Source organism: Diceros bicornis, chromosome 14 (assembly GCF_020826845.1).
Source record: "Diceros bicornis minor isolate mBicDic1 chromosome 14, mDicBic1.mat.cur, whole genome shotgun sequence".
In the NCBI taxonomy this organism is placed as follows: domain Eukaryota; kingdom Metazoa; phylum Chordata; class Mammalia; order Perissodactyla; family Rhinocerotidae; genus Diceros; species Diceros bicornis.
This window is the reverse complement of record NC_080753.1, coordinates 40,064,588-40,208,321: the sequence shown is the minus strand read 5'-3', so window position 1 is coordinate 40,208,321 and position 143,734 is coordinate 40,064,588. Positions and strand designations below refer to the sequence as shown.

General features: G+C 42.8%; 2 protein-coding genes and 15 non-coding genes across 17 annotated transcripts; 8 read left to right on the top strand and 9 right to left on the bottom strand.

Annotated features, from left to right (window-relative positions):
- The first annotated feature begins 1,561 nt into the window (after nt 1-1,561).
- Nucleotides 1,562-1,634, top strand: TRNAV-AAC (transfer RNA valine (anticodon AAC)). The gene has a single exon. It is a non-coding gene; the product is annotated as a tRNA-Val (tRNA).
- Nucleotides 1,635-23,099: 21,465 nt separating this feature from the next.
- Nucleotides 23,100-23,173, bottom strand: TRNAI-AAU (transfer RNA isoleucine (anticodon AAU)). The gene has a single exon. It is a non-coding gene; the product is annotated as a tRNA-Ile (tRNA).
- A 5,237-nt stretch (nt 23,174-28,410) lies between these two features.
- On the bottom strand, nt 28,411-28,483 carry TRNAV-CAC (transfer RNA valine (anticodon CAC)). The gene has a single exon. It is a non-coding gene; the product is annotated as a tRNA-Val (tRNA).
- Nucleotides 28,484-36,019: 7,536 nt separating this feature from the next.
- Nucleotides 36,020-36,092, top strand: TRNAV-AAC (transfer RNA valine (anticodon AAC)). The gene has a single exon. It is a non-coding gene; the product is annotated as a tRNA-Val (tRNA).
- Nucleotides 36,093-43,036: 6,944 nt separating this feature from the next.
- On the bottom strand, nt 43,037-43,110 carry TRNAI-AAU (transfer RNA isoleucine (anticodon AAU)). The gene has a single exon. It is a non-coding gene; the product is annotated as a tRNA-Ile (tRNA).
- A 9,459-nt stretch (nt 43,111-52,569) lies between these two features.
- Nucleotides 52,570-59,530, top strand: PRSS16 (serine protease 16). Its single transcript, XM_058555019.1, has 12 exons — nt 52,570-52,639; nt 52,715-52,875; nt 53,716-53,815; nt 53,942-54,071; nt 54,680-54,803; nt 55,051-55,128; nt 55,211-55,258; nt 55,619-55,909; nt 56,703-56,844; nt 58,718-58,897; nt 58,976-59,121; nt 59,237-59,530. The coding sequence occupies exons 1-12, from the start codon at nt 52,570-52,572 to the stop codon at nt 59,303-59,305; spliced, it is 1,539 nt and encodes a 512-aa protein (XP_058411002.1). The 3' UTR covers nt 59,306-59,530.
- Nucleotides 59,531-63,952: 4,422 nt separating this feature from the next.
- TRNAI-AAU (transfer RNA isoleucine (anticodon AAU)) lies at nt 63,953-64,026 on the top strand. The gene has a single exon. It is a non-coding gene; the product is annotated as a tRNA-Ile (tRNA).
- Nucleotides 64,027-73,375: 9,349 nt separating this feature from the next.
- TRNAV-UAC (transfer RNA valine (anticodon UAC)) lies at nt 73,376-73,448 on the bottom strand. The gene has a single exon. It is a non-coding gene; the product is annotated as a tRNA-Val (tRNA).
- A 10,306-nt stretch (nt 73,449-83,754) lies between these two features.
- On the top strand, nt 83,755-83,828 carry TRNAT-AGU (transfer RNA threonine (anticodon AGU)). The gene has a single exon. It is a non-coding gene; the product is annotated as a tRNA-Thr (tRNA).
- A 3,526-nt stretch (nt 83,829-87,354) lies between these two features.
- On the top strand, nt 87,355-87,427 carry TRNAV-AAC (transfer RNA valine (anticodon AAC)). The gene has a single exon. It is a non-coding gene; the product is annotated as a tRNA-Val (tRNA).
- Nucleotides 87,428-91,404: 3,977 nt separating this feature from the next.
- TRNAR-ACG (transfer RNA arginine (anticodon ACG)) lies at nt 91,405-91,477 on the top strand. Its single transcript has one exon. It is a non-coding gene; the product is annotated as a tRNA-Arg (tRNA).
- A 7,871-nt stretch (nt 91,478-99,348) lies between these two features.
- TRNAR-ACG (transfer RNA arginine (anticodon ACG)) lies at nt 99,349-99,421 on the bottom strand. Its single transcript has one exon. It is a non-coding gene; the product is annotated as a tRNA-Arg (tRNA).
- A 3,977-nt stretch (nt 99,422-103,398) lies between these two features.
- Nucleotides 103,399-103,471, bottom strand: TRNAV-AAC (transfer RNA valine (anticodon AAC)). The gene has a single exon. It is a non-coding gene; the product is annotated as a tRNA-Val (tRNA).
- Nucleotides 103,472-106,997: 3,526 nt separating this feature from the next.
- Nucleotides 106,998-107,071, bottom strand: TRNAT-AGU (transfer RNA threonine (anticodon AGU)). The gene has a single exon. It is a non-coding gene; the product is annotated as a tRNA-Thr (tRNA).
- A 10,306-nt stretch (nt 107,072-117,377) lies between these two features.
- On the top strand, nt 117,378-117,450 carry TRNAV-UAC (transfer RNA valine (anticodon UAC)). Its single transcript has one exon. It is a non-coding gene; the product is annotated as a tRNA-Val (tRNA).
- A 9,350-nt stretch (nt 117,451-126,800) lies between these two features.
- On the bottom strand, nt 126,801-126,874 carry TRNAI-AAU (transfer RNA isoleucine (anticodon AAU)). The gene has a single exon. It is a non-coding gene; the product is annotated as a tRNA-Ile (tRNA).
- A 4,423-nt stretch (nt 126,875-131,297) lies between these two features.
- Nucleotides 131,298-142,405, bottom strand: LOC131413347 (thymus-specific serine protease-like). Its single transcript, XM_058553899.1, has 13 exons — nt 142,374-142,405; nt 138,200-138,279; nt 137,964-138,124; nt 137,024-137,123; nt 136,768-136,897; nt 136,025-136,148; nt 135,700-135,777; nt 135,570-135,617; nt 134,919-135,209; nt 133,984-134,125; nt 131,931-132,110; nt 131,707-131,852; nt 131,298-131,591 (listed from the first exon to the last, which is right to left on the bottom strand). The coding sequence occupies exons 1-13, from the start codon at nt 142,403-142,405 to the stop codon at nt 131,523-131,525; spliced, it is 1,581 nt and encodes a 526-aa protein (XP_058409882.1). The 3' UTR covers nt 131,298-131,522.
- Between the last annotated feature and the right edge of the window lie 1,329 nt (nt 142,406-143,734).

The window sequence follows — 143,734 nt, the reverse complement described above, 5'->3', positions numbered from 1 at the left end:
GTCAGTTCTTTCCCACTCATCAAATTTAGATTAAATCTAAATTCCATGCTATGGAGGGTCTTCCTTTATCTCCTTGATCCAGCATATGTTACTTTAGTTACTATCAGTGGAATAAATTTCCCTGAGGAAAAGGAATAAATAAAGGCACACTCTGATTCAAACCTACAATTGGAGCTCCTCACACTGCATTCACAATCTGTTCCATGTTCACCCCATGCAGGAATCCCCCTCCGTTCAAGGCTGTTCAACCACCTCACATTTTTTTTCCATTAACTAAGTCACATCAATTCCCGTAGAAAGTATGTCTTGACCATTAAGACTGGAGGGGATGCCCCTTTTCTGAGCTCATGGCAGATATCCCTGTGACTTTTATAGCTGTAACTCCATATAGCACTCTTGTTGTAACTAAATTACTGTGTGCAAATTTACCATTATGATCATCATAGGTGCCCTTTCCCTCCTTCTAGTTTGTGAGTTCCTTTAGGACATCAGATACCTCCAGTGAGCAGAATGGGACTGGGCTATTCAATAGTTTCTTAAAAATAAATGTCAAAACAAATTGCTGAGAAAGCTAAACAAACACTCACATGCGTTAATTGTAATAGCTATTTATCTTGCTGATCTGATCTCAAAGCAAAAAAAGGTGAGACTAAAGATTGTGTTAATAAGAAATGTATCTCTCTCCTCCACTACCCACATTTCCATCCTGTCATGTTTTAGCTGCCCCAAGAGGGAGTCAGGTTGCGACCTTTCCCAAAGGCCATGAAGCCTCTGTCCTGTCCCTAGTTTCTCAGGACTACTTTGGGGATAAACACTTTTTTGCTACTGAGCACCTTCGCAGGGGCTCAGACTTAGAACCTAGTAGAGGGCAGATCGCTTCCAGTGCCCGGGGTAGGGACAGTGGCCTAGGATAGTTGAAATGGGGTGAATAACAAAGAAGAGTCAGGCAAATTACAAAGGTCACCCTCCGGCTATAAGACGTTAACGGCCATCACACACCGAGCTGACATGGTCCAGAGCAGTAAACGTGAGTGACACAGAACAGAAGAGAGAAGCTCGTTTGACGTCGGCTAGACTTCCTCGCCAGCTTCCACTGTCACAAACTTCCCAGCCACCCCCACCGCCCTCGCCTGACAGACAGCTGGGCACAGTCCGCCGCCCTCCCTCTGCCCCTCAGTCTCTCCCGCCATTGCCCAAGGAAGTCCCCTGAGCTCCGCCAGTCGGTTCTAGTTCCTAAAGGGTAATTTTCAGTCATTGAGAGATGAAGATCAGAGCGTCTTACAAGGTCAGAGAAACCTGCGTAGAACGTATCAAGCAATTTCTTGAAATAAAATTTCCCAGGAGCCTGCCTAAGATTTCCCTGCCTGGTGCTTGTAGTGTAATTGGGGCTCCGGGAGTAGCATTGGCCTGGCGATGAGTTACGGAGTTTAGATGTTGTTGATGCTAAGAATCTGAAAGAGTAAAGGTAAAAATAGCACCTCATCTGAGAAAATCTGAAGGAAAGAATAAATTTAATGCTCATTGTAACTAATTGATAAATGCGAAGACAATAAACGTGTGAGTTTCCGTAGTGTAGTGGTTATCACGTTCGCCTAACACGCGAAAGGTCCCCGGTTCGAAACCGGGCGGAAACAAGTAACACTTTTTCCTGCAAATCTGACTTTTCTTCCAGAAGTGTTCTACCTGAATCTCTTTACCTTTCCACCAACTCTCAAATCTCTGAGCTCCCTTTGCAGCCTTGGACTTTAGATTAAAAGGATTATATAACAAGTTCAGAGCTCAGACTTGCGTTTCCGCGCCGCTCGAGAAATAATCATGTCGTATCCGTTCCGTTGGATTAGAGAAGATACTGCACACGGCTGAGGTGGCTGTCCATCCTAGGACGCGCGGTCTCCATCCCTAAGGGGCAGGAACAGGGAGTGAATAGCCCTGAGAAAGGAGCGTGGTTGATGTATGCAAGGAGGATCAAGAAGCCAACCGTAATCGCAGCAGAAAGAGCCCAGTGGAAAGTAATTCGTGTAGGCAGAGAGGTCACCGAACGGAGGGCACAGATAAAGTGGAGCGTTATTATTTCTTTAATGACTTTGACCTTTACTCTGATAAAATGAGGAGACGTTGGATTTTAAGCAGGCAAGTAACTTTACATGATTTAAGTGTTTTAATTCGGCCCCTCTGCCAGCACTGTGGAGAATATCTTGCATGGAGAAAAGAATAGAAACAAGGAGATCTATTAAGTCCCTTTGATCATGCTGCGTATTAGAAACAACTGAGGCGTGGACAAGATGGTGGCAGTCGAGTTGGTGAGAAGTAGTCACAGTCTAGATATATTTTACAGATAGAGTCAAGAGAAATTAGTGAGAACATGGATGTGAGGAGGGAGAGAAAGTAGAATCAATGATAACTTTGAGGTTTTGTGCTGAAAACCTGGGAGGATGGAGTTGCCATTAACTGAAATGGGGAAGACTGATCGTAGCAGCATTATTAGGGAAACATTGGGAGTTCTGTTTTAGACATGCTAACTTTTAGATTCCTAGTATAAAACACTCAGGTGTAATGCTAAGGAATGAGTCGAATCTACAAGTCTGGAGTTTAATGGAGTGGTGTAGACTGCAGATAGAAATTTGTGAGTTCTAGTCACATAGACATTATTTCAGCCATGAGAACAGATGAAATCACCAGAGAGTGAGTGTATTTAAAGAAGAGAAAAAACTTAATCACTCATTCATTCAATACGTATTTATTGAATGTATACTATGTATTAGATACTGCATTAGTCACTGGGATAACAGCTGTGAACAAAATAGACAGAAATCTCTTTCCACTCTAGTGACAGGGTTACAGAAATTTTTTAAAAGTGAAGTTGCAAAGAAAATGCTAGATGATGTGATAATAAATGCTAAGGAGAACAATCAGGGAAGGACATTAGGGGTGAGTTTTCATCTTCAATTTCTAAATGGACTATTGGTGACATTTGAGCAAAAATCTGAAGGAAGAAAATGAATGAGCCATGGGGATATCTGGATAAAGTCATTCAAGACTATGAAATATAGTGCCCACAAAGACCCTGATGTGGAGTTTTCCTTGTGCGTTTGAGGAATAGCAAGGAGGCTAAATTTGCTGGAGTACATTGAATGATATTTAATGTACATGTCAGTTATCTATTGCCACAAATATACTGCTCAACAAACCATCCAAGTTCAGTAGCTTAAAACAATTAGAATCTAGTTAGCTCACTAGTCTGTGGATCACTAATACAGGTCGGGATTGACCAGACTGTTTATTTATGTCCAAGCTAGGCTGACTCACATGTCTTGTGAACAACAGACAACCAGTAACTTCCATTCATATCCTCTTCCCCAGCACGCTAAACTCAGACAAGTTCTCATGACAACAGCTCACGGCAAAAGCCACCAGGAAAAAAAGAAAAAAAAAACCTCCTGGAAATAAGTGATTATAGCAAGATTGTAGGATGGAAATTTAATATACATAAGTCAATCACTTTCCTATACACCAGCAATGTACAATATGGAATTTGAAATTAAAAACATAATGTGAGCTACATTAGCAACCCCTAAAGTGAAATACTTAGGTATAAATCTAACATTTGTATGAGATCTATGTGAGGGAAATTACAAAACTCTGATCAAAGATCTCGAAGAACTAAACAAATAGAAAGATATTCCACGTTCATGGATAAAAAGACTCAATATTAACAATATGTCAGTTCTTTCCCACTTTCTCTATAAATTTGACACAATCCCAGTCAAAACCTCAGCAAGTCATTTTGTGGGTATTGACAAACTGATTCTAAAGTTCATATGGAGAGGCAAAAGACCCAGAGTAGCCAAGACAATATTGAAAGAGAAGAACAAAGTTGGAGGTCTGATCCTATCTGACTTCAGTAATTATTATAAAAATACTATAATCAAAACACTGTGGTACTGGAAAAAGAAGATAAATAGATCAATGAAACAGAATAGGAGCCGATAAATAGATCCACACAAATACAACCAGTTGTTCTATGATCAAGGAGCAAAAGCAATACAATGGATAAAGGGCAATCTTTTCAACAAATGGTGCTGGAAAATTGCACATCCATGTGAAAAAAAAATCTAGACACAGACCTGAGATCCTTCACAAAAATTAACTCAAAATGGATCATAGACCTAAATGTAAAACACAAGACTATAAAACTCCTAGAAGATGACATAGGAGACAATATAGATGACCACTGAATCTGGTGATGACTTTTTAGATACAACACCAATGGCTCAAATTATGAAAGAAACAATCAATAAGCTGGACTTCATTAAAATTAAAGACCTCTGCTCTGCCAAAGACTCTGTCAAAGACTCCATCAAGAGAATTAGAAGGCAAGCCACAGACTGAGAGAAAATATTTGCATAAGACATAGCTGATAGAGGACTCTTATCCAAAATATACAAGCAACTCTTAAAACTCAATATCAAGAATATGAACAACATGATTAAAATGGGCAAAAGATCCAAGCAGACACCTTATCAAATAAGATATACAGATGGCAGATAAGCACATGAAAAGATGGTCAACATTATATGTCATTATGGAAATGCAAGTTAAAACAACAATGAGATACAACAGCACACCTATTAGAATGGCCAAAATCCAAAACACTGACCACACCAAATGCTGGGAAGGATGTGGAACAATAGAAACTCTCATACACTGCTGGTGGGAATGCTAAATGGTACAGTCACTTTGGAAGGCAGTTTGACTTTCTCACAAAACTAAACATTCTTACCAACCACACCATCAAGCAATCGCATTTCTTGGTATTTACCCCAATGAGCTGAAAACTTATGTCCACACAATATTCTGCACACAGACGTTCATAGTCCTTTATTCATAATTGCCAATATTTGTAAGCAACCAAGATGTCCTTCAGTAGGTCAGTAGATAAATAAACTGTAGTAGACAATGGACAATTGAGTAGACAATGGAAGACTATTCAGCACTGAAAAGAAATGAGCTATCAAGCCATGAAAAGATATGGAGGAAACTTAAATGCATATTACTAAGTGAAAGGAGCCAATCTGAAAAGGCTATATACTATACAATTCAACTATATGACATCTGGAAAAGGCAAAACTATGAAGACAGTAAAAAGATCAGTGGTTGCCAGGGGTTAGAAGGGAGGGAGGGATAAATAGGCAGAGTGCAGAGGATTTTTAGGGCAGTGAAACTATTCTGTATGATACTACAATGGTAGACATATGCCATTATATATTCGTCAAAACCTACAGAATGTGCAACACCAAGAGTGAACCCTAATGTAAACTATGGACTTTGGTTGATAATGATGTGTCAAAGCAGGTTCATCAGTGGTAACAAATGTACCATTCTGATTTAGGATGTTGATAGTGGAAGAGAATTTGTGCGGCGGGGGAGCAGGTATGTGAGAATGTTCCATTCAATTTTGCTGTATACCTAAAACTGATCTAAAAAATAAAGCCTATTTTAAAATACAAACAAAAAACTAAACAACTATCAGAAAAAGCAAGCACAAAGAGCAAAGGGCTTTTTCAAGAATCTACTTAGTCAGGTTTGCTAATATCCCATTGGCCAAAACAAGTATCAGTGCTCAGCCAAGACAGAGTGAGAAGGCACTACAAAGTCAGATGAAAAACAGCATGGATGAAAGGATCGGAGAAGAATTGAGATCATTAAGGCAATAAACATACCACAAGTAGCTAATTATTTCTTACTGATCTGATGAAGAAAGGACAAAATAAAAATCATGTTTTTGAAACTATTTAAATATTGAAGAAGTTAGAACATTCCACCCCAAAACATGCTGCTTCAGCATATGGATTATTTTTAGCTAAAGACAATGGAGAACCAGCAGAGACAGAACAAGCTCTTTATCTCCCTTTTAGTTGCCTACATATAGTAGAAATTTCCTCTTTTGTAAAGGAAATTTCCTTTGATTGGAATTCGATTGGAATGGATAAAGGAAACTTCCCTTAAGAAAGGTATGTATATCAAGAAGAGAACTATTCTCAGAGACAACTCTTATCACCTGAGAGACTCTTATCTGCACAACAAGGCAATCTTTATTTACCATATATTTTTTCCCCCACCTTGCCAAAATCTGCCTACCCCTACTCAGAAGCCCCAAATCCCTATTCCTTTGTGTATCCCAGGATGGTATATGTCTCAATCATCTATGAAACTCCTATGCATATATAAGTAATTAAAATTGTTTTTTTTCTCCTGTTAAAAAAGTCATTTTTTTATTTTTTCGTTATACTCCACATATTCTGGTTTCTTACCCTAACTCTATCATTATCCAAGCCATGATCCTGACCCATCCTGCCAGTTACAATGTCCCTAAGCCTCACCCGACCCTCACCCTGTCCTTAACTCTGTCTCCGCTGTTCATCCCATTACTGAACTGAAAGTTAAACGTGTCTAAGATGGATTGAGAGGCTCAGAGGTAAAATTGGTGTTTTTATTATACATTACTTGAACATTTAAATAAATAGATAAATAATGTGATTTTGCTTTTAGGTCAAAATAAAATGTTGAAAACAAAAACTAATCACAAACTTAGAAAAAGACTGTTCTGTAGCCATGTTAACAAGTAGCCACCAGGACCAATTTTAAACCAGTTCAGTCTCTCAACGATAAAACCATTCTGTGAAGATACTTCTGCAGGATAACCAATCACTCCCAACCCTTTCCTTCTGAAAGTCAGCCAGTCAGGGATGGACTCACTTCAATAAACACCTTTGAGTGCCAACCAAACAACAGCACTCTCTCCCAAATAACCAGGCTTCCACAGATTGTGTCAATCCACTTAGCATCTGAAAGTCCTCCGTTCCCTAAGCCCCTTCCCCGCCAAAACATCATCCATTGGCTCTCTCAGAGGGTCTGAACTTTACCAACACAGCTCTCTCCTTAAATGAGCTTTGACTGTGTATCTCAAGTATTGACCAGTGGTTTCCTCATCCTTTGAAAATGCCCCTTTGTCAAATCTAAAATGTCTAAATTTCATTTTTTGCTGGGATTATGTTTGTCATTAGTTTTTTGTTTCTGAAATTCTCGAGTATTCTATACAGCAATGTGGCCTCTACAATCACGATGTTTTGTCATAAACGGTGACTTTGGTTCCTTTATATAAGTCTATCAATCAGACTCGGCAAACAAAATCCCAGCGTTTGAAAACACACTGATGGTGAGGCTTCGTACATTCACTCTACAAATATTTCCCGAATGCCTACTTTGTGTTGAGAACTGTTCTTGGCCCTGGAGTTGCAGAAGAAAGAAAAAAAATCTGTCCCCATGGACAGAAATTCTGGTAAAAGTAGACCGATAATTAAAAAAAAAAAAGAAAAGAAAAGAAAAGAAAGAGAAAGGAAAATACTCCATGTGGCCGATTCTGATTATTTTAACAGTAAGCAACAGCGACTTGAACACTTTTGAAAAACCAGCGCAAAGGACGAGGAGACAACCAGGTAGATGAAGCTCTTAACGGCCACACAGAGACTCGGTGGACTGGTCTCTGCGAAAGGGACAAGGAAATCCGGGCTCTCAGAGGGTCAGCAGCCATCAGACAGACACACGTCTCACCTCCAATGCCACCGCTACTCTCCTACCCTCATTTTCTATACTAAAATTTCTGTCTGTAGGTTTTATGCCACTTTTTCAACAAGTTCTTTTTTTTTTTTTCTCCCTTCCTCCCTTTGAAGAGGGAGACGAAGAAGGTAGGTGTCACTGCTGAGAATTACGAAATGAACATTATTGCCAATTTTATGTCGCAGAGGCTGTTTCCAATATACGAGGTGACTACAGCAAAATTAATTTTTATTAAGAAACAAGAAGCAACTCCCCTTGGCCCGTACGAGGATCGAAGCCGCGACCTTGACGTTATTAGCGCCACGCTCTAACCAGCTGAGATAACCGGCCACCCGTGAGCTGCTTCTTTTTATCTAAAGAATTAAGAAGTTTTCTTAACATCCTTGTGTTTGTTTAAAATTAAAGGAAATCTTTCTTCCCCCTTTCCAAAAGAGACTTTTTCGTTTAACTTGTTTTAACCAAGAGCAAGTAACGTGGTTTCTTCAAGTCTCTCTTCATTTCCTCCATTCCCCTTTCTGCACTCCCCCGAAAAGAAAAAGACAAGACGAAAACTCGGCGTCAGGTAGAAACGATCTTGGTCTCTCTGGTGGAAAACCAGACTCTCAAATTCGTCGATTTCGCCCCAAGTAAACACAGAGAAACGTTCACAACAGAGGCTTCCTTCTTCCCACCCCGGGAAGGATCTGGAAGGAGAAGCTGGGCATCCCGAGCTTCACTTTCGAATGGGCGGATTCTGAAATTGACCCTCCAGCCGGAATGGCTGGTGGATTTGGTCCCGGTTCCCGGCAGGGGGATTCCTCTCCATCCAGGAAGGAGGGAAATCTCGGGCTGATCTGGGTTCCTAAGGATTGGGGATATGCTCCCTCTCTGTGCTCCCCTGACAACGCCCGGCAGTGTGAATGTCTGCTGCTTCCCTTTGTCATTTTACTGTCATTACCCGCTCGTGTTTTCTCTTTCTTCTCCTTCAGGGCGAGGACTGCGCTGTCTTCATTCCTCTGGTACCCGGGTGGCCGCGGATGTGTTCAGTAAAGTAATTCAGCGAATGGGGGAAAGGCCATTTCTGCTAGTGATCTGGTCTTCAAAATCGAACGCGAAGATACTCCGGGTGTCAGTCAAATGTCATCAGGAGTTTCCATCTTTTCTTCTTTCCAGAAAGCTATTTTCAACAGAAATCAATTCACCTCCTCAGAAGTGGACTGTGGTGGTGGGGTGCGAGATAGTAGAGAAATAACGGCTTCAATAACAGCTCGGAGATCTCCGTGGCCCAAAAACGTCTTTCCGTCCCAGATCCCGTCGCTCTGGCTCCGGGAAGAATTGCAAGGTCTTCCTTCTCAGCCAGGCTTCTTCCGCGTGTCTTCAAATCCGGCCGCGCCTGGGGATCCTGGCGCTCCCTCCAGGAGCCTCCCGCAGCCCAAGGTTCTCAAGTTCAACAAGCTTGGTGGGCAATTCTTTTTACACACGAAACACACAAGGATGGCGATTCAACCCAGGTTTAGCAGATGCAGGGGTGTGTGTGTGTGTGTGTGTGTGTGTGTGTGTGTGTGTGTGTGTGTGTTGCAGGAGACAAGTCTGAGCTCCAGAGCCCTCGCAGAGATCCTGGACAGGCAGCTCTTCCTCCTGGACGATTTCCCAGCAACTCAGCGTCCCGCTCAGAGTTTGGTGGCCACGCAGGCCAATGCCATTTCGAGCGGAAAGAGGGATCCCAACCGTTTCTGGAGTGACAATGGCACTCGCGGGCGCTCTAGATTTTCGGGCCGCTTTCAAGTTTCTCGGATTTCGATTCTGAAGGCTAAAAGAGTGATGCTCAGCTGGCCCCCAGGCCCCTGCTGTGAGAAGTCCCAGAAGCTATGCAGACGTCCACGCTCTGGAGGGAAGGACGTGCTGGAATATTTGGTCTAAGCGGCGCCTCTTAACATTGGGTTTGGAGGCTGTTTCCAGTAAAAACAAGATATAAATAAACGCTGAGGAATTAAACAGAGCTTAGACGTTTTATCCTTTTCGAAGTTGAGCCTTTAGCCTTCAAAATTTTGTTACCTATACCCCTCCCCAAAATTTTAGAACTTTGTACCCCTGGAACATTTTTTGACAACTAATTGATTTTTATCATAAGATTAAGCTGTTGCTTTTCTTTATGTTATAATTATTAACAATTTAAAAATGAAACTGTTGCATCACTCGAATATATTGAAGATAAATTCTGCATCATGTGATAAATCATTATTTATGAAAAAATAAATGCATGAATAAGTCACTTCTTTTACAGTCTTTAATCTTATGTCATTGTTTTCTACTTGAACTTCACTTTCTCACAAATATATATCAAAATATAAAATAATTTTATGCTTGAAGTTATTTTAAGCTTCCTAAATCCTACTTTCCTGAAACAAAAGATATATATGCACATCACAATTCTTTTAGGGGAGGACATAAGGCTCTAATTTTTATGATTCTTCCCTATGGGAATTATCAAAAATTGCTACCCATACACAATTAATCATAACAGAAATACTATGAATTTGAAAACCAATCAGTAAAATTAAAGGTAAAAATAGCTAAACCATTATCTAAATCATGCAACTGTGCTTTTAAAAATAATTCATACAGTCATGAAAAAATGTACGCATTGCCATGATGAATCATGTTTAAGCATTAATTTTATGCCTAGTTTATAACTACAGAGATGTATTTTAATATACAAATAAAATGAAAGTAGATCAGGTTTTATTATGCAAATGTATCACAAAGTATTTAACATTCTCTGAGTTATTTTCACAAAAAAATCATATAGGTATCCACCATCAATAATTATTTTTCACATTTTATTACATATGATAACGACTAGATTCTCCCTTAATGTATTAAAAGTCAATAAATGGAAACTTCCTCACTTGCCAAAGGATAGTTACTGGAGCTTGTTGCCCTTTGAGGCAATGAACCTTGGTCAGATTTGAGAAGAATAGGAGGAATATGTTTCTTTTGCAATGTAAGAAACAGCCATTGAGAAATGCACACCTTGACTTCAGGAGTGTTCTCAGATTAGTTTTAGGTAAAATCCACATGGCGATTGATGATTATAAAATTGATAGCCTGAGGCAACCTGGGCTCTTGCACTTCTTGCAAGGCCTTCCTGTGCCCCAAGAGTGAGACTACCCTGGTCTAATTACTGAAGCCATTAGACCACTGGAACTCACTCCTGGAAAAGTGAAAAGAGTAGACATCTACCAGCTATCATGTTCCCTACTTTGTAGTACTCACATTCCTGAGGGGTAGGTATTACTTAATGTTTAAGTAAGCTCATCATGGTCGCATGGCTAATAAGTAGCCAGGGTATATGAAAGCCATCCCCATCTATGCCTTTGGAAATCAGAATTGAAACACTTTTGAGTTTGGACCTATGTAGTCAGTGGAGAGATACAACCAAAATCTCAGTAACACTAGGAAATAAATTAATTGAATTATCCACATTAACAGCAAAAGAAACTTACTACATGAACTACAAGTTTATCCTCACTGGTGTGAAAAGGATTTTGATGACCTAACAAAAAGTTTCTGATTTGTGGTGGAAAGTCTTACTGTTGAGTACCTTTGTGGGGATCTGCCCTGGCATGGAAAATTTTCAATTGAAAACATGAAAATGTAGCTTACTTCTAGCTACTCTGGGCAAACATTGTAGAGGAGAAAGAACAGTGATGCACATCACTTGAAATGGGGCCAAAATAAAAGTCTATTATCACATAAGAAATTAGTTGACAAGGGAATTAGTGTATATAAGGTACAGAGCTATAAATATGAATGACACAGAGTAGAAGGGCATTTGACCTCTCCTAGCCTCACTGGGCACTTGCTGCAGTCTTCCATTTCAGCACGTGTAAAGGCATAGAGCAAACTAAGAAGATTTCTTCGTGAAAACAACTGAACTTGAGGAAAGAACAGTGCAAATCTATGGTAGGCTCTTGCCCAGGGATGCTCCCTTATAGCAACTTTGCTGTTGCTACTAGAGAGTGCTCGCTTGATCAGAAACATTGTTCGTTAAAGTAGCAATCTCGGTGGCAAAAAAAAAAAGGAGGGCCAGTGATTCCCCCAGCATTCAGTTTTGAACAAGTTTGGAGCAAACAGCAGATCAGAGGACTAAGCGGCTATGAATAGGGGCCTTGCTAAGATCTCCACAAATCTCACATTGACCTGAAGATGTGTGCATGTGCCACAGAGATGGACGTGAATTCAAGCCACCCACATATCCCTGGCTGACTGAGTCTGTGCACAGACACAGAGCAGACACAATACATTGTCTAAAATATCTAATATTCGACCAAAAATTATGAGACATGCAATGAAACAGGAAAGTGTAACCCACACACACAGGAAAAAGAAGATAATAGAAACTCCTCTTGAGGAGACTTAGATGTTGAACCTAGAAGACAAAGACTTCAAAGCAACTATTACAAATATTTTGAAAAAATTAAAGGAAATCATATTAAAGAATTAGAGGAAGTATGATGACAGTGAGTCATCAAATGGAGAGTTTCAATAAAGGAATAGAAATTATTTTTTGAAAACACAAGCAAAAATCTGGAGTGGAAAAGTACAATGCTGGAAAGAAAAACATTCAATGCCAGAAAGAAAAACTTCACTAGAGGGATGCAACAGTAGGTGTGAGCTGTCAAAAGAAGGAACCAATATACTTGAAGACGCATCAATAGTGATTATCAACGTGGAGAACAGAAAGAAAACAGAATGAAGAAAAAAGAACAGAGCCTCAGAGATCTGTGAGACAACATTAACTATACTACCACAAAGAGAAAAAGAAAAAAGCAGAAAAAAATATTGTAAATAATGACCAAAAACTTCCCACATTTGATTAAACACATCAAGCTACACATCCAAGAAGCTCAACAAACTCCAGGAAGGATAAACACAAAGATAGACACATAGATACTTCATACTCTAAGTGTGGTAATCTAAAGACAAAATCATGAAAAAAGGAACAAAAAAAAATGATCATCATAGACCAGGGAAATACAATAAGAAAAAATAGCTCACTTATTATCTGAAACAACAGAGATCAGCAGACAGAGGAATGACATATTCAAAATGCTGAAAGAAAAAAAGAAAACTATCAACAAAGAATCCTATATCCAGCAAAACAATCTTTCAAAAATGAAGGTCTCTCAGATGAGCAAAGACTAGGATAATTTGTTGGTAGCAGGCATGTCTTATGAGAAATAAAGGAAGTGCTTCAGGCTGAAAGGAAGTGACATCAGATGGTAATTCAAATCCACATGAAGAAACATCAATAAAGGTCATTAAGTAGATGATTATACAAAGACAGTAAAAATATCTACTTTTCTCATCTCTTTTATTACTGAATTAAGAAATGATAGCCTAAAGCATTGATTTTGTAATTGCATCATTGAACTTATAATATTACTGGTCGCAATTTTTCTCAGAGTACTTCTTGAACTGCTCTATGCTTCTTTAATGGGTAAAATGATATGATTGCTGCCTTTGTGGACAATTTCAAAGAACAGTTGTTTGCCACAAGACTGATTTTAAAGGGCTATTTGAATTCATATGCCACAGTGGAAACTACAATAGTGTGTGGTGTTATCTACTGCCTCGGGATAGATGAGTGTGAAATGGAGAAATACCTATGCAAGGTGTGGACATGCTAAACTGTCTCCCTGTGCCTGAAATACGTTTTTCTTACAACAGATATTTTCTCAACTAGTTCCTAGGATGCCATAAATTATCACTTTGTCAGTGATCTGGCATCATGTTAATTACAGCTTTTATTGTGTGCTTTCATAATCTTGATTTATACTTTTTCTAATCAGCATTATTGAGGTATATACCAGGTATAAACATAAAATTCACCCATTTTTAAGTGTACAATTCAATGATCTTTAGTATATTTATAGAGTTGTACAATTATCATCACAATCCAGTTTTAGAACATTTCCAGTCACCTCCCAAAAGATTCTCATGCCCAGTTGCAGTCAATCCAGATTCCCATTTCAGCCCCAGGCAACACTAATTTACTTTTTTTAAAAAAAAGAAGTGTGGTATTAATTTTTCTTAAGTTATTCCTGATAATACCTGTGTGCCCACACTTCACAAAAATATGAGTAACAAATACTGCAAGAAATATAACATGTAACACACCACAGTTTCTATGAGATCTCCCTTTCTCCAAAAATTATGCCTGTTCTCTGTTTGTTTGTTTTCTAATTTTATAACCACTTTAAAGCTAAAATTTAGTGGCATTTAATACATTTACAATACTGTGAAACCACGACTTGTATCTAGTTTCACGACATTCCCATCACTCCAAAGTAAATCTCTTTACCCATTAAATGGTTTCTCCCTCTCTCCCCTTCCCCTATGCCCTTGGGAAACACCAATTTGCATTCTGTCTCTATGAATTTATCTATTCTGGATATTTCATATAAATGGAATAATGCAATATGTGACCTTTTGTGTCTGGCTTCTTTCACTTAGCATAATGTTTTGAAGGTTCCTCCATATTGTAGTATGTGCTAGTAACTCATTCCTTTCTATAGCTGAATAATATTCCATTACAGGTATACCAGAATTTGTTTATCCATCCATCCATCCATGGGCACTTAGGCTTATTTCACCATTTGACTACTGTGAATAACACTGCTGTAAATGTGTGTACATGTATTTGTTTAAATACCGGTTTTCACTTCTTTTGCTTATATACCTAAGGGTAGAATTGCAGGGTCACATGGTAATTCAACGTTTGAATTTTTGAGGGACTGCTAAACTATTTTCCACAGCAGCTGCGCCATTTTACACCCCCAGGAGCAATGTTTGAGAGTGCAAGTTTCTCCATAGCCTCTCCAACACTTGTTATTTTCTATTTCTTAAAAATTATTACTATAGCTATTCTAGTGGGTGTGAAGTGACAGCACAGTAGTTTGATTTGCATTTCCCTAGTTACTAATGATTTTGAGCATCTTTTCACGTATTAGTTGGCCATTTGTATATCTTGTTTGGAGAAACGTCTATTGAAGTCTTTACCCATTTTTTAATGGTTGTTCCTTTTGTTATTGAGTTGTAAAACTTCTTTATATATTCTGGATATTAGACTTATCAGATGTATGATTTCAGATTTTTTTCCCATTCTGTAGGCTGTTTTTTCACTTTATTTGAGCACTTTGGTGCTCAAAAGGTTTTAATTTTGATGGAGTCCAGTTTATCTACTCTTTCTCTTGTCAATTATGCTTTGCTTTGGTATCATATCTAAGAATCCGTTGCCAAATCCAAGGTCATGAACATTTACTCCTTTGTTTTCTTCAAGAATTTTTGGCTTTAGCTCTTATTTTTAGATTGTTGGCACATTTTGAGTTAATTTTTGTATATGGTGTGAAGGAGGGGTCCAATTTGATTCTTTTGTTGAGCAGAACACCATGCACCTGTTACCAATACCCAGGGAAGACTCTAACTACATGGAGGATAGCAAAGATCATCACAATGCCAGCCACCAAGAGTAGAAGTCCAAACACTTCTGCCCACTGCATCTTGATATTGTTGTCACCAAGGAAAACACAACATAGTCAAGCACTGGATGGAATAATGCTTATACTCTCAGAGAAAAGACAGAGCAAGATCAGATCTAATAGTGTGCATCAGTCTCCCATGGCTAGCAGGTGCCCCCAGCAGCCAACACAGGGCAATTGGCCTATGTACACCCCTCTCATTCTGCAGTAGAAGGACTCTGAAATACTGAAAGCTAGGGCCATGCCTGAGAGCCACTGATGTACATGCTTAAGCAGAACAAAGGAATACTCATTGCATCTGAAACAGGAAAAGATATTCCAACACAAGGTGATAACCCCAGCACAGGCTGTGTGGGCTCTTTCTCTCTTGGTACGGAACTGTTCCAGACCCAAGCCCCATTCTTATGTGGCTAAGTGTCAAAAGACTATGCACATAGATTGCCTTTCCCAACACTTTTGCCTGCAGATATCCAGCTGTCTCAGCACCATTTGTTGAAGAGACTATTCTTTCCCCATTGAATGGTCTTGGCACCATTGTTGAAAATCATTTGGCCATAGACATATGAATCCATTTTTGAACTCTCAGTTCTATTCCGTTGGTCTATATATCTGCCCTTATGTCATACAACATTGTTTTGATTACTGTAGCTTTATAGTAAGTTTGGAAATTGAGAAGTGTAAGTCTTTCCACTTCATTCTTTTTGAAGATGTTTTTGGCTATTTGAAATCTCTTGCAATTCCATATGAATTTCAGGATCAGCTTTTCCATTTCTGCAAAAAAAAATCATTGTAATTTCAATAGGGATTGCATTGAATCTGTCCATACTTTGGAGAGTATTGACATCTTCACAATATTAAGTCTCCCAATCCATGAAGTAATCTACTTTCTGTCTCTATAGATTTGCCCTTTGTGGACATTTCATAAAAATAAAATCATACAAAGACAGTCTCTTCAATAAATTGTGCTAGGAAAATTGGATATTCACATGTAAAAAAATGAAACTAGGTCCCTGTCCTACACCACTCACAAAAAATTAGCTCAAAGTGGATTAAAGATGTAAATGTAAGGCCTGAAACCATTAACCTCCTAAAAGGAAACAGAAAAAAGCTCCTTGACATGGGCCTTGGTTACGATTTTTTGGATATGAGACCAGCAAAAAATAAAGTGGGACTACATCAAACTAAAAATATGCTGCACAGTAAAAGAAATGATCAACAAAATGAAATGGCAACATACAGAATGGGAGAAAATATTTGCAAATCATATATCTGATAAGAGGTTAATATCTAAAATATATAAAAACTCATACAACTCAGTAGCAGAAAAACAAATAATCTAATTTTTTAAAAAGGGCAAAGGACCTCAATAGACATTTTTCCAAAGAAGATATTCAAGTGGCCAACAGGTATACGTAAAGGGTCTTAACATCACTAACCATTAGGGAAATGCAAATCACCTCATGCCTCTTTGAATGGCTATCATGAAAAAGACAATAGAGAAATGCTGGCGAGGATGTGGAGAAAAGGGAACCCTTGTGCACTGTTGGTGGGATTGTAAATTGGTACAACCATTATGGAAAACAGTATAGAGGTCCTCAAAAAATTAAAAAAGGAACTACCATATGAACCAGCTATTTCACTTTTAGGTATTTGGCCAAAAAATCACTATGTTGCAGAGTGATCTGCACCATTCTGCTTTTCCTCCTCTAGGATGAAGTCCTGGACCATTATCTCCCACATGCTGCACTCAACACGTTTTACACCAGAGTCTTAATGGAGAACATTGACTTCCAAATGTCAGGAATCCCCCCTCCACCCCCTCATTACCCCCCAAGTGGTTCTGGAAACTTGTTCCCCCGGGGTCCCTAGTTCTACACTAGAAAACAAGTGAAGTCCTTGAAGGAGACTGCATCCTTATGGTGTTTCAGGTTTTATTGTGACAAGTGTTCTGTATTGTCACCTCATCTAAGTCTCAGAACCACCCTGTGAGATGGGGACCATTACGCTGTTTTACAGGTGAGGAACCTGAGGCAGAGGCCTGAGCTCCTTCACTCTGCTTCGTTATCAGGTCTTATTATCTTTCTCGAAACTCATCTTTAACTAGAGTGATATCTGGCACTTTTGCGGACGCGTTACGGAAAGATGTTACCGAAGTCAGAGGAGAGACGCTGGCATTAGAGAAAACTGAAATAAACGTGCTTGGAAGAGAGGCTGGAGGAGGATCCCAGAAGCCCTGGGAGCGCAACTCCGGGATCGCAGAGGAAGCGAGGACAGAGCGCCACCCACCGTCCTCCTACTCAGCTCTCACCAGCCGGAAAGAGGAGCCGGGGAGACTCCCAAACGGACTCACAGAAGATTCCCGCTCCGCCTCGCACATTCCTTTCTCGCACACACACAGGAGACCACGCTGGGAAAATCCACGAACAAATTTCTGTTCTGCGACGAGCGTCGGTGAGCGTCCTGTTGCAGCATCTTCTTAAACTCCTCCTGCTGGCCTTTAACTGGCTCGGAGCGCGAGGATTCTCAGCACAAGCTGAATGAGGAATTTTGAGCAATTTCTTTGGTGGTACAAGAGTACAGAGCTGTCCTCCAAGCAGTGTACTGGGTTCCATTCTCGCTCAAGGAGAACGGACCAGTGGAATTTGAAGTCTTCTGATTTTCAGCACCTGAGGCCAGAATTGGAGGACTGCGTCGCCCCCTTTGGGCGCCGACGGTAAAGCGCAGACATAGCCAGGTACCCTTTAGAAGCTTTCAGCTTAATTCTCATTGAATTCTCCAAAATCCCATGTGGTAAACATCACCCTCACCATCATCATCATCATCTTATACATTTTACAGATGAAGAAACGTTGCCTGGAGCTAGGAAATGTCAGAGCTGGGGATCCAAACCAGGTAGTGTGGCTCCAGATCGAATTAAGAAGCCTAAGAGCTAACCATCGTTTTTTGACGTGGTCTCCCTCGCTTGGCTTTAAGAAGTATTGTCGGAAATAAGTACTTCTACGTCTAGACTCCGAGAATTACTTTTGTCTTCATTTCTGTTAAAAGTGTCAACAATATTAATAATATTTCTTAAACGGAAGGAAAAGCATGAAGATTTAAGAACCGCCTCTTTACACATTTAGCCGCACATGTCCAGAATGGGATGTCTTTACACTGCAAACCCAATGACTTGGCTGACAACGTGTTGAGAGGAACAAGGTGGTGACCTCCAGCTCGATTCCCCTCACGACCGCCTTAGAACGTCTTTGTCCCTTAGCTCCGGGGCAGCGGGTCCTCCTCCCCAGAGACAGAGGCCAGGACACTCAGGAGTCAGTATGACCAACCTCAGAAACGAGGCCACTTTCTCAGAGCCAACATGAGCCCAGGTCTAGGATCTGAACTGACAGACACTGATGGAGGCCAGGTTTTGTGGAAGGGTGGAGAGGAGAGTTAAGCTGCCTCAGATTGCCTCCTGTCAGTCTTTTGGGGGAAAAAAGAACATTAATAATTGCCAGAATTTCTTGAGTGCTTTGTTCACTTAGGTAATAAATAATTACACACCAGAGACCTGTGATATACATATATTTTAAAAATGATAAAACTGTGACTTACAGTTTTTAGACTTGCTCAGGGGCTCACAGCAAGTGATAGGTCACATTACCAGCAGCCTCTCAAACTGAGGTGTTTGACACTCCCTGACTAACCCCCAAGGTGGCCTCTATATCGACACCACCATGATCATTCCAGTTATGCATACAAAAAGGCTGGAAGTCGCCATCTACACATACTTTCATGCCCTGCCCTCTCTTCCTACCTGACATCTGAACTGTGGCCTGAGTTTGAGGTCCGTACCCCTGTTCAGGACTCCCCCATGGACACTCTGAGCTCTTCCAGCCGCCTCCTCCCACATCTCAGCCTCCACCTCCAAACGCAAATCCTTCATTCACTGATATTTTTTAAATTCATTTTATTTAAATTAGTAAATATCTTAATGGATTCTTATAGTCTATAATCTTTGTAGAAGATACGAAACCATAAAGGAAAATTGAATGAACTGCCTCCAAACCCACTCCAGTACCACACAGAGATAACCATTTTATTAACAGGTTGGGTTATATTCTTTTAACCTTGCTCTAAGCCTATGGAACAAAACTTTATTTACACACCTATAGCTATATTCATACATAAATAAAGTCCAATAAACATAATGTTACATAATTTTTAAACTTGTTTGTCCTGAACACACTGCAAATATCGATACATAAAAGTCTGCCTTCTCTAAGTTATTTGATTCTATACTGCAGCATAATTTATTTAACTAGATTTTATTTGTTGGACATTCGGGAGGTTCCTACTTTGTCTCCCTCGTAAAGAAGTTTCACATGAACATACCCAAGCCCTGTGCCCTTAGAACGTCCACCTGCTGTCTGCCCTCCCCAAGGCCGACCCCTAATTCCTCATACAGGTGCCCAGCTCCTAGGTCTCCCTACTGGACCTCTGGCTCGACCTCTCTGACCCTGACAGCCTTATGCCAGGTCCTCCTACCCTTACCTTTGCCCCCTGGGTCCCATCCTTATTACCTTTGGCAGGGGTTCCTTTGTACTCACAGGCTGGGGAGGCCTGGGGCCAACATTTTACTTCCTTGGGTTGTGGGAAATTGTACCAGGCACCCCTGTATAGGGTGTAGAGTGGGTTGAAGTCTGGAGAGGCTGCAGGCGCAAAACCTTCCCTGGAGGCCTTTTCAGAGTCATATTTAGAATCCCCCAGGCCTCTGGGGAAGGCAGCAGAAGGGAGGACAGCAGCCTCCACTTGACTCTTGGGAGGAGGGAAGAGGGGAGAATAAGACCACAATTCTCTCATTTGTCTAAAGAATCATCTCTCTCATGCCTTATAAACGCAGGTGTGGCCTTTGCACGTGTGAAACATAAAGAACTCCCCCTCCTCAGCCCCAGTCCCTCCCTGGGGAACAACATGAATTCATGGGATATGAGAAGAAATTCATCCACAGAATATCGTTGATGAGAGGTGTGGGGAGAAAAATCTATAAACCTGAGCTCAGACAAGTTGTGAGAGGGATTTTCTTTCTCTCTGTGTCCTTCCGTTCCTTACAATTTTCGCCTGACAGTCTCCTCTCCAGAGACTGAAATTCCTACTATCACCTCTCAGTCGTCATCCTCCTGGCCTACCTCCTGGAGCTCGCCTCTTAGATATCCCTCTGGCTTCAACCACTAGGAGGCCTCTCCTGGGGGTCCTTCTCCTCCTCTGCAATGGAGACCCCCTATTCTGCCCCTGCCTGCAGGACCTGGAGAGTTTCCAGCCTGAATGTAATGGCCTGGGTGGGTCAGGGAGAGGATTCCCCTTCTGTTCCAGGTTGGAAGAGGGCAGGGTGGCTGGAGGCTTGAGTTGATAGAGGCACCAGGTGAGGTGAAGGAACAGGGAAAAGAGGCCCGCGTGACCAGGCCTGAGGATGCCATTTCTGTAAACACATGATGCGGATCCTTCTTGATTCCAGGTTTCAAATCCCCTGGGGAAAATAGTTGGAACCCAACCATTGTGATTTAGTGAATGTGGTTTCTTTATTTCCACTCACATATATCTTATACAGATTTATTTCTAAAAAGAATCTTCACATTACTTCCTTTAAATGAAATATAATTAGTGACATAGAGAAAGTAAATAAAAAGGTAAATAAAATGAAAAAAATCATTATTATGATTTTGAAAAAGGTGCATAACTGATGTACAATATTGGATACCAAAATTGTTCTCAATAAAGATAAGGAAGTGCTCTGAGCATGTACTAAAAATGGTAGATTAAATTTTCTCCAAATACTTTAAAGTTAGAAAATCAACTACTTGAAATGGTGAACATAAGTCTTCTTATCTGGATACAATTAAAGGGCAACCAAGATCAACAATTTTCATAGCAAATACCATAAGGCCTAATGTAATTAGCTAAATATTTATGACCAAATAGAGTCAACTAGGATGTACTTATTCTCCTGAGAATTTGAAAATCTAATAGTACACAAAACCCTCTTTCTAACAACAACACCAGCACAGATGGAATGTGACTTTTACAGGGAAGGTAATTTAAAGATCATTGGTGAACATCTCGTTCCCTTCAGGATCCATCAGGTCTACAAGTAAGTCCAGCCACATCCCATCTCTCCGTACCCTCTGATGTGGGCAGGGAAAGGGGTGGCCTAGGCCAGGGACTGAGCGGGGTCACTCCAGTGGACTCAGGTGCGGGTGGGTCCCATGTATTTATCCACTCACAGCCTCTGAGGCAGTGTCAGGTGGCAATCACTGCCAGACCTCCTAGGAGGACGACCAGCATTCCCCGCAGGTGAAGGGCAAGGTGATGACAAAGAAAAAGTGCACAGATCCCATATACCCCAAGTGTCAGATCCCCTTATCAGAAAATTCCTACCTTCAGCCTGCCAGCCCAACAGAGATCTGAATGCCCATTTTGGTTGCTTTGTCCTCTCAGGACCCCTGGTCCTAGGCCCTGCCCTCCCTCAAGCACCCTTCTCCTCCATAACCAGTCCTGGCACACAGGAAACCAGGGAGAAGACCATCTGATCCATGCTGAGGCTTACAGCCTGGACCCTCCGGACAGGTTGACCCAGTTGGAGCCTGGAGACCCAGTCCAGTGTCTGTGCAGACTGCATGCCACAAGCAACCTGGGGCCCCCGGATTCCCAGAAAGGCAATGGGAACCGCTCAAAGGCCCCTGCACTTACCAACGGGCCCCTCTCCACTCCCAAATTCCTGCAACCTGCAGTAGAAACAGCAGAGGACTTAATAATCCCCTCTTCATCCTCCCAATAGTAGGGAGACTTGTTTCCAGCCAAGATGGAATAACAGGGATCAGATTTACCCTCCTGCCTGAAAGAACCAAAACCTTACAAAACATGTGAAACATCAATTTTTAAGACACCAAACATCAGACAAAGTAGGACAGTAATCCCTGAAAGAAAGAAACAAATGAAGTCATCATGGGGGAAAATGAGGTGAGAACTAGGTGAGCCTTAACTTACTGCCTTGAGAGAGTTTCTAGGCCTCCATGCAGGGAAGGGGAACTCAGGCAGAGGCTGATGAACTCCCTGAGTTGATGAGAGGGAGCTGATGGTCCAGAAGACCAAGAGAGCTGGAGTTGTCAGGACAGAGTAGCAAAAAGGAGAGAGCTGTGAGAAGAGAAAACTCCAGAAAGAGCTCCCCATTGAGCTGAACACTGATCATGGCATGCAGGCAGGGAAAATAGACCAGGCGGGGGAAAGACTACCCACAAAGGTCAGAGGTACCAGTGATATTTAACTGTCCTTTCAAGTGAGAAGCAATGATGTAAGATGAATGGCTATATATTGATCACAAGAATCCAGTTTGGACTCCTGTCCTAAAAAAAAAAAAAAAGTCTGTGTTCTGTGCTTCTTGTTCAAAGTGATACAGACACGTAGGGAGAAGACGTTTCCTGGACCAGTCCTTCCCCTTCCATGGTGCTTCCTCACAGGGTCATCTCAGCTCTCAGTGAAATCTCAAAGAATCTTCAGAGATGTGGAAAGAACAACTTTTAAGAACTTCTCTTTACTTTGTATCTCTTGATGATTTGAGAAAGGTTGGTTGCAAAACTGCTTTGGAAAGACAATTTAAAATCAAATATGTTTTTCACAAAAAGTTGCTAGAAATATTTTCCACTTTTTTTCTCCATTAGTCAAAGCTCCCATTCTTGGGATCTCTGCCCCTGCATCCCTCTCTGCATTGGTCTTGGAAGAACTGTGACTGAGGAATTGTTCAACTTCTGGGAAGCCAGGAACTGAGTTTGTTAAGGGAAAATGAGGGCGATGGATTGGGAACCTAGTACAGCACTGTAAGTTACTCCCTTCTTTTAACAGGTTAGGAAGCAAGTTTCTCTGAAGATGATGAACAGCGTCCTCTGAGGACGATGAGCAGCGTCCTTTTCAAGGTGGGAAAAAAGTCACTGGCCAGTACGGGGATCGAACCCGCGACCTTGGCGTTATTAGCACCACGCTCTAACCAACTGAGCTAACCGGCCTCTGACTTTGGGGCACTGCCTTTTTTTTTTTTCCTTTTTTTTTAAAGTGTTACCTTCAAAATAATTGTTAGTGTTGTTTGCCTTAGGAGAATTTCTTCGCTGCTTTCCACCCTTAGTAAAAGGAATCAGACTCTTTCTCTTAAAACAAAAGAAAGAGCGGACATTGGTTTTAAGTCGCATTCATACACTTGAAAGAGGAAACAAACTTTTCAAACTGCGACTAATGGCCCGGGAATCCCTGGAGGTATTTGCTGCTCTCTACACGGCTGGTGATCAGCACGTGCAGATAACGAATCTGACCCCCTGAACTACGAGCGAGACCAGGCTTCGGAAAAGCCGCTAACAGATAAAAAAACTCTGTGCCTGAAGAGTGTTCCCAAGGGTCTGAATCTTGATTGTTCCGGAATCTCCCAGGCACCTCCAGAGTCAGACTTGGCCGATATTTGGGAGCCTTCCCATTTACCTGCTGCCTCAGATTTCCGCAGTGACCACAAATGGAAGTCACTTCGGAGATCTCCGTCCTTCCCAGTTCTAGAAACATGGCTCTGGTCATCATTCCAGAGGCCATTAAACCAAAATTTTTCTGTGTGCCCAACGTTTCTATGTCCCCTCAAAATGGTACCATTGTTTTCAGTATCTCATTTATTCTTCCTGAGATTTTAAATCCATAAAGTTATACAAATATATTTTCTTTTTTCTCTTTACAGTTAGTGGTATTTTATTCACATTTTTTCTCTGTATTGTTTTTTTAATCTTTTACTTAGAATGTATTTTTGTGTTCTTTACAGAGCAAAACAGAAAAGAGTTTTTCATCTTCATTTAAATCTGTATAGTATTCAATTATACAGAATGTGTCACAGTTTAATAGAGACTTAGTTTAACTTTCCCACCCTGCTGTTGCAAACACTGTTCATATCTATGAACATACACTGTATCTCATGTGTGTCATGATACCTTGCACAGGTGGGAAAACAGCATCAAAGAATATGTGCATTGGCAATTTTGATGGACATTGTCTGATTCTGCTTCAGACGGCTGAGCCCAGTATTCTTTTTGTTTGCCTGTTTGTTTTCACTATACTGAGCACAAATGAATAGGATCCTGGACACATTTCCTGCTGCTCCTTCTTTCTGAATTCCCTGCTACGTGCTACAGGTCTGAAGAGAAACTAGACAGTCAGTGAAGATGTAGAGGAATCCACATTGAGGGCTTTTATGTTGTGGAAATACGACCTTATCTCAGGTAGGTGAGACTTGGGGGCACAGTTAATGGTGTTTGACAAAGGGAATGTAACAGAATCAGACAGCAGAAGAAAGGGGCTAAGTGGAGAGCTGGGAGAAGCGCCGGGCAGTGGCTTCCTTTTTCACACCTCAGAGAACAGCATGGGCAAAAACACCTGAGGAGAGAGGAGCTAAGACGTGCCAGTGTGTTGGGAGAGTAAGACTGAACTGCACGGTGGTGGGGGAGAGTAGTAGGAGATGAGGCCGAAAGAGGAGAGACCATGTAGATGATGCCCAACTCTCCGGTGGAACACAATCTCTAAATCAGGGGACTTTTGTTGGTAAAGGGGATGCTGAAAATAATTAACAGACATTACTTGATCTACATCAGGTGTAAACTAAGTATGATCATTATTTATGGGCTAAGTTAAGGATTTTTGATTGATTCTAACAGCAACGGTGATACCGAGCAGTGGGCTGGCTCTACTCACCGTGATCTGAGCGAATTAATCACAACAAGTTAGAGATCGAGAAACAAAGTTTAATTAGATTAGCTGGCAAATCAGAAGACAGGTGAGTAATGTCTCAAACACCCATCTTCAAAGACTGCGAAATCTTGAGGCACTTATATAGGGAAAACGGGCAGTGAGGAGGGGGTCCAGGGATGTGGGTCTCCAGGCATGACGGGCTCCAGACGTCACATTGTTCCATTCTTCTGTCAGCTGAGATGGATACCTTGTAGGTGTGTTTCCCACCTGTGGTCAGCCTGTTCCTGGAGAGAAATTCATGGAACAAAATTTTTAATTTATCAGGCTATTGGGGAGTACATACGTTAAGTGGAGGCCATAAAACAAGTGAGCATGTGAAACTTTTAGAGTATGTGCAAAGCAGTGAGCAGTCACACAGAGAAGGGGCTGGGGCCATTTAGTGTAACAAAATGGCCTCAGTTATGCTCACTTACAGTGGGAATCTATGGAAGGATTTTAGGCAGAGAAGTCACATGAACAGATTTGTAGCTTAAAAAGATCCCCCAGGTTCAGGCACTTGCGAGGCATTAGGGAATTATAGCAACAACACGTTACTACTAGCACCACCACCAACAAAATGTCTGCCCTCGTAGAGGGTGGAAACAGATACAACTAAAATACATAATAAAAAAGAGGAATCATATAATAAATAAGGGGCTGTTAAATGTGATTTAAAAAATAGAGTTAGCTAGGGGGAATTGTAGTGTTGGAAGCAGGTTGGAATTCTAAATAGACTTGTCAGTGTAGGCTTATTAAGATTGTGGGAACACGTTTGGCTGAAAGAAGGTGGTGAGGGTTTACAGGCAGAGAGCACAGCCAGTGCAAAAGTCCAAAGGTGGGTACTTGCATGGAATGTTTGAGGAATAGCAAGAGGACCCATGTGGCCAGAGCACAAGTGAGGGAGAGAATAATAGAGATGAGACAGAGAGAAGTGGAAGGTTAGAATGGGTAGGACCTTGTAGGAGATCTTGGGAATTTGGCATTACTCAAGTCCAATGGGAAGCTGTTGGATAATTCTGATCTTAGGAGAGGCAAATATGACTTATGCTTTAAAATAACGCCTTTAGTAACATCTTTTGCACGTAAACTCTAGAGGAATGTATTAGATTGAGGTCTCTAGGAAATAGTCTCTGAGGTGTAGTTTTTATGAAGGAAGCTTACTGGGAAGTTCTTCTAGGAGCAATATACAGGAGGAATTCAGAGGATAAAGAGAAAGTGTGAACTGTGATGTTGTTGCAACAGAGGCCTCAGCCAAGCCCACAGGGAGCTCTGGAGCTGCAATGACCCTTCAGAGTTGTCCTGAATTGAGACACAGGAACTGAGTTGTTGAATCCACTCAGAGATGTGTCTTTAGATGTAGGCTGCTCCCAGAGAGAGGGTGTAACCTCAGACAAAGTAGCTTCTTTTAGTTGAGAGCAATTCCTGCGAGGAGCTCACCTCTGATCGATCAGCAAACAACACTTCAGGCTGCGGGAGAAAGGAGTGTCTTGCACTAGAAAGGGGTGGTTCTGGGTGGAACACCCATCACATCCATCCCAATCCCCCATTTGTGCTGCTTAGAGGCACTTCCTTCACATAATGAGTTCGTCCCATCTGGGAATATCTTCTTTAGGACTCTGGTTGGTCTGGTTTCTCACTTTCCTGAGTAAACTAATAAGAGGCAAATAGCTGCTTGGTCTCCTCCGGAGAGGGGCTGCATGAAGGACTCAGCATTTGTCTGTACTGTTGGAGGTTCAATGTTTGGCAGTGGCAGTAGCTTGATCAGCCTTGATGAGTGGCACTTCTTGTTATTGGGCCCATCTCTGCCACCAGGCTACTCCACTCATGTGACCAATTTGCCAGCACTGGAGTTGCTAATTAGTAAGGCTGGGTGACAGCCACAGGCAGAATCATTCTGGTTCCTTAGTTGTTTAGTACTCTTTCTGTGGTGCGTGCACTCTGGTGGAAGGTAACGTATGATAGAAAGATCTTCACACTTTGTGCCCTCTCTGACCAACCAGCCAAAATATTAGTCACTCTGCATGAGTTCATGTCTATTCTGACATCCGAAAGAAGGAGATGACTAGGTCCACTGTGCAAAGCTCTGCCCATTAGGAGGATTCCTCCTTCACTGCTATCTTTCAGAGATGTTACAGGATGGGAAGTAGTGCATTAGCGCTTCTCCAGTGCTGGTAGCCTGATAGAACTGTGTTAGAGAGATTCATTTGAGAACCTATTTAACACTCCCAACTGAGGCACTTTAGTTTTAGGCTTGAAGACAAAAGACAGTGGCCTAAGAAGCAAAACAATAAATAAATAGCCTGAATATATTTCCTAATGATGTAAATCGATTTACATTCTTACCAAGTCCAGGCTCCTGCACCAGCAAAAGGGACTTTCTTGTTGAGTTGAACATGAGCCAAAGCTGAGCTACTTATGTGGGCTGTGAGCCCACACCAGGATGCCCCTGGACTACTCAGCCAGTTGAAAAGAAAGACTGCCATGCATGGTTTGGGTTCTTGAGTAAAATATGAGACTAACACACACAACCAAGTCAGTAGTAAACCTTTCCTCATCTTCTGTCTCACCTCCAAAAAACCCAGCAACTGGCCCCACTTATCTAGAGCGTGTGGGCTCCCTCCTCCCACGGGGAATGGTCTTGGTCAGAGCTCAACGATCTCCTGAGCTGGGTGCTGAGTCCCCGGGGAAATGTCCAGCAAGAGCATCTGCACGTCCAGGTTCCTTGCGAGGACCACAGCGCACAGACATGCAGGGAAACACACCCTCATCCTGTCTAAATCCACCTGGAGCGTCCTGGATCGAAGTGGAACTTCGCGTTGATCCCATTGAAGCTGAGCTCCTGGCACTCCTGGCAACGAGTAAGCGTTCTGAACCAAGTCTTGACTTGGAGGGGCGGGTCCAACTCAGGGCTCCGCCAGACCCCAGCTTTCCACAAAAGCGCGCCCCTGGGTGGAAACACGCCCTAGCGCAAGGGCCGGCGACCAAGCTGGCTGTGAACCGAGCTCCTGAGGTCTTCGTGGGGACCAGGCGGTGGGAGCATCCAGGGAAGGAGTCGTCAGGAGAGGCAGAGTCAGCAGTGGGCTCTGCTCCCCTGAGATCTCCCTGCAGAATCTTATCCATCTCCCTCCCCACGAGACCCCCATACTTCTCTTCTCCATCGTCTCCAAAAGTCAGGTGATACCTGAAAATACTTGTCTAGCGATAAATAAAATGCTGGAAACTGGTAATGTCCATCCGAGTGGCCGTGGACTTTCGGTTACGCTGGGTTTCGTATCTTTTCCTTTTAGAAATCCTGACAGCCCTCAGGGGGGCACTTCGGATTCCTAACAAGATGGAGACAAGGTCCCTTCACATCCCCTCAGGCGGCGCAATCAATTGACACCCCACTCCGAGAGCAAAGATCACAAGGATCCTGCTGTGGTGCAATTTTAAACACTTCCACTAGAAAGTTTAGCAGAATCCACAAAAGTTTAGCTTTCCGAAGAAAGCGTGTTTCCGCCCGGTTTCGAACCGGGGACCTTTCTCGTGTGAGGCGAACGTGATAACCACTACACTACGGAAACCTCCATGTCATGGATCTTTTTTTCTATAATAGAGAAGACACTTTTTTTGGCTAGCCCAGGTTTGGTAACATTGAATTAATCTTTTCTTTCAAGAAATTATCAAGATTACTGCGCTTTTCTATTTATTCAAATCAATAATATGCGAGTCAATGAGTCACAATAAGGAAATACTATGCCTCAGAGAAGAATCACGTTCTAAAGGCAGGACAGAAATTTTACACAGCCTCGGAGTACAATAGATTTCAGAAAAATTCCTGGATTTTGTCCTATTTAGTGATTTATCTGACATGAGGAGGTTTTGTGATATCCATCTTTTGGGTGCCAGAAAACGATCTCACAAAATAACCAGGATCCGGTGGACTTGAACTCTGGAAACTGCCCATTCTGTGCCGGGCAGTGTTTGACCGATAGAACTGAGGGGCGGGGAGGGGGATGTGCCCACCTGCCTGCCAGGCGGTGTGAGGACTGGGAATGGGGAGGGAGGGTCGTACTTCCTGTGACTGGACTCAGAGCCCGGCGCTGATATGGAACGTGCATGCTCAGTTTCCACGTCTGTCACTGCGTTATAACATGAGGAGGACCCTGTGATGACTGAAAGGCGGACCACGGTCCCCAAGATCTTGCCCGCGGCCTTTGGAATGTTGACTGGAAACACATTTCTAAACCTGAGCAGTGCTGGGGGCTCGGAAGGAGACCTTGTCTGTTGCCCGTGAAGGCGGCGATTCGCTCAGGCGGGATTTGAGGTCACCCGGGAAATCTGAGGCGAAAAGTCAGGGCGACTGAATGGCGTCCAAACCCGGCCCTGAACGCGCGCGCAAGGGAGATCGGAAGACTCAAAGAACCATCGCAAGGAAAATGAGACCCTTCAGAAATTCTTTCAGGACGACATTGGATTTCCAATTTGTGGGGTGCCTGTGTATCCAAGACTTAAAAGAGAAACAGAAGGAAATCGCACCCAGCGGATTGTGTAGATCCCGGAAAACAGCCCAGCATGACTTGTGATCATTTTGTATAATTCATATTCGCTTACAGTGTTTTAGTTAAACGACAACAAGAAAGAGCAAACGTTATCTTTCTAATATTTTCTATATTATTCAAAGATTGTGCTTCCCTTAACAGTTTCATATTTGTGTGGGATTGTTTTTTTTGTTTTTTGTTTTTTTTACAAACGCTCGTGTTTTTGAATTAATGTTTGTAGTCAGCTCAGCTAATCACGTTTCCACCTAAATTCTCACATTTCTTTACATACTTATTCGAGACCAATGGTATGGGTGGATCAGTAATTAACATCTCCTGTATTTTTAAATTTATGTAAGAAAAATAACCAGAGTGCGCTGGAACACACTTTTAAATAGATCATAAAACATTTTCAAACTGTCAAAAAAGAATAACTCATTAAGGGATAAAATCTTTGTTAATATGTGGGAATAAAATGATGCATCAGATAAAGGCACAAAAACCAAAAAAGTAAAAATCGTAGCAGTAATTTAACAAATTTAGTTATTTTAATAATTAGATTTGACCAAGAAACTATAGAAAACTATATATTAAAAAATTATAGGGGCCTGCCCCGTGGCCTAGTGGTTAAATTTCCGTGTGCTCTGCTTTGGAGGCCCAGGTTTGTGGGTTCAGATCCTGGGTGGGGACATACACCACTTGTCAGCCATGCTGTGGTGGCAACCCACATACAAAGTAGAGGAAGATTGGCACAGGTGTTAGCTCAGGGCGAATCTTCCTCAGCAAAAAAATTAAAAATAATGTATATTATATACATAAAATTAAAATAGGTAAGTGAGACTTAAAATACCTGACTTGAGAATTTATGGAAAGTTCAAAGAAGGCAAAAATCCTTACAAGAGGGTGGTCTTGGAGGATGAGAGGCAGTATGGAAGTCGCCAGCGGCACTAACTCGGAAGCCGGCCTTATACTATATGTCAATTCTGTGATTTATTTGCTTTGTTGCTTAGAGCAAATTGTTTAGCCTCTTTGTGCCTTGGATGCTCCAATGTAAGAAGCCCTTTGAAAAGTGCTTGCCACATGGTATGAATGATTATTTTTATCCCAGGTAGGACTGGCTACATAATTTGCTGGGCCTAGTCCAAAATAAAAATAGGGGTGCTCTATTTGGGGCTGGGGAAGTCAATCTCCCCTTCCCCCAGGCTGAAGCCCCAATCCATGGCAAGTACTGCAACCTCAGCGCAAAGACTCACTCACTACACAGATAAGGGTGGGCAGGTGAGACTTACCTGGCTGCCCACCTAAGGAGAGGTGGTGTTGTCTTGCTCCAGTCTTGGTGGGAGTGTTGGACCCAGAGCCTACCTGAGGTGGAGGGTGGCAGTAGTCATGCGGCTAGGCAGGGGAGGGGAGGCCAGGTGTGTCCCAGGACTAGGGAGCAGGAGCAGGTGGGTAAGAACATGTCCCAGGGAGGCAGGGAGCCAGCAGAAGGCAGACCACATGCAAAGTCCAAGCCCCAAGTGCATGCTCCACTGTCTCATTAGACTTCACTTACAAAATACGAACTCAAAGACAAAATTACTAAGAATTTCAAGACAGTGCCCTCAGAGCATTAACTCCCAAGCACAGGGTCCTTCTGAAAGTGAAGTTCTGTGTAGTTGCACTGGTCTCACCCATGAAGCTGACCCTGATCCCAGATCTGAACGTCCATGACCCCAAATCTGAATGGGTTCCTCCATCATGGGAGTTGGGACAAACAGTAAAGCTTTTATTTGCTGCCATTGATTGCTTTAAGAAAGCTGCTTGCATCATCTGTTTTGTTAGAGAGAGAAATTTTATTTCCAGGTATTTCCATAATCAGAGTTTCTGGAGCACTCATCTGGAAAGATTCACACTCTTCCTCCGTATCTAACTTGGGGTTTTTGAAAACACTTAGGAGAAAACGTGGATCCCTAGGAGCCACTCATCAGGCCTAAAACTGTAGGATTCATTCCCAAACATTCATTGAACTCCACTTATATTCCAAGTATGTGAAGGTTCTGAAATGCAGAAACAATTAAGAGAAGTTTTGTAATTCTCTGCAGCTCCTAACCCTTGCTTGTCTTTTCTTCTCAAGCAGTAAAGCCATAGTAAGATCAAAAAAACTTTGATGCCTGCAGAGCAACTTCCTCAAAGCTGCTGGTTCCTGAGGTCACCAAGAAAGCATACACAAAAAGTAGGCCAGCCTGGAATTTCCTCCAGGAGTGGAAAAGAATCTGCACACTGATTGGGAAGCTGAGTCTTCCACTCCCTGTTGATGGACGCTTGGACTAGATTCACTCCAATTTTATGGGTTTGAACAGCTTCTCCTTTGCTCTGAGACTTCGTGGGAAAGGAGGAAGAAATCATGCCATTGAAAGATTTCATTTTCTCTCAGGTCATGACCAGAGAATTTCAGTAAATTTCTCCTTAGAGTTGAGGTTCACGACTGTGGAAGTTGAGATTTTTCTTTTTCCTTTTCCTCTCACCAGAGGAAGGTAAGGATTAAAAAAAGGAGAGTGTGATTTTTGTTGTTGCCGTTGTCGAAAAAAAATCTAAAGAGACAATATTGTAGACACCACTGTATAGATGGTAAAAAGGAAGAGTGTTCTCCAGAGCATTGCTGGCAAACTGGGTTGTTAGAATGGAGAGTGGTTTGATAACCTGAAGTCAAGGGTCAAAGTGAGTCCCATTTTAGTAAAAATCCCTAATATTTCATATAGCGTAGTTTGAGATAGAGAGAAAGCAAATGCTGTGCTTAATTTGCCATATGTATAATTAGGTCTATCTCTAACTTACTGTGATTTTTAATCACTGAAACCTCAAAGATTAATAAAATAAGGTGGTGAATGGGAACCACAATTTACATTCGGATTAAAATACTGAAGAGGATACAAAAATAATTTTTTATGTCTAATTTTCCTGTCTCTCATTTCACCACTGACCATGTCAATCTACTGAGGTTAAGCTGAAGAAACAAATGTCACATCCAGGACATGACCAGAACTTCAGTGGCAAGCTGTTGCTATTTCTGATCACTCTTCCTAAGTTCTGACAAATGCTGCCTCACTTACCACTATCCTCCCTCCTCTACTGCTCCAGCTTCTCAGAATATGGAGCTAAGGGACAGGACCCACATGAGCTCCACTTTTGGGAGACACAGATGAAGGTATCTTCTACTCCTGAGCATTCCATGGTGCTGGACTCAGGGCCTGCGCAGGCCCTCTGAATCCCTGGCCTCCTCTTTGTTGGCTGAAGCTGGCACATTCCATATTTCCAGAGCTTCCACAATAGTCCCCCAAATCAGCCATTAATTTTGTGTTCTGAGAATATTTGGCAATTATAGGCACTCAGGCTTTGTTGAAAATGCTTTCAGGTGGCTCCTTATGGTAGCCAGAAAGAAATGAGGGAATGTAGATGTCAGGAAGACCCCAGAACCCTACAATCCATTGCCGCAGGCATCATCCAGGTGGCAAAGACTGTAAAACAACTTCTTAGTCTCCCTGTTCTGAAATAAAAACCCAGGACAAAGGGATCAGTGCTTGGTTTATGTTGGATCTAGTGGGAAGAAAACTAGGGCCTTCTGCATGTAACATGCAGTGATAACCACTACACTAAGGCACAGTGTCCTTGCTGAGGAGGACAGGGGCAAATGCTAGAAACAGCAGGACGCCAACAACACATTGTCTACAGTTTCCAGGTTCAAGGACAGTCTCATCACAAGCTCAGGAAAGGAGGATATTTTAAGTGCTAAGTAACTTTACAGGCAACCCACTTGGCACAAGTTTGAAAGGTCCATCAGTTAGAATATACTGGGAAAAAGTAAGTTAAGTTGTCCAAAACTGAATTCTTGATTTACACCTGGTCCTTGTTTATTCATTCATTAATTCATCCATCCATCCATTCATCTGTTCCAGGAATGTTAATTGAATTCTTATTATAAGTCAGAGATTATTAAGTAGCTGGGAATAAAGTAGTGAACACGACAGACAAAATATCCTTTTCATCCTGGAACTTATGTTTTCGTTCTGAGCAAATAGTACTTGCTGATTAAATATGCATTTCTTTGATGAAAATTGTTACAATACCTATCAGAAATTTTTTATCAACTTCCTTTCTTCAGGATGGGGAATATTTTGTCCCCTGGACATTGTTCACAAAGCTAAGTTGAGATATTTATGCATGAGGAACTTGCCACTATAGGCATGAAACTATAATAAATACATAGTGTGGGAATTGTTATATATACATATATAAGCTATGCTATATATTTGCTCCCTTTTAATTGGTCCTAATGAACAATTTATTTATGCCTTTATTTTAAACTTTTCAAAACCCATCCAGGTTTTGAGAAGGTATGCCTTGTTGCACACTTTGGCCTGTACAGTGCACCTGTGTTTTGTTTTCAAACCACAAGAAACTGTCTCATTTAGGAGTGTTCAAAGTGGGTGTCTGCATGAATCTCCCTACCAAGGTCCTGGCAGGCTACTAGCATGATGAAAAGACGACTCAACTTGATGGCCTGTCTGACAAGATTTTAATTCTTCAGGCCATTCAGCTTCAAAAAGAAAACAGCCTATGAAGCCATTTGTCCCTTAGACAACAGAGAAGAACATTCGGTACCTGCATCCCCTAGATACTCAAGAGAAAGTGAGCCCAACCTGCCCTGGAAAGATGGCTTTTCAGTGATGCCCTACTCCTCACAGAGGCTAAGGCCCTGGGAGATTGCTCTGGAAGCAGTGTCAAGTAATAGATTCATCCCAGGGGGAAAAGAGACTGTCGAGAAAAGATTGTCTTGCATGTAGAAGTGCTCAGCAAAGGAAACTAAGGCACAATCTCCAACAAGTAAAAATACATGTGATGTTCACTGCACAGTTCTTTCAAATGTTATGAACGCTTCTAGATTTTACCATAAAATATTGGCCCTTTTCATTCATTGTTTACACAAAAGCCAAGAGATCTTTGAACGGAAATGGAAAATGCCATGTTCTTCTTCAAAAAGTCAATTCTTTGCAACACATCACGTTCAGATTAAATCTAAATTCCATACTACGGAAGATCTTCCTGTATCTCCCTGATCCAGCATCAGTTATATTACTTACTCTCAGTAGAATAAATTTCCATGAGGAAAAGGAATAAACAAATGCACACTCTGATTCAAACCTACAATTGGAGCTCCTCACACTGCATTAACAGTTACCCAGTGCAGGAATCCCCTCTCCATTCAAAGCTCTTCAACCATTTCACATTTGTTTTTCCATTAACTAAGTCATATCAATTCCTCTAGCCAGTATTTCCTGACCATTAGGACTGGAAGGGATGCCCCCTTTCTCTGCTCCTGGGAGATAACCCTGCAATTTTATAGCTGTCATTCCACGCAGCTCTCTTATTATAACTAAATTACTATGTGCAACTTTATCATTTTGATCACCTTAGGTCCCCCTTCCCTCCTTCTAGTTTGTCCGGTCTAATTTGTCACTTCTAGTTTTTCAGATACCTCCAGTGACCCTAATGTAACCGGGTTATTCAACAGTTGCTTTAAAATAAACGACAAACCAACTTACTGAGAAAGCTTAACAAAGCTATGCCTTAAATATAATAGCTGTTTACCCCGTTGATCTGATCTGAAAGCAAAAAAAAAGGTGAGACTAGAGATTGTGTCAATGAGAAACATGTCTCTCTCCTCCACTACCCACAATATTTCCATCAGGTCACGTTCTAGCCGCCACAAGAGGGAACCCGGCTGTGACCTTCCCAAAAGGCCCTGAAGCCTCTGTCTTGTCACTGGTTTCTCAGGACTACTTTGCGGAAAGGCACTTTTTCACTGCTGAGCATCTTCCGCAGGGGCTCAGACTTAGAACCTAGTAGAGGGCAGATCGCTTCCAGTGCCCGGGGTAGGGACAGTGACGTGGGAGAATTGAAATGGGGTGAATAACAAAAAGTCAGGAAAATCACAAAGGACATTCTCCCGGTATGAGACGTTAACGGCCATCACACACCGAGCTGACACAGTCAGAGCAGTAAACATGAGTGACACAGCACAGAAGAGAGAAGCTCGTTTGACGTGGGCTAGACTTCCTCGGCAGCTTCCACTGTCACAAACTTCCCAGCCACCCCCACCGCCCTCGCCTGACAGACAGCTGGGCACAGTCCGCCGCCCTCCCTCTGCCCCGCAGTCTCTCCCGTCGTTGCCCAAGGAAGTCCCCTGAGCTCCGCCAGTCGGTTCTAGTTCCCGAAGGATGATTTTCAGTCATCGAGAGATGAAGATCAGGGCGTTTTACAAGCTCAGAGAAACGTGCGTAGAAGATATCAAGAAATTTCTTGAAATAAAATGTCCCAGGAGCCTGCCTAAGATTGCCCTGCCTGGCGCTTGTAACGTAATTGGGGCTCTGGGAGTAGCATTGGCCTGACTATGAGTTATGGAGTTTAGATATTTTTCATACTAGAATCTGAAAGTGCAGAGGGAAAAATAGCGCCTCAACTGAGAAAATCTCCTAAAGGAAAGATTAAATTTAATGTTCTTTGTAATTACTTTAGAAAAGTAAAGGGTTGTTAAGAAGGCGGGTTTCCGTAGTGTAGTGGTTATCACGTTCGCCTAACACGCGAAAGGTCCCCGGTTCGAAACCGGGCGGAAACACCTTCCACGTCTTCCTGAAAATTCTCAGTTTTGGTCCAGAGATGTTCTATCTGAATCTCTCTACATTTCCACCAACTCTCAAGCCTTGGTGCTCACTTTACAGCACGGGCCTTTAAATCACAAGAATTATACAACAAGACCAGAGCTCAGACTTGCTCCAACGCCCCTATCCGTACCGTTGTATTAGAGAAGATAACGGAGCTTGGTTGTGGTGGCTGTCCATCCCAGGCGGCGTGGTCCTCATCTGTTATGGGCAGGAACAGAGAAAGAACCTCCCTGACACAGAAGTGTGGTTGATGAATGCAAGGAGGATCAAGAAGCCAACAGTAACTGCAGGAGAAAGAGCCGAGTGTAGAGTTGTTTCTGGAGGCAAAGAGGAAACAGATGGAGGGGAGAGATCAAGTGGAGCCTTGTTATTTCTTTAAGGACTTTGGCCTTTACTCTGACAAAATGAGGAAACATTCGATTTTAAGCAGTGGAGTAACTTTACATGACTTAACTCTTTCAAAAAGGCCCCTCTGGCAGGTCTGTGGAGCATATTTTGCACGGAGAAAACAACAGAAGCAAGGAGATCTCTTCAGTTCCTTTCATTATGTTACTTAGAAATAACTGTGGCTTGGACAGGATGGTGGCACTCGAGTTGGTGAGAAGTAGTCATAGTCTAGATTTATTTTAAAGATAGAGTCAAGAGACGTTGCTGAGAAAATGGATGTGAGGAGGGAGAGAAAGTAGAATGAGTGATGGCTTTGAGGTGTTTTGCTGAAAACCTGGGAGGATGGAGCTGCCATTAACTGAAATGGGAAGACTGGATGTAGCAGGAAAACACTGATTAGGAAATGATTAGGAAAACAGGATGATTAGGAAAACATTGGGAGTTCTGTTTTAGACATGCTAACTTTTAGATTCCTAATATAAAACACTCAAGTGTATTCCTGTGTATTGCTAAGGAATGAGTTGAATTTACAAGCCTGGAGTTTAACGAAGTGGTCTAGTCTGCAGATACAAATTTGCGGGTTGTAGTCACACAGACGTTCTTTAGGCCATGAGAATAGATAAAAGCACCAAAGAGTGAGTGCATATAAAGAAGAAGTCCAAGGATCAAACCCTGAGACATTCCATTATAAACAAGGGTGGGTGAGAAGAGGGGAAACAAAGGATATTGAGAAGGAGAAGCGAGTGAGGTAGAAAGAGAATTAGGACAGCAATGTCTTGGAAGTCAAAAGAAGAAAATGTTTTAAGAAGGATAATGGGCCTATGGCTCCTGAGAAGTCAAGGACTTGGAAGTGATCATTCATTTCAGACAGTTAGAAGTCATTGGTGATCTTAACAAAAACTTTCCCTGAGGTAGTGATGCCAGAAAAACTGAACGTAGTGGGTTAGAAGAAGAATGGAAGGAGAGTAATTGCAGATAGTAAATCTTTATTGTTCCATAGAGATTTTGTACGAAGTCATCTGAGAAATGGAGCAGTAGCCCGAGGAAAATATTAGGGCAAGAGAAACCTTTTTAAGATAGGAGTCAAATAGTATATTCGAAAGTTCATGAGAATAACCCAATAGTCAGAAGAAGATTGTTCCAGTCAAGGCAGATAAAATTCTCTTTAAGTCATTAGTAACTCACTGATAGGAATATAAGAAAATTCTTTTCCCTGAGGAGACTAAAGAATTTTCAAAGGTTTATGATAGCACATAGGTTATGATGTCACAAATAGATTTTAATTCCATGTTTCTCTTCCTGGTTATTTTTCCTTTTCAGGACAAAGTCACATGAAAACTGGTTCTAGAACGATGCTGAAATTGAAAATGGTGGAAGGAATCATGAGATATCTGCTATGGAGTAACAAACTTGGCAATCCACTAGCTTGCCATGTCATTAGTCTCATTTAATAGACACCGTCAGCCTGCAACCACAAAAGTGATATGTGCTTTTGGAGGGTTGTCCTGTGTTCTAACATGTAATGCTGACAGCCAATCTGGCCATATATGATTGGGCCAGAGCTCTCAAAAGCAGTCAACCTATGGGCTGGCAAGTGACCTGTAAGGAGACCTATAACCTGATCCTCAATAAAAATCTCTGCCCCAAAAGTGGTTCAAGTATTTAGATAGGTGGTCCACATGGATTCTTTAGGGGGGCAATTGGAACTTGAAAAAGCACAGAGAGTCAGACAGTAGGCGGAAGAGACATAATAGATTCAAAGAGAAAATGACGCTGAGAGATTTAGTGATTCGCATTAATCCCTAATTGCCAGCATATAGATCGGTGAACTGCTGCTCTTGAGTGGGGTCAAGATAATCTAGACCCTCTATACATCTTAATAATTAAGAGACTCTTCTAGCTAAAGTATAGGTGATCTTATTCCTGAAATCCTAATTGGATAACTCCCACTCCACCCAGCTTCTAGATATGGGAAGAAGAGAATGGAGGTGGAGAAATGTAATACCCAAGGAGTCCTCCTATGAACTTTTGGAAAAGGGAAATGTGCCTTTCCAGCTCTATCAACCTAACATCTCTGGACGGCCACATCTAAGGTGATGTTTGCTCCTCTCTCCCTGACCCTCTCTTCAAGCATGTGTCTTCTTTGCTTTAGACAAAGAACTTAATCACTCATTCATTCAATAAATATTTATGGAATGTAGACTACGTGTTAGATACTGCATCAGTCACTGGGATAAAAGCTGTGAGCAAAATAGGCAAAAATCTCTTTCCTGTCTAGTGGCAGAGTTACAAAATTTTTTTAAAAATAAAGTTGCAAATAAGATGCTAGGTGATGTGACAATAAGTGCTAAGGAGAACAATTAATCAGGGAAGGACATTAGGGGTGAGTCTTCATTTTCAATTTCTAAATGGAGTATTGGTGACATTTGGGCACAAATCTGAAGTAAGGAAATGAATGAGCCATGGGGATATCTAGGTAAAGTAACACCAGACATAGGTTAACGTGTCCACGAAGACCCTGATGTGGAGTTTACCTTGTGTATTTGAGGAAGAGCAATGAGGCTAATTTTGCTGGTATAAAATGAATGATATTTCAATGTACATATCAGTTATCTATTACCACTAATATACTGCTTAACACACCATCCAAGTTCAGTAGCTTAAATTATTAGAATCTAGTTAGCTCACTAGTCTGTGGTTTGCTAATCTAGGTTGGGATTGACCAGACTGTTTATGTCCCACCTGGGCTGACTCACATCTGGTGAACAACCGACAATCAGCTAATCTCCATATGTCTCTTTTTCCCCAGCATGCTAAACCCGGTCAAGTTCTCATGACAATCACTCAGGGCAAAAGCAATCAGGAAAAAAAAAAAAAAAAAAAAAAACCCTCCTGGAACTAATAAGCAAGTACAGCAAAGTTGTAAGACACAAGGTTCATACATAAAAGTCAATCACGTTCCTACATACCAGCGATGAACTATTGGAATTTGAAATGAAAAACACAATATAATTAACATTAGCATCCCCTAAAATGAAATACTTAGGTATAAATCTAACAACATTTATGTAAGATCTATATGAGGAAAATTACAAAACTCTGATGAAAGATATCAAAAGAGAACTAAATAAATAGAAAGATATTCCACGTTCATGGATAGAAAGACTTAATATTGACAAGATGTCAATATTAAGTTCTTCCCAACTTGATCTATAGATTCAACACAATCCCAATCAAAACCCCAGCAAATTATTTTGTGGATATTGACAAACTGAATCTAAAATTTATATGGAGAGGCAAAAGACCCAGAATAATCAACACAATATTAAAAGAAAATAACAGTGTTGGAGGGCTGACACTACCTGACTTCAATCATTATTATAAAGCTACAATAATCAAGACATCATGGTACTGAAAAAGAATAGATAAATAGATCAGTGGAGGGCCGACCCCGTGGCTTAGCGGTTAAGTGTGCGTGCTCCACTACTGGTGGCTCGGGTTCGGATCCCGGGCACGCACCGACACACTGCTTCTCGGGCCATGCTGAGTCCGCATCCCACATACAGCAACTACAGGGATGTGCAACTATGACATACAACTATCTACTGGGGCTTTGGGGGGGAAAAAAAGGAGGAGGATTGGCAATAGATGTTAGCTGAGAGCCAGTCTTCCTCAGCAAAAAGAGGAGGATTGGCATGGATGCTGGCTCAGGGCTGATCTTCCTCAGAAAAAAAAAAAAATAGATCAGTGGAACAGAATAGGGAGCCCAGAAAGCGATCCACACAAAAAGAATCAGTTGATCTATGATCATGAAGCAAAAGCAATACAATGGATAAAGGACAGTCTTTTCAACACATGGTGTTGAACCACTGAACATCCACATGCAAAAAAAATAAATCTAGACACAGACCTGATACCCATAACCAAAATTAACTCAAAATGAATCATAGACCTAAGTGTAAAGCATAAAACTATCAAACTCCTAGAAGATGACATAGGAGAAAATCTGGATGACCACTGAGTCTGGTGACGATTTTTTAGATACAACACTAACGGCACAAGGCCTGAAAGAAACAATCGATAAGCTGGCCCTCACTAAAAACAGAAACTTCTGCTCTGCAAAAGACACGCTTAAGCGAATGAGAAGACAAGCCACAGACTAGGACAAAATATTTGCCTAAGACATAACTAACAGAGGACTGTTATTCAAAATATACAAAGAGGTCTTAAAACTCAATAACAAGAATATGAACAACTCAGTTAAAAAATGGGCAAAAGATCTCAACTGATACCTTACCAAGTCAGATATACAGATGCCAAATAAGCATACGAAAAGATGGTCAACATTATATGTCATTGCGGAAATGCAAATTAAAACAACAATGAGATGCCACCACACACCTATTAGAATGGGCAAAATCCGAAACACTGACAAGACCAAATGCTGAGGAGGATGTGGAGCGACAGGAACTCTCATGTATGTTGGTGGGAATGCAAAATGGCACAGCAACTTTGGAAGACAGTTTCTTAGTTTCTTACAAAACTAAAAATACTCTTACCAACCATACGATCCAGCAGTCACATTCCCCAGAATGTACGCAAATGATTTGAAAACTTATCTCCACACAAAAACCTGCATATAGATGTTTACAGCTACTTAATTCATACTCGCCAAAATTTGGGAGCAACGAAGATGTCCTTTAGTAGGTGAGTAGATAAATAAACTGTGGTACATCCAGACAATGGAAGATTATTCAGCACTAAAAAGAAATGAGCTATCAAGCCATGAAAAGATATGGAGGAATCATCAATGCATATTACGAAGTGAAAAAAGCCAATTAGAAAAGGGTACATACTGTACGATTCAACTATATGACATCTGGAAAAGGCAAAATTAGGGAAGAAAAATAAAAGATCAGTGGTTACCAAGGATTAGGAAGAAGAGAGGGGTAAATAGGCAGAGTGCAGAGGATTTAGGGTAGTGAAACTCTTCTGTATGATACCATAACGGTGGACATATGTCATTATATATTTGTCAAAACCTGTAGAATGTACAACACCAAGAGTGAACCCTAATGTAAACTATGGACGTTGGGTGATAATGACGTGCCAAAGTAGGTTCATGAGTTGTAACAAATGTATCATTCTGATTTAGGATGTTGACAGTGGGAGAGGATGTGTGTGGCAGGGGAGGGGGTATGTGAGAACATGCCCCTCTGTTTTGCTGTGAACCTAAAACTGCTCTAAAAAATAAAGTTTATTTTAAAAAACGAACAAAAAAACTAAACAAACACCCCCCCCCAAAAAAAACAAACAAGCATAAAAAGCAAAGGGCTTATTCAAGAATCTTCTTTGTCAAGTTTGTTACTAGCTCATTGGCAAAAGCAAGTTGCAGTGCTCAGCCTAGAGAGAGTGAGAGCACTACAAAGTCACATGAAAAACAGCATGGATAACGGGAAAGGGGAAGAATTGGGATCATTAAGGCAATAAACTCACCACAGGTAGCTAATTATTTCTGGTTGATTTGATGTAGGAAGGTCAAGAAAAAATCAACTTTTTTGTTACCTGGTTATGTGTTCCACACATTCCAGATTCTTACCCCAACTCTATCATCACCCAAGCCATAAGCATGACCCACCCTGCCAGTTACAACATCCCTCAAACCCACCCATCCTTCGCCCTATGCTTAACAACATCTCTGCTATTCATCCCATCACTGAACTTAGAGAGTCCCAGAGACAAAAACGTGTTTATATTAAACCTAATGTTTAATATCAACATTGGATCAATAAATAAATAAATAATGAGATTTTGCTTTTATGCCAAAGTAAAATGTTCAAAAGATAAACTAATAACGTTTGAAAACTAACTCGGATGGTGAGGCTTCATACAGTCACTCTGTAAATAGTTACCGAATGCCTACATTGTGTTGAGAACTGTCTTTGGTCCTGGAGATCCAAAAAGAAAAAGAGAATCTGTCCTCGAGGAGAGAAATTCTGGTAAAAGCCGACGGATATTTGAAAAAGAAAAGAAAAGAAAGGAAAATATGCATTGTGTCCGATTGTGATCATTTTAGCAATAAGCAATAGCGACTTCAACGGTGTTGAAAAGGCAGCGCAAAGGACGAGAAGACAATCAGGTAGATGAAGGAGGTAAGGGCCACACAGAGACTCGGTAGACTGCACTCTAGGAAAGGGACAAGGAAGCCCGGGCACTCACAAGGTCAGAGACCGTCAGACACACATCTCCCCTCCAATGCCATCTCTACTCTCCTATCCTTATTTTCTTTCCTAAAATTTCTATGTAAAGCCTTATGTCACTTTCTCCACAAGTAGTTTTTTTCTTTTTCCCCCTTGAAGAGGGGACAAAGAAGGTAGGTTGTCATTGACGAGGATTATGAAATGAAGTCAACATTTAATCCCAATTTTATGTCGGAGAGGCTATTTCCAATACGTGAGATGAAGACAACAAAATTAATTTTAATTTAAAGGAGAAAGAAGGGGACTCTTCGTGGCCCGTACGGGGATCGAACCCGCGACCTTGGCGTTATTAGCACCACGCTCTAACCAACTGAGCTAACCGGCCAGCCTAAAAACCTCACCTTTCCTTTAAAACATAAAAAGTGTGTTCACATTCTTTTGCTTAAAATTAAAGGAGATCTTTCTTCCCCATTTGCAAAAGAAATTTTTTCGTTTAACATCTCTAAACCAAGATCAAGCGACACTATTTCTCCCTCCTCTCTTCAAGTTTTCCATTTCCCCTTTCTGCCCTCCCACGAGAAGAAAAAGACAAGACGAAAACGCTGACTCCGGCAGAAAAGAATTTCGCCTCTCCCGTGGAAACAGACTTTCTCAAACTTGTCGATTCCGTCCCGAGAAAACACAGAGAAATATTCACAACGCAGACTTCCTTCTTCCCACGCCGGGAAGGATCTGGAGGTGAAGCTGTTCGCCCCGAGCTTCACCTCCGAATGAGCAGATTCTGAAACTGACCCTCCAGCCGGAATGTCAGGTGGATTTGGTCCCGGGTCCCAGTAGGGGGATTCCTTTCCATCCGGGAAGGAGGGAAATCTCTGGCACATCTGGGTTCCTAAGGACTGGGGAGATGCTCCTTCGCTGTGCTCCCCTGACAACGTCCGGCGCTGTGAACGTCTGGTGCTTCCCTTTGCGATTTTATTATCATTACCTGCTTGTGTTTCTCTTTCTTCTCCTTGAGGGCGAGACTGTGCGGTCTTCATTCCTCTGGTACCCGGGTGCCCGCACAGCGGGTCGGTCCTCAGTCGTTTAATGTTATGAATGGGGGAAAGGTGTCCGGAAGGTCATTTCTGCTAATGATCTGGTCTTCGAAATCGAGCGCGAGGATACTATGGGTCAGTCAAATGTCATCAGGTGTTTCCATTTTTTCTTCTTTCCGGAAACTTATTTTCAACAGAAACCAATTCACCTCCTCCCTGGTGGAGTGCGGTGTTGGGATGGGAGATAATGGAGAAAGATGCCCTTCAATAACAGCTCGGAGATCGTCGGCCGAAAAGGACCTTCTATCCCAGTTCCGGCCACTCTAGTTCCAGGAAGAATTCCAAGGTCTTCCTTCTCCGCCAGGCTTCTTCCGCGTCGCTTCGCATCCGGCCGCGCCTGGGGCTCCTGGCGCTCCCTCCGGGAGCCTCCCGCAGCCCAAGGTTCTCAAGTTCAGATTGCAAACCGGGTTTAGCAGGTGTGTGTGTGTGTGTGTGTGTGTGTGTGTGTGTTGGAGGAGACAAGTCTGACCTCCAGAGCCCTCGCAAAGATCCTGGACAGGCAGCTCTTGGTCCTGGACGATTTCCCAGAAACTCAGCGCCCCCCTCGGAGTTCTTTGCCCACGCGGGCCACGGCCATTTCGAGCGGAAAGAGGGATCCCAACCGTTTCTGGAGAGACAACTGCACCCGCAAGCGCTCTAGATTTTCGGGCCGCTTTCAAGTTTCTCGGATTTCTATTCTGAAGGCTAAAAGAGTGACGCTCAGCTGGCCACCAGGCCCCTGCTGTGAGAAGCCCCAGCAGCTACAGACCTCCAAGCACCGGAGGGAAGGACGGGCTAGAATAGCCGAACTGAGTGGGGCCTTTTAACGTTGGGTTTGGACGCTGTTTCCAATAAAAACAAGATACACACAAATGCTGAAGAGTTAACAGAGCTTAGACGTTTTATCCTCGGCCGAGTTGAGCCGTTAGCCTTCAAAATTTTGTTACCTATACCCCTCCCCCAAACCTCTGTCCCCCAGCACATTTTCTGACGACTACTGATTATCAGAAGATTAAGCAGTTGCTTTTCTTTGTGTTACAATCACTAACAATTCAAAAATGAAACTGTTGCATCACTCGAATATATTGAACATAAATTCTGAATAATTTGATACAATGGTTATTTATGAAAAAATGTATGAACAAATACTTCTTTTACAGGCTTTAATCTTACAGCATTATTTTCTTCTTGAACTTCACTTTCCCACAACTACGTATCAAAATAAAAAATAATTTTATGCTTGAAATTATTTCAGACTTCCTATATTCTACTTTCCTGCAACAGAAAATATATATACACACCACCGTGAATTTGGGGGAGGGCATAAGGCTCTAATTTTCATGAGTTTCTCTGTACTGAATTATCATTAAAATTAGTATTTATACAAAATTAATCATAACAACAGAAATACTATGAATTTGAAAGCTAATTGGTAAAATTAAAGGTAAAAATAATTGAATGTTTATCTAAATAATACAGCTAGGCTTTTAAAATTGGTTCATACAATCATGGATAAATTCAACATTGCCATGATAAGTCATGGTTCAGCATTAATGTTATGCCTAGTTTATAACTACTGAGGAGATGTATTTAATATACAAATAACATAAAAGTAAATCAGGTTTTGTTATACAAATGTCTTACAATTATTTAACACTTTCTCAAAAACACTCTGCAAAAAAATCACATGGTAATCCACCACCAATAATTATTTCTCACATTCTATTACATTTGATAACTTGACTAGATTCTCCTTTAATTTATCTAAAGCAAATAATTGGAAATTTCTTGACCTGCTAAAGAATAGTTACCTATGTATTAGAACAATTCAATTATCTTACCCTTTCCCCAGCCTTTCTAATTGTCCCTGTGTTGGAACCTGAAGCTTGTTACACTTTGAGTTGATGAACCTTAGTCAGATTTGAGAAGAGTGAGAGGGACATGTTTCTTGTGCAATGTGAGAAAAGGCCATTGAGAAATGCACACCTTGATATCAAGACTGTTCTCAGATAGGTCAGTTTTAGATAAAATCCATATGGTGATTGATGATTAGGAAATTGATAGCCTGATGCTTCTTGGGCAGTTGCACTTCTTGCAAGGTCTTCCTGTGCCCCAAGATTGAGATTACCCTGGTTTGATCACTGTTGCATTGGACCACTGGAACTCACTCCCTGAGAAGTCAAAAAAGTAGACATCTACCACCTAGCATGTCCCCTACTTTGTGGTAGCCACACTCCTGAGGGGTAGGTATTACTGAATATTTAAGTAAGTTCATCACAATCACACGGTTAACAAGTAACCAGGGCACGTGAAAGCCATCCTCATCTATGCCCTGGCAATCTGAATTGAAACACTTTTGAATTTGGACCGGCATATTCAGTGAAGAGATATAAGTAAAATCTTCTCGGTAGCTCTAGGAAACATATTAATTTAATCAATTTAATTCAAGGGCAAAGGAAACTCACTACACGAACTACAAGCTTATCCTCATCGGTGTGAAAAGGCTTTTGATGACATCACAACTTGCTTCTGATTCATGAGGAAAAAACTGACTGTTGAGCACCTTTTTGGAGAGTCTGCCCTGCCGTGGAAAAATTTTCAATTGAAAACAAGGAAATGTAGCATACTTCTAGCTACTCTGGGTAAACATTGTAGAGGAAAATGAAGAGTGATGTACATCAGTTCAAATGGGGCAAAAAAAGGACATATATCACCTAAAAAGATTAGTCAACAATGGAATTTGTGCAGATAGGGTATAGAGCTATAAATATGAGTGACCCAGCACGGAAGGGCATTAGACCTCTCCTAGCCTCACTGGGCACATCTTCCAGGCTCTGTACACCCTATACCTCATCACCACCAGGACACACCTCATCTAGCCTTGGCCTTATGGTCTCTCCCTGAGCAGGGTTGCCCTTCAGAGACTGCTGATGGCTTCCAGGGATCTTTCTTTAGATTCTGATAACTTTTCAGGTCACTTCAGGCATTAGAATGATGCAGGAGACAAGGCATTTCTTGAATTCAAATTCCTTCCTCTAGTGCCTGAGGTTCTGGAGGAAATGAAGGCAGTAACTTCACTACAGAAGGCAGAGTCTAAGGAACAAAAGGCAAACTCCTAAGGAAGAGATAGGGATGGAAGCAGGAGATGGGAAGTTGTATCTTTCTGTCAGTGGCCCTTTAAACAGAAGAATCTCCTTTCTCTGTGAACTACCAGGGACTCCAGACCTTTGGGGCAGAGTGTGGAGCGGAAATCACACTCTTTTCTCTGGAAGGACAAGGAAATCAATGTCCTATGGAGACTCACACACACAAATCAAATTGTACCCTCAATTTGTGGGTGTATGTCGTGAATAGGCAATCACGGTTGATTGAAGTTCACCAAGGGTGCTGTATGGGGCGCTGGGAATTTTACATGAATGAACACACTGTAAGCCTTGCCCTCAGTTGCATCAGCCTGTTGGATTGTGAATGGGTAAAAATGGGAAAAACATTTTTTTTGAGAATGAATTTACAGCTTCCTAGAGCATCCTAATTTATTCCCTGCTTTTATAGCTAAGACTGAGAGACAACTTCTGCTGAGAACAGTTCAGGGGAACGAAAACCAGAGAAAAGGCGCTGGTATGGAAGCAAACCTGCAGCCTGCGGTTAGGACCACACTCTAGCCCAACAGACATACCCAGCCACTCCACTGGCTTGTGTTTTATTTGAAAGTGTTCACTCCATCAGCATTCTTCCTGTGGATGATGAAGGCCAAAGAAGCCCCTTTCTGCCTCCCACTCCTGTCTTAATAAAATGAATGAGAAAATTTCAATTCAAACAAACAAATAAACCTTTGGTTTGTAGCCGTACTCATGGACTTGACAGAGAAAACCTAGGCTTGTTCAAACTTGTGGCTTCTGACTGGGGAGTCGACAGAAATTTCTCCTTCTCCTAAACAGCACGGTGATGAGCACATGGTGAGTCAGAACCACTGAACCTAGAGCGGCATGCATCCCCACAGAGGGAAGAAACAATTTTGTACCTAAAGGACAATCCTACCATGTGACTCTCCTTTGGATGATTTTCCATGGCGTCTCTCAGTTCTCACTTATCTGGCCTGTCCATGGCCAGGCTTGGGGTTGGAGCCTTCCTACCTGTTTGTTTCAGGTTTCCAGAGTGACCTCAAATCGCATTTCTGCGAATAGCTGTCATCTGGGAAACCTCAGTACTGCCCAGCGACCATTTCAGGGGAGGTGAACACATGGGAGCCCAGCATTTCTTTCCTAGCTCCTCCTTTACTCTGTTTTTATAGTGTTTCCTTAAATTCTCTATTTTTGAACAGGAAAGGAAGTCACATTATATGCAAAGGCATGCAGTGAGGATCTCCCTCTTGCTGCTGAACTCTTAACGCCCAGTCCCTACCCTCCCAATAGATTTCCCTTGTTTTTACTTTCTGTGCATACATGAATTGGTGATTTGATAGATGTTGCCCATGTGACCTCCACAGAGGCTGAGCCCTGTGTTTTTCTTTGTTTGCTTGCTTGTTTTAACTATGTTGAACAAAAATGAATTGAGTCCTGGTTCTGGATTCCCTGCTACAGGTCTGAAGCAAAGCCAGGGAGAAAGTGAAGATGTAGTGGCATTCACATTGGAGACATGCTTGATTCTGGAGTGTCACCTTCTCCCGGGTAAGGGAGGCTTTGGGGTGCAGCACATGTTGTTTGGCAGAGGGAATGATATAGAATCAGGTGGGAGAAGGAAGAGGCTGTGTGGAGAACAGGAACAAGGGGCCAGTTTGCCGAGTGGGCTCCTTTTGTGCACCTCAGGGAGAACGTGGGAAATAAAAACTTGACAGAGAAGAGCTAAAAAGATGCCAGTGTGTCTGGAGAGTTGGGCAGGGATGGAGGAGGGACGAGTGATAGGAGATTAGGCCAGAGAAGTAACATTTAGACCAATGCAGGGCCTTCTAGGTAGAGTTATCTATAATTAAAAACTAAACCTTGAAGCCATTGATAGTGAAAGGTGCACTAAAAATAATTAGCAGGCATTGATTGTCTTGAAATAAAATAAAATGGAGACCACTTGAAAATCCCCCAATCAGACAAAACCGGTTAAACCACATAAATAAAACTTAACCTAGCTTGTTTCAGGGATATAAGCAAAACTTACTTCAGGTTATTTCCTGTAAATGCTTCTCATAATTATGAACAAAATTTAAGTCACCTTCCTAAAATGATATAAGATAACCACTTTTAACCAATCCCCCTGCCATATGGAAACACCCATCGTAATAGCCAATCATTGGAAAGGTTGAATAACTTCCTCGTTTTCACTTTATAAACCATCCTGTAACATCATCTCTCTGAGCTTCATACCGGTTCCAGGTTTGAATTCTCCCTGCTCACAGTTTGTTTCTTACTCAATAAAATATTCATATTAAGAAAAGCTCTATGAGTTTTCTTTTGACAATTGAATCAAGTAAAACTAGGCAGTATGGTCACCCTATTTATAGTCCACATTAAGAATTTTTGTATTGATCTTAATAACAGTGGGAATCCATTGAATGATTTTAGTCTGAGAAGTTACATGAACAAATGGTACAGCCACTTTGGAAAACAGTTCACCAGTTTCTTAAAAAGTTAAATATAATTTTAACATATGATCCAGCAATTCCATATCTAGGTATCTACTCAAGAGAAATGAAAACATATCTCTACACAAATATTTGTACACAGATGTGCATGGCAACATTATTCATAACAGCCCAAAAATGTAAACAACCGAAATGTCCATCAACTGATTAATAGATAAGTAAGGGTGGTCTAGCCATACAATGGAATAGTATTGAGCTATAAAAATGAATGAAATACTGATCAACACTACAACATGGATGAACTTCAAAAACCCTATGCCAAGCAAAAGAAGCAGACATAGAAGATCATCTATCATAGGAATCTCTTTATATAAAACGTCCAAATAAGGAAAATCCATAGAGACAGAAATTAGTTTAGTGTTTGTCTGGCACTGGGAGTGGGAACAGAAATTGACTGCAAATAGGCATGAAGGGTCCTTTTTGAGGTGATTGGAAGTGTTCTAAAACTGGATTGTGGTGATAGTTGCACAAGTCTGTAAATTTGCTGAAAAACACTGAGTTGTACACTTAACAACAGGAGAATCTTAAGGTATTTAAATTATACTTAAATAAAACTATTTAAAAATAACAAGTTCAAGAGTTTTCCAAAGTGACTGTTCCATTATATGTTCCCAGTTCCTGCCATAGTCTGTCCTTTTTATTACATCCAGTCTAGTGAGAGTGAAGAGGTATTTCATAGTATTGATTTCCATTTCAGTAATGACTGATGATGTTGAGCCTCTTTTCATTGACCACTGGTACATCTTCTCTGGAGAAATGTCTGTTCAAACCCTTCACCCATTTTTAATTGGGCTATTTGTCTTCCTAGTGTTGAGTTTGAGTGAAGATCTCTATCTTTCCAGTCTAGCAATTAAAACAATTGAGTAACTTGATATTTACAAAAAAAGAAATTAACAAATTTACTAATATACTAATTTTTTTAAGTCCCTTCATTGACAACATATCAGCTTTAAATAAAATCCCAAGCCCTTTCCATGGCCTGCCAGCAGGGTTGAGTCTCTGCTGACTTCCCTCTTCTCACCTAATTCAAGTGCCTTCATTCACTCTCCTGCAGCCTCCCTGAGTCGTTGATATTCCTTGAAGGTACCGAAAGCTTCATGACTCAGAGTCTTTGCAGCTGCTGTTACTTGGGCCAGGAACCCTCTTACCCCAGATCACCTCGTGCTCCCCGCCAGCTCCTCATTCTTGCCTCAATTCTTATGTTACATTCTTAGGGAATTCTTTCCAGACCACAAAATTAATTGATGAATTAACAAATTAATCATATAACATTTTACTCATTACATATTTGTTGAGCACCTACCGAGTGCCTTAAAGTTTGGTTTGGGTATTACGGATGAAGCACTGCACAAAAGAAAAGATTGATGCCCACAATAAACTGATATCCTGGGGAACAGTTTGGGAGAGAAATGCAATAACATATAATCATAACCAGAGACCGACAACAGCAGGGTCAGGGGACAGAGAGTGTCAGAGATTGTGCTATTTTATAGTATGAATGACCAGGTAAAAGCTATCTAGTAAGGCAAACATGAACAGGGAATTATAGGAAGTGAGAAAAGATTTGAAGATATGTGGAGGAAAAGCATCCCGATAAGAGCAAAGATTCTGAGGAAGGAGTGTCGTTGATATTCTTGTGAAATACGATGTAACCCAATGTGGCTGGAGCAGTGAGCCCAGGGGTGAGGAGTAGGAGATGAAATCATGAAGGTAACAGGTGGCCAGATCATATGGGGCTTCAAAGACCATTTAAGAAACTGTAGATGTTACTTTGAGTAAGATGGGGAGCCAGGAAAATACTCTGAACCAAGGAGTGAAATGATCAGACTTATGTTTAACGAGATCTATCTGCTGAGTGGAGAATAGATCACATGGCAGAAACAGGGAGACCAGCTAAGAGGCTTCTGTGATATTCCAAGTCAGAGGTGATGGTGGCTCAGAAGGAGGTGGTGGCACTGGAGGTGGTGAGAAGCTGTGGGATTCTGGATATATTTCTAAAGTAGAACCAGCAGCATTAGTTGATGGATTACTCAATCACTCAACAAATATTTATTGATTGCCCACTGTGTACACTGTTGTAGTGACCAGGCATTTAGCAATGGACCAGAGCGATGAAAATCCTACACCCCATGGAGCTTACTTTCTAGTCTGGGAGACAGATGATGAACCATCTAAATAAATAAAATATGGCTAATATTTATAATAGTGGTAAGTTGCTATAAAAGTTATATATCCATACAATGGACTATTACTGAGCCATAAAAAGAAATGGAATACTGATACATGCTACAACATGGAGGAACTATAGGTCTGGCAATTTTTAAAAAGATGACCATGGAAGACCTTCCATTTAAATAGAGATCTGTTTGAGGTGAGGGAGCAAGCCAGGAGGATTTATGAAGAAATATTCATCCACAGAATGGCAACAGCAAGGGGAAGCATTCTGAGGCAAGAGCAAGCCTGAAATGTTCAAAGAACCATAAAGAGTCTAAGGAAAGTGGTGAGATTGTGGGTCCGAGGAGGTGAGGCAGGGATGGTGATGAAGAGGAGAAAGAGAGGGGACTGGAAAATAGACAGGGCAAGACTGAGGGACACAGAGAGAAACTGAAGTGGAGAGAAGATTGCAAGAGAGATGAGGGGACTGAGGAGCAAAGAGAGGGAGAGACTGAGCATTGGGCCAACTGAGGGGGACTGAAGATATGCTGAGGGGCAGAGAAAGGAAGACTGGGAGTAAGTGAGCAGAGGAGGTGCTGAGGTAGAGAGAGGCGGAGGCTGAAGTCTGAGGTAAAGAGGGGAAGACTGAAGGACAGAGAGAGGGAGACTGAGGCACAGAGACAGAAACTGAGGGACAGAGGGAAGCGAGATCAAGGGGCCAAGAGAGGAGAAACTCAGGAGCAGAGAGAGAAGAAATTGGATACTCAGGTGCCACATCAGCAGGCCTCTAGACACAGACTCTGGCGTCCCTGCCCCGCATTAGTGGTTCCAACAGACGCTTGCCTTGTCCTGTGAGAAGCGTCTGAAAAGAAACCTGAGCTCCTGAGGAAAGACCATAAATTTAAAGCCCAGCCCTGGGGACCACGAGAAAGGTCCCCAGTGTAGGGGGAGAACAGAGCCCCTCGAGCTCTGAAGACTGGACAGCATGGCTGGTGGGCCTGCCCTGTGGCTGCGCCCTCTGCTCCTGGTTTCCTTCTGGGCCTCCTCAGCTCCAGGTAGGAGGAGCCTGAGGGTCAGGCAGGGGCTCCTAAGGGGCCCTGGCCTGACTCCTTCCCCTCCATGTCCCACAGCCTCCCTTCTTAGGCGCCTAGGTGAGCACATTCAGCAGTTTCAGGAGAGCTCTGGACGGGGCCTGAGCCTGGGCTCAGGTGCTGTGGCCCTCCCAAAAGAACGGTGGCTGGAGCAGCCACTGGACCCCTTCAACGCTTCTGACAGACGATCCTTCCTGCAGGTGAGGCCAGGAGAGGGGAGTCCACTGTCTGCTCTGCCCCCTACCCCAACCCTACTCTGCCCCTCAGTCTCTGCTTTCTCTCACCACCTATGTCTACACCTCAGTCTCGCCGTCTCTTTGCCTGTCACTCTCATTCTATGCCTGTTGTCAGGATCTCTTATGGGGATCCCTTTAGTCTAGCCCCTCTGGTTCTTAGATTTACTCTCCACCCCCTAGTCTCCCTCCTTTCCTCAGTGTCTCACTCTTTTTGTCCCTCAGGTACTGTCTTTCAGTCTTTCCTCCTCTCTGCCATTCCCTCTCCCTCTCTCACTGCCCCTCAGTCCCCTTCTCCCTGTCCTTCAGATTAAACACTAAACCCACCACCAGGTCTCAAGATGCAGCAGAAATGTGTACTGGCTTTAAACCAGATCTGGCTCAAAAAAGGCACTCAAAGACGTCTATTGAACGAATGCAGATTCACCATTTTTCACACCTGCCCTATACACAGCCTCCACAGGTCATCTCACCGAGGCCCTGCTCCTAAATCCATCTGCATTCATTACTCATTCCACAATGATTATTTCAATAGACAGTGAGTGCCTATCATGTGCTCGCCACTATCCTTGACCCTGGGATGCAAGAGTGGAAAAGTCGACAAAAATATCTGCTCTTGTAGATCTTACGTTCTAGATGAGAAGACAAACGGGAGAGAAAGGAACACATAAATAAACAAGCCTATTTCAGACACTGCTAAGCACACAAAGAAAGATCCATCAGGGAGGGAGACTGGAAAAAACAGGGAATAAAGAAGAGGTCAGAACTCTCACAACCCCATTTCTTCTTGCCCATCCCACCCCTTAGCGGTACTGGGTAAATGACCAACACTGGGCCAGCCCGGATGGACCTGTATTCCTGCATCTGGGGGGAGAGGGCAGCCTCGGGCCTGGCTCAGTGATGAGAGGTAAGAAGCAAGGGTGGGAAAGACACAGCTGGGAGTTGGGCAGGGGAGCTGCATATTGCACTGCTGTGAGACCTGAGGGGTGCAAGGGCTTACACCCACCTCACCTCCCCCCCACACTCTTCACAGGGCACCCTGCCGCCCTGGCTCCAGCCTGGGGGGCCCTGGTGCTAGGCCTGGAACACAGATTTTATGGCCTGAGTATACCTGCCGGGGGCCTGGACATGGCCCAGCTCCGCTTCTTGTCCAGTCGCCATGCGTGAGTGGGGGTAGGGAAAGTGTTTGGGGTCCCGGGACTGAGGATGTCTGTGTCTTCACATCTCTGTCTCTCTCCTGCAACGCCCGAAGTTGACCCCTGCGTCTCTGGTTCCATGTGTTCTTCTTCATCTTCTTCAGTGTCTTATTCTTTCTCTCTCCATGTCTGGGTCTCTGTCCCTCTCTCTTTCTTTCTTTCTCTTACACAGTATTCTTTTCTCTGTCTGTCTCACCATGGCCTCCTGGTCCAGAGCACCAGCATATCTTACCTGGATTATACAGCCTCCTCACTGGTCTCCCTATTTCTGCCCTGGACCCCTCGGTCTATTCTCCAGGTGTAGCCAGGGTGGACATTAGAGCATAACCAAGACCAGAGCTCTCACGGGCTCAAATCCCTCTCCTGTCGCTCGTCTCACTCACACTAAAGTCAAAATCTTTCCAGTGGCCACAATATGTGGGAATAGGGGGTCCTCAGAAATACCTCATGAGAAAAGAGCCCTGGCTTCCGGCCAGACTCTACCCATGCATGTCTCCGGATCCCGACCTGTTCAGTGGGGGAATCTTCAGGGATTCCCCGAGATGAGGACCGACTGAGGCCCCCTCTGACCCCAGGCTGGCTGACGTGGCTTCTGCCCGCCTCGCACTCTCCCGCTCCTTCAACGTCTCCTCCTCCAGCCCCTGGATCTGCTTCGGAGGCTCCTATGCCGGCTCCCTGGCCGCCTGGGCCCGCCTCAAGGTCCCTGGGTCTCCTCTGGGTGGGCTGGGGGGAGGGAACTGGACTCCGGGGTCCCCATCTAAGATCAGAGGAAGACCCTCCCCCACACTCTCTCTCCCCACAAGAGCTTTCCACAAGCTGTCTTCACAAGAGTCCGTGTATAGAGGGTAAGGACTTGCCTAAGACCACGCGACGACTGAGTGACCCAGGGGCGGGAAGCTACGGGATCCCCGCCCCTCAGCCCCCAGGCTGACTTCTTCTCCCTCAGTTCCCCCATCTCGTTTTCGCCTCTGTCGCCTCTTCCGCCCCGGTGCGGGCCGTGCTGGACTTCTCCGAGTATAACGACGTAAGGAGGGGGCGCGGGTCGGGGGGAGGAGGGCCTCGGGAGTCGGGAGCCCCTGACCCCTCCTCCCGCGGTCGGACTACAGGTGGTGGCCAGAAGCCTGATGAGCCCGGCGATTGGCGGGTCCCCGGAGGTAGGAGGTGTCCCTCGTCCGAGGGGGAGGGGGACAGGAGGAGGCCTGGGAGTTGGGTGCCAGAGAAAAGGGTGAAGTCTGCAGGGTGGCGGGTCTGCGGGCGCTGGGAGCCCCGAGAGGGGGGCAGGGATTTGGGAAGAAGGCGGGAGCTGACGATGGGTCCGGGCATGGACGAGGGAGGAGCCCCAACAGGGCTGGGGTGAGAGGAGCGGAGCCGGGGCACGACCCCCAGGAGATGGAGGGGCCGATCCGGGGGCGTTGTCGGGCTCGGGGTCGTGGGAGCCCCAGGGGGTCGGGGGCCCTGAAGAGGCGAGGCCAGGGCCGGCCGAGTGGCGCCGACGGGCCTCCCGCTCCCCGCAGTGCCGGGCGGCGGCGGCCGCAGCCTTCGCGGAGGTGGAGCGGCGGCTGCGCGCGGGCGGGGCGGCGCGGGCGGCGCTGCGGGCGGAGCTGGGCGCCTGCGGGGCCCTGGGCCGGGCCGAGGACCGGGCGGAGCTGCTGGCGGCGCTGCAGGCGCTGGTGGGCGGCGCGGTGCAGTACGACGGGCAGGCGGGGGCGCCGCTGGGCGTGCGGCGGCTCTGCGGGCTCCTCCTCGGGGGCCGCGCCAACGGCAGCCGCCCGGCGCCCTACCGCGGGCTGCGGCGGGCGGTGCAGGTGAGCCCCCGAGCCGGGCCGCGGGTCGGCAGACGAGGGCCCCGCTCGCCTCCGCTGTGTGACCTTGGGCAAGCGTCGGCCCTTTCTGAGCCTTCGTTTCCTCATCTGTAACATGGGGACGACACCTCGCAGGGCCCTCGGGAAGGTGAAATGAAGTGGGCGCGTAAAGCTCTCAGCAGAGCCCGGAGCACAGTTTGCAAATGTTAACGCCCACGTTCATTATGGCTTTTGCCATAATGTTCTGTCCTCTACCGGGGCCTGCAGCAGTGTCTGGCACACAGCAAGTGCTCAGTTGGTATTTATAGGATGAGTGAAAAAATGTAGCCCTGGGCACAGAGTTCTACTAGGGACCGGGCCCCCCAGCCTCGCAATCTACAGTTAGAATCCAGCTGTCACTTTTCCAGCGCTGTCTGCACCAAGTGCTGTGCGAAGCGCTTCACAGATATTATTTCACTGAATTCTCACAATAGTTCTAGGCACTGTTATTATCCCCACTTACAGAAGAGGAAACTGAGGTTCAAGATATTATCATTTGCCCAAAGTGTCCAGGGAAATAAGGTCTGAGTCAAACAGTGCCTTAACCTCTAACCTACAGGGACCCAGGTACCCACCCCCCCTGGCCCTCCCCCTCCTACCTCTGACTCCCAGCAGAGCTCAGGAACTCACCCTTCTGACTTCTGACCTTTGACTTGTAGGGACCTATGCCTCTAGACCCCGGCTTGCTGGAGGGAGGGGAAGAATTTATGTATGTATGTATGAATGTATGTATGTGTGTATGTATATTGTCCCCTAGGTTGTCATACGCAGCCTGGGCCAGAGGTGTTTAAGCTCTTCCCGAGCAGAGACAGTGGCACAGCTGCAGGTCACAGAGCCCCAGGTGTCCGGCGTGGGTGACCGGCAGTGGGTGTACCAGACATGTACTGAGTTCGGCTTCTGTGAGTGACTGGCCCAACCCTCTTCCCCAAAAGGTGCATTCTGTGCTATGCCCAGACAGGCCATCTCACAGGTGGTCTGGACTCATTTTCATTTCCACAGGACACCTGGCCTGGCTGCTGGGCCTTGTTTAGCCTGCAGGTGTGGGGCTGGAGGGTCGACAGCCGTCCTCGAGTGTGTGTGTGCTTGGCCCTCACATACCTTGTCACACACACAGTAAGTCCTCAACATGAGTGATCAGCCCTTCAGTCTGCTCCTCCTCTGTGTCCTACCCTCTCCCCAGTCACTAGACTGGAAACCCTAGCAGTGTTCTGCAGGTCTCCTTCGCGTTATCCCCACAGCCTGTCAGTCACTGAGTCCTGCCCCCTCTTCATCCTGGACGAGTCTCCAGCTCACCCCAACCCCCACTCAATTTTCCCCTCTGCTGTCCTGGTAGAGGCCCCCATCCTCTCCTGCCTGCATCCCTGACCCAGGCTCCTCTCTGCTCTCCAGGCCTTCACTTCACCCATACAATCCAACTACCTCACAGTGTCCAGAGAGATCTTTCTAAATCTGACCTTGTTCTTCCTCTGCTCAAAACCCTTCCATGGCTCCTCCGTGATCCCAGGGTAGAGGTGCCAAATAAAATACAGATGCCCAGTTAAATGTGAATTTCAGTTAAACAATTTTTTTTTTAGTGTAAGCGTGTCCCAAATATTGCACCGGACATACTTACACTAAACAAGTACTTTTTTGTTTGTCTGAAATTCAGATTTAACTGGGCATCCTGTATTTTTATTTCCTAAATTTGGCTACGCAACCCTAGAGTTCAATTCGAAATCCTTTCCACATCCCCTGAAGGCAGTGAAGATGTGGTTTAAAGCAAAAGGTTCAAGTTCCAGCTCCGCCATTTCATAGCTGTGCCATCTTGGACAAACCTGGGCAAGTGACTTAAGCTCTCTATGCCTCAGTTTCCACATCTGTAAAATGGGAATGATCACAGTGCTTCTCTCACAAAGATGTTTTAAGAATTAAAGGAGGTAATATATGTAACAAGCTAAGAATGATGCTGGTATACAGTAAGTACTCCATAAATGCTTGCTCTTATTATTATAATAAGACTTTATGTGTTTTGACCCCTAATACATCAGTCTTCCTAACAGCTCAGGGACTTTGCACATGCCATTCGCTTTGCTTGGATTACTTATCTTCATCTCTTCACACAGTTTACTCATCTTCAGGTCTCAAGACAAGATGCCCCCTCCTTGGGAGGCCTTACATGATCCCTCAAGATAAGTCTGCCTCCCCTCTCATTAGCGCCATGTTCTCCTTACCACTTTCCACAGTCTCATCATGCATTCTTTATTGTCTCCTGCTCTGGACTGGGAGTATATGACAGCAGAGCCTGGGGATGTCTTGGTTGCCACTGTGTTTCTAATATTGCTCAATATGTGCCTGAGCACATAGTAGGTGCTCAAATAAATGGTGAAGGAAGGAATGGTCCAATTTCTGCTTTAAGCACTGCAGGCTCCCTCAAACCTCAGGACATTTGCACATGCTATTTCCTCTATTTCTTATGCTTTCTCTTTTCTCTCTTTGCTTGGCTCACTCCCACTAATTCCATAAGGTCTTATCCCTTGCGGGATGCTGCCCCAGAGCCCATCATGCTCCCTCTGGGATCCCCACCCCCACCCAGGCCCTTTTCCCATCACAGCCCTGATGATCCTGGGCCATCACTGTCTGGGGGTGTGTGTGCCTCTGACAGGACTGTGAACTCACTGAAGGGACGATCCGGAGCTGTCTTGGTCATCACCAGGGAGAACTCTGTAAATGATTATGAAAGGGGACGGGGCTCGCTGTATTCCCCACACTTAGAGCCCATATCTCCCTCCACAGATGTTACCTGTGAGGACCCCGGATGCCCTTTCTCCCAGCTCCCAGCACTGCCCTCCCAGCTGGAGCTATGTGAGCAGGTGTTCGGGCTCTCAACCTCATCCGTAGCCCAGGCTGTGGCCCGGACGAACTCCTACTATGGTGGCCAGACCCCAGGGGCCACCCGAGTGCTGTTCGTTAATGGTGAGCACACCATCAGAACCTGACTCCTATGTCTCCCCCTAGCCCCAGCTCAACACACCATTCTCTCTTCCTTTCCAGGGGACGCAGACCCCTGGCACGTGCTAAGTGTAACACAGGCTTTGGGACCCTCAGAGTCAGCCCTTCTCATCCCTGGTGCCTCCCATTGCTTGGACATGGCACCTGAGAGGCCCTCAGACTCCCCGAGCCTCCACCTAGGGCGCCAGGTAAGAGAGAAAAAGCTCTGGCTGATTTGCCTTCTCATTTGCATACTAATATGCATGGCCCTGGCCCCTACTGGTGATGAGGTCTGACTTGCAGAATTCCTCCACCTCTCCACAGAACATCTTCCAGCAGCTGCAGACCTGGCTCAGGCTGGCAAAGGAGAGCCAGGTGAGGGGTGTGGTCTGAGGCCCACATCCTCGCCTCTCCCTGCGTGGCCTCCTCAGTCCTGGACTTATTCATTCACTGGACAGGAGAAAGCAGCTTATTTTGAAAGAGGAAATTCCCAGGAATTGGGATTCAGCACCTGTTCTGCTTATATGGACTCCTGTCTGCAAACATCCTCACTCCCAAATCAAAGGCTTTGTTACGGACAAAGAGTATGTAAATATAAGTGTAAAAAATAAACTTAAATATAAGATTATTCTCATTGTGAGTACTGGTATATTAAATGTCAAATGTCAGAGAAATGTGGCTCTTCATGCCGGTGCCCTCCCCCTGCTAATCAGATTTCCCCTCAAATTCTGCTCGGCTCCCAGCTATCAAGTCAGGACAGGGGGTTGGTAAGAGAAGCCCTGAAGCCCATTCTCCTGTGACGAAGTCGCCCCCTGCCTGTCTTGACTCCACACCCTGAGAACTAACTTTTTTTTTTCTTCTGAGGGCTAACCTCAGCGCTGCTCCCCTGGTGCTGCCCTGTACCTCTTACTGCTCGTGAATCATGCGGAGCTCTAGCTTGAGAGCCTCCCTCTATATGTTTAGCATGTGGACGAGGGTCAGACACATCGTGGGTGCTCAGTACATGTCGAGAAATGAAAGAATGATGTCTAACCGCAGCTCTTCACGTGTTCTTGGTTTTCCTCCTACTTTGCTGGATGCACCTTCTCTGAATCTCTTTGGCAAACTTCTTTTCCACTCACTATCTGAATGGGTTTGGGTTTGGGTTTGGTGCTGGGCTACCTTCTCTTCTCAGAGCATCAGTGCCAATGTGTCTGCGGTGCCAGGCCTAGCTCTCAGGTGTGCCAGGATATTTATTATCTCAGTCTTTGGGGTACACCGTGGTCTAGGGTACTCTGAGTGCCCAAGCTGGCTGCCCTTGACTGAGAAGCCTCATTTTTTTCCACCCAACATTGCTATACAAATAGTATCACTGTCTGTCTGTGTCACTCTATATAGAAAAGGATGGGAAATTCTGAGACTCGCTGCCTTCCTCATCTCCTTGCCTCACCCTTGGCCTCTACCATCCATTCTCCACCTGGCAGCCATAGTGATTCTTTCAAAAGGTAAATCAGATTATGACATTCCTCCGCTTAAATGCCTCTAATCACTTTCCACTACAACTAGAATAAAGTCCAGACCCTTACCATGGCTAGGAGGCCATGCATACTTTAGTTCTTGAACTCTTCTCTGAACTCATCTCCTGTCAGTCTCTACACTGCGTGCTAACCACATGGCCTCATTGGTTACTTAAAATCGAAAGCCAATTCCTACCTCAGGTCCTTGAATTAGCTGTTCCCTCTGCCAGAGGCTATTCCTTTTATGACCTTTAACTGACTTCTTCCTTCTTAACATTCAGGCTCAGTTCAGATGTCACCTCCTCCAAGAGGCCTTTCCTGATTGTCTCCATGTCCCAGTCACTCCCTGTCACATTACCTGTTTTAGGTGCTTCCTAGCCCTAGGCACCATCTGAAATTACTTTGTTTTGTTTTCATTTTTGTTCACCCCATCAGTACAAGAGAGCCCAGTCCCTGAGAGAGGGAACTGTGCTTTCCTAGTAAACACACCTGTACAAACTCCATGTTTCATAACCTCTGAAATTTTCATAAGAAGCTTCTTTTCCAGAAGCTCATCAGTATACTGGATCAGATTGCAAAACATTTCTCACGACCAGGAGGGTTAATAAATTTGTGGTTTACCTGACTGTTATTTTCATTTACCAGTTATGCTCAATGTCATAGAAAAGATCTGAATTTAATGAAGATAAACAGCGCTTAAAAATGTAGAAGCATTGGGTTCTGAAGATCCCTGGTTTGTCTCACACAATTTCTACCCCTAAACATGATCAAGCGGGGCTTCTTCCCTGGGGACTGTGCTTTGGAGGTGTCCGCCCTGGCTCGGATCCAGGCATAACCTTCTCTCAGAGTGAGAACTCACGGGGCCTTGTGAATATGCCTGCTCTCTGCTCCCTCACTAGACCGTCGTCTCCACATCACACGTTAGAAATCTCTCAAATTGACTCTAGAGAGGAGTGAAGATGGAGGACTCACACTGCCTCACCAAAAAGACTTTTTTCCTATAAACCTCCAGCAATTGAGACAATGTGGTTTTGGCATTATATATAGACAAACAGGTCAACAAGGCAGGACAGATTCCAGGAGTAGACTCACACACATACGATCAATTAATTTTCTATAAAGGTGCCAATGCAAGTCAATGTGGAAGAAAAGTCTTTTAAACAAATGATCCTGAAACAGTTGAATAAAACTATGCACCCTCTCTCAAACTCTTTTGCAAACTTCTTTTCAACTTGATATCTGAATGGGTTTGTGTTTGGTGCTAGGCTACTTGCTCTTCTCAAGCATTCTCAGAGCTTCTCAGAAGTTGGGGAAAAAATTAACCTCACACTCATCTCACACCATATTCAGACATTAATACAAGATGGATCATAAATCCAAACGTAAAGCTAAAACTATAAAGTATCTAGAAAAAATAAGAAACGTCTTTAGAACCTTGCAGTAGGCAAATAATTCTTAGAGAGGAAAAAGTAACATAAAATACATAAAAAGAGATAAACAGGAACATTATCAAAATTAAAATCTCATTAATAACGTCATTAGGAAATGGAAAGATAAGCAAGAGACAGGGGAAACATGCACAATACATATATCTGACAAAGGGCTCAGGTCCAGATTATTTAAAGAACTTCTAGAAACCAATAATAAAAAGACAAGCCACTAATGAATGGGCAAAGCACTTGGAATAAACACCTCAATTTAAAAAATACACAAATGGCCAAACTGTTTAGTCATTAGAGAAATGTAAATTAAGCCATGTTGAAACATTTCTTCACACCAAATTGAGTTACAAGCAAATAAACAAAACAAACAGAAACCCCTAAGGAGTTGAAATGGTGAGTATGTAGAACATCCCATCATTGCTGGTGAGAAAGTAAAATTATAAAACCACCTTAGACACACAGACACACACACACACACATACAGACACGCACAAAAACTTGCCTAGCCCGTAGCTCAGCTTCCTTCTCCCAGGCATTTTCACAAGAAAAATGAACTCTATCTCAATGAAAAGATGTGTACAAAAATGTTTATAACAGCTTTCTTCACAATAGCCCAAACTGGAAACAATGAAAAGGTCCATTAACAGATTAATGGAATAACAAATTGTGGTATATAGATGAAAAGTAAATATGACTTGGCAATAAGAAAGAATGAACCACTGGTAAATTCAAAGTCAGATTAATCTCAAAATCATTATGTTGAATGAAAGAAACCAGACACAAAGGAGTACATACTGTATGTTTCCATTTATATAAAGGTCAAGAACAGGTAGACAATCTTAACATCACTAATCATTAGGGAAATGTAAATCACCTCATGCCTGTTAGAATGGCTATCATCAAAGAGACAAGGGAAATGTGGGCAAGGATGTGGAGAAAAGGGAACTCTTGTGCACTGCTGGTGGGAGTGTAAATGGTACAGCCACTGCGGAAAACAGTATGGAGGTTCCTCAAAAGATTAAAAATAGAACTATCATATGATCTAGCAATCCCACTTCTGGGTATATATCCAAAGGAAACAAAACCACTATGTTGAAGAGTTATCTGCACCCCGATGTGCATTGCAGCATTGTTTTATAATAGCCAAGACATGGAAACCACCTAAGCGTCCATCAACAGATGAGTGGATACAGAAAATGCCACAAAAAAAGAAGGAAATCCTGCCATTTGGGACAACAGGGATGAACCTTGAAGGCATTATGTGAAGGGAAATAGACAGAGAAAGATAAATACTGTATAATCTCACTTATATATGGATTCTTTAAAAAATGAAATTCTTAATATGTAGATTCTCAATAAACCTGAGAGAAACAAATGAAATCATACAACACACGATCTTTAGCATCTGGCTCTTTTCATTAAGTATAATGTTATGGAGGTTTCTAGCATATGCATTTTCCCCTGGGGATTGGTTACATATTCTTGTTTCTTTGCATGTTTGCTAATGTTTTTTTTTTGCTCAAAAACCAGACATTTTACGCACGCGCGCGTACACACACACACACACACACACACACACGCCACCCCTGCTACGCGGTGCAAGGGCTGCAGGCATTTCAGGTCGTGGTCACCACCGGATCTCTCCGAGGCCAGGCAGCGAGAAGGAGCAGGTTTCGGTCCCGAGGCCTCAGATCTGTCGGAAGTTCTTCAGGAGAGAGAAACCCGCCCCCGAGCGCGGGAGCCGCGTCCTCCCAGCCCCGCGCCGTGGCGGTTCCGCTGTCAGTTGACCACACCCCCTGTGAAGGCAGTTTCCGTACCTCAACTACAAACCGACAACGCCACTGCTGAAGCGAAACTGTTCATCAAGACAGTTCCATTTGCTAGAGCCATTGGACCTAACCTCTTGTGATTTTTTTAAACAAGTAACATGTGAGTGCTGGGACGGATTCTTTTTCTTTTAAGGAACTTGAGTGAGGCAGGGTGGGTGCATTTAATGAAGGCAGGAATAGGAAGAGTTGGAGAATTTTCTGTTTCGTTTTAGAAAAAGACTTTGAAACAATAGTTTTGGCTTATGTTAAACTTTGCGAGAGACTAAGTGGCATGGCCGGTTAGCTCAGTTGGTTAGAGCGTGGTGCTAATAACGCCAAGGTCGCGGGTTCGATCCCCGTACGGGCCAGGCGGGAGAGGGTTTTGTTCTGTTGATTCACAGATGGGGTTCCTCACAGTCTCTGGTCCGCTGCCAGGACTCAACCTATGGATGAGAGAAAGAAACTCTCGCTCAGAATTTAGAAGAATTGAACACACATCTGGGGTTCCCCTCGCAACGTTTAGGGCCTTGTTTGATTCCTATCTACAGGGTCAAAAGACAGCAGTGACCCGCCAAGGGAAAAAGACCCGCTTGTGGCCGGTTTTTCCATGGCCAGACTGATTCTTGCCCAGAAAAGTGACCTATTGGAATTATTTCTTGCCGAAAAGAAATTGTAAATCCGTCTGCACTTCCTACGCTTCCACAGTTGGGTCGCCACTAGTTTAGTGAACGATGAAACAAGGTTTTTTTTAATGACATGTGAAAAAATGCTTATTAACGTTAATGTAGTAGGAAAGAAACAGCTTCGTTTTAAACATTCTGAAGATGGATTGGACACGTAGAAGGCTCATTATTTTAAAAACGTTTCATTTGGGATAAGAAATATATTCACACGTTTCAACTTTAGAAAACAAAAAGGGCCAGCCCCGCTTGCCTAGTGGTTAAGTTCCGCGCACTCCGCTTCCCCGGCCACTCGTCGGTGGCCAGGCTGTGGGGGCGGCTCACATACAAAATAGGGGAAGATTGGCAACTGAATGTTAGCTCAGGGTAAACCTTCCTCAGCAACAACAAAGAAACTAAAGAGGGAGAGAGAGAAAGAAAGAAGGAAAACATAAAAAGGTACAGTGAAAAGTCTCCTCCCCTTCTTATTCCTCATCCACCAGATGATCATTTCCAACTTCTATAGGTAAACTCTACGCATAGTTGCTTACCTATCCTTTCTAATGTTCTTTATACAAGCAATTGTGTATATAAATTTTTGTTTTACCTTCTTTTTGTAGAAGAGTCAGCATATTTACACAGCCTTCTGCAACTTGCCTTCATCACTTAACAACAACGTGGAATCTCTATTTTATCAGTATTTGGAGAGCTTTCGCATAGTTTCGATATTGTACACTTGGCAAAATCAGAGCTTATTTTTGGAAAAGTTGGCATATTCAGCAGAAGTTGAATCTGAAATGTTGTAACCTTTTGCATCATTGAAGGAGAGTGTGTACACAAGGAGGAGACTTTGTGAAACCGGAGAGCAAGGGAAGAGGAAGTCCATGATGTTCTAAAAAGGGGGACAAAGCCCTCTCTGCTAAACTCATGGGCATTAAAAAAGCCCTGAAATAGGGGCACCTAGGTGGTTTGGTGATGAAAGAAAATTATGCAGTAACTTGACAGATATTTATTGATCCCTCCACTCTTCAGAAAGCAATAATTAGTTGTTATTCAGCATTTGGTAGATGCGGAAGATATATTGTTATGTGAAAAAGCAGAATCCAAAACAGTTTGTGCAGGATTCTGATTCTCTTCTTTTAAAATCAACTTTATTATGGAATTATATGCATACAATGAAGTGCCCCCATTTTCTTTAGTGCTAAGATGTGTTTCCTGAAGGCAGCATATTGTTGGGTCTTGCTTTTTAATCCATCCTGCCACTCTGTATCTTTTGATTGGAGAGTTCAATCCATTTACATTTAGGGTAATTATTGAAATATGAGGGCTGAATTTTGCTGTTTTGTCACTTATTTTCTGGTTCTTTTGCATTTCCTTTGTTTCTTGTCCCATTTGTTTTGGACTGCCAATTCAGTTTGGTTGTTCTGTCTTATGATTCTTCTAGTTTTCTCTTTGTTTATCATATGTGGTTTTAATTTGATTATTTGTTTAGTGGTTACCTTGAGGTTTGGGCAAAAAATCTTCTGTATGAGATAGTCCATTATCTGATAGCCTCCTATTTCCTTATACTAAGTCAATTCAGTCACTTTCCTCTTCCCCTTCTAAGTTGCTCTTGTTATACCTTATTCTATCTTGTGTTGTGGCTGTGTGTTTACAGTGATGAGGTTAAATTTATTTTTGGTGAATTTCTTCCTTTGATCTTTGAGTTTAGTATTTAAGTGGTTGCTAACCTATTCCGGTAAAGATCTACTATTTCTCTGATTTTGTCTACCTACTTTTCTCCTTACTCCAAGCTTTGTGTTCCCTTTCTCTTCTTGTTTTCAGGCCTGAGGGTCTTCTTGAGTATTTCTTGTAGTGGGGGTCTCGTGGCCATGAACTCCCTTAGCTTTTGTTTATCTGGGAGAGTTACTATTTCTCCATCATATTTGAAGGATATTTTTGCTGGATAGAGTATTCTTGGCTGAAAGTTTTTGTCTTTTAGTATTTTGAATATATCATTCCAGTCTCTTCTAGCCTGAAAAGTTTCTGTTGAGAAATCCGCTGAGAGCCTGATGGGAGTTCCTTTGTACGTTATTTTTTGTTTTTGTCTAGCTGCCCTTAATATTGTTTCTTTGTCGTTGACCCTGGCTAGCCTTACCACTAGGTGTCGTGGTCAAGGCCTTTGTCTGTTAATATATATAGGCGTCCTGTTGGCTTCGCTTACTGGTATTTCCTGCTCCTTCCCCAGATTTGGGAAATTTTCAGCTATTATTTCCTTGAATAGGCTCTCTGTTCCTCTTTCCCTCTCCTCTCCCTCAGGAATACCTATAATTCTTATGTTACATTTTCTAATAGAGTCCGATATTTCTCGGAGTCTTTCTTCATTTCTTTTTAGTCTTAGTTCTCTCTCTTCTTCCATCTGGAGTATATCTGTATTCCTATCCTCTAAAGTACTAATTCTTTCCTCCATATTGTCAGCTCTGTTCTTTAAAGATTCCAGATTCTCCTTTATCTCCTCCATTGTGTTCTTCATCTCCATCAGCACTGATAGGTTTTTCTTTATGATTTCAATCTCTTTTGTGAAGAAACTCCTAATCTCATTTAATTGTTTGTCTGTGTTGTCTCGTATTTCATTGAGTGTTTTTATGACAGCTATTTTGAAATCTCTGTCATTTAGTTTATGGATTTCTGTGTCTTCGGGGTTGATTTCTGGGTGCTTGTCATTTTGTTTCTGGTCTGGTGATTTCATATATTTTTGCATTGTGGTTCCTGTGTTGGTTTTGATTTTCCTCATCCTGGAAGTCTCTGGTTGCAATTTCCACCTGCCGCCACTGTCTGGTGGTAAGGGGCTGTGTAGTCTAAGCCCCCTGCGCTCTGCCCCAGTTTTTCTGCTGCGATCCGCAGTTTTGTTTTGTTTTGTTTTGTTTTGTTTTCCCCACTGCGATCCACGGGTCCAGTCCAGTTTGTTCAGGTCTGCCTCGGATCGCTAGATCTGGTCGAGCTGCAGACTCCGGGTTGCGGGGAGGGGGGAGCTCTCTCTTTTGCCCTCTGGGTCCCTGACGTGGGAGGCTTCTCGTTTGCCCCTCTTTATCCGCTCTCTGGGTTGCTCAGATGTTGATGGTAGCCCTGTGGCTCCTCTGAGCCCTCTGTGCGGGAGTTTCCCACTGGCTGAGAGCGCCCGAAGAGCTACAGTTTCCCGCGGAGGGCCGCCCCTCCCCCCTCTCTGGGAGCCGCGCGGACGGGATCGCTGATCTGATGGGGAGGGAGCGGAGTTCTCCTTACCTCTCCCCACTTCCTCCGGGGGCCCAGCACGTTCCGCTCTCAGATGTGCGGCAGTGTGGATCCCTCCGCTCTAGCTTTTCACTGTCTGGGATTCCGTTGTTGGTCTGTGGCTGTTGCTTTTATTGTATCTTGTGGGGGAAGAATTCACGGGAAAGCTCACTCCGCCATGATGCTGACGTCACTCTGAAGTGCCCCCATTTTAAGTGTAAAATTTGATGTTTTAGCATATTTATACACGCTTGTAACACTGACATAAAGTACAGAACATTTCTATGATCGCAAAAATCTCCCTATGCCTGTGGTAGTCAGAATCATATCCCCCCACCCCACAACATGTCCACCACCTAGTTCCTGAAAGCTATGAATATGCTGCTTTACATGACCAGAAGGATATATGTCTGTCTGTATCTATCTATCTATCTATCTATCTATCTATCTATCTATCAATCATCTATCTATCTATCTATCTATCTATCTATCTATCTATCTATCTATCTATCTAACTATAGGGAGAGCTTGAGAGAGGGAGAGAGAGATTGAGATCTTAAGGAATTGACTCACACCTTCATGGAAATCGCCAAGTCCAAAATCTGCAGGGTAGTTCGGCAGGCTGCAGACCCAGAAAAGAACTGACGTTACAGCTTGAGTCAAAAGGCAGTCTGCCAGCAGAATTCCCTCTTTCTTGGGAGAGGTCACTCTTTTTACTCTTAAGGTCTTCAACTGATTGGATGAGGCCCACACACGTTATGGAGGTAATCTGCATTACTCAAAGTCTACTGGTTTAAATGTGAATCTCATCTAAAATATGTCTTCACAGCAACATCTAAACTAGTGTTTGACCAAATATCTGGGTACTGTGGCCTAGCCTTGTTGACACATAAAAGTAACCAGCGCATATGTCTTCATTTCTTTTTGGGTAAATACCTAGGAGTGGCACTCCTGGATCATTTGGTAAATGTATGTTTGACTTTATAAGTAACTACCAGATGTTTTCCAAAGTGTTGTTGCCATTTTACATCCCAATCAGCATGCTATGAGAGTTCCTGTTGCCGCACACCTCTCCAACATTTGGTATTATCAGGTTTTTAAATTTTAGACAGTCTACTAGATTTCAAGTATTATCTCATTGTGGTGTTAATTTGTACTCCCCATCACCAACAATGAGCATTTTTTCATATAGTTCTTGACTATTCATATATCTTCTTTTTTGAAGTGTCTTCAAGTCTTTTGCCATGTTTTTATTGGGTTTGTCATTTAGTTTCAAGTTGTAAGAGTCCCTCATATATTCTGGATACAAGTCCTTTCTCAGTTGTGTATTGGAATATGTTCTCATAGTCTGTGACTTGTCTTTTCATTTTCTTAATGGTGTCTTTCAAACAGCGGAAGTTTTTAATTTTGATGGAGAGCATTTAAGCAAAGTTTTGTGTTTTATGGTTCATGTAAAGATATCTTAAGAAACCTTTTCATGCTCCACGGTCATGATAATTTTCTCCTATGTTTTCTTCTCTGAGGTTTCTAAATTAGTGCTTTTGTTTAGGTCTAGGCTCTATTATGAATTAATTTTTGTATGTACTCTGAGGTAAAGGTCAAAGTTAATTTTTTTCAATATGGCTATCCCGTTGTTCCAGCACTATTATTATTTGTTTTTAAAGGAGAAACTAGGGCCCAGCCGGTCGCGTGGTGGTTCAGCACCCTGGGGTTGGCAGGCCCGGATCCCCAGCAGGGACCTGCACACTGCTCATCAAGCCATGCTATGGTGGTGACCCATATACAAAATGGAGGAAGATTGGCACAGATGTTAGTTCAGGAACACTCTTCCTCAAGCAAAAAAAGGAAGATTGGCAACAGATGTTAGCTTAGGGCCAATCTTCCTCAACAGAAAAAAAAAAACATACTATTCTTTTCCCATACATTACCTTATCACCTATGTCAAAAGTCAATGCATTTTGTACGTCTACCTCTATTTTTAGAGTCTCTATTTTGTTCTCTTAGTCTATATGACTTGCCTACATGTTTTTTTTTTTTTTAAAGATTTTATTTATTTATTTTTCCCCCAAAGCCCCAGCAGATAGTTGCATGTCGCAGTTGCCCATCCATTCCAGCTGCTGCATGTGGGACGCAGCCTCAGCATGGCCGGAGAAGCGGCGCATCGCTGCCCGCCCGGGATCCGAACCCGGGCCGCCAGCAGCGGAGCGCGCGCACTTAACCGCTAAGCCACGGGGCCGGCCCCACCTACATGTTTTTTTTAAAGTAATCTGTGGACCAATTAGGGTGGCTATTACCAAAACCCAGAAAATAACTAGTGTTAGTGAGGATGTGGACAAATTAGAACCCTCAGGTATTGCTGGTGGAAATGTAAAATGGTGCAGCCCCTGTGAAAACAGTACAGTGGTTCCTCAAAAAATTGAACATAGAATTACCACATGATCCAGCAATTTCACTTCTGAGTATATACCCAAAATAAATGACAGGAGGGACTCAAACAGATGTTTGCACATCAATGTTCATAGAAGCCTTATTCGCAATAGGCAAAAGGTAGAAGCCACCCAAGTGTCCACTGAAGAATGAATGGATAAACAAGATGTGGTATATATGCATACAATGGAATATTATTCAGCCTGAAAAAGGAAGGTCATTATGACAAATGCCACAACATGGGTGAACATCGAAGCCATTAGCCTAGTTGAAATAAGCCAGTCACAAAAAGACAAACATTGTATGATTCCACTTATATGAGGTACCTAGAGTGGTCAAATTCAGAGACAAGGAAAGTAGAATGGTAATTGCTGGAGGGCTAGGAGGAGTGAGGAAGGGAAGTGAGTGTTTAATGGTACAGAGTTTCAGTCGAAGAAGATGAAAAAGTTCTGGAGACGGATGGTGCTAATGGTTGCACAACTATGCGAATGTACTTAATGCTACAGGACTGTACACTTAAAAACGGTTAAAAATTGTAAATTTATGTTCTGTATCTTTTACCACAATAAGAAAAAATCAGTATTAAAAAAGTAATTTGTGTCTTTGAAAAGCATGCAAATATCTTCATCCTCCTCAAAGTTTTACCTACTAGTTTTGGCATCCGTTAATAATTCAGTATGAATCTATTATTCCTGTGACCCTTTCAAATCAACAATGTAGTAACTCTGTTGTTCTTTGTACATGTATTGTTTGAAATTCTATTCTAACGAAGAGCTTCCCCTTCTCTTCCATTTATTTATTTATTTATTTACTTATTTATTTATTTCAAGTGAACTCATGGATTCCTATTCAATGAGTTATAATCATTAACCATTTGTTTTAACTCTCAAATTGTCACGGATCTGATCAATGTGAACTCTTCAAATCAACTCCTGTGTCTTTTGGACATGTACCATCATTTTTAAAGAAGTTCTTAATTTCTGACAGTAAAGGCTCCTCCTTTATATTGTACTTTTTTGGCCCCAAACTGGAGATGAGCTGTTTTTCAAAGAAGCTCTGGAACTTCTCATCAGGGAATGGTTTTTAGAAATCAAGATCTGGGTACCAGGTGTGCTCATTGCTCCTAGGCCCTCTCAGTGGACTGAGACAGAAAATGTGCACACACATCCATATGGGGATAGCTATATCTATATACAGTTATCTATAAATAGATATAACCATGATTTCACACTGGTACCTCCAACTCCAATCCAACAGCCCACGGTTTATTGTATTCTACAACTTTTCTGTATTTGTAACTTCCTTCCCCAACAGACATAAACTTAGTTCCCATTATCTTCAGTCTGTTTTATTTCTATGGAAAAGACAGAAGCACATTGAAGAGCATCAGGAATTCTGGCAATGCTGGGAAGCTGCAAGTAAGACATTTAGTTTTATCTTCCAGCAGTAACTTCCAACTTCTGTATGTTTCATAGCAGAGAGTGCCTCGGGCAGAACACTCCTCAAGGTCCAGGCTGAGTTTTATAAACTAGCAAGCCCATGTTGGGATCATAGGGTGCTGATTGTAATATTTCTGCTTGATAGAACTTACTGATGCTCTTTTTGTGATATGCTACGTCATTAATTTTTGTCAGTGTTCCCCGCGCCCTTGAGAAGAAGATATATTCTCTACACCAGGTTATTAATTTTGACATATGTCTATATAAGGTCTACCTTCAGGATTATGCTGTTTTCATTTTCTATATCCTTACTTATTTTGTGTCCATTTGATCTATCGTGTGCTGAAGGTGTCATTTTAAAGTCTAATATTATTACTCTTTTTAAACCTGTTTCTTGTATCTTCTGTAATTTTTATTTTATACATGTAGTTACTGCATTCTTCAGCACATAACTTTGTAACTTTTCAACTTTATTGAAATCATGGTCTTTAACATTATAAGCTGACCTTTTCTTGCCATGTTTAACATTTTTTGGCCTGAATTCAAACTTATCTGATGTCAGGATCACAAACCTTGCTTTCTTATTGTTTCCACCTGGTGTACCTTAGCCCATCCCTTTATTTTTTTCTTTCTGAATCATTTCATTTTAGCCTTGCAGGACATTTGGTCCTGTCCATACGCCCATAAGACATTTGTCCCATGCCAAAGGTCCTTGATATTCGGTCTTGTCCAAAATCATTTGGCATGGACCAAACATGCTCGTGGATGTTCTGGACAAGACCAAACGTCAAGGAACTTTTGGCGTGAACCAAATGTCTTACGGACGTTTTGGACAGGACCAAGTATCTGCTAATCTGTTTTAGATGTATATATGTCGTGTATTCAGTACATAGTTATGTTTGCTCCATGAGCCAATTTGAAAATATTTTAATATGAGTTAAGCCCATTAATATGTAATGATATGATTGATACTTGTGTTCTTAACTCTGTCATATTTTATCATTATAACGTATATTGTTTGTTGTATTTATTTTGATGTGACATATTGTCTTTTCCCATTTAAAAGTTTCTTTTGACGTCTAGGATGGTTTGAATTTTTGTTCTAGTGGCTACCTTCATGCCCATATTTCCCCATTTCTTTATTTACCCTTATATAACCTGTTTTCTTTCCTTTCAGTTTTTTGATGGTATTGGTTGAATCTCACTTATTGTCTATATGGTGGTGGTTCATAAAGCTATTTTATTTCCTCTTTCCTTTTCCTTCTTTTCCCATTTTACATGCATTATTTCTTTTGTATCAGAACAGAAACATTTTCTATGATTCTTCTTTATATTTACATATATTTTTGCCAGTATATTTATTTTCGTCTCAGATCTACAATTAAATATATTAAATGCTCAACCAATTGTGCTTTTGATGAAGTTTCTTCATTCCTTGATCTAACTCTCCTCCAAATCTGATTCTGTGGGAAAGCACACATCTTATTAAATGAAAAGTAGAGTCTTCCAGTTTCCAAGACCAGACACTTGGAGTTTTCTTTAACTCCATTTTCCCACCCTTACTGCTTAAACGTGCTCAAGTAGACGCTGTTTCTGCAATTAGAAATGCTTAACATTATAACTACTATGGAATTAGAATAATGAGAATCTTTTGACTCAGGCCCTGCCTGTGTACTATTTTAAAGTACTTTGCATTTATGGACCATCAGGCCTTGTTTGTACTGGTTTTCTCTGGGGCCAGCAGGAAAAACAGAGGGTGTTAGCAAGAGAAATTCTCTGATGGTGCAAGCTAGCATGGCTCCACACTGTGGAGTCCAATTGAGTAGGTGTGTAAAAGAAGAAACTGGAGAAGCAACCCTTGGTCTGTGGATTGTCTTACTATCTGGAGGGCAAGAGAAAGGAGCTCACCCTACTTCTTCTTAATGGAAACATAAGGATACTTGTGGTTCCACTGGGAATCGAACCCAGGATCTTCTGCGTGTAAGGCAGACGTGCTAACCACTACACCATGGAACCCAAAGATGATGTGGAACTTTAAGTGCTCTTACTAGAATCAATATCAAAAAAAAAAAAAAAACATTAAAGTTTGACACACATACTTATTATGACTAAGAATTAACTCCCATAAACTTGGTTCAGAGAGGATGTATGCACACACATGACCCAGCCACATCTTACACACAACCTTGAAAGTCTTAATGGGTCATGTCACCTGCAAATACAAGATTAAAATGGCTTCAAATTTTCAATGTCAGTTTCCATTTATACCCTCCTGGAACACTCTTAGTCTAGTCTACATTTATTCAGTTTTTCTAACCATGTTTATTGAGAGTGTACCATGTTCCAGACACTTTTCAAGGCATTGGAGATACAGCAGTAAACACAAAGGTCAAAAATCCCTTCTTGAGGTGACATTGTGGTTTCTGGCACACACTAGTCACTAAATGAGTGCGTTCATATTTCAGGGAAACTCTCGCGGAATTTAGCAGCAGTTCATATTATTCCTCCTTTGCCCCTCGTCCTGAAGCCAGAACTTGCACATTTCAATTCAAAAGATCAAAAACTACATTCATTAAGATCACCACCAGCCCCCTCATAAATATCTAGTATTATTATGAAATTAGTTTAGAACTTGCAGACCCTCGGAAGAGTCTTGGGGTGGTTCATATGCCTGCCTTAGCCAATAGAAAGTTAGCGGCCTGGACAGAAACAATGTATTTCTCCTATTGGGCTGGTTTTTCTTGGGCTCCTATAGGCAGTCGAACACGCCTGAGCCAGCCTGCTAGTTCCATAAGATTCTGAGACTCACATGGAACAGAGTCCACTCTCCCTCAGTCTGAGTCTATAACAACTGACCCCTAGATGTTTGAGCAAGCCCAGCTGAGATCAGTAAATTTACCCACGTGAGCCCAGCCTAGATCAACTGACCCTGAGCCAACCAGCAGTGCTGTGAGAATAAATAATTATGTTTTATGCTGCTGATTCTTGGGGCGATTTCTTATGCACTAAAAGCTAATTGATACATCAGGAGACAGAATTTGAGAATATCCTCTCTGAGATGCAGAAATTGACTTCAACATTCCCCTGACTTCAAGAGTATATCCTCACGTATTATTTAAATATTCACTTGTGGAGCCTCCACTTCCTTCAACATGTCAGTCGCACATCACATGACCACACCTGTTCAGCCACGAGGCCACTGAGTGTTGGATACACACTCTGTGGGAGAGTTTCCACTCAGCATTATACTTGGTTAATAGTCCAAAGTTTCCAGAGAGAAACTGGTTTTTACTTACTTCTAGAATACATATTAAAATATGCATACCAAAATGAGACAGAGTCATTAAAAGAAAACTACAGACCAATATCTCTCATATACATAGGCACAAAAGTCCTTAAACAAATTTCGGCAAATCAAATTTAGCAATATATAAAAAGAGTAAGACATCATTATTATGTGGGGTTTATGCCAGTCTGCTTTAACATTCAAAAATTAATCAATGTTATTCACCTATATTAACAGACTAAGTAAACAAAAACCATATGATCCTATTAATAAAGGCAGAAAAAGCACGCAATAAAATTCAACATCCATGCGTGATAAAAATTAAAGCAAACTAGGAGTAGAAGGGAACTTCTCTTCTTTAGTTAAATGAAGAATATCTACACAACAAATGTATAGCTAACATCATACATAATGGCGAGAGACTGAATGCTTTCTCCCTTAAGATTGGAATCAAGGCAAGAATGTCCTTTTTCTCACTTTTCCTATTCAGGGTAAGTACTAGAAGCCCTAGCCACTACAATAAAACAAAGTGTGCAGGTGGAAAAAGGAGAAATAAAACTGTCTTTATTCCCAGATGACATGATTTTCTACGAAGAAAATCCCATACGGTCTACAGTAAAACTCCTAGACCTAATAACAGAGATACAAGGTCAACATACAAAACTCAATTGTATTTCTCTCCAGCAGCAAAGAAGGATTGAAATTTCAATTTTTTTTAAAAAGGAAGTATTTAGATATAAGTCTAACAAAATATGTGTAGAATCGGTAGGCAGATAACTGAACAATGGAGACATTTATCTTGTTTCCAGATTGGAAGACTCCAAATTGTTAAGGTATCAAGTCTCCACCAAATAGATCTCTTGATTCATCACAATTCCTGTCAAAACCTTACCATGATTTTTAAATAGACATTGACAAGCTGATTTGAAAATTTATATTGATAGGCAAAGGAAACAGAGTAGCCAAAACACGTCTGAAAAAGAAGAACCAAGTCAGAGGACCCAAATTATCCAATTTCAAGACTTACAATACAGCTACAATAATTAAGACAGTGTGGTATTAGCAAAATGATAGGCACATATATCAGTGGAATAGAATAGAGAAGTCAGGAATAGCTCCACACAAATATTGTCCACTGATTTTTGGCAAAAGGATGAAAAGCATTCAGTGGAGAAGGACAGACTTTTCAAGAAATGCTGGTGGTTTGGAGCCTCGAAACATACGTCATGCCTTATCCAAAAGTTAATGCCAAATGTATCACAGGCTGTATTTGTTTCCTATGGCTCTGGTAAAAAATTACCACCAATTTGGTGGTTTAAAACAACAGAAGCTTCTTCTTTCACAGCTCCAGGGGCCAGAAATCCAAAAGGATTATCACCGGGCTGAAACCCAGGTGTTGGTGAAGTCCAAAGGCTCTAGAGGAGAATCCATTCTAGGTTCTGGTGGCTGCCAGCATTCCTTGATGTGTCACCATCTCACTCTAATTCTGCCTCCATGGCCACATTGCCTTCTCTTCTGTCTGTCTATCTGTCTGTCTAGTCTCCCCTTTCTCCCTCTTATAAGAAGAGGTGTGATTGCATGTAGGATCCACTGGAGTAATCAGGATAATCTCCCTATCTCAGGATCATTTACTTAATCACATCTCAAAGTCTTTTATTATCACATTCACAGGTTCTCAGGATTAGGATGTGGATACACTGGGAGGGGGCATTGTTCAGCCTACCATATAGATTTAAATGTAAAACATAAATCTATAAAACTTCTAGAAGAAAACATAGGACATAATCGACATGGCCCTGGGTTTCACAATGAATTTTTAGATACAGCACAGAAAGTGTGATCAATGAAAGGAAAAAATGATAGATTTGACTTTATCAAAATTAAAACTTATACTCTGTGAAACATATTGTTAAAAGAATGAAAGGAAAAACCTCAGGTTAGGAAAACTATTGGAAAATCATGTATGTGTTAAAGAGACCATATCTAGACTATATAGAGAACTCGTATAATTCAAACCTAAGAAAACATATAACTCAATGAAAAATGGGCAAAATACTTCAACAGACACTTCACCAAAGAAGATATATGGATGGTACATAAGCATATATAAAAATGTTCAAACATCTTTTCCCATAGGTAAATGTAAATTAAAACACAATGAGACACCACTACACTCTAATCAAAAAAGTTTTTTGGCTTAAAAAAAAAAGTCTTTCAATGATAATACCAAATGTTGGAGAAGACCTGGAGCAGCAGAAACTCTCATTTCTTCCTGGTAGGTATGCAGCATGGTACAGCCACCTTTGAATTCATTTGACGGTTTCTCGGAAAGTTAAACATAGGGTTTCCATGCCACCCAGCAATTACCCTCCTAGGTATTTACTCAAGTGAATTGAGAACTTATGTTCACACAGAAACCTGCATGTTAATGTTCATAGCAGCTTTATTCATAATGGCCCAAACTGGCAGCAGGTGAGGGGATAAGCGAACTGTGGTCATCCATACAATGGAATGGTACTCATCGACAAAAAGGAACAAGCTACTGACGCACTCAACAACACGGATGAAACCTGAACCCATTTTGCTGAATGAAAGAAGCCAGACCAAAAGGCTATATATCATATGATTGCGTTTATGTGACATTTTGGAAAATACACAAGTATAGGGATGGAAAACAAATCCATGATTGCCAGAGGTTAAGGGAGTGGAATGTTTGACTACAAATGGGACACACAAGGGAAAGTTTAGGGTGATGGTACTGTTCCGTATAGTACTGGGGTTGTGGACACATGACTCTACACAACTGCTCAAACCCATAGAGCTATATGTTGCTTTAACATACGCAAATTTTTAAAAATCAACCAGGGGAGGTTGGGGGAACCCCGGGATGCCATGTAGGCTATAACAAATGAATCTAACGGTATTAAAAATTTGTGACATTATCTCACAGAGGGACCTAGGGGTAAAAGGACTGACCTAAGCATCTTTGGAAATAGTGTTTGACTGGAAACAATAAAGCTGCAGACTAAAGGAACTGCACATAACCACTGTACATTGGGTATTAAATTTGTTTGTCATCAGAGTACTGGCTGACATTCCAAAACCACTATACATGTGTACTGGTGTTGCGTAAATAATTCAACAGGTGGTTGATGATTGGATCCAAGTTTCTCACTGCTGAAGAGGGAAGTTACAGAGAAGCCAGCAGGGAAGGCTAGAATTAACCCTATGCTACTGGGTTAGAGATGGAAACATGTCTATGAACTCATGTTTAGCTATATATATATATACACAGATAGAATATGAGAAAATTACAAATATGTGTGTAAACATAGGCTAGTATCCATACGGGTATTTCTTAGCTCTGTCTGCTGAGAGGGCACAGAAGCAGTGATGCTACAGTAGCAATGAGCCCATTGGGTGCCCAGATCTTGGTTTCTAAATACTTTTCTTCAATAAAGGCAGCGAAGGCTCCTCAGAAACATAGTTAATTCTGGGGCTTGGGCATGGAAAATACAAGATGAGCAGACAGCTTCTTGTAGCATCAGAGAGCAAGGAAGTGCTCGTAAAACAAAAGGATAGAAGCAGGTCAAAGAGACACAGGAGCCAAGCTGAAAGAGCTCCCAATGGCCAAAGCTGGAACATTTCGAGAAATAAATAGTGTGGTTTTGGGTTACAATCCAAAGCGTTAAATAAATATGCATGAGTTCATACTGATATAAATAAGTAACTGAATAACTAACTGAAGAGAGAAGAGAGAAATTTTCCTTACAGAAGAATTCCAAATCATATAAATAGATACTCCCCTCTCTAGGAGGTGGAGCTTAATCCCCTCCCTTCTTGAATGTGCTCTGTACTCAGTGACTAGCTTCTAAATAATAGAGTATGAAAAAGGGGAAAATGGTAACTTTACAGTGGAGAAAACTGGCAAACACTGCCTTAAAAAATGAGCATCACCAGTGGTAAGCCGTGATGATATTATGTACCCTCTGATGTGATGTGATGAAGAGAACTTTATCTCCGTGGTCTTCCACAAAAACTCTGTAACCCCAACCTAATCATGTGAACAATACCAGACAAACTCAGATTGGAAGATACTCAAGTATTCTACAAAATACTTAATCAATCTTGAGAAACTGTCACAGATCAGAAGAGGCTGAATGCAATATGGAATCCTGGAACCAAAAGGAACATTAGGGTAAAATCTGGTGAGATATGAACAAAGTCTGGAGTTGAGTTATTAGTAACGTACCAATGGTGGTTTCTTCATTTCAACAAACGTACTATGGTAATGTAAGATGTTAACACGAAGGGAAACTGGGTAACGGGTATAGGAGACTCTCTGCTTGCTTTTGAAACTTCTCTAAAATTACTCTAAAATAAAAAGTTGATTTTAAAAATTGTGATAAGAAACATGTCTTTTTTGCCACCACTGAAATTAGCGTTGAGACAAACGCTTGGTATACAGTAGGTTCACGACAGGCAGTTGGTAAAAGCTGAAGCTATGTGACTGATGTCTTATTTTGGTGAGGGACATGGCAGAGATGCTTACTTGATTGACTGTGCTAGATGAGGTGTGCTCTCTTCTGCAGAATATTCTCCTAGAGTCCCACTCTCACATTGAAACGCAGACCAAACCAATGAGATTTGTCTGTAACCTGTGAAAGACATCTGAAATGGAGCTCTATGGTTTATGTTGAACTTGAAGTTCGGTGGGTTTCTCTCTCATGAAGTTTCATATCTACCCAAAATGTTTTCTTTCCTATCTTGGCCCTAAAATATTTCCATTTGGGTCAATAAACCTTCTAACTACCTCTCATTGTTTCATGCTGCCCCACAAAACCGAGTGTGTCTATCACACAGTGGTTCCGCTATGGAATCCAAGCATTTCAGAAGCAGCAATGGCCAGTGCAAAGTTCTTTGCTGGGGTCTTCACAGAGATAAGACTTCTCCCAGGTAATATTACGCACCCCTTCTTTTTTGTTCTTGGAAAATACTTTTCATAGATTATTTTCATGCCTTTTTTTTTTGGTGCTTTGTTCAGATTTAGCCATCTCTGACTTGCCTGAGTGCAGGGTGATCCCTAATTTATCTTAGTCTCCCCATCAGTACACAAAATACCTGATACTTCAAGTACACACAGAGAGATGGATTGCATTGGGCTGAACATTTTAAATCTCACAGCAGTTGATGATTACAATGGAGCAGCTCTTCAACCAGAAATGAAAGGAAAATGTGGCTTACTTTGATGGAAGTACACGAGAAGCTGCAATTGTTGAAATAAACAACAAAAGGAAACAAAGCTGCCTGCTACTGCAAGAGAGAGAGGCAGTTTCCCTACACTATTCCCTATCAGCAAAAAAGCAATACTATTTATCTGGCCTTGATATGACGTACTTGCAGCAGTCTCATAGACTGAGGCTAGTAATAATCTAAACTACCTCCCAGAGCTCTTCAAAGAACTTGAATAAACGGGGACGATAATAAATATAGATTTTAGATGATTTTCTCAAGGTCACAAACGTAGTGGCAAGTTTGGGAAAAGGGAGCCTGTGGAGTCTGACGTCAGAGTCTGTGCTCTTAAGCATCGTTCAGTACTGCCTCCCCCTCTCAAAGGAGAGGACCACTCTCTGATATGGATGCATTGTCTACTTCAGGAACGGCAAGCACTTAAAAACTTTATGACATTTTTAAAGTATGACACATCTACTGGAATTTTATATTACCTGTATTTCTATGTCAAACAGCATTCTGTAAATGTATACATTTGCAGAATTCTTAACTTTTTTCCCTTTTATCTATATATGCATTAGAATGCCTTTATCTGCCACATTGTTTTAAAGTGAATATCAGAGAGCGTTTTTCTTTTTTGTAAGATGTTGCTTTTTTACGGTGAGAGTAACAAAAGATGTGGCGAGGTCCTTAAAAGCGTCCTAGTACATGATAGGTTCCAGTATTTGTTTTGTTTCAAGACACCAATACTACGAAGAATAAGCTTACGTTGTGGAGATGAATGGTCAGCAGCGCTGGCAGCGGAGGGCAGGTCTTTCAGAGGAGAAGGTCTAGGGAGGACTGTGGAGGCTTTAATCAATGTGATGGAAGTGCAACTTCCGAAGTGAAGGCAACTCGAAGTTCAGACGCTGCAGTGGGAAAGACGAGTTTGGAAGACTAGGGGGGTCCCATGGAGCTTTAGCAGAGGCCAAGACCGAGAACATCCATGATCTGTAGTGGAGTAAGGAGAGTTCTTGCATCCCTGAAAGGATAACATCGTTTGTAGAATGTACAACAGAAGAAAAGGCAACGCCTTATCTCAATACTCCAGTTTATTCAGAAACGAAGAACAAATTGAAAAGGGGGATGAAATACTTGCTAAGCATTAGCTCACTGAATTTCAAGTAGTTAAAATACACTTGTGCCCACATCTCCTACCAATTAGTCTTTTCAAACAGGGCTACTGAGACAATTCTTAAGAACTAATATAACTTTTAAAGTACTTCACGTCCTTTTTCAAATTGTTTGCTTTTTGTATACAATAACATCAGGATCTATTACATGATTGTATTTTCCCCTTTATGTGTTAGGAACTGTTTCTCTCGTATATTTGTGTTACAGTTTCTCTAATTGCCATTTTCATTTATTATAAAATTTGAGTATTTAACATGAATCAGCTAAAGCTAAAGCAGATCTGCTCAAGTGAGAACTATAGTTCAAGAAATTTTTGAGGAGACATTAAATATAACTACTTTCATTTAATGTAGAGCTGGAATGTTGAAAGTTTCAACATGAGGGTTCTTATTATCTTTATTTTTTAATGTGTATCTAAAATTTGTAGATGTTATTCACCATTAGTAAATATTTTAGTGCCTATTATATGCAAGAATCCCGGGAGGGAAGGTTACTAATGCAATTGGTTTGGTCTCTGTCTGTCGTGTAGTTTTAGAGAGAAAGAAGCACACAGGATAGAATACCACGACATTCAATTGTTGTTTAACCTACCACATCAAAAAACATAAGGTTTCTCCTACACATGTAATGGTCCCCTGACAGTACGCTGTTTCCATCTTCTGTTGCACTGTCTTGCATGCTGTAACTATTTCTTGGTTAATTTCCTGAATAAGAGTTGGAATAACATACGGTACTACAGGTTACCACTATTTCATGTGCTTACATTAGTAGAAAACCAAGAAAATACATAGATATACTTGAGAGTTACTGTTGGGAGTTAAAAATAGTAATGTTACAATTAACGTTTCATCCGCATTCTCAGACATGTAGTCAATGAAGTTTAGGTGGAAGTGCAGAGGAGATGAACCAAGTGCAAGATGATATCTTACAAGCTCAGAAGTAGATAAACATAAAATATATGCAAAAGCAAAAAGACTTTAAAGGAACTACCTCCATTCCATCACATGTAAAAATGTTCTAAGGGATAAAACTACTCTTTTCAGTATGAAACAATAAAAGAATGTGTATTTTGGAAACAGAGCACAAGGTGAGTTTGTCTCAAGCCTGGGATTACAGATCTGAGGGCCGCACGTCTGTCTGTCTCCAAATCAGTCACTTCCTCCTGGACTCACAGATCGTTTCTAACGAAAAAGTCATCTTCGAAGGTCTTTCCTGGATGAGCTTCAGTGACGCACTGGGTACCCCGTCTAAACATCAGCCGGAACGTTCCATATTCAACAACTGGCTGGCTTGCTCTTGTGTCTTTCTTCCTACATTATTGTCAGTGATGCAGAGAATGACTTGGAGGGGAATCACCTGAGCTCTTCCTTCATCTCTGCTGATGCTGACCCCACTGAACAACGGAATGTGAACTCACCGCAGGAGGCGAAGCCTCCCTGAACCCAAGAGTCCACTGATTTCTAGTTGTACAGAGAAAAAACTAGCTTTTTATTTCACCTGTAAAAAGCAGTTACATTTATCTAAACAGGAAAACAGAGCAAGAAAGAGAGACAGGAGGTGGAATTTCCTGATTATTGTAAATGTATCTATAGACTGTTCCTATTTGCATTTACAAATAGTTGATTACACTATTCCCATGGATTGTAGGAGAAGGGAGACAGCAAGGAACACTGCTGAGACTGAGATACAGGTCAAAGAGAATCAGGTTTGTCTCCTCCCTCTCCTGCTTCATCAGCCTCTGGACTCTCCTCCTTGTTAAGTCTCAACCCTTAGTTTCTTGGTCAGTCACTTTGTTCTGCTTTCCTTTTGCTGCCCCTTTCTGTTTTATTTGCGCTTTTTTCCCCCCATGAAGTGCCGCAGAGTTTCAGCTTCAGCTTCATCTTCGCAGGGCCGGGACTGGATGCTACCCTTAGTGATCTTTTGGGCTCGTCCTCTACTACCCCCTCTTCAGCGTATATTGCCATTCTTCCTCGGGGTCTTGGGTGTCCAAAGGCGGTGGCGGGCGGGAGGGAGCACGATTCGGATCCCTAGAGTAGCGAAAGCCCTCGCAAGACTGGCGTGTCAGGCGGCCGCTGCTCCCGCCCAAGTATTGTATGTTTTGAAAACATCTCGTGTGCTACTGTGAATTGTTTGCCACTCTTCGCCAAGACCAGAACATGGTCAGTTTCACGTAGGATAAATAGCAACAGCTTGGCGTCAAAAAGAAAACCAACGGTGTTTGAGTACCGTCATTTTGCCAACTAACTTGCATATCATTTCAGCTAAGCCTCGCAGCAATCTTCCTTGCTTTGTCAGTATAACCGATAATTATCATCCTACCACAGATTCGAAAAGCAATATCTTCCGTGTGAAGTTGCAAAAACTCCTAGAAGTGAAATGGCTTGGCTGCTTACTTCAAGGGTCCAGTGGCTAAGATGGGTTTTTTTCTTCTTTCTTTTTTCCTTTCTCCTTAGCACAGCGTATAAACTGCTGCTGTGCACCTTTCAAGAGAGAGAAAATAAAAAGAACTCGGTACAAATCCTGAGAGTTAGTTTTGCTGCTCTTCTATGGATCGAATATTCTTGAGAACTACATCAGACTGAAAAGCAACATCACCTCAAATTACGCGTAAATCAACGCTCTGTCGTCCTTGGCTCCGTGGCTTAGTTGGTCAAAGCGCCTGTCTAGTAAACAGGAGATCCTGGGTTCGAATCCCAGCGGGGCCTATCAGGCTGAACTACTTTTGTCGTTTAGTAGCTATCAGTTGGAGATGACTTGAGTGGACGGCCCATGAAGCGCCAGAAATGGAAGGGACAGCATTAGCCAAAGAAGCTGAGAAAAAAACAGACAAACGAAGAAACATCTCTCCCAATTGCACGTGATAGGAACACCAAAATATTTATGCCGGGAACTCAAAACGTTTGTCTTCTAATACTATGAGATGAGTAATGGAATTGCCTGGGATAAATGAGGTTTGCTTCTTGATCTTAGCTTCTTTACGGTTTTATGAAGTCTCAGACACTCACCACTTAGGTTTTATGTCATCTCTGTGACTGTCTTAATTATTTTTGCCTCCTAGAACCTTTACCACACTGGGACATTGCCAATATTTGTGTTTTTTTTGAATGGCTCATTGAATGACCAATCTCTGCCCCACCCTCCCGCCTGGCCCAATTTTGCACCAAATAGCTTTTTGGCCCACTGAGTAGCACACTACTGCCATGCTTCTCAAAATTTCGTGGGTATGTCAATTACCTGGTGATCCATTAAAATGAAGATTTTATCTCACTGTGTCTGTGACTGGGATTCTGCGTTTCTACAAGCTCCCTGGTGATGTCTATGCTGCTGTTACATGAACCATACTTGAATCAAAGAGGTGAGTACTTCAATATAGTAAGAGGAGAATGGCTTTTCTCTACAAACGAATTCGCAAACAAGACCTGGAACTTCAGATATGTCTTTAACTAAAGTATCTCATCTCTGACTGAAATCCTGTTTCTCTACTGACAAAAGTTAATGTACGCTCACTATTCCTAAATCCCATTACATCTCACCTGGCCCATGACCCACCATCACCAATGGACTGCTCCTCCTCTGAACTCTCATGGCCTTGCCTTATGGCTCTCTTGAGCAGCTCTTAGACTCTGACTAGTGTTTTCCTGGGTGCTCTCTCCTGATCGATCACCTTGTCTGTTGAGACTGAGTTCTATTCATTTTAGCATGAATGAATCTAGAATAGAATCTTCCACTACACATTTCATCAACTTTTATGTACTGGTAGATGGGATGGAAAGGGTGAAAGACTGAAACGTAAAGAGTGGTGATGCTGGTACGTTGAGGATTCAAAAAAGAATGCTGTGAGTGTTCCCGCCAAGTGTTAAACCAGGGATCTTTCACGTGTGAGGCAAAGGTGGAAACCTCAACCTGACAGAATTCACATGGAAAGGACTTCTGTTGCAGTCTTGTAAGATTCCTGGTCATCGTCAGAGCTTCTTGCCTGTAATTCTACCCTCTTCTCTCTCATCATAATGCTGTTTCATGTTGACTCTGCCTCTACAATTCCATGTTAAAATTGATCCCAAAGTACTACACCAACATAGAGATGTCCAGCCTACAATCTTTATTGGGCTTCTGAGGCCTTACCTTAAACGCATGCAGAGAAACCACACATATCTGGGCACTTATTAGAACTGGCATTAACAGTGTAATTACACCACAGAAACACTACCCTCTTGAATAGTTGTTGGAGGTGTTTCTTCCTCTGTCATTCCTGCATCTCCCATAATTTTCTCATATAGCTACATGCCGGGAACTAACAAATCATCCCCACGTTTACCAATCTTGCCCAGGCCTCTCCCTCACTTCCAAGTCATATTTCTTATCTGTGTGACTTATGGGTCACACAGACACTGATAACTCAGCACACTCCCAAACGGACTCTTTATCTTGCCTGTCAAGTGCATTATTTTCTAATTTTCTGTCTCAGTGAGGAATCCGGGCTCAAACTCGACACAAGGTACCTCCTCACCCGCCAAATCAAATCAATTGCTGGTTTCACCTCTGCTGTCTGTAGAACTCCCTTCCCCGTTCTCTAACCTGGGAGCTCTAATTTGACCTCTCATTAAAGGGTACAATTCTCATTAAAGCGTCTTCCTAATTCCTTTGTCTCCATTCCTGGCCCTCTAATTCCGTATTTCCGTAACAGCCAAAGAGACCTTTAGCTTGACATGGAAAATGTCATTTCCCTTCTCAAACTTTCCGGACTCTCCACCTCACATCCTATTCAAGTGTTAAGTGGAAGACTCTCCCCTTTCTTCCTGGTCTGACATTTATTTTCCCATTTTGTCTCATTTCTCCCTACTTCCTGCCTCAAATCTAGAATTCTTTGGAGGTTCCCCCAAACACTGGCTTCTCTCTGCATGCTGCCCCGAATGCCAGATTCCCCTCTCCTCTCCACCTCTCTTCAGCCAATTTCTTTTTGTCCATCTGTTAAGTCTCAGATCAGTTATCCCTCCCTCTGAAAGCCTTTCCTAATTACTAAGAGTTGAGAAATTCCCCCTTTTCTACGCTTCTGTGAAAATGCCATGAGCATTTATCTCTGTGGTTTCATTTGGCAATTTAAAAAATAATTAACCTGTTTCCTGCAATTTTATCATAATACTCAGTGCATGTGCCCTTTGCTACCCCAGGCCTGTCCAATTTTTCAGGACGTCTGGTACCTCCAGAGGCTCGGTCAGGATTGGGCACATTGTGGGCTACTCATTAATTTTTTTAAATTAAGGTCTAATCAAATTGTTGAAAAATAATAAACAATATTATTGGTGCTGCCGACTTGGTGCCAGGGGGGGGAAAAAAAAAAAAAGACCGAAGCTCTTGCTAATTGGGAAATGCTGCGTCTCTTCTCTGTTTCCTGCAACGTTATGACCAACCCAAGTTTTAGTTGCTAAGAGTGGGAGTTTTCAATTTTGCTCTTTGTGGGAGGTGCAGATACAGCTCAGTCCTCTCACGAAGTTCTCCCAACGGATTTGAGGGAAGAGCAACATTTGCCTGTCGAGCACCTTCTAGAGCCCCAGGGGAAACGCTGGGAAGGCAAAAGACAGGCAGCGACGAACGTCGGTTTAAATGAGGAGGAAAGTAAGGAATCGGCAAGCACATCGTCAAACAGGTTGACACCGGTCGCTGAGCACAGGCGTTCCGGAGCAGTGTGAGGACCACCGAATACCAGGGTGACGGACGGCTCCTAAGCCCATTCGGGACAAAGTCCAGTCACATGGCTTCCCAAACGCTACCCCTTTTGTCACCCCCTCCCGAGAGGAAACTGAGCACTGCCCACCCCACCCCCGCTCAGCAGTCCCCTCCAGACGGGCATTGCCCTCGCGGAAGGGTAGGTGGTCTGCAGGGCTCAGTGTGTTGGGCCCGGGCTCCTCAGGATCAGGAAGAGAGATGGAAACCAAAGCCCCAGGATACTACCCGCTCATTCCTTGAAAGCCAATCCCCCAGGAGCCTGAGCTTACCCTCGTTGGCTTTCGGGAAGGGATTTGGAGTCTGGCTTTGAGCTACGTTTGGTGATGAGTCACGGAGTTGCTATATTGTTATTTAATAAAATAAAAAACAAACAATGCGAGGGAAAGACATGCACCATGAGTGAAAACGTGCTAAGAGAAAAATCATTCGAAATTATTAGATTTGGGGGCGCCCAGGAAATGAGTACGCCGTTCCATCTCACTTTGCGTAAAGGAGCTGTCACAGAGCGTTTCCGTAGTGTAGTGGTCATCACGTTCGCCTAACACGCGAAAGGTCCCCGGTTCGAAACCGGGCGGAAACAACCTTTTGTTTCCGCTCAGTTTTGTCGCTGCCCGAGAAATATAAACACTGGCATTCCTCTAAATGCCTAAGCCTTCCTGCACTCTCTCGCGTTCCCACATTGAAAACAAACATTTTCCGAGTTACCCGCCCAGGAGTAGCGTTGACACTTGCATCTTCCGTTTCCTCGAGGTCGGCCCCGGAATGTCGGCGCCCTGAGTTCTGAAATCCCTGCAAAGGATTTCTTAGACGAAGAAGGACTCCTCTGCAAAATCGACCCGTTTATTTTCCAAAATTGATCCTTTCTTCTTACTTACTGTACTTTAAGACTTCCTTATGTCGTCTGGATCCAAGACCTTTTACGATACGTGTGTGTACCACGAAGATCTTCTTCCAGTCTGCGGCGAGTGTCTTCTCTCTCTTAACTGAGTCTTTTGGTGAAAAAGGTGCTCAATTTTTATGACGCCCAGAGGATCAATCTTTCTTTTGCTACTTACTGCTTACGTCCTTTCTACGAAACACTTGCCTATCTCAAAGCCGCGAAGTGTTTTTCTCAATTTCCTTCAACAGGTTTTATTGTTTTCGCTTTCACTCTTGCTCCGTGGGAGATCGATTTGAACAGTCACTTCACGAAAGACAACCAAACGGCCGCTAAGCATTTGAGGGACGCCAGACCGCAATTGTAAACAAAAAATGAATACGCGCAATGGATCACACAAAATGGCAAAACAAACAAACACGTGAAAAACAAAGGGCGATGCTATCGAAGGTCATCCATCCTCGGCAAACTTCGTTTTTCCTTGCCAGAAATATTTCCAAAAACCTTCAGTGCAGGATTTGCGTGTGGAGGAGGTGGAATGCAATGGAGTAGGGGATGGAGGAAATGAATGAGAAAAGTGTCCCGTCCCCAGGAACTACCCGGAGAGCCCTGTCGGGCAGAGGCGGTCGCTGAACTTCACTCTCCTTTCCTTTTCCTCCTGTGGCCGCGGTCCGCGTCCCAACCCCCACCGAAACCTCCAGGGACTCGGTCGGCAGTCGGTCGTACTCTGCATCTCTCCGCTCAGGGGTTCCCACGAGGCGGTCAAGACCCAGCCGCCCCTTTCCGGGAAGCCCCGGCGGCGCGCGGGGCCGTCGAGTCCGAGCCGCATCTGCGGACCGAGGCTTCCCTGCGGGAGGCGGCCACTCGCGGCCAGAAGTTGTCAGTTGGGCGCCGAGAGCCGCCGCTTCCGTGGCTTCCGCGGACAGTGAGTCCCATTCAGGCACCGAACAGTCCCGGCTGGGATTGGCATGGGGTAAGGCCGGGTTTACGTACTTGGGTGAGTCGTTAGAAACCATTCTGTGCGACAGACGGACATGGAATCGGGCACCGGAGCCCTCGCAGGCGGGTTATCCAGACCGGCGGCTGCCCCTCCCCGACGTTTCCGGGGACTCGGCACCCAGCTCAGCTCAGGACGCGCGCCCGGCAGGCGGAGGTCGTCGGTCCGGGGAGCAAGCGGGGAGCCCGACTGTTCCCGGAGTCGGGACCGCGCACAGCGCACAGAGCGCTCTGGGTTTGCTGCGCTGTGCGAGGGATTTCTCGGAAGTGAGAGAGAAGAGGAGGAAATGGCTTAATGGTGCCTTGAGCTGGTGGTGTGTGTGTTTTAGTCACATATTTAAAACACACACACACATACGCGAAAGAGGGAATACAGCATTTCTCCTTGATTGAGTACGAGGCTAGCAAACGGGCGCTACCACGTTCAGGGAAGTTATACTTCAACGTGGTAACCGCTGGTACAACCGCGCTTGCCCGCCGGCAGAGAGCGGGGATGCCAGCTGGCGGAGCTAAATCTGCTGGGCTCTCAAACGAGACCACCGCTTTTGTCTCTAGAGGACTAGGGGGATTCACATGATCCGCATTCCCGTGAGTTTCCTCGAACTGTTTGGGGGAAACTTAGCTGATTTTTACTTAAATTAGGTCAGTCCGGATTTCAAATTCTGCGTAATTTGAGAGGACAAAGGGGTAAAGGCAGAAACTGGCATCTCTAAAAGAATTGACTGTCACCTACACATTTCCTAGCTATTTTGTTATGTATCTCTTGAGATGATGAAATCCCTAATACCTCTCCGTGGCCGCGCCCACGTCTTCAGCCTCCTTTCATACCTCACTGCCTCTTTCTCTTCAACCACGCTGTCCTATTTTCAGTCAGTCCCTCTGACTCGCCACGGACCTGTGCACATATGATTTGTTCTACCTTAAATACCCTTCTATGCCTAGTTAATATCCCCTCACCGTTTAAACTTGGGCTCAATCATTACTCCTTCAGAAAAAACTTCCCCCAAACTTTCTAAGTGTAGCTTTGTATTTCTCTGAGCGCTATATACCTCCCTTTTATTGCAAAGTTTGTGTTATTTTGCGTGATTACTTGACTAGCGTCCGTCTCTCTCACTAGAATATTATTTCCAAGGGGGTAGGTCCAGCTCATCCATGAAACCCTGTCCATCACGGTGCCTAATACACACAGTAAATGTCAACTGAACCAAGATGTGAGCGCTGACCATGGTCCTACAAGGTAAATGCTATCCCAATTTTGAGATGAAGAGCGGAGGTTCCCAGTGAGGAGTTAATTGTCCAAGTTGCAAAGCTGGGATTCATCACCTGCAGCAACTGTGGCAATATGTAATTCAGAAGAGAAAGAGAAATTGAATTCTTCCATCTAAGGGGGTGGATATTAACAATGGCATTCGTGGCCAGCTTCTTTAAGGAGAAACGCACAGATGGTGTCTTTGAAGGTGGTTTTCAGAATCGTCATAGTGAGATCTACACTAGTCAACTAAGAAAATTAAATGCCCTGTGGGAAGCTGTTTGATAGACAAGAGAACCTTTCCACTTTCTGGTAATCCTCTCTGCTTTCCAACTTCTGTCAAAATGCTTCTTCTCAAAATGTACAAAATGTAGTCAGAACAGTACAGAGAATTCTAGACAGGAAGTGCAGATATCTGGATGTCAAGACAGAAGTTAGAAAGAATGATGATAGAAGTGCCCCAGCAGAGAAGACAGCTTCGTAGAAATGAGGAGTCCCGAGCACAAAGAGGTTAACTAATTTGGCTAAGGCCATTTAGGCAAAAGATGGCAAAATCAGGATAAGAAACATTTGCATTCTGGTTTCCAAGTTTGCGCTGTTAAGAACACTACTATACCACCCCTCTCTCTCTCTCAACATCAAAGATCCTTCTCTTAAACCAGTTTTACATTTCAGGGTGTCTATTGCGCCTACTTTGAAAACTAAAATAAACAAATAAGCAACCAAATTGTCTAAAGACGTCTGTTTTAAATTTATTTGGTTAATAAATCAGTTCCCAGATTCCAACATTCTATGTCAAATGTGTTATTCCTAGAACGTGTGTGCCTTTACGGAATTCTTGCCTCTTCTTTGCCTGGTTCACTGTTTGTTTTTGCGTGCTTTTATCTGCTGCATGATTTATCACACAATTCTGCCATGATTCTCCCTCTTGGTGAGTTATTGCCCTTTTAACAGTCAGAGGAAACATGTGATTCTCACAGCCAAATGCATTTCCAAACCAAGTAAATGTACTTTATTTTATGATATTTAATTGAAAATATTACGGCGTGCTCATTACTAAGCCATGCATGCATCATCAGTGCCCAATATAAGTAGATAAGAAAATATAACGAAGGTGGAAGTGTGGCAGAGAAACAGACTGCGAAAATTAGTGAAGGGCTCACAAGTACACCAATAAAGACACACTCACAGACAAAAACTTGTTTTAAGGGAATGACATTCTTTCTATCATACGTGTAATGCCCTAAAGGTTAAATTTACTTATTATTTTAAATGCAGAAATTTAAAGCAAAGGCGTACTATGTAAACCAATTATAATTTTCATGAATCTATTAGAGTTGGCAGTTTTGTGGTTCTTATCTCTATCTACGTACCTGAACCAATGACTTCCAGAGTCTCATTTTAAATGGTTATCTTTAAGAGCGTCTGTCGTGGCGGGCCAGTGGCGCAATGGATAACGCGTCTGACTACGGATCAGAAGATTCTAGGTTCGACTCCTGGCTGGCTCGTTCTCTTTATACCAACCTTGTGTAAAACGGATACTGAAATAAATTCTTAAAAAGTCTTTTCGGATTCCAGTTACTGTGAAATGCTCCCTCAGTATTGCTGTAGCCACCCCACAATGCAGTGCTGGCTGTTGCTTAACTCGAATGGGTCTTCAGAGTTATCAAAGGAACGCCCAGAATCTGAAACTCCAGTCTTTAATCTCATAACCGCTAATGATGGGGAGACGATCGCATAGAGAGACCTAGAAAACAAAAAAAGCAAACCGTGTGGGTCTACGAGTGTCTTCTTCACCAGTACTCTTCAAAGACCCCGCTGCTGCTGCTGCTGGAAAGAAAAGAGGCATCGCCTGAGGTCGTGTTAAATCGAGATCAAGAAAGCCCCCAGATATGGGGACCAGCGATCAGCGCCGCTCGGCTCTGCGAGTCAGGTGGGTCCTGACGCCCGCGCACCAGAGTCCGCCGGGGGAGCTCGCCTCCCAGCACCGCGACCTCCAGAAGAGCGCTGCAGACTCGCGGCGTCGGGAAAAGAGCTGAGAAGCCGCCCTGCAGGACAGTAGAGCTCCTTAAATCCATGCTCTTCACCCTACGGAAGTTTTTTGAGGTTCGCGAATGGGCGCTCTGAGGAGCGCTAACAGTTAGACGAACACACGCAACCATCCCTGAAATCACCTTTCATTCACATCTTTGATCTTTATCCCATCCCCGAACCCGGAGTTTGAAAGAGCGTCTAAATGGGATAAGTCAGGCTCAGCAATAGAATGGGATTATATTTTGACACATTTCATACGTTTAGACCCTTACCATACACCATACACAAAAATTAACTCAAAATGGATTAAAGACTTGAATGTAAGACCTGAAACTATGAAACTTCTAGAAGAAAACATAGGCAGTACGCTCTTCGACATTGGTCTTAGCGACATATTTTCAAGCACCATGTCTGACCGGGCAAGAGGAACAATAGAAAAAATAAACAAATGGGACTACATCAAACTAAAAAGCTTCTGCACAGCAAACAAAACCATCAACAAAACGAAAAGACAACCTAACAATTGGGAGAAGATATTTGCAAACCATACATCTGATAAGGGGTTAGTCTCCAAAATATATAAAGAACTGATGCATCTCAACAACAAAAAAAACCTAACAACCCAATTAGAAAATGGGCAGAAGGCCTGAACAGACATTTCTCCAAAGAAGATATACAGATGGCCAACGGGCACATGACAAGATGTTCAACATCATTAACTATCAGGGAAATGCAAATCAAAACTACGATGAGATATCACCCCACGCCCATCAGAATGGCTATAATTACCAAGGCAGGAAACAACACGTGTTGGAGAGGATGTGGAGAGAAGGGAACTCTCATACACTGCTGGTGGGAGCGCAAACTGGTGCAGCCACTATGGAAATCACTATGGAGATTCCTCAAAAAAATTAAGGATAGAACTACCATATGATCCAGTTATTCCACTGCTGAGTATTTATCCAAAGAACTTGAAAACACCAATGCGTAAAGATACATGCACCCCTGTGTTCATTGCAGCATTATTCACAATAGCCAAGACTTGGAAGCAACCTAAGTGCCCATCAAGGGACGAATGGATAAAGAAGATGTGGTATACATACACAATGGAATACTACTCAGCCATAAGAAATGATGAAATCCAGCCATTTGTGACAACATGGATGGACTTGAGGGTATTATGCAAAGTGAAATAAGTCAGAGGGAGAAGGTCAAATACCGTATGATCTCCCTCATTAAGTAGTAGATAATAACAACAACAAACAAACACATAGAGACAGAGATTGGATTGGTGGTTACCAGAGGGGAAGGGGGGAGGGAGGAGGGTGAAAGGGATAATTCGGCACAAGTGTGTGGTGATGGGTTGTAATTAGTATTTGGGTGGTGAACATGATGTAATCTATGCAGAAATAGAAGTAGAATAATGTACACTTGAAATTTATACAATGTTATAAACCAATGTTACTGCAATAAACAAAAAAATAAAGATAATACATAATTGAACGATTATTTAAAATACTCAATGACCTAACAAATTGGCTCCAATGGTATGATACCAAATTCAAATTTAATTGTTTTATTAAAAATTAAATGGAAAAGCCCGTGTGAAAATTTGAAAGAGAACAAAATCACAAAGCACTGATCTATGCTTAATAAACTCTAACCAAGCCAAAAAAAAAACAAAGTGTGATAATTTTAAACTTTTTACCATGAGAATTTTCAAACATGTGTAAAAGAAACAGAACTTTGTAATAAATCACTGTGGGGGAAGAAGGAGAATCTCCCTCTGCCCTTTTTCTTAAGGCTCTTATGGCTGGCCAAATAATTAACAAGACAGGTTAGCAGGAGAAAATAATATCAAGTATAATAACATGTATACATGGGAGAAAACAGGGACACTCCACACAATAGCAGAAATTCTCGACTTAAATACCATGTTTAGCCAACAACAAAGGAGGATGTTGGGGGTGGGGGGAGTCAGTTACAGGAGATTACCACTAAAGCACAGTAAACAAGAGTAGGGTTACTATGCAGATTTAAGGCCTCACCGTCTACATTGATAAGTCTCTAGAAATGAGGCCAACCCCCCTCTTCCCAAAACAGAGAGGGAGATACCTTTATAAATGGAGATTTCCCTTATAAAGGTAAATGTTTGTCTGGCAACTCCTTGCAGGGCCATCTAGAGAATGTGGCCAGAGAGACAGAACTTCTGATAAGATGGGCTTGTTGGTGCCTTTCCTATTGTAACCTCTATCCTACATTATCTTTACAGCCATCATGATAGAAGATCTGTTCCAGGAAGGAGCCACCATGTCAAATTCCTTAGGCAGTTAGTGGGGGAGGTCAAATGTCCCTCAGAGAAAGCAAACAAGGTGAAGAGATAGATTTCAAGGTGGCCAAATCTTGATCTCCCACACCACCATTATCCAGCACCCTGCGTCAACAATCGTCACTATTCTACCATTTTTATCTTTCCCTCCATCCAGTTCCCATTCCCTTCTAGGCTGGTTTTGTTATTGTTACAGTCCTTTTTACAGGTAAAATGTACCTGTATCAAAATGCATAAATCTCAACTACAGTGTTGAAAAATGGATACGCCCGTGGTAACCCACACCCATCTCATTATATACAGACCATTTCTGTCTCCCGAAAAGTTCCCTTGGTCCTTTCCCAATCATTCCCACTCAGCCCTTCAGAGAAAACCACTGTTCTCTTTGAAAAAAACCACTTATTTTTCAAATTCGATCAGTTTTGCCTGTCCTAGATGATCACATTGATCACATCATACAGTATTTACTCTTTCGTATACTGTTTCTTTCACTCTGCATTATGCCTGTGAGATTCATTCAAGTTGTTGCTTCCGTCGGTATTTAATAGTATGCCATTGTATGAATATACTGCAATTTTTTATCCATTCACATGTTGACGGACATTTGCATTGTATAGAGTTTTGAGATTTGTGAATAAGACTGCTAGTAACATTATTATAAACATTGTTATGCACTTTTTAAAAATAGTTATATGTTTTCATTTATCCTAGATAAATACTTAGAATGGATGTATGTGGAATAGCTGGGTCAAAGTGTGTGTGTGCATATAACTTTAGGAGAAAGTATCAAGCATTTCCAAGTGGTTATATCAGTTTGTGCTCCCACTAGCAATATATGAGCATTCTGGTTGCTCCACACCCAGCACCACTAACATTTCATGGTGTCAGTGTTTTTAATTTTAGCCATTCAAGTGAGTGTGTAGTGGTATCTCATTTTAGTTTTAATTTGCATTTCCCTATTAACCAGTGATGTTGGTCACTTTGTTATGTACTTAATGGCCATTCATACGTCTTCCTTTCTGAAATATCTCTTAGTCTCTTACCTATTTTGTTGAGTTTGTATTTCCACACCTGAGAGTAGGAGTGTCTTCTATAATCTACACACAAGTTCTTTGTGAGATACAGGTATTAAAATATTTTCTTTCTGTCGAATGCTTCCCTATTTATTTTCTTAATGTTGTCTTTTGATGAGAAGAGATTTAAAAATTTTTTGATGAAATGCAATTTATCAGTTTTTCTCTTTTATGTATTCTGTCTAAGAAAACGTTGCCTACTTCCCAGTTGCAAAGATATTCTCCTATGTTTTCTTCTAAAAGCATTAAAAGATTAGCTTTTATGTTTTGGTTTATTTGTCTTGATTTTATTTTTCCATATGATGTAAGATTAGGGTGAAGGTTCATATTTTTCCGTACAGATATCCATTTGTTGTATAACCAGTATTGAAAAGACCACTTTTCCCACAGAATTTCTTTAGTCCCTTTATCGAAAATAAGTTGGTCTTAGAAGTGTAGGTCTATTTCTAGACTCTATTCTGATCTACTGATGTATTCATCTATCCTTACATGACTCCACAATGCATTGATTACCATCAATTTAGAGGAAATTTGAAATCAGGTAGTAAAACTCCTCCAAATCTACCCTCCTTTTTTTTTTTTCCAAGATTTTCTTGGATATTGTAGATCCTTTTCATTTTCATATAAATTTTATGATTGTTAATTTCTACAAAAAGAGTGCTAGGATTTTAATTGGGATCTTGTTGATTAATTGCGGAGAACTGACAAGTGAATATTATTGAGCCTTCCAATTCATGAACATGGCATATCTTTCCATTTGTTTAGGTATTCTTTAATTTTTCTGAACATGGTTTGCAATATTTAGTGTACACAATTGGCATGTATTTGTTAAATGCATTCCTAAGTATTTTATACTCTTATAAATTATGTATTTTAATTTAATTTTATTTCCCAATTGTTTTTTGAGTTGGTCTTGAACACACACACACAACTGATATTACTATATTGACTTGATCTTCTAGGGCCTCGCTAAATTCACTTACCAATTCTTGGTAGGTGTTTTGTACGTCTCTTAGGATTTTTTCCTGTGTAGAAGGTATTGTTCTCTGAAAATGAAGGTAGTTTTACTCCTTACTTTCCTATCTACTTTTTATGCATTTTGTTTTCTTTTCATGCCTTGTTGCACTGGCTTGACCTCAAATACACCTATCAAATCGTATGTCAAAAGTAGACATTTTTGTCTTCTTTCAGATTTAAGAAGAATAATATTTAGTGTTTCACAGTTAAGTGTGGTGTTAGCTATAGGTTTTTTAGAAATTCCCTATATGAGATTGAGGAAATTTGTTTTTAATCCTAGTTTGTTGAGAGTATTGATCATGAGTATGTATCTAAAATTCAAAACTGATCCAATTTGAAAAATAAATCAGAACAGTGGTTTTCTCTGAAGGGCTGAGTGGGAGTGATTGGGAAAGGACCAAGGGAACTTTTTGGGAGACAGAAATGGTCTGTATATAATGAGATGGGTATGGGTTACCAAGGGCGTATCCATTTTTCAACACTATAGTTGAGATATAGGCATTTTGATACAGGTACATTTTACCTGTAAAAAGGACTGTAAAAATAACAAAACAAGTCTAGAAGGGAGTGGGGACTAGATGGAGGGAAAGATAAAAATGGTAGAATAGTGACGATTGTTGAAGCAGGGTGGTGGATAATGGTGGTTTATTACAAAATTCTGTTTCTTTTACACATGTTTGAAAATTCTCATGGTAAAAAGTTTAAAATTATCACACTTTGTTTTTTTTTTGGCTTGGTTAGAGTTTATTAAGCATAGATCAGTGCTTTGTGATTTTGTTCTCTTTCAAATTTTCACACGGGCTTTTCCATTTAATTTTTAATAAAACAATTAAATTTGAATTTGGTATCATACCATTGGAGCCAATTTGTTAGGTCATTGAGTATTTTAAATAATCGTTCAATTATGTATTATCTTTATTTTTTTGTTTATTGCAGTAACATTGGTTTATAACATTGTATAAATTTCAAGTGTACATTATTCTACTTCTATTTCTGCATAGATTACATCATGTTCACCACCCAAATACTAATTACAACCCATCACCACACACTTGTGCCGAATTATCCCTTTCACCCTCCTCCCTCCCCCCTTCCCCTCTGGTAACCACCAATCCAATCTCTGTCTCTATGTGTTTGTTTGTTGTTGTTATTATCTACTACTTAATGAGGGAGATCATACGGTATTTGACCTTCTCCCTCTGACTTATTTCACTTTGCATAATACCCTCAAGTCCATCCATGTTGTCACAAATGGCTGGATTTCATCATTTCTTATGGCTGAGTAGTATTCCATTGTGTATGTATACCACATCTTCTTTATCCATTCGTCCCTTGATGGGCACTTAGGTTGCTTCCAAGTCTTGGCTATTGTGAATAATGCTGCAATGAACACAGGGGTGCATGTATCTTTACGCATTGGTGTTTTCAAGTTCTTTGGATAAATACTCAGCAGTGGAATAACTGGATCATATGGTAGTTCTATCCTTAATTTTTTTGAGGAATCTCCATAGTGATTTCCATAGTGGCTGCACCAGTTTGCGCTCCCACCAGCAGTGTATGAGAGTTCCCTTCTCTCCACATCCTCTCCAACACGTGTTGTTTCCTGCCTTGGTAATTATAGCCATTCTGATGGGCGTGGGGTGATATCTCATCGTAGTTTTGATTTGCATTTCCCTGATAGTTAATGATGTTGAACATCTTGTCATGTGCCCGTTGGCCATCTGTATATCTTCTTTGGAGAAATGTCTGTTCAGGCCTTCTGCCCATTTTCTAATTGGGTTGTTAGGTTTTTTTTGTTGTTGAGATGCATCAGTTCTTTATATATTTTGGAGACTAACCCCTTATCAGATGTATGGTTTGCAAATATCTTCTCCCAATTGTTAGGTTGTCTTTTCGTTTTGTTGATGGTTTTGTTTGCTGTGCAGAAGCTTTTTAGTTTGATGTAGTCCCATTTGTTTATTTTTTCTATTGTTCCTCTTGCCCGGTCAGACATGGTGCTTGAAAATATGTCGCTAAGACCAATGTCGAAGAGCGTACTGCCTATGTTTTCTTCTAGAAGTTTCATAGTTTCAGGTCTTACATTCAAGTCTTTAATCCATTTTGAGTTAATTTTTGTGTATGGTGTATGGTAAGGGTCTAAACGTATGAAATGTGTCAAAATATAATCCCATTCTATTGCTGAGCCTGACTTATCCCATTTAGACGCTCTTTCAAACTCCGGGTTCGGGGATGGGATAAAGATCAAAGATGTGAATGAAAGGTGATTTCAGGGATGGTTGCGTGTGTTCGTCTAACTGTTAGCGCTCCTCAGAGCGCCCATTCGCGAACCTCAAAAAACTTCCGTAGGGTGAAGAGCATGGATTTAAGGAGCTCTACTGTCCTGCAGGGCGGCTTCTCAGCTCTTTTCCCGACGCCGCGAGTCTGCAGCGCTCTTCTGGAGGTCGCGGTGCTGGGAGGCGAGCTCCCCCGGCGGACTCTGGTGCGCGGGCGTCAGGACCCACCTGACTCGCAGAGCCGAGCGGCGCTGATCGCTGGTCCCCATATCTGGGGGCTTTCTTGATCTCGATTTAACACGACCTCAGGCGATGCCTCTTTTCTTTCCAGCAGCAGCAGCAGCGGGGTCTTTGAAGAGTACTGGTGAAGAAGACACTCGTAGACCCACACGGTTTGCTTTTTTTGTTTTCTAGGTCTCTCTATGCGATCGTCTCCCCATCATTAGCGGTTATGAGATTAAAGACTGGAGTTTCAGATTCTGGGCGTTCCTTTGATAACTCTGAAGACCCATTCGAGTTAAGCAACAGCCAGCACTGCATTGTGGGGTGGCTACAGCAATACTGAGGGAGCATTTCACAGTAACTGGAATCCGAAAAGACTTTTTAAGAATTTATTTCAGTATCCGTTTTACACAAGGTTGGTATAAAGAGAACGAGCCAGCCAGGAGTCGAACCTAGAATCTTCTGATCCGTAGTCAGACGCGTTATCCATTGCGCCACTGGCCCGCCACGACAGACGCTCTTAAAGATAACCATTTAAAATGAGACTCTGGAAGTCATTGGTTCAGGTACGTAGATAGAGATAAGAACCACAAAACTGCCAACTCTAATAGATTCATGAAAATTATAATTGGTTTACATAGTACGCCTTTGCTTTAAATTTCTGCATTTAAAATAATAAGTAAATTTAACCTTTAGGGCATTACACGTATGATAGAAAGAATGTCATTCCCTTAAAACAAGTTTTTGTCTGTGAGTGTGTCTTTATTGGTGTACTTGTGAGCCCTTCACTAATTTTCGCAGTCTGTTTCTCTGCCACACTTCCACCTTCGTTATATTTTCTTATCTACTTATATTGGGCACTGATGATGCATGCATGGCTTAGTAATGAGCACGCCGTAATATTTTCAATTAAATATCATAAAATAAAGTACATTTACTTGGTTTGGAAATGCATTTGGCTGTGAGAATCACATGTTTCCTCTGACTGTTAAAAGGGCAATAACTCACCAAGAGGGAGAATCATGGCAGAATTGTGTGATAAATCATGCAGCAGATAAAAGCACGCAAAAACAAACAGTGAACCAGGCAAAGAAGAGGCAAGAATTCCGTAAAGGCACACACGTTCTAGGAATAACACATTTGACATAGAATGTTGGAATCTGGGAACTGATTTATTAACCAAATAAATTTAAAACAGACGTCTTTAGACAATTTGGTTGCTTATTTGTTTATTTTAGTTTTCAAAGTAGGCGCAATAGACACCCTGAAATGTAAAACTGGTTTAAGAGAAGGATCTTTGATGTTGAGAGAGAGAGAGGGGTGGTATAGTAGTGTTCTTAACAGCGCAAACTTGGAAACCAGAATGCAAATGTTTCTTATCCTGATTTTGCCATCTTTTGCCTAAATGGCCTTAGCCAAATTAGTTAACCTCTTTGTGCTCGGGACTCCTCATTTCTACGAAGCTGTCTTCTCTGCTGGGGCACTTCTATCATCATTCTTTCTAACTTCTGTCTTGACATCCAGATATCTGCACTTCCTGTCTAGAATTCTCTGTACTGTTCTGACTACATTTTGTACATTTTGAGAAGAAGCATTTTGACAGAAGTTGGAAAGCAGAGAGGATTACCAGAAAGTGGAAAGGTTCTCTTGTCTATCAAACAGCTTCCCACAGGGCATTTAATTTTCTTAGTTGACTAGTGTAGATCTCACTATGACGATTCTGAAAACCACCTTCAAAGACACCATCTGTGCGTTTCTCCTTAAAGAAGCTGGCCACGAATGCCATTGTTAATATCCACCCCCTTAGATGGAAGAATTCAATTTCTCTTTCTCTTCTGAATTACATATTGCCACAGTTGCTGCAGGTGATGAATCCCAGCTTTGCAACTTGGACAATTAACTCCTCACTGGGAACCTCCGCTCTTCATCTCAAAATTGGGATAGCATTTACCTTGTAGGACCATGGTCAGCGCTCACATCTTGGTTCAGTTGACATTTACTGTGTGTATTAGGCACCGTGATGGACAGGGTTTCATGGATGAGCTGGACCTACCCCCTTGGAAATAATATTCTAGTGAGAGAGACGGACGCTAGTCAAGTAATCACGCAAAATAACACAAACTTTGCAATAAAAGGGAGGTATATAGCGCTCAGAGAAATACAAAGCTACACTTAGAAAGTTTGGGGGAAGTTTTTTCTGAAGGAGTAATGATTGAGCCCAAGTTTAAACGGTGAGGGGATATTAACTAGGCATAGAAGGGTATTTAAGGTAGAACAAATCATATGTGCACAGGTCCGTGGCGAGTCAGAGGGACTGACTGAAAATAGGACAGCGTGGTTGAAGAGAAAGAGGCAGTGAGGTATGAAAGGAGGCTGAAGACGTGGGCGCGGCCACGGAGAGGTATTAGGGATTTCATCATCTCAAGAGATACATAACAAAATAGCTAGGAAATGTGTAGGTGACAGTCAATTCTTTTAGAGATGCCAGTTTCTGCCTTTACCCCTTTGTCCTCTCAAATTACGCAGAATTTGAAATCCGGACTGACCTAATTTAAGTAAAAATCAGCTAAGTTTCCCCCAAACAGTTCGAGGAAACTCACGGGAATGCGGATCATGTGAATCCCCCTAGTCCTCTAGAGACAAAAGCGGTGGTCTCGTTTGAGAGCCCAGCAGATTTAGCTCCGCCAGCTGGCATCCCCGCTCTCTGCCGGCGGGCAAGCGCGGTTGTACCAGCGGTTACCACGTTGAAGTATAACTTCCCTGAACGTGGTAGCGCCCGTTTGCTAGCCTCGTACTCAATCAAGGAGAAATGCTGTATTCCCTCTTTCGCGTATGTGTGTGTGTGTTTTAAATATGTGACTAAAACACACACACCACCAGCTCAAGGCACCATTAAGCCATTTCCTCCTCTTCTCTCTCACTTCCGAGAAATCCCTCGCACAGCGCAGCAAACCCAGAGCGCTCTGTGCGCTGTGCGCGGTCCCGACTCCGGGAACAGTCGGGCTCCCCGCTTGCTCCCCGGACCGACGACCTCCGCCTGCCGGGCGCGCGTCCTGAGCTGAGCTGGGTGCCGAGTCCCCGGAAACGTCGGGGAGGGGCAGCCGCCGGTCTGGATAACCCGCCTGCGAGGGCTCCGGTGCCCGATTCCATGTCCGTCTGTCGCACAGAATGGTTTCTAACGACTCACCCAAGTACGTAAACCCGGCCTTACCCCATGCCAATCCCAGCCGGGACTGTTCGGTGCCTGAATGGGACTCACTGTCCGCGGAAGCCACGGAAGCGGCGGCTCTCGGCGCCCAACTGACAACTTCTGGCCGCGAGTGGCCGCCTCCCGCAGGGAAGCCTCGGTCCGCAGATGCGGCTCGGACTCGACGGCCCCGCGCGCCGCCGGGGCTTCCCGGAAAGGGGCGGCTGGGTCTTGACCGCCTCGTGGGAACCCCTGAGCGGAGAGATGCAGAGTACGACCGACTGCCGACCGAGTCCCTGGAGGTTTCGGTGGGGGTTGGGACGCGGACCGCGGCCACAGGAGGAAAAGGAAAGGAGAGTGAAGTTCAGCGACCGCCTCTGCCCGACAGGGCTCTCCGGGTAGTTCCTGGGGACGGGACACTTTTCTCATTCATTTCCTCCATCCCCTACTCCATTGCATTCCACCTCCTCCACACGCAAATCCTGCACTGAAGGTTTTTGGAAATATTTCTGGCAAGGAAAAACGAAGTTTGCCGAGGATGGATGACCTTCGATAGCATCGCCCTTTGTTTTTCACGTGTTTGTTTGTTTTGCCATTTTGTGTGATCCATTGCGCGTATTCATTTTTTGTTTACAATTGCGGTCTGGCGTCCCTCAAATGCTTAGCGGCCGTTTGGTTGTCTTTCGTGAAGTGACTGTTCAAATCGATCTCCCACGGAGCAAGAGTGAAAGCGAAAACAATAAAACCTGTTGAAGGAAATTGAGAAAAACACTTCGCGGCTTTGAGATAGGCAAGTGTTTCGTAGAAAGGACGTAAGCAGTAAGTAGCAAAAGAAAGATTGATCCTCTGGGCGTCATAAAAATTGAGCACCTTTTTCACCAAAAGACTCAGTTAAGAGAGAGAAGACACTCGCCGCAGACTGGAAGAAGATCTTCGTGGTACACACACGTATCGTAAAAGGTCTTGGATCCAGACGACATAAGGAAGTCTTAAAGTACAGTAAGTAAGAAGAAAGGATCAATTTTGGAAAATAAACGGGTCGATTTTGCAGAGGAGTCCTTCTTCGTCTAAGAAATCCTTTGCAGGGATTTCAGAACTCAGGGCGCCGACATTCCGGGGCCGACCTCGAGGAAACGGAAGATGCAAGTGTCAACGCTACTCCTGGGCGGGTAACTCGGAAAATGTTTGTTTTCAATGTGGGAACGCGAGAGAGTGCAGGAAGGCTTAGGCATTTAGAGGAATGCCAGTGTTTATATTTCTCGGGCAGCGACAAAACTGAGCGGAAACAAAAGGTTGTTTCCGCCCGGTTTCGAACCGGGGACCTTTCGCGTGTTAGGCGAACGTGATGACCACTACACTACGGAAACGCTCTGTGACAGCTCCTTTACGCAAAGTGAGATGGAACGGCGTACTCATTTCCTGGGCGCCCCCAAATCTAATAATTTCGAATGATTTTTCTCTTAGCACGTTTTCACTCATGGTGCATGTCTTTCCCTCGCATTGTTTGTTTTTTATTTTATTAAATAACAATATAGCAACTCCGTGACTCATCACCAAACGTAGCTCAAAGCCAGACTCCAAATCCCTTCCCGAAAGCCAACGAGGGTAAGCTCAGGCTCCTGGGGGATTGGCTTTCAAGGAATGAGCGGGTAGTATCCTGGGGCTTTGGTTTCCATCTCTCTTCCTGATCCTGAGGAGCCCGGGCCCAACACACTGAGCCCTGCAGACCACCTACCCTTCCGCGAGGGCAATGCCCGTCTGGAGGGGACTGCTGAGCGGGGGTGGGGTGGGCAGTGCTCAGTTTCCTCTCGGGAGGGGGTGACAAAAGGGGTAGCGTTTGGGAAGCCATGTGACTGGACTTTGTCCCGAATGGGCTTAGGAGCCGTCCGTCACCCTGGTATTCGGTGGTCCTCACACTGCTCCGGAACGCCTGTGCTCAGCGACCGGTGTCAACCTGTTTGACGATGTGCTTGCCGATTCCTTACTTTCCTCCTCATTTAAACCGACGTTCGTCGCTGCCTGTCTTTTGCCTTCCCAGCGTTTCCCCTGGGGCTCTAGAAGGTGCTCGACAGGCAAATGTTGCTCTTCCCTCAAATCCGTTGGGAGAACTTCGTGAGAGGACTGAGCTGTATCTGCACCTCCCACAAAGAGCAAAATTGAAAACTCCCACTCTTAGCAACTAAAACTTGGGTTGGTCATAACGTTGCAGGAAACAGAGAAGAGACGCAGCATTTCCCAATTAGCAAGAGCTTCGGTCTTTTTTTTTTTTTTCCCCCCCTGGCACCAAGTCGGCAGCACCAATAATATTGTTTATTATTTTTCAACAATTTGATTAGACCTTAATTTAAAAAAATTAATGAGTAGCCCACAATGTGCCCAATCCTGACCGAGCCTCTGGAGGTACCAGACGTCCTGAAAAATTGGACAGGCCTGGGGTAGCAAAGGGCACATGCACTGAGTATTATGATAAAATTGCAGGAAACAGGTTAATTATTTTTTAAATTGCCAAATGAAACCACAGAGATAAATGCTCATGGCATTTTCACAGAAGCGTAGAAAAGGGGGAATTTCTCAACTCTTAGTAATTAGGAAAGGCTTTCAGAGGGAGGGATAACTGATCTGAGACTTAACAGATGGACAAAAAGAAATTGGCTGAAGAGAGGTGGAGAGGAGAGGGGAATCTGGCATTCGGGGCAGCATGCAGAGAGAAGCCAGTGTTTGGGGGAACCTCCAAAGAATTCTAGATTTGAGGCAGGAAGTAGGGAGAAATGAGACAAAATGGGAAAATAAATGTCAGACCAGGAAGAAAGGGGAGAGTCTTCCACTTAACACTTGAATAGGATGTGAGGTGGAGAGTCCGGAAAGTTTGAGAAGGGAAATGACATTTTCCATGTCAAGCTAAAGGTCTCTTTGGCTGTTACGGAAATACGGAATTAGAGGGCCAGGAATGGAGACAAAGGAATTAGGAAGACGCTTTAATGAGAATTGTACCCTTTAATGAGAGGTCAAATTAGAGCTCCCAGGTTAGAGAACGGGGAAGGGAGTTCTACAGACAGCAGAGGTGAAACCAGCAATTGATTTGATTTGGCGGGTGAGGAGGTACCTTGTGTCGAGTTTGAGCCCGGATTCCTCACTGAGACAGAAAATTAGAAAATAATGCACTTGACAGGCAAGATAAAGAGTCCGTTTGGGAGTGTGCTGAGTTATCAGTGTCTGTGTGACCCATAAGTCACACAGATAAGAAATATGACTTGGAAGTGAGGGAGAGGCCTGGGCAAGATTGGTAAACGTGGGGATGATTTGTTAGTTCCCGGCATGTAGCTATATGAGAAAATTATGGGAGATGCAGGAATGACAGAGGAAGAAACACCTCCAACAACTATTCAAGAGGGTAGTGTTTCTGTGGTGTAATTACACTGTTAATGCCAGTTCTAATAAGTGCCCAGATATGTGTGGTTTCTCTGCATGCGTTTAAGGTAAGGCCTCAGAAGCCCAATAAAGATTGTAGGCTGGACATCTCTATGTTGGTGTAGTACTTTGGGATCAATTTTAACATGGAATTGTAGAGGCAGAGTCAACATGAAACAGCATTATGATGAGAGAGAAGAGGGTAGAATTACAGGCAAGAAGCTCTGACGATGACCAGGAATCTTACAAGACTGCAACAGAAGTCCTTTCCATGTGAATTCTGTCAGGTTGAGGTTTCCACCTTTGCCTCACACGTGAAAGATCCCTGGTTTAACACTTGGCGGGAACACTCACAGCATTCTTTTTTGAATCCTCAACGTACCAGCATCACCACTCTTTACGTTTCAGTCTTTCACCCTTTCCATCCCATCTACCAGTACATAAAAGTTGATGAAATGTGTAGTGGAAGATTCTATTCTAGATTCATTCATGCTAAAATGAATAGAACTCAGTCTCAACAGACAAGGTGATCGATCAGGAGAGAGCACCCAGGAAAACACTAGTCAGAGTCTAAGAGCTGCTCAAGAGAGCCATAAGGCAAGGCCATGAGAGTTCAGAGGAGGAGCAGTCCATTGGTGATGGTGGGTCATGGGCCAGGTGAGATGTAATGGGATTTAGGAATAGTGAGCGTACATTAACTTTTGTCAGTAGAGAAACAGGATTTCAGTCAGAGATGAGATACTTTAGTTAAAGACATATCTGAAGTTCCAGGTCTTGTTTGCGAATTCGTTTGTAGAGAAAAGCCATTCTCCTCTTACTATATTGAAGTACTCACCTCTTTGATTCAAGTATGGTTCATGTAACAGCAGCATAGACATCACCAGGGAGCTTGTAGAAACGCAGAATCCCAGTCACAGACACAGTGAGATAAAATCTTCATTTTAATGGATCACCAGGTAATTGACATACCCACGAAATTTTGAGAAGCATGGCAGTAGTGTGCTACTCAGTGGGCCAAAAAGCTATTTGGTGCAAAATTGGGCCAGGCGGGAGGGTGGGGCAGAGATTGGTCATTCAATGAGCCATTCAAAAAAAACACAAATATTGGCAATGTCCCAGTGTGGTAAAGGTTCTAGGAGGCAAAAATAATTAAGACAGTCACAGAGATGACATAAAACCTAAGTGGTGAGTGTCTGAGACTTCATAAAACCGTAAAGAAGCTAAGATCAAGAAGCAAACCTCATTTATCCCAGGCAATTCCATTACTCATCTCATAGTATTAGAAGACAAACGTTTTGAGTTCCCGGCATAAATATTTTGGTGTTCCTATCACGTGCAATTGGGAGAGATGTTTCTTCGTTTGTCTGTTTTTTTCTCAGCTTCTTTGGCTAATGCTGTCCCTTCCATTTCTGGCGCTTCATGGGCCGTCCACTCAAGTCATCTCCAACTGATAGCTACTAAACGACAAAAGTAGTTCAGCCTGATAGGCCCCGCTGGGATTCGAACCCAGGATCTCCTGTTTACTAGACAGGCGCTTTGACCAACTAAGCCACGGAGCCAAGGACGACAGAGCGTTGATTTACGCGTAATTTGAGGTGATGTTGCTTTTCAGTCTGATGTAGTTCTCAAGAATATTCGATCCATAGAAGAGCAGCAAAACTAACTCTCAGGATTTGTACCGAGTTCTTTTTATTTTCTCTCTCTTGAAAGGTGCACAGCAGCAGTTTATACGCTGTGCTAAGGAGAAAGGAAAAAAGAAAGAAGAAAAAAACCCATCTTAGCCACTGGACCCTTGAAGTAAGCAGCCAAGCCATTTCACTTCTAGGAGTTTTTGCAACTTCACACGGAAGATATTGCTTTTCGAATCTGTGGTAGGATGATAATTATCGGTTATACTGACAAAGCAAGGAAGATTGCTGCGAGGCTTAGCTGAAATGATATGCAAGTTAGTTGGCAAAATGACGGTACTCAAACACCGTTGGTTTTCTTTTTGACGCCAAGCTGTTGCTATTTATCCTACGTGAAACTGACCATGTTCTGGTCTTGGCGAAGAGTGGCAAACAATTCACAGTAGCACACGAGATGTTTTCAAAACATACAATACTTGGGCGGGAGCAGCGGCCGCCTGACACGCCAGTCTTGCGAGGGCTTTCGCTACTCTAGGGATCCGAATCGTGCTCCCTCCCGCCCGCCACCGCCTTTGGACACCCAAGACCCCGAGGAAGAATGGCAATATACGCTGAAGAGGGGGTAGTAGAGGACGAGCCCAAAAGATCACTAAGGGTAGCATCCAGTCCCGGCCCTGCGAAGATGAAGCTGAAGCTGAAACTCTGCGGCACTTCATGGGGGGAAAAAAGCGCAAATAAAACAGAAAGGGGCAGCAAAAGGAAAGCAGAACAAAGTGACTGACCAAGAAACTAAGGGTTGAGACTTAACAAGGAGGAGAGTCCAGAGGCTGATGAAGCAGGAGAGGGAGGAGACAAACCTGATTCTCTTTGACCTGTATCTCAGTCTCAGCAGTGTTCCTTGCTGTCTCCCTTCTCCTACAATCCATGGGAATAGTGTAATCAACTATTTGTAAATGCAAATAGGAACAGTCTATAGATACATTTACAATAATCAGGAAATTCCACCTCCTGTCTCTCTTTCTTGCTCTGTTTTCCTGTTTAGATAAATGTAACTGCTTTTTACAGGTGAAATAAAAAGCTAGTTTTTTCTCTGTACAACTAGAAATCAGTGGACTCTTGGGTTCAGGGAGGCTTCGCCTCCTGCGGTGAGTTCACATTCCGTTGTTCAGTGGGGTCAGCATCAGCAGAGATGAAGGAAGAGCTCAGGTGATTCCCCTCCAAGTCATTCTCTGCATCACTGACAATAATGTAGGAAGAAAGACACAAGAGCAAGCCAGCCAGTTGTTGAATATGGAACGTTCCGGCTGATGTTTAGACGGGGTACCCAGTGCGTCACTGAAGCTCATCCAGGAAAGACCTTCGAAGATGACTTTTTCGTTAGAAACGATCTGTGAGTCCAGGAGGAAGTGACTGATTTGGAGACAGACAGACGTGCGGCCCTCAGATCTGTAATCCCAGGCTTGAGACAAACTCACCTTGTGCTCTGTTTCCAAAATACACATTCTTTTATTGTTTCATACTGAAAAGAGTAGTTTTATCCCTTAGAACATTTTTACATGTGATGGAATGGAGGTAGTTCCTTTAAAGTCTTTTTGCTTTTGCATATATTTTATGTTTATCTACTTCTGAGCTTGTAAGATATCATCTTGCACTTGGTTCATCTCCTCTGCACTTCCACCTAAACTTCATTGACTACATGTCTGAGAATGCGGATGAAACGTTAATTGTAACATTACTATTTTTAACTCCCAACAGTAACTCTCAAGTATATCTATGTATTTTCTTGGTTTTCTACTAATGTAAGCACATGAAATAGTGGTAACCTGTAGTACCGTATGTTATTCCAACTCTTATTCAGGAAATTAACCAAGAAATAGTTACAGCATGCAAGACAGTGCAACAGAAGATGGAAACAGCGTACTGTCAGGGGACCATTACATGTGTAGGAGAAACCTTATGTTTTTTGATGTGGTAGGTTAAACAACAATTGAATGTCGTGGTATTCTATCCTGTGTGCTTCTTTCTCTCTAAAACTACACGACAGACAGAGACCAAACCAATTGCATTAGTAACCTTCCCTCCCGGGATTCTTGCATATAATAGGCACTAAAATATTTACTAATGGTGAATAACATCTACAAATTTTAGATACACATTAAAAAATAAAGATAATAAGAACCCTCATGTTGAAACTTTCAACATTCCAGCTCTACATTAAATGAAAGTAGTTATATTTAATGTCTCCTCAAAAATTTCTTGAACTATAGTTCTCACTTGAGCAGATCTGCTTTAGCTTTAGCTGATTCATGTTAAATACTCAAATTTTATAATAAATGAAAATGGCAATTAGAGAAACTGTAACACAAATATACGAGAGAAACAGTTCCTAACACATAAAGGGGAAAATACAATCATGTAATAGATCCTGATGTTATTGTATACAAAAAGCAAACAATTTGAAAAAGGACGTGAAGTACTTTAAAAGTTATATTAGTTCTTAAGAATTGTCTCAGTAGCCCTGTTTGAAAAGACTAATTGGTAGGAGATGTGGGCACAAGTGTATTTTAACTACTTGAAATTCAGTGAGCTAATGCTTAGCAAGTATTTCATCCCCCTTTTCAATTTGTTCTTCGTTTCTGAATAAACTGGAGTATTGAGATAAGGCGTTGCCTTTTCTTCTGTTGTACATTCTACAAACGATGTTATCCTTTCAGGGATGCAAGAACTCTCCTTACTCCACTACAGATCATGGATGTTCTCGGTCTTGGCCTCTGCTAAAGCTCCATGGGACCCCCCTAGTCTTCCAAACTCGTCTTTCCCACTGCAGCGTCTGAACTTCGAGTTGCCTTCACTTCGGAAGTTGCACTTCCATCACATTGATTAAAGCCTCCACAGTCCTCCCTAGACCTTCTCCTCTGAAAGACCTGCCCTCCGCTGCCAGCGCTGCTGACCATTCATCTCCACAACGTAAGCTTATTCTTCGTAGTATTGGTGTCTTGAAACAAAACAAATACTGGAACCTATCATGTACTAGGACGCTTTTAAGGACCTCGCCACATCTTTTGTTACTCTCACCGTAAAAAAGCAACATCTTACAAAAAAGAAAAACGCTCTCTGATATTCACTTTAAAACAATGTGGCAGATAAAGGCATTCTAATGCATATATAGATAAAAGGGAAAAAAGTTAAGAATTCTGCAAATGTATACATTTACAGAATGCTGTTTGACATAGAAATACAGGTAATATAAAATTCCAGTAGATGTGTCATACTTTAAAAATGTCATAAAGTTTTTAAGTGCTTGCCGTTCCTGAAGTAGACAATGCATCCATATCAGAGAGTGGTCCTCTCCTTTGAGAGGGGGAGGCAGTACTGAACGATGCTTAAGAGCACAGACTCTGACGTCAGACTCCACAGGCTCCCTTTTCCCAAACTTGCCACTACGTTTGTGACCTTGAGAAAATCATCTAAAATCTATATTTATTATCGTCCCCGTTTATTCAAGTTCTTTGAAGAGCTCTGGGAGGTAGTTTAGATTATTACTAGCCTCAGTCTATGAGACTGCTGCAAGTACGTCATATCAAGGCCAGATAAATAGTATTGCTTTTTTGCTGATAGGGAATAGTGTAGGGAAACTGCCTCTCTCTCTTGCAGTAGCAGGCAGCTTTGTTTCCTTTTGTTGTTTATTTCAACAATTGCAGCTTCTCGTGTACTTCCATCAAAGTAAGCCACATTTTCCTTTCATTTCTGGTTGAAGAGCTGCTCCATTGTAATCATCAACTGCTGTGAGATTTAAAATGTTCAGCCCAATGCAATCCATCTCTCTGTGTGTACTTGAAGTATCAGGTATTTTGTGTACTGATGGGGAGACTAAGATAAATTAGGGATCACCCTGCACTCAGGCAAGTCAGAGATGGCTAAATCTGAACAAAGCACCAAAAAAAAAAGGCATGAAAATAATCTATGAAAAGTATTTTCCAGGAACAAAAAAGAAGGGGTGCGTAATATTACCTGGGAGAAGTCTTATCTCTGTGAAGACCCCAGCAAAGAACTTTGCACTGGCCATTGCTGCTTCTGAAATGCTTGGATTCCATAGCGGAACCACTGTGTGATAGACACACTCGGTTTTGTGGGGCAGCATGAAACAATGAGAGGTAGTTAGAAGGTTTATTGACCCAAATGGAAATATTTTAGGGCCAAGATAGGAAAGAAAACATTTTGGGTAGATATGAAACTTCATGAGAGAGAAACCCACCGAACTTCAAGTTCAACATAAACCATAGAGCTCCATTTCAGATGTCTTTCACAGGTTACAGACAAATCTCATTGGTTTGGTCTGCGTTTCAATGTGAGAGTGGGACTCTAGGAGAATATTCTGCAGAAGAGAGCACACCTCATCTAGCACAGTCAATCAAGTAAGCATCTCTGCCATGTCCCTCACCAAAATAAGACATCAGTCACATAGCTTCAGCTTTTACCAACTGCCTGTCGTGAACCTACTGTATACCAAGCGTTTGTCTCAACGCTAATTTCAGTGGTGGCAAAAAAGACATGTTTCTTATCACAATTTTTAAAATCAACTTTTTATTTTAGAGTAATTTTAGAGAAGTTTCAAAAGCAAACAGAGAGTCTCCTATACCCGTTACCCAGTTTCCCTTCGTGTTAACATCTTACATTACCATAGTACGTTTGTTGAAATGAAGAAACCACCATTGGTACGTTACTAATAACTCAACTCCAGACTTTGTTCATATCTCACCAGATTTTACCCTAATGTTCCTTTTGGTTCCAGGATTCCATATTGCATTCAGCCTCTTCTGATCTGTGACAGTTTCTCAAGATTGATTAAGTATTTTGTAGAATACTTGAGTATCTTCCAATCTGAGTTTGTCTGGTATTGTTCACATGATTAGGTTGGGGTTACAGAGTTTTTGTGGAAGACCACGGAGATAAAGTTCTCTTCATCACATCACATCAGAGGGTACATAATATCATCACGGCTTACCACTGGTGATGCTCATTTTTTAAGGCAGTGTTTGCCAGTTTTCTCCACTGTAAAGTTACCATTTTCCCCTTTTTCATACTCTATTATTTAGAAGCTAGTCACTGAGTACAGAGCACATTCAAGAAGGGAGGGGATTAAGCTCCACCTCCTAGAGAGGGGAGTATCTATTTATATGATTTGGAATTCTTCTGTAAGGAAAATTTCTCTCTTCTCTCTTCAGTTAGTTATTCAGTTACTTATTTATATCAGTATGAACTCATGCATATTTATTTAACGCTTTGGATTGTAACCCAAAACCACACTATTTATTTCTCGAAATGTTCCAGCTTTGGCCATTGGGAGCTCTTTCAGCTTGGCTCCTGTGTCTCTTTGACCTGCTTCTATCCTTTTGTTTTACGAGCACTTCCTTGCTCTCTGATGCTACAAGAAGCTGTCTGCTCATCTTGTATTTTCCATGCCCAAGCCCCAGAATCAACTATGTTTCTGAGGAGCCTTCGCTGCCTTTATTGAAGAAAAGTATTTAGAAACCAAGATCTGGGCACCCAATGGGCTCATTGCTACTGTAGCATCACTGCTTCTGTGCCCTCTCAGCAGACAGAGCTAAGAAATACCCGTATGGATACTAGCCTATGTTTACACACATATTTGTAATTTTCTCATATTCTATCTGTGTATATATATATATAGCTAAACATGAGTTCATAGACATGTTTCCATCTCTAACCCAGTAGCATAGGGTTAATTCTAGCCTTCCCTGCTGGCTTCTCTGTAACTTCCCTCTTCAGCAGTGAGAAACTTGGATCCAATCATCAACCACCTGTTGAATTATTTACGCAACACCAGTACACATGTATAGTGGTTTTGGAATGTCAGCCAGTACTCTGATGACAAACAAATTTAATACCCAATGTACAGTGGTTATGTGCAGTTCCTTTAGTCTGCAGCTTTATTGTTTCCAGTCAAACACTATTTCCAAAGATGCTTAGGTCAGTCCTTTTACCCCTAGGTCCCTCTGTGAGATAATGTCACAAATTTTTAATACCGTTAGATTCATTTGTTATAGCCTACATGGCATCCCGGGGTTCCCCCAACCTCCCCTGGTTGATTTTTAAAAATTTGCGTATGTTAAAGCAACATATAGCTCTATGGGTTTGAGCAGTTGTGTAGAGTCATGTGTCCACAACCCCAGTACTATACGGAACAGTACCATCACCCTAAACTTTCCCTTGTGTGTCCCATTTGTAGTCAAACATTCCACTCCCTTAACCTCTGGCAATCATGGATTTGTTTTCCATCCCTATACTTGTGTATTTTCCAAAATGTCACATAAACGCAATCATATGATATATAGCCTTTTGGTCTGGCTTCTTTCATTCAGCAAAATGGGTTCAGGTTTCATCCGTGTTGTTGAGTGCGTCAGTAGCTTGTTCCTTTTTGTCGATGAGTACCATTCCATTGTATGGATGACCACAGTTCGCTTATCCCCTCACCTGCTGCCAGTTTGGGCCATTATGAATAAAGCTGCTATGAACATTAACATGCAGGTTTCTGTGTGAACATAAGTTCTCAATTCACTTGAGTAAATACCTAGGAGGGTAATTGCTGGGTGGCATGGAAACCCTATGTTTAACTTTCCGAGAAACCGTCAAATGAATTCAAAGGTGGCTGTACCATGCTGCATACCTACCAGGAAGAAATGAGAGTTTCTGCTGCTCCAGGTCTTCTCCAACATTTGGTATTATCATTGAAAGACTTTTTTTTTTAAGCCAAAAAACTTTTTTGATTAGAGTGTAGTGGTGTCTCATTGTGTTTTAATTTACATTTACCTATGGGAAAAGATGTTTGAACATTTTTATATATGCTTATGTACCATCCATATATCTTCTTTGGTGAAGTGTCTGTTGAAGTATTTTGCCCATTTTTCATTGAGTTATATGTTTTCTTAGGTTTGAATTATACGAGTTCTCTATATAGTCTAGATATGGTCTCTTTAACACATACATGATTTTCCAATAGTTTTCCTAACCTGAGGTTTTTCCTTTCATTCTTTTAACAATATGTTTCACAGAGTATAAGTTTTAATTTTGATAAAGTCAAATCTATCATTTTTTCCTTTCATTGATCACACTTTCTGTGCTGTATCTAAAAATTCATTGTGAAACCCAGGGCCATGTCGATTATGTCCTATGTTTTCTTCTAGAAGTTTTATAGATTTATGTTTTACATTTAAATCTATATGGTAGGCTGAACAATGCCCCCTCCCAATGTATCCACATCCTAATCCTGAGAACCTGTGAATGTGATAATAAAAGACTTTGAGATGTGATTAAGTAAATGATCCTGAGATAGGGAGATTATCCTGATTACTCCAGTGGATCCTACATGCAATCACACCTCTTCTTATAAGAGGGAGAAAGGGGAGACTAGACAGACAGATAGACAGACAGAAGAGAAGGCAATGTGGCCATGGAGGCAGAATTAGAGTGAGATGGTGACACATCAAGGAATGCTGGCAGCCACCAGAACCTAGAATGGATTCTCCTCTAGAGCCTTTGGACTTCACCAACACCTGGGTTTCAGCCCGGTGATAATCCTTTTGGATTTCTGGCCCCTGGAGCTGTGAAAGAAGAAGCTTCTGTTGTTTTAAACCACCAAATTGGTGGTAATTTTTTACCAGAGCCATAGGAAACAAATACAGCCTGTGATACATTTGGCATTAACTTTTGGATAAGGCATGACGTATGTTTCGAGGCTCCAAACCACCAGCATTTCTTGAAAAGTCTGTCCTTCTCCACTGAATGCTTTTCATCCTTTTGCCAAAAATCAGTGGACAATATTTGTGTGGAGCTATTCCTGACTTCTCTATTCTATTCCACTGATATATGTGCCTATCATTTTGCTAATACCACACTGTCTTAATTATTGTAGCTGTATTGTAAGTCTTGAAATTGGATAATTTGGGTCCTCTGACTTGGTTCTTCTTTTTCAGACGTGTTTTGGCTACTCTGTTTCCTTTGCCTATCAATATAAATTTTCAAATCAGCTTGTCAATGTCTATTTAAAAATCATGGTAAGGTTTTGACAGGAATTGTGATGAATCAAGAGATCTATTTGGTGGAGACTTGATACCTTAACAATTTGGAGTCTTCCAATCTGGAAACAAGATAAATGTCTCCATTGTTCAGTTATCTGCCTACCGATTCTACACATATTTTGTTAGACTTATATCTAAATACTTCCTTTTTAAAAAAAATTGAAATTTCAATCCTTCTTTGCTGCTGGAGAGAAATACAATTGAGTTTTGTATGTTGACCTTGTATCTCTGTTATTAGGTCTAGGAGTTTTACTGTAGACCGTATGGGATTTTCTTCGTAGAAAATCATGTCATCTGGGAATAAAGACAGTTTTATTTCTCCTTTTTCCACCTGCACACTTTGTTTTATTGTAGTGGCTAGGGCTTCTAGTACTTACCCTGAATAGGAAAAGTGAGAAAAAGGACATTCTTGCCTTGATTCCAATCTTAAGGGAGAAAGCATTCAGTCTCTCGCCATTATGTATGATGTTAGCTATACATTTGTTGTGTAGATATTCTTCATTTAACTAAAGAAGAGAAGTTCCCTTCTACTCCTAGTTTGCTTTAATTTTTATCACGCATGGATGTTGAATTTTATTGCGTGCTTTTTCTGCCTTTATTAATAGGATCATATGGTTTTTGTTTACTTAGTCTGTTAATATAGGTGAATAACATTGATTAATTTTTGAATGTTAAAGCAGACTGGCATAAACCCCACATAATAATGATGTCTTACTCTTTTTATATATTGCTAAATTTGATTTGCCGAAATTTGTTTAAGGACTTTTGTGCCTATGTATATGAGAGATATTGGTCTGTAGTTTTCTTTTAATGACTCTGTCTCATTTTGGTATGCATATTTTAATATGTATTCTAGAAGTAAGTAAAAACCAGTTTCTCTCTGGAAACTTTGGACTATTAACCAAGTATAATGCTGAGTGGAAACTCTCCCACAGAGTGTGTATCCAACACTCAGTGGCCTCGTGGCTGAACAGGTGTGGTCATGTGATGTGCGACTGACATGTTGAAGGAAGTGGAGGCTCCACAAGTGAATATTTAAATAATACGTGAGGATATACTCTTGAAGTCAGGGGAATGTTGAAGTCAATTTCTGCATCTCAGAGAGGATATTCTCAAATTCTGTCTCCTGATGTATCAATTAGCTTTTAGTGCATAAGAAATCGCCCCAAGAATCAGCAGCATAAAACATAATTATTTATTCTCACAGCACTGCTGGTTGGCTCAGGGTCAGTTGATCTAGGCTGGGCTCACGTGGGTAAATTTACTGATCTCAGCTGGGCTTGCTCAAACATCTAGGGGTCAGTTGTTATAGACTCAGACTGAGGGAGAGTGGACTCTGTTCCATGTGAGTCTCAGAATCTTATGGAACTAGCAGGCTGGCTCAGGCGTGTTCGACTGCCTATAGGAGCCCAAGAAAAACCAGCCCAATAGGAGAAATACATTGTTTCTGTCCAGGCCGCTAACTTTCTATTGGCTAAGGCAGGCATATGAACCACCCCAAGACTCTTCCGAGGGTCTGCAAGTTCTAAACTAATTTCATAATAATACTAGATATTTATGAGGGGGCTGGTGGTGATCTTAATGAATGTAGTTTTTGATCTTTTGAATTGAAATGTGCAAGTTCTGGCTTCAGGACGAGGGGCAAAGGAGGAATAATATGAACTGCTGCTAAATTCCGCGAGAGTTTCCCTGAAATATGAACGCACTCATTTAGTGACTAGTGTGTGCCAGAAACCACAATGTCACCTCAAGAAGGGATTTTTGACCTTTGTGTTTACTGCTGTATCTCCAATGCCTTGAAAAGTGTCTGGAACATGGTACACTCTCAATAAACATGGTTAGAAAAACTGAATAAATGTAGACTAGACTAAGAGTGTTCCAGGAGGGTATAAATGGAAACTGACATTGAAAATTTGAAGCCATTTTAATCTTGTATTTGCAGGTGACATGACCCATTAAGACTTTCAAGGTTGTGTGTAAGATGTGGCTGGGTCATGTGTGTGCATACATCCTCTCTGAACCAAGTTTATGGGAGTTAATTCTTAGTCATAATAAGTATGTGTGTCAAACTTTAATGTTTTTTTTTTTTTTTTGATATTGATTCTAGTAAGAGCACTTAAAGTTCCACATCATCTTTGGGTTCCATGGTGTAGTGGTTAGCACGTCTGCCTTACACGCAGAAGATCCTGGGTTCGATTCCCAGTGGAACCACAAGTATCCTTATGTTTCCATTAAGAAGAAGTAGGGTGAGCTCCTTTCTCTTGCCCTCCAGATAGTAAGACAATCCACAGACCAAGGGTTGCTTCTCCAGTTTCTTCTTTTACACACCTACTCAATTGGACTCCACAGTGTGGAGCCATGCTAGCTTGCACCATCAGAGAATTTCTCTTGCTAACACCCTCTGTTTTTCCTGCTGGCCCCAGAGAAAACCAGTACAAACAAGGCCTGATGGTCCATAAATGCAAAGTACTTTAAAATAGTACACAGGCAGGGCCTGAGTCAAAAGATTCTCATTATTCTAATTCCATAGTAGTTATAATGTTAAGCATTTCTAATTGCAGAAACAGCGTCTACTTGAGCACGTTTAAGCAGTAAGGGTGGGAAAATGGAGTTAAAGAAAACTCCAAGTGTCTGGTCTTGGAAACTGGAAGACTCTACTTTTCATTTAATAAGATGTGTGCTTTCCCACAGAATCAGATTTGGAGGAGAGTTAGATCAAGGAATGAAGAAACTTCATCAAAAGCACAATTGGTTGAGCATTTAATATATTTAATTGTAGATCTGAGACGAAAATAAATATACTGGCAAAAATATATGTAAATATAAAGAAGAATCATAGAAAATGTTTCTGTTCTGATACAAAAGAAATAATGCATGTAAAATGGGAAAAGAAGGAAAAGGAAAGAGGAAATAAAATAGCTTTATGAACCACCACCATATAGACAATAAGTGAGATTCAACCAATACCATCAAAAAACTGAAAGGAAAGAAAACAGGTTATATAAGGGTAAATAAAGAAATGGGGAAATATGGGCATGAAGGTAGCCACTAGAACAAAAATTCAAACCATCCTAGACGTCAAAAGAAACTTTTAAATGGGAAAAGACAATATGTCACATCAAAATAAATACAACAAACAATATACGTTATAATGATAAAATATGACAGAGTTAAGAACACAAGTATCAATCATATCATTACATATTAATGGGCTTAACTCATATTAAAATATTTTCAAATTGGCTCATGGAGCAAACATAACTATGTACTGAATACACGACATATATACATCTAAAACAGATTAGCAGATACTTGGTCCTGTCCAAAACGTCCGTAAGACATTTGGTTCACGCCAAAAGTTCCTTGACGTTTGGTCTTGTCCAGAACATCCACGAGCATGTTTGGTCCATGCCAAATGATTTTGGACAAGACCGAATATCAAGGACCTTTGGCATGGGACAAATGTCTTATGGGCGTATGGACAGGACCAAATGTCCTGCAAGGCTAAAATGAAATGATTCAGAAAGAAAAAAATAAAGGGATGGGCTAAGGTACACCAGGTGGAAACAATAAGAAAGCAAGGTTTGTGATCCTGACATCAGATAAGTTTGAATTCAGGCCAAAAAATGTTAAACATGGCAAGAAAAGGTCAGCTTATAATGTTAAAGACCATGATTTCAATAAAGTTGAAAAGTTACAAAGTTATGTGCTGAAGAATGCAGTAACTACATGTATAAAATAAAAATTACAGAAGATACAAGAAACAGGTTTAAAAAGAGTAATAATATTAGACTTTAAAATGACACCTTCAGCACACGATAGATCAAATGGACACAAAATAAGTAAGGATATAGAAAATGAAAACAGCATAATCCTGAAGGTAGACCTTATATAGACATATGTCAAAATTAATAACCTGGTGTAGAGAATATATCTTCTTCTCAAGGGCGCGGGGAACACTGACAAAAATTAATGACGTAGCATATCACAAAAAGAGCATCAGTAAGTTCTATCAAGCAGAAATATTACAATCAGCACCCTATGATCCCAACATGGGCTTGCTAGTTTATAAAACTCAGCCTGGACCTTGAGGAGTGTTCTGCCCGAGGCACTCTCTGCTATGAAACATACAGAAGTTGGAAGTTACTGCTGGAAGATAAAACTAAATGTCTTACTTGCAGCTTCCCAGCATTGCCAGAATTCCTGATGCTCTTCAATGTGCTTCTGTCTTTTCCATAGAAATAAAACAGACTGAAGATAATGGGAACTAAGTTTATGTCTGTTGGGGAAGGAAGTTACAAATACAGAAAAGTTGTAGAATACAATAAACCGTGGGCTGTTGGATTGGAGTTGGAGGTACCAGTGTGAAATCATGGTTATATCTATTTATAGATAACTGTATATAGATATAGCTATCCCCATATGGATGTGTGTGCACATTTTCTGTCTCAGTCCACTGAGAGGGCCTAGGAGCAATGAGCACACCTGGTACCCAGATCTTGATTTCTAAAAACCATTCCCTGATGAGAAGTTCCAGAGCTTCTTTGAAAAACAGCTCATCTCCAGTTTGGGGCCAAAAAAGTACAATATAAAGGAGGAGCCTTTACTGTCAGAAATTAAGAACTTCTTTAAAAATGATGGTACATGTCCAAAAGACACAGGAGTTGATTTGAAGAGTTCACATTGATCAGATCCGTGACAATTTGAGAGTTAAAACAAATGGTTAATGATTATAACTCATTGAATAGGAATCCATGAGTTCACTTGAAATAAATAAATAAGTAAATAAATAAATAAATAAATGGAAGAGAAGGGGAAGCTCTTCGTTAGAATAGAATTTCAAACAATACATGTACAAAGAACAACAGAGTTACTACATTGTTGATTTGAAAGGGTCACAGGAATAATAGATTCATACTGAATTATTAACGGATGCCAAAACTAGTAGGTAAAACTTTGAGGAGGATGAAGATATTTGCATGCTTTTCAAAGACACAAATTACTTTTTTAATACTGATTTTTTCTTATTGTGGTAAAAGATACAGAACATAAATTTACAATTTTTAACCGTTTTTAAGTGTACAGTCCTGTAGCATTAAGTACATTCGCATAGTTGTGCAACCATTAGCACCATCCGTCTCCAGAACTTTTTCATCTTCTTCGACTGAAACTCTGTACCATTAAACACTCACTTCCCTTCCTCACTCCTCCTAGCCCTCCAGCAATTACCATTCTACTTTCCTTGTCTCTGAATTTGACCACTCTAGGTACCTCATATAAGTGGAATCATACAATGTTTGTCTTTTTGTGACTGGCTTATTTCAACTAGGCTAATGGCTTCGATGTTCACCCATGTTGTGGCATTTGTCATAATGACCTTCCTTTTTCAGGCTGAATAATATTCCATTGTATGCATATATACCACATCTTGTTTATCCATTCATTCTTCAGTGGACACTTGGGTGGCTTCTACCTTTTGCCTATTGCGAATAAGGCTTCTATGAACATTGATGTGCAAACATCTGTTTGAGTCCCTCCTGTCATTTATTTTGGGTATATACTCAGAAGTGAAATTGCTGGATCATGTGGTAATTCTATGTTCAATTTTTTGAGGAACCACTGTACTGTTTTCACAGGGGCTGCACCATTTTACATTTCCACCAGCAATACCTGAGGGTTCTAATTTGTCCACATCCTCACTAACACTAGTTATTTTCTGGGTTTTGGTAATAGCCACCCTAATTGGTCCACAGATTACTTTAAAAAAAACATGTAGGTGGGGCCGGCCCCGTGGCTTAGCGGTTAAGTGCGCGCGCTCCGCTGCTGGCGGCCCGGGTTCGGATCCCGGGCGGGCAGCGATGCGCCGCTTCTCCGGCCATGCTGAGGCTGCGTCCCACATGCAGCAGCTGGAATGGATGGGCAACTGCGACATGCAACTATCTGCTGGGGCTTTGGGGGAAAAATAAATAAATAAAATCTTTAAAAAAAAAAAAAAACATGTAGGCAAGTCATATAGACTAAGAGAACAAAATAGAGACTCTAAAAATAGAGGTAGACGTACAAAATGCATTGACTTTTGACATAGGTGATAAGGTAATGTATGGGAAAAGAATAGTATGTTTTTTTTTTTCTGTTGAGGAAGATTGGCCCTAAGCTAACATCTGTTGCCAATCTTCCTTTTTTTGCTTGAGGAAGAGTGTTCCTGAACTAACATCTGTGCCAATCTTCCTCCATTTTGTATATGGGTCACCACCATAGCATGGCTTGATGAGCAGTGTGCAGATCCCTGCTGGGGATCCGGGCCTGCCAACCCCAGGGTGCTGAACCACCACGCGACCGGCTGGGCCCTAGTTTCTCCTTTAAAAACAAATAATAATAGTGCTGGAACAACGGGATAGCCATATTGAAAAAAATTAACTTTGACCTTTACCTCAGAGTACATACAAAAATTAATTCATAATAGAGCCTAGACCTAAACAAAAGCACTAATTTAGAAACCTCAGAGAAGAAAACATAGGAGAAAATTATCATGACCGTGGAGCATGAAAAGGTTTCTTAAGATATCTTTACATGAACCATAAAACACAAAACTTTGCTTAAATGCTCTCCATCAAAATTAAAAACTTCCGCTGTTTGAAAGACACCATTAAGAAAATGAAAAGACAAGTCACAGACTATGAGAACATATTCCAATACACAACTGAGAAAGGACTTGTATCCAGAATATATGAGGGACTCTTACAACTTGAAACTAAATGACAAACCCAATAAAAACATGGCAAAAGACTTGAAGACACTTCAAAAAAGAAGATATATGAATAGTCAAGAACTATATGAAAAAATGCTCATTGTTGGTGATGGGGAGTACAAATTAACACCACAATGAGATAATACTTGAAATCTAGTAGACTGTCTAAAATTTAAAAACCTGATAATACCAAATGTTGGAGAGGTGTGCGGCAACAGGAACTCTCATAGCATGCTGATTGGGATGTAAAATGGCAACAACACTTTGGAAAACATCTGGTAGTTACTTATAAAGTCAAACATACATTTACCAAATGATCCAGGAGTGCCACTCCTAGGTATTTACCCAAAAAGAAATGAAGACATATGCGCTGGTTACTTTTATGTGTCAACAAGGCTAGGCCACAGTACCCGGATATTTGGTCAAACACTAGTTTAGATGTTGCTGTGAAGACATATTTTAGATGAGATTCACATTTAAACCAGTAGACTTTGAGTAATGCAGATTACCTCCATAACGTGTGTGGGCCTCATCCAATCAGTTGAAGACCTTAAGAGTAAAAAGAGTGACCTCTCCCAAGAAAGAGGGAATTCTGCTGGCAGACTGCCTTTTGACTCAAGCTGTAACGTCAGTTCTTTTCTGGGTCTGCAGCCTGCCGAACTACCCTGCAGATTTTGGACTTGGCGATTTCCATGAAGGTGTGAGTCAATTCCTTAAGATCTCAATCTCTCTCTCCCTCTCTCAAGCTCTCCCTATAGTTAGATAGATAGATAGATAGATAGATAGATAGATAGATAGATAGATGATTGATAGATAGATAGATAGATAGATAGATAGATAGATAGATAGATAGATACAGACAGACATATATCCTTCTGGTCATGTAAAGCAGCATATTCATAGCTTTCAGGAACTAGGTGGTGGACATGTTGTGGGGTGGGGGGATATGATTCTGACTACCACAGGCATAGGGAGATTTTTGCGATCATAGAAATGTTCTGTACTTTATGTCAGTGTTACAAGCGTGTATAAATATGCTAAAACATCAAATTTTACACTTAAAATGGGGGCACTTCAGAGTGACGTCAGCATCATGGCGGAGTGAGCTTTCCCGTGAATTCTTCCCCCACAAGATACAATAAAAGCAACAGCCACAGACCAACAACGGAATCCCAGACAGTGAAAAGCTAGAGCGGAGGGATCCACACTGCCGCACATCTGAGAGCGGAACGTGCTGGGCCCCCGGAGGAAGTGGGGAGAGGTAAGGAGAACTCCGCTCCCTCCCCATCAGATCAGCGATCCCGTCCGCGCGGCTCCCAGAGAGGGGGGAGGGGCGGCCCTCCGCGGGAAACTGTAGCTCTTCGGGCGCTCTCAGCCAGTGGGAAACTCCCGCACAGAGGGCTCAGAGGAGCCACAGGGCTACCATCAACATCTGAGCAACCCAGAGAGCGGATAAAGAGGGGCAAACGAGAAGCCTCCCACGTCAGGGACCCAGAGGGCAAAAGAGAGAGCTCCCCCCTCCCCGCAACCCGGAGTCTGCAGCTCGACCAGATCTAGCGATCCGAGGCAGACCTGAACAAACTGGACTGGACCCGTGGATCGCAGTGGGCAAAACAAAACAAAACAAAACAAAACAAAACTGCGGATCGCAGCAGAAAAACTGGGGCAGAGCGCAGGGGGCTTAGACTACACAGCCCCTTACCACCAGACAGTGGCGGCAGGTGGAAATTGCAACCAGAGACTTCCAGGATGAGGAAAATCAAAACCAACACAGGAACCACAATGCAAAAATATATGAAATCACCAGACCAGAAACAAAATGACAAGCACCCAGAAATCAACCCCGAAGACACAGAAATCCATAAACTAAATGACAGAGATTTCAAAATAGCTGTCATAAAAACACTCAATGAAATACGAGACAACACAGACAAACAATTAAATGAGATTAGGAGTTTCTTCACAAAAGAGATTGAAATCATAAAGAAAAACCTATCAGTGCTGATGGAGATGAAGAACACAATGGAGGAGATAAAGGAGAATCTGGAATCTTTAAAGAACAGAGCTGACAATATGGAGGAAAGAATTAGTACTTTAGAGGATAGGAATACAGATATACTCCAGATGGAAGAAGAGAGAGAACTAAGACTAAAAAGAAATGAAGAAAGACTCCGAGAAATATCGGACTCTATTAGAAAATGTAACATAAGAATTATAGGTATTCCTGAGGGAGAGGAGAGGGAAAGAGGAACAGAGAGCCTATTCAAGGAAATAATAGCTGAAAATTTCCCAAATCTGGGGAAGGAGCAGGAAATACCAGTAAGCGAAGCCAACAGGACGCCTATATATATTAACAGACAAAGGCCTTGACCACGACACCTAGTGGTAAGGCTAGCCAGGGTCAACGACAAAGAAACAATATTAAGGGCAGCTAGACAAAAACAAAAAATAACGTACAAAGGAACTCCCATCAGGCTCTCAGCGGATTTCTCAACAGAAACTTTTCAGGCTAGAAGAGACTGGAATGATATATTCAAAATACTAAAAGACAAAAACTTTCAGCCAAGAATACTCTATCCAGCAAAAATATCCTTCAAATATGATGGAGAAATAGTAACTCTCCCAGATAAACAAAAGCTAAGGGAGTTCATGGCCACGAGACCCCCACTACAAGAAATACTCAAGAAGACCCTCAGGCCTGAAAACAAGAAGAGAAAGGGAACACAAAGCTTGGAGTAAGGAGAAAAGTAGGTAGACAAAATCAGAGAAATAGTAGATCTTTACCGGAATAGGTTAGCAACCACTTAAATACTAAACTCAAAGATCAAAGGAAGAAATTCACCAAAAATAAATTTAACCTCATCACTGTAAACACACAGCCACAACACAAGATAGAATAAGGTATAACAAGAGCAACTTAGAAGGGGAAGAGGAAAGTGACTGAATTGACTTAGTATAAGGAAATAGGAGGCTATCAGATAATGGACTATCTCATACAGAAGATTTTTTGCCCAAACCTCAAGGTAACCACTAAACAAATAATCAAATTAAAACCACATATGATAAACAAAGAGAAAACTAGAAGAATCATAAGACAGAACAACCAAACTGAATTGGCAGTCCAAAACAAATGGGACAAGAAACAAAGGAAATGCAAAAGAACCAGAAAATAAGTGACAAAACAGCAAAATTCAGCCCTCATATTTCAATAATTACCCTAAATGTAAATGGATTGAACTCTCCAATCAAAAGATACAGAGTGGCAGGATGGATTAAAAAGCAAGACCCAACAATATGCTGCCTTCAGGAAACACATCTTAGCACTAAAGAAAATGGGGGCACTTCATTGTATGCATATAATTCCATAATAAAGTTGATTTTAAAAGAAGAGAATCAGAATCCTGCACAAACTGTTTTGGATTCTGCTTTTTCACATAACAATATATCTTCCGCATCTACCAAATGCTGAATAACAACTAATTATTGCTTTCTGAAGAGTGGAGGGATCAATAAATATCTGTCAAGTTACTGCATAATTTTCTTTCATCACCAAACCACCTAGGTGCCCCTATTTCAGGGCTTTTTTAATGCCCATGAGTTTAGCAGAGAGGGCTTTGTCCCCCTTTTTAGAACATCATGGACTTCCTCTTCCCTTGCTCTCCGGTTTCACAAAGTCTCCTCCTTGTGTACACACTCTCCTTCAATGATGCAAAAGGTTACAACATTTCAGATTCAACTTCTGCTGAATATGCCAACTTTTCCAAAAATAAGCTCTGATTTTGCCAAGTGTACAATATCGAAACTATGCGAAAGCTCTCCAAATACTGATAAAATAGAGATTCCACGTTGTTGTTAAGTGATGAAGGCAAGTTGCAGAAGGCTGTGTAAATATGCTGACTCTTCTACAAAAAGAAGGTAAAACAAAAATTTATATACACAATTGCTTGTATAAAGAACATTAGAAAGGATAGGTAAGCAACTATGCGTAGAGTTTACCTATAGAAGTTGGAAATGATCATCTGGTGGATGAGGAATAAGAAGGGGAGGAGACTTTTCACTGTACCTTTTTATGTTTTCCTTCTTTCTTTCTCTCTCTCCCTCTTTAGTTTCTTTGTTGTTGCTGAGGAAGGTTTACCCTGAGCTAACATTCAGTTGCCAATCTTCCCCTATTTTGTATGTGAGCCGCCCCCACAGCCTGGCCACCGACGAGTGGCCGGGGAAGCGGAGTGCGCGGAACTTAACCACTAGGCAAGCGGGGCTGGCCCTTTTTGTTTTCTAAAGTTGAAACGTGTGAATATATTTCTTATCCCAAATGAAACGTTTTTAAAATAATGAGCCTTCTACGTGTCCAATCCATCTTCAGAATGTTTAAAACGAAGCTGTTTCTTTCCTACTACATTAACGTTAATAAGCATTTTTTCACATGTCATTAAAAAAAACCTTGTTTCATCGTTCACTAAACTAGTGGCGACCCAACTGTGGAAGCGTAGGAAGTGCAGACGGATTTACAATTTCTTTTCGGCAAGAAATAATTCCAATAGGTCACTTTTCTGGGCAAGAATCAGTCTGGCCATGGAAAAACCGGCCACAAGCGGGTCTTTTTCCCTTGGCGGGTCACTGCTGTCTTTTGACCCTGTAGATAGGAATCAAACAAGGCCCTAAACGTTGCGAGGGGAACCCCAGATGTGTGTTCAATTCTTCTAAATTCTGAGCGAGAGTTTCTTTCTCTCATCCATAGGTTGAGTCCTGGCAGCGGACCAGAGACTGTGAGGAACCCCATCTGTGAATCAACAGAACAAAACCCTCTCCCGCCTGGCCCGTACGGGGATCGAACCCGCGACCTTGGCGTTATTAGCACCACGCTCTAACCAACTGAGCTAACCGGCCATGCCACTTAGTCTCTCGCAAAGTTTAACATAAGCCAAAACTATTGTTTCAAAGTCTTTTTCTAAAACGAAACAGAAAATTCTCCAACTCTTCCTATTCCTGCCTTCATTAAATGCACCCACCCTGCCTCACTCAAGTTCCTTAAAAGAAAAAGAATCCGTCCCAGCACTCACATGTTACTTGTTTAAAAAAATCACAAGAGGTTAGGTCCAATGGCTCTAGCAAATGGAACTGTCTTGATGAACAGTTTCGCTTCAGCAGTGGCGTTGTCGGTTTGTAGTTGAGGTACGGAAACTGCCTTCACAGGGGGTGTGGTCAACTGACAGCGGAACCGCCACGGCGCGGGGCTGGGAGGACGCGGCTCCCGCGCTCGGGGGCGGGTTTCTCTCTCCTGAAGAACTTCCGACAGATCTGAGGCCTCGGGACCGAAACCTGCTCCTTCTCGCTGCCTGGCCTCGGAGAGATCCGGTGGTGACCACGACCTGAAATGCCTGCAGCCCTTGCACCGCGTAGCAGGGGTGGCGTGTGTGTGTGTGTGTGTGTGTGTGTGTACGCGCGCGTGCGTAAAATGTCTGGTTTTTGAGCAAAAAAAAAACATTAGCAAACATGCAAAGAAACAAGAATATGTAACCAATCCCCAGGGGAAAATGCATATGCTAGAAACCTCCATAACATTATACTTAATGAAAAGAGCCAGATGCTAAAGATCGTGTGTTGTATGATTTCATTTGTTTCTCTCAGGTTTATTGAGAATCTACATATTAAGAATTTCATTTTTTAAAGAATCCATATATAAGTGAGATTATACAGTATTTATCTTTCTCTGTCTATTTCCCTTCACATAATGCCTTCAAGGTTCATCCCTGTTGTCCCAAATGGCAGGATTTCCTTCTTTTTTTGTGGCATTTTCTGTATCCACTCATCTGTTGATGGACGCTTAGGTGGTTTCCATGTCTTGGCTATTATAAAACAATGCTGCAATGCACATCGGGGTGCAGATAACTCTTCAACATAGTGGTTTTGTTTCCTTTGGATATATACCCAGAAGTGGGATTGCTAGATCATATGATAGTTCTATTTTTAATCTTTTGAGGAACCTCCATACTGTTTTCCGCAGTGGCTGTACCATTTACACTCCCACCAGCAGTGCACAAGAGTTCCCTTTTCTCCACATCCTTGCCCACATTTCCCTTGTCTCTTTGATGATAGCCATTCTAACAGGCATGAGGTGATTTACATTTCCCTAATGATTAGTGATGTTAAGATTGTCTACCTGTTCTTGACCTTTATATAAATGGAAACATACAGTATGTACTCCTTTGTGTCTGGTTTCTTTCATTCAACATAATGATTTTGAGATTAATCTGACTTTGAATTTACCAGTGGTTCATTCTTTCTTATTGCCAAGTCATATTTACTTTTCATCTATATACCACAATTTGTTATTCCATTAATCTGTTAATGGACCTTTTCATTGTTTCCAGTTTGGGCTATTGTGAAGAAAGCTGTTATAAACATTTTTGTACACATCTTTTCATTGAGATAGAGTTCATTTTTCTTGTGAAAATGCCTGGGAGAAGGAAGCTGAGCTACGGGCTAGGCAAGTTTTTGTGCGTGTCTGTATGTGTGTGTGTGTGTGTCTGTGTGTCTAAGGTGGTTTTATAATTTTACTTTCTCACCAGCAATGATGGGATGTTCTACATACTCACCATTTCAACTCCTTAGGGGTTTCTGTTTGTTTTGTTTATTTGCTTGTAACTCAATTTGGTGTGAAGAAATGTTTCAACATGGCTTAATTTACATTTCTCTAATGACTAAACAGTTTGGCCATTTGTGTATTTTTTAAATTGAGGTGTTTATTCCAAGTGCTTTGCCCATTCATTAGTGGCTTGTCTTTTTATTATTGGTTTCTAGAAGTTCTTTAAATAATCTGGACCTGAGCCCTTTGTCAGATATATGTATTGTGCATGTTTCCCCTGTCTCTTGCTTATCTTTCCATTTCCTAATGACGTTATTAATGAGATTTTAATTTTGATAATGTTCCTGTTTATCTCTTTTTATGTATTTTATGTTACTTTTTCCTCTCTAAGAATTATTTGCCTACTGCAAGGTTCTAAAGACGTTTCTTATTTTTTCTAGATACTTTATAGTTTTAGCTTTACGTTTGGATTTATGATCCATCTTGTATTAATGTCTGAATATGGTGTGAGATGAGTGTGAGGTTAATTTTTTCCCCAACTTCTGAGAAGCTCTGAGAATGCTTGAGAAGAGCAAGTAGCCTAGCACCAAACACAAACCCATTCAGATATCAAGTTGAAAAGAAGTTTGCAAAAGAGTTTGAGAGAGGGTGCATAGTTTTATTCAACTGTTTCAGGATCATTTGTTTAAAAGACTTTTCTTCCACATTGACTTGCATTGGCACCTTTATAGAAAATTAATTGATCGTATGTGTGTGAGTCTACTCCTGGAATCTGTCCTGCCTTGTTGACCTGTTTGTCTATATATAATGCCAAAACCACATTGTCTCAATTGCTGGAGGTTTATAGGAAAAAAGTCTTTTTGGTGAGGCAGTGTGAGTCCTCCATCTTCACTCCTCTCTAGAGTCAATTTGAGAGATTTCTAACGTGTGATGTGGAGACGACGGTCTAGTGAGGGAGCAGAGAGCAGGCATATTCACAAGGCCCCGTGAGTTCTCACTCTGAGAGAAGGTTATGCCTGGATCCGAGCCAGGGCGGACACCTCCAAAGCACAGTCCCCAGGGAAGAAGCCCCGCTTGATCATGTTTAGGGGTAGAAATTGTGTGAGACAAACCAGGGATCTTCAGAACCCAATGCTTCTACATTTTTAAGCGCTGTTTATCTTCATTAAATTCAGATCTTTTCTATGACATTGAGCATAACTGGTAAATGAAAATAACAGTCAGGTAAACCACAAATTTATTAACCCTCCTGGTCGTGAGAAATGTTTTGCAATCTTTGATCCAGTATACTGATGAGCTTCTGGAAAAGAAGCTTCTTATGAAAATTTCAGAGGTTATGAAACATGGAGTTTGTACAGGTGTGTTTACTAGGAAAGCACAGTTCCCTCTCTCAGGGACTGGGCTCTCTTGTACTGATGGGGTGAACAAAAATGAAAACAAAACAAAGTAATTTCAGATGGTGCCTAGGGCTAGGAAGCACCTAAAACAGGTAATGTGACAGGGAGTGACTGGGACATGGAGACAATCAGGAAAGGCCTCTTAGAGGAGGTGACATCTGAACTGAGCCTGAATGTTAAGAAGGAAGAAGTCAGTTAAAGGTCATAAAAGGAATAGCCTCTGGCAGAGGGAACAGCTAATTCAAGGACCTGAGGTAGGAATTGGCTTTCGATTTTAAGTAACCAATGAGGCCATGTGGTTAGCACGCAGTGTAGAGACTGACAGGAGATGAGTTCAGAGAAGAGTTCAAGAACTAAAGTATGCATGGCCTCCTAGCCATGGTAAGGGTCTGGACTTTATTCTAGTTGTAGTGGAAAGTGATTAGAGGCATTTAAGCGGAGGAATGTCATAATCTGATTTACCTTTTGAAAGAATCACTATGGCTGCCAGGTGGAGAATGGATGGTAGAGGCCAAGGGTGAGGCAAGGAGATGAGGAAGGCAGCGAGTCTCAGAATTTCCCATCCTTTTCTATATAGAGTGACACAGACAGACAGTGATACTATTTGTATAGCAATGTTGGGTGGAAAAAAATGAGGCTTCTCAGTCAAGGGCAGCCAGCTTGGGCACTCAGAGTACCCTAGACCACGGTGTACCCCAAAGACTGAGATAATAAATATCCTGGCACACCTGAGAGCTAGGCCTGGCACCGCAGACACATTGGCACTGATGCTCTGAGAAGAGAAGGTAGCCCAGCACCAAACCCAAACCCAAACCCATTCAGATAGTGAGTGGAAAAGAAGTTTGCCAAAGAGATTCAGAGAAGGTGCATCCAGCAAAGTAGGAGGAAAACCAAGAACACGTGAAGAGCTGCGGTTAGACATCATTCTTTCATTTCTCGACATGTACTGAGCACCCACGATGTGTCTGACCCTCGTGCACATGCTAAACATATAGAGGGAGGCTCTCAAGCTAGAGCTCCGCATGATTCACGAGCAGTAAGAGGTACAGGGCAGCACCAGGGGAGCAGCGCTGAGGTTAGCCCTCAGAAGAAAAAAAAAGTTAGTTCTCAGGGTGTGGAGTCAAGACAGGCAGGGGGCGACTTCGTCACAGGAGAATGGGCTTCAGGGCTTCTCTTACCAACCCCCTGTCCTGACTTGATAGCTGGGAGCCGAGCAGAATTTGAGGGGAAATCTGATTAGCAGGGGGAGGGCACCGGCATGAAGAGCCACATTTCTCTGACATTTGACATTTAATATACCAGTACTCACAATGAGAATAATCTTATATTTAAGTTTATTTTTTACACTTATATTTACATACTCTTTGTCCGTAACAAAGCCTTTGATTTGGGAGTGAGGATGTTTGCAGACAGGAGTCCATATAAGCAGAACAGGTGCTGAATCCCAATTCCTGGGAATTTCCTCTTTCAAAATAAGCTGCTTTCTCCTGTCCAGTGAATGAATAAGTCCAGGACTGAGGAGGCCACGCAGGGAGAGGCGAGGATGTGGGCCTCAGACCACACCCCTCACCTGGCTCTCCTTTGCCAGCCTGAGCCAGGTCTGCAGCTGCTGGAAGATGTTCTGTGGAGAGGTGGAGGAATTCTGCAAGTCAGACCTCATCACCAGTAGGGGGCAGGGCCATGCATATTAGTATGCAAATGAGAAGGCAAATCAGCCAGAGCTTTTTCTCTCTTACCTGGCGCCCTAGGTGGAGGCTCGGGGAGTCTGAGGGCCTCTCAGGTGCCATGTCCAAGCAATGGGAGGCACCAGGGATGAGAAGGGCTGACTCTGAGGGTCCCAAAGCCTGTGTTACACTTAGCACGTGCCAGGGGTCTGCGTCCCCTGGAAAGGAAGAGAGAATGGTGTGTTGAGCTGGGGCTAGGGGGAGACATAGGAGTCAGGTTCTGATGGTGTGCTCACCATTAACGAACAGCACTCGGGTGGCCCCTGGGGTCTGGCCACCATAGTAGGAGTTCGTCCGGGCCACAGCCTGGGCTACGGATGAGGTTGAGAGCCCGAACACCTGCTCACATAGCTCCAGCTGGGAGGGCAGTGCTGGGAGCTGGGAGAAAGGGCATCCGGGGTCCTCACAGGTAACATCTGTGGAGGGAGATATGGGCTCTAAGTGTGGGGAATACAGCGAGCCCCGTCCCCTTTCATAATCATTTACAGAGTTCTCCCTGGTGATGACCAAGACAGCTCCGGATCGTCCCTTCAGTGAGTTCACAGTCCTGTCAGAGGCACACACACCCCCAGACAGTGATGGCCCAGGATCATCAGGGCTGTGATGGGAAAAGGGCCTGGGTGGGGGTGGGGATCCCAGAGGGAGCATGATGGGCTCTGGGGCAGCATCCCGCAAGGGATAAGACCTTATGGAATTAGTGGGAGTGAGCCAAGCAAAGAGAGAAAAGAGAAAGCATAAGAAATAGAGGAAATAGCATGTGCAAATGTCCTGAGGTTTGAGGGAGCCTGCAGTGCTTAAAGCAGAAATTGGACCATTCCTTCCTTCACCATTTATTTGAGCACCTACTATGTGCTCAGGCACATATTGAGCAATATTAGAAACACAGTGGCAACCAAGACATCCCCAGGCTCTGCTGTCATATACTCCCAGTCCAGAGCAGGAGACAATAAAGAATGCATGATGAGACTGTGGAAAGTGGTAAGGAGAACATGGCGCTAATGAGAGGGGAGGCAGACTTATCTTGAGGGATCATGTAAGGCCTCCCAAGGAGGGGGCATCTTGTCTTGAGACCTGAAGATGAGTAAACTGTGTGAAGAGATGAAGATAAGTAATCCAAGCAAAGCGAATGGCATGTGCAAAGTCCCTGAGCTGTTAGGAAGACTGATGTATTAGGGGTCAAAACACATAAAGTCTTATTATAATAATAAGAGCAAGCATTTATGGAGTACTTACTGTATACCAGCATCATTCTTAGCTTGTTACATATATTACCTCCTTTAATTCTTAAAACATCTTTGTGAGAGAAGCACTGTGATCATTCCCATTTTACAGATGTGGAAACTGAGGCATAGAGAGCTTAAGTCACTTGCCCAGGTTTGTCCAAGATGGCACAGCTATGAAATGGCGGAGCTGGAACTTGAACCTTTTGCTTTAAACCACATCTTCACTGCCTTCAGGGGATGTGGAAAGGATTTCGAATTGAACTCTAGGGTTGCGTAGCCAAATTTAGGAAATAAAAATACAGGATGCCCAGTTAAATCTGAATTTCAGACAAACAAAAAAGTACTTGTTTAGTGTAAGTATGTCCGGTGCAATATTTGGGACACGCTTACACTAAAAAAAAAATTGTTTAACTGAAATTCACATTTAACTGGGCATCTGTATTTTATTTGGCACCTCTACCCTGGGATCACGGAGGAGCCATGGAAGGGTTTTGAGCAGAGGAAGAACAAGGTCAGATTTAGAAAGATCTCTCTGGACACTGTGAGGTAGTTGGATTGTATGGGTGAAGTGAAGGCCTGGAGAGCAGAGAGGAGCCTGGGTCAGGGATGCAGGCAGGAGAGGATGGGGGCCTCTACCAGGACAGCAGAGGGGAAAATTGAGTGGGGGTTGGGGTGAGCTGGAGACTCGTCCAGGATGAAGAGGGGGCAGGACTCAGTGACTGACAGGCTGTGGGGATAACGCGAAGGAGACCTGCAGAACACTGCTAGGGTTTCCAGTCTAGTGACTGGGGAGAGGGTAGGACACAGAGGAGGAGCAGACTGAAGGGCTGATCACTCATGTTGAGGACTTACTGTGTGTGTGACAAGGTATGTGAGGGCCAAGCACACACACACTCGAGGACGGCTGTCGACCCTCCAGCCCCACACCTGCAGGCTAAACAAGGCCCAGCAGCCAGGCCAGGTGTCCTGTGGAAATGAAAATGAGTCCAGACCACCTGTGAGATGGCCTGTCTGGGCATAGCACAGAATGCACCTTTTGGGGAAGAGGGTTGGGCCAGTCACTCACAGAAGCCGAACTCAGTACATGTCTGGTACACCCACTGCCGGTCACCCACGCCGGACACCTGGGGCTCTGTGACCTGCAGCTGTGCCACTGTCTCTGCTCGGGAAGAGCTTAAACACCTCTGGCCCAGGCTGCGTATGACAACCTAGGGGACAATATACATACACACATACATACATTCATACATACATACATAAATTCTTCCCCTCCCTCCAGCAAGCCGGGGTCTAGAGGCATAGGTCCCTACAAGTCAAAGGTCAGAAGTCAGAAGGGTGAGTTCCTGAGCTCTGCTGGGAGTCAGAGGTAGGAGGGGGAGGGCCAGGGGGGGTGGGTACCTGGGTCCCTGTAGGTTAGAGGTTAAGGCACTGTTTGACTCAGACCTTATTTCCCTGGACACTTTGGGCAAATGATAATATCTTGAACCTCAGTTTCCTCTTCTGTAAGTGGGGATAATAACAGTGCCTAGAACTATTGTGAGAATTCAGTGAAATAATATCTGTGAAGCGCTTCGCACAGCACTTGGTGCAGACAGCGCTGGAAAAGTGACAGCTGGATTCTAACTGTAGATTGCGAGGCTGGGGGGCCCGGTCCCTAGTAGAACTCTGTGCCCAGGGCTACATTTTTTCACTCATCCTATAAATACCAACTGAGCACTTGCTGTGTGCCAGACACTGCTGCAGGCCCCGGTAGAGGACAGAACATTATGGCAAAAGCCATAATGAACGTGGGCGTTAACATTTGCAAACTGTGCTCCGGGCTCTGCTGAGAGCTTTACGCGCCCACTTCATTTCACCTTCCCGAGGGCCCTGCGAGGTGTCGTCCCCATGTTACAGATGAGGAAACGAAGGCTCAGAAAGGGCCGACGCTTGCCCAAGGTCACACAGCGGAGGCGAGCGGGGCCCTCGTCTGCCGACCCGCGGCCCGGCTCGGGGGCTCACCTGCACCGCCCGCCGCAGCCCGCGGTAGGGCGCCGGGCGGCTGCCGTTGGCGCGGCCCCCGAGGAGGAGCCCGCAGAGCCGCCGCACGCCTAGCGGCGCCCCCGCCTGCCCGTCGTACTGCACCGCGCCGCCCACCAGCGCCTGCAGCGCCGCCAGCAGCTCCGCCCGGTCCTCGGCCCGGCCCAGGGCCCCGCAGGCGCCCAGCTCCGCCCGCAGCGCCGCCCGCGCCGCCCCGCCCGCGCGCAGCCGCCGCTCCACCTCCGCGAAGGCTGCGGCCGCCGCCGCCCGGCACTGCGGGGAGCGGGAGGCCCGTCGGCGCCACTCGGCCGGCCCTGGCCTCGCCTCTTCAGGGCCCCCGACCCCCTGGGGCTCCCACGACCCCGAGCCCGACAACGCCCCCGGATCGGCCCCTCCATCTCCTGGGGGTCGTGCCCCGGCTCCGCTCCTCTCACCCCAGCCCTGTTGGGGCTCCTCCCTCGTCCATGCCCGGACCCATCGTCAGCTCCCGCCTTCTTCCCAAATCCCTGCCCCCCTCTCGGGGCTCCCAGCGCCCGCAGACCCGCCACCCTGCAGACTTCACCCTTTTCTCTGGCACCCAACTCCCAGGCCTCCTCCTGTCCCCCTCCCCCTCGGACGAGGGACACCTCCTACCTCCGGGGACCCGCCAATCGCCGGGCTCATCAGGCTTCTGGCCACCACCTGTAGTCCGACCGCGGGAGGAGGGGTCAGGGGCTCCCGACTCCCGAGGCCCTCCTCCCCCCGACCCGCGCCCCCTCCTTACGTCGTTATACTCGGAGAAGTCCAGCACGGCCCGCACCGGGGCGGAAGAGGCGACAGAGGCGAAAACGAGATGGGGGAACTGAGGGAGAAGAAGTCAGCCTGGGGGCTGAGGGGCGGGGATCCCGTAGCTTCCCGCCCCTGGGTCACTCAGTCGTCGCGTGGTCTTAGGCAAGTCCTTACCCTCTATACACGGACTCTTGTGAAGACAGCTTGTGGAAAGCTCTTGTGGGGAGAGAGAGTGTGGGGGAGGGTCTTCCTCTGATCTTAGATGGGGACCCCGGAGTCCAGTTCCCTCCCCCCAGCCCACCCAGAGGAGACCCAGGGACCTTGAGGCGGGCCCAGGCGGCCAGGGAGCCGGCATAGGAGCCTCCGAAGCAGATCCAGGGGCTGGAGGAGGAGACGTTGAAGGAGCGGGAGAGTGCGAGGCGGGCAGAAGCCACGTCAGCCAGCCTGGGGTCAGAGGGGGCCTCAGTGGGTCCTCATCTCGGGGAATCCCTGAAGATTCCCCCACTGAACAGGTCGGGATCCGGAGACATGCATGGGTAGAGTCTGGCCGGAAGCCAGGGCTCTTTTCTCATGAGGTATTTCTGAGGACCCCCTATTCCCACATATTGTGGCCACTGGAAAGATTTTGACTTTAGTGTGAGTGAGACGAGCGACAGGAGAGGGATTTGAGCCCGTGAGAGCTCTGGTCTTGGTTATGCTCTAATGTCCACCCTGGCTACACCTGGAGAATAGACCGAGGGGTCCAGGGCAGAAATAGGGAGACCAGTGAGGAGGCTGTATAATCCAGGTAAGATATGCTGGTGCTCTGGACCAGGAGGCCATGGTGAGACAGACAGAGAAAAGAATACTGTGTAAGAGAAAGAAAGAAAGAGAGAGGGACAGAGACCCAGACATGGAGAGAGAAAGAATAAGACACTGAAGAAGATGAGAAGAAGAAGAAGAAGAACACATGGAACCAGAGACGCAGGGGTCAACTTCGGGTGTTGCAGGAGAGAGACAGAGATGTGAAGACACAGACATCCTCAGTCCCGGGACCCCAAACACTTTCCCTACCCCCACTCACGCATGGCGACTGGACAAGAAGCGGAGCTGGGCCATGTCCAGGCCCCCGGCAGGTATACTCAGGCCATAAAATCTGTGTTCCAGGCCTAGCACCAGGGCCCCCCAGGCTGGAGCCAGGGCGGCAGGGTGCCCTGTGAAGAGTGTGGGGGGGAGGTGAGGTGGGTGTAAGCCCTTGCACCCCTCAGGTCTCACAGCAGTGCAATATGCAGCTCCCCTGCCCAACTCCCAGCTGTGTCTTTCCCACCCTTGCTTCTTACCTCTCATCACTGAGCCAGGCCCGAGGCTGCCCTCTCCCCCCAGATGCAGGAATACAGGTCCATCCGGGCTGGCCCAGTGTTGGTCATTTACCCAGTACCGCTAAGGGGTGGGATGGGCAAGAAGAAATGGGGTTGTGAGAGTTCTGACCTCTTCTTTATTCCCTGTTTTTTCCAGTCTCCCTCCCTGATGGATCTTTCTTTGTGTGCTTAGCAGTGTCTGAAATAGGCTTGTTTATTTATGTGTTCCTTTCTCTCCCGTTTGTCTTCTCATCTAGAACGTAAGATCTACAAGAGCAGATATTTTTGTCGACTTTTCCACTCTTGCATCCCAGGGTCAAGGATAGTGGCGAGCACATGATAGGCACTCACTGTCTATTGAAATAATCATTGTGGAATGAGTAATGAATGCAGATGGATTTAGGAGCAGGGCCTCGGTGAGATGACCTGTGGAGGCTGTGTATAGGGCAGGTGTGAAAAATGGTGAATCTGCATTCGTTCAATAGACGTCTTTGAGTGCCTTTTTTGAGCCAGATCTGGTTTAAAGCCAGTACACATTTCTGCTGCATCTTGAGACCTGGTGGTGGGTTTAGTGTTTAATCTGAAGGACAGGGAGAAGGGGACTGAGGGGCAGTGAGAGAGGGAGAGGGAATGACAGAGAGGAGGAAAGACTGAAAGACAGTACCTGAGGGACAAAAAGAGTGAGACACTGAGGAAAGGAGGGAGACTAGGGGGTGGAGAGTAAATCTAAGAACCAGAGGGGCTAGACTAAAGGGATCCCCATAAGAGATCCTGACAACAGGCATAGGATGAGAGTGACAGGCAAAGAGACGGCGAGACTGAGGTGTAGACATAGGTGGTGAGAGAAAGCAGAGACTGAGGGGCAGAGTAGGGTTGGGGTAGGGGGCAGAGCAGACAGTGGACTCCCCTCTCCTGGCCTCACCTGCAGGAAGGATCGTCTGTCAGAAGCGTTGAAGGGGTCCAGTGGCTGCTCCAGCCACCGTTCTTTTGGGAGGGCCACAGCACCTGAGCCCAGGCTCAGGCCCCGTCCAGAGCTCTCCTGAAACTGCTGAATGTGCTCACCTAGGCGCCTAAGAAGGGAGGCTGTGGGACATGGAGGGGAAGGAGTCAGGCCAGGGCCCCTTAGGAGCCCCTGCCTGACCCTCAGGCTCCTCCTACCTGGAGCTGAGGAGGCCCAGAAGGAAACCAGGAGCAGAGGGCGCAGCCACAGGGCAGGCCCACCAGCCGTGCTGTCCAGTCTTCAGAGCTCGAGGGGCTCTGTTCTCCCCCTTCACTGGGGACCTTTCTCGTGGTCCCCAGGGCTGGGCTTTAAATTTATGGTCTTTCCTCAGGAGCTCAGGTTTCTTTTCAGACGCTTCTCACAGGACAAGGCAAGCGTCTGTTGGAACCACTAATGCGGGGCAGGGACGCCAGAGTCTGTGTCTAGAGGCCTGCTGATGTGGCACCTGAGTATCCAATTTCTTCTCTCTCTGCTCCTGAGTTTCTCCTCTCTTGGCCCCTTGATCTCGCTTCCCTCTGTCCCTCAGTTTCTGTCTCTGTGCCTCAGTCTCCCTCTCTCTGTCCTTCAGTCTTCCCCTCTTTACCTCAGACTTCAGCCTCCGCCTCTCTCTACCTCAGCACCTCCTCTGCTCACTTACTCCCAGTCTTCCTTTCTCTGCCCCTCAGCATATCTTCAGTCCCCCTCAGTTGGCCCAATGCTCAGTCTCTCCCTCTCTTTGCTCCTCAGTCCCCTCATCTCTCTTGCAATCTTCTCTCCACTTCAGTTTCTCTCTGTGTCCCTCAGTCTTGCCCTGTCTATTTTCCAGTCCCCTCTCTTTCTCCTCTTCATCACCATCCCTGCCTCACCTCCTCGGACCCACAATCTCACCACTTTCCTTAGACTCTTTATGGTTCTTTGAACATTTCAGGCTTGCTCTTGCCTCAGAATGCTTCCCCTTGCTGTTGCCATTCTGTGGATGAATATTTCTTCATAAATCCTCCTGGCTTGCTCCCTCACCTCAAACAGATCTCTATTTAAATGGAAGGTCTTCCATGGTCATCTTTTTAAAAATTGCCAGACCTATAGTTCCTCCATGTTGTAGCATGTATCAGTATTCCATTTCTTTTTATGGCTCAGTAATAGTCCATTGTATGGATATATAACTTTTATAGCAACTTACCACTATTATAAATATTAGCCATATTTTATTTATTTAGATGGTTCATCATCTGTCTCCCAGACTAGAAAGTAAGCTCCATGGGGTGTAGGATTTTCATCGCTCTGGTCCATTGCTAAATGCCTGGTCACTACAACAGTGTACACAGTGGGCAATCAATAAATATTTGTTGAGTGATTGAGTAATCCATCAACTAATGCTGCTGGTTCTACTTTAGAAATATATCCAGAATCCCACAGCTTCTCACCACCTCCAGTGCCACCACCTCCTTCTGAGCCACCATCACCTCTGACTTGGAATATCACAGAAGCCTCTTAGCTGGTCTCCCTGTTTCTGCCATGTGATCTATTCTCCACTCAGCAGATAGATCTCGTTAAACATAAGTCTGATCATTTCACTCCTTGGTTCAGAGTATTTTCCTGGCTCCCCATCTTACTCAAAGTAACATCTACAGTTTCTTAAATGGTCTTTGAAGCCCCATATGATCTGGCCACCTGTTACCTTCATGATTTCATCTCCTACTCCTCACCCCTGGGCTCACTGCTCCAGCCACATTGGGTTACATCGTATTTCACAAGACTATCAACGACACTCCTTCCTCAGAATCTTTGCTCTTATCGGGATGCTTTTCCTCCACATATCTTCAAATCTTTTCTCACTTCCTATAATTCCCTGTTCATGTTTGCCTTACTAGATAGCTTTTACCTGGTCATTCATACTATAAAATAGCACAATCTCTGACACTCTCTGTCCCCTGACCCTGCTGTTGTCGGTCTCTGGTTATGATTATATGTTATTGCATTTCTCTCCCAAACTGTTCCCCAGGATATCAGTTTATTGTGGGCATCAATCTTTTCTTTTGTGCAGTGCTTCATCCGTAATACCCCAACCAAACTTTAAGGCACTCGGTAGGTGCTCAACAAATATGTAATGAGTAAAATGTTATATGATTAATTTGTTAATTCATCAATTAATTTTGTGGTCTGGAAAGAATTCCCTAAGAATGTAACATAAGAATTGAGGCAAGAATGAGGAGCTGGCGGGGAGCACGAGGTGATCTGGGGTAAGAGGGTTCCTGGCCCAAGTAACAGCAGCTGCAAAGACTCTGAGTCATGAAGCTTTCGGTACCTTCAAGGAATATCAACGACTCAGGGAGGCTGCAGGAGAGTGAATGAAGGCACTTGAATTAGGTGAGAAGAGGGAAGTCAGCAGAGACTCAACCCTGCTGGCAGGCCATGGAAAGGGCTTGGGATTTTATTTAAAGCTGATATGTTGTCAATGAAGGGACTTAAAAAAATTAGTATATTAGTAAATTTGTTAATTTCTTTTTTTGTAAATATCAAGTTACTCAATTGTTTTAATTGCTAGACTGGAAAGATAGAGATCTTCACTCAAACTCAACACTAGGAAGACAAATAGCCCAATTAAAAATGGGTGAAGGATTTGAACAGACATTTCTCCAGAGAAGATGTACCAGTGGTCAATGAAAAGAGGCTCAACATCATCAGTCATTACTGAAATGGAAATCAATACTATGAAATACCTCTTCAGTCTCACTAGACTGGATGTAATAAAAAGGACAGACTATGGCAGGAACTGGGAACATATAATGGAACAGTCACTTTGGAAAACTCTTGAACTTGTTATTTTTAAATAGTTTTATTTAAGTATAATTTAAATACCTTAAGATTCTCCTGTTGTTAAGTGTACAACTCAGTGTTTTTCAGCAAATTTACAGACTTGTGAAACTATCACCACAATCCAGTTTTAGAACACTTCCAATCACCTCAAAAAGGACCCTTCATGCCTATTTGCAGTCAATCTCTGTTCCCACTCCCAGTGCCAGACAAACACTAATCTAATTTCTGTCTCTATGGATTTTCCTTATTTGGACGTTTTATATAAAGAGATTCCTATGATAGATGATCTTCTATGTCTGCTTCTTTTGCTTGGCATAGGGTTTTTGAAGTTCATCCATGTTGTAGTGTTGATCAGTATTTCATTCATTTTTATAGCTCAATACTATTCCATTGTATGGCTAGACCACCCTTACTTATCTATTAATCAGTTGATGGACATTTCGGTTGTTTACATTTTTGGGCTGTTATGAATAATGTTGCCATGCACATCTGTGTACAAATATTTGTGTAGAGATATGTTTTCATTTCTCTTGAGTAGATACCTAGATATGGAATTGCTGGATCATATGTTAAAATTATATTTAACTTTTTAAGAAACTGGTGAACTGTTTTCCAAAGTGGCTGTACCATTTGTTCATGTAACTTCTCAGACTAAAATCATTCAATGGATTCCCACTGTTATTAAGATCAATACAAAAATTCTTAATGTGGACTATAAATAGGGTGACCATACTGCCTAGTTATACTTGATTCAATTGTCAAAAGAAAACTCATAGAGCTTTTCTTAATATGAATATTTTATTGAGTAAGAAACAAACTGTGAGCAGGGAGAATTCAAACCTGGAACCGGTATGAAGCTCAGAGAGATGATGTTACAGGATGGTTTATAAAGTGAAAACGAGGAAGTTATTCAACCTTTCCAATGATTGGCTATTACGATGGGTGTTTCCATATGGCAGGGGGATTGGTTAAAAGTGGTTATCTTATATCATTTTAGGAAGGTGACTTAAATTTTGTTCATAATTATGAGAAGCATTTACAGGAAATAACCTGAAGTAAGTTTTGCTTATATCCCTGAAACAAGCTAGGTTAAGTTTTATTTATGTGATTTAACCGGTTTTGTCTGATTGGGGGATTTTCAAGTGGTCTCCATTTTATTTTATTTCAAGACAATCAATGCCTGCTAATTATTTTTAGTGCACCTTTCACTATCAATGGCTTCAAGGTTTAGTTTTTAATTATAGATAACTCTACCTAGAAGGCCCTGCATTGGTCTAAATGTTACTTCTCTGGCCTAATCTCCTATCACTCGTCCCTCCTCCATCCCTGCCCAACTCTCCAGACACACTGGCATCTTTTTAGCTCTTCTCTGTCAAGTTTTTATTTCCCACGTTCTCCCTGAGGTGCACAAAAGGAGCCCACTCGGCAAACTGGCCCCTTGTTCCTGTTCTCCACACAGCCTCTTCCTTCTCCCACCTGATTCTATATCATTCCCTCTGCCAAACAACATGTGCTGCACCCCAAAGCCTCCCTTACCCGGGAGAAGGTGACACTCCAGAATCAAGCATGTCTCCAAGGTGAATGCCACTACATCTTCACTTTCTCCCTGGCTTTGCTTCAGACCTGTAGCGGGGAATCCAGAACCAGGACTCAATTCATTTTTGTTCAACATAGTTAAAACAAGCAAGCAAACAAAGAAAAACACAGGGCTCAGCCTCTGTGGAGGTCACATGGGCAACATCTATCAAATCACCAATTCATGTATGCACAGAAAGTAAAAACAAGGGAAATCTATTGGGAGGGTAGGGACTGGGCGTTAAGAGTTCAGCAGCAAGAGGGAGATCCTCACTGCATGCCTTTGCATATAATGTGACTTCCTTTCCTGTTCAAAAATAGAGAATTTAAGGAAACACTATAAAAACAGAGTAAAGGAGGAGCTAGGAAAGAAATGCTGGGCTCCCATGTGTTCACCTCCCCTGAAATGGTCGCTGGGCAGTACTGAGGTTTCCCAGATGACAGCTATTCGCAGAAATGCGATTTGAGGTCACTCTGGAAACCTGAAACAAACAGGTAGGAAGGCTCCAACCCCAAGCCTGGCCTTGGACAGGCCAGATAAGTGAGAACTGAGAGACGCCATGGAAAATCATCCAAAGGAGAGTCACATGGTAGGATTGTCCTTTAGGTACAAAATTGTTTCTTCCCTCTGTGGGGATGCATGCCGCTCTAGGTTCAGTGGTTCTGACTCACCATGTGCTCATCACCGTGCTGTTTAGGAGAAGGAGAAATTTCTGTCGACTCCCCAGTCAGAAGCCACAAGTTTGAACAAGCCTAGGCTTTCTCTGTCAAGTCCATGAGTACGGCTACAAACCAAAGGTTTATTTGTTTGTTTGAATTGAAATTTTCTCATTCATTTTATTAAGACAGGAGTGGGAGGCAGAAAGGGGCTTCTTTGGCCTTCCTCATCCACAGGAAGAATGCTGATGGAGTGAACACTTTCAAATAAAACACAAGCCAGTGGAGTGGCTGGGTATGTCTGTTGGGCTAGAGTGTGGTCCTAACCGCAGGCTGCAGGTTTGCTTCCATACCAGCGCCTTTTCTCTGGTTTTCGTTCCCCTGAACTGTTCTCAGCAGAAGTTGTCTCTCAGTCTTAGCTATAAAAGCAGGGAATAAATTAGGATGCTCTAGGAAGCTGTAAATTCATTCTCAAAAAAAATGTTTTTCCCATTTTTACCCATTCACAATCCAACAGGCTGATGCAACTGAGGGCAAGGCTTACATTGTGTTCATTCATGTAAAATTCCCAGCGCCCCATACAGCACCCTTGGTGAACTTCAATCAACCGTGATTGCCTATTCACGACATACACCCACAAATTGAGGGTACAATTTGATTTGTGT

What these genes read in the sequence shown, in the direction of transcription:
- PRSS16 (XM_058555019.1), top strand. Translation starts at nt 52,570, where the DNA reads ATGGCTGGTGGGCCTGCCCTGTGGCTGCGCCCTCTGCTCCTGGTTTCC. An exon ending in CTGGGCCTCCTCAGCTCCAG is followed by an intron (nt 52,640 to 52,714) that starts GTAGGAGGAGCC and finishes CATGTCCCACAG; the next exon opens with CCTCCCTTCTTAGGCGCCTA. An exon ending in GCCTCCACCTAGGGCGCCAG is followed by an intron (nt 59,122 to 59,236) that starts GTAAGAGAGAAA and finishes ACCTCTCCACAG; the next exon opens with AACATCTTCCAGCAGCTGCA.
- LOC131413347 (XM_058553899.1), bottom strand. Translation starts at nt 142,405, where the DNA reads ATGCTTGATTCTGGAGTGTCACCTTCTCCCGG. An exon ending in ATGTACTGAGTTCGGCTTCT is followed by an intron (nt 132,111 to 133,983) that starts GTGAGTGACTGG and finishes CTCCCTCCACAG; the next exon opens with ATGTTACCTGTGAGGACCCC. An exon ending in GCCTCCACCTAGGGCGCCAG is followed by an intron (nt 131,592 to 131,706) that starts GTAAGAGAGAAA and finishes ACCTCTCCACAG; the next exon opens with AACATCTTCCAGCAGCTGCA.